Source organism: Balaenoptera physalus (assembly GCF_965194825.1).
Source record: "Balaenoptera physalus genome assembly, chromosome: 18".
NCBI lineage: Eukaryota > Metazoa > Chordata > Mammalia > Artiodactyla > Balaenopteridae > Balaenoptera > Balaenoptera physalus.
In genome coordinates, this window is record NC_138899.1 from 73,349,117 (window position 1) to 73,493,295 (window position 144,179).

General features: G+C 40.3%; 2 protein-coding genes across 3 annotated transcripts in view; both read right to left on the bottom strand.

Annotated features, from left to right (window-relative positions):
• Window positions 1-12,919, bottom strand: part of FRY (FRY microtubule binding protein) — a 434,377-nt gene extending 421,458 nt beyond the window's left edge. For both annotated transcript variants that reach the window (XM_082435479.1, XM_082435480.1), the window contains exon 1: window positions 6,301-12,919. The gene's annotated coding sequence lies outside the window, so the exon portion shown is untranslated. The remainder of the gene's footprint in view (window positions 1-6,300) is intronic.
• A 9,147-nt stretch (window positions 12,920-22,066) lies between these two features.
• Window positions 22,067-118,856, bottom strand: RXFP2 (relaxin family peptide receptor 2; the record flags this gene model as incomplete). The annotated part of the gene is made up of 19 exons (XM_082435345.1): window positions 22,067-28,724; window positions 31,964-32,182; window positions 42,649-43,059; window positions 43,704-43,933; window positions 47,576-47,647; window positions 49,756-49,827; window positions 49,935-50,006; window positions 53,345-53,416; window positions 54,829-54,900; window positions 57,806-57,877; window positions 58,970-59,041; window positions 60,640-60,711; window positions 61,292-61,363; window positions 69,334-69,405; window positions 70,218-70,323; window positions 73,764-73,841; window positions 76,226-76,372; window positions 102,766-102,814; window positions 118,704-118,856. The coding sequence occupies 19 exons, from the start codon at window positions 118,854-118,856 to the stop codon at window positions 28,465-28,467; spliced, it is 2,373 nt and encodes a 790-aa protein (XP_082291471.1). The 3' UTR covers window positions 22,067-28,464.
• Window positions 118,857-144,179: the final 25,323 nt, after the last annotated feature.

The following is a 144,179-nucleotide window of genomic DNA, read 5'->3' on the forward strand; positions in this document are numbered from 1 at the left end:
TGAGTGTTTACTGGATGAGTACCAAGTGTCAGATCCTGAGCAAGGCGCTTCTGCACATGTGGCTGCACCTGGGCCTAATTCATTAACTGACTATTTAAAAAAATCCCCTTGTACTAATCATGCCTTTTATTTTCGGTATCCTGATCTTTTGACATCTTGGGGCCTTGAGAACCCTGGAGGGACTGCTCCTCCCAGGGTGAGCCAATGCCTAGAGATAATCAACTTGCCTTCCCGCAAGCCTTTCCATATGCACACCGACCAAGCCGAGTCCACACTCCTAACCGCCTCGTTATTGGCTCTCACACCTCGGGCCACTCTCCACCTGCCCTTGTCTCCTCAGGGCCAGGCATTAGCCTACTGGGAACAGCCCCTCTGTGGCAGAGCCTCTGAAATTCTTCAAACGAGCTAATCCCAAACCTGCTTCCCTTGCCTTTCCCGTTCCTTCCAGTGGAACCACAATAAAGACTCTTGTCCACATTTTCCCTCCTCCCCTCCTCCCTCTGCCCCCACTGCATGATATAGCAAGGCTCCTGCTTCCAGCAGACTGTGAGTATAATAAAATTCTTCCACTATGACGGTCATTTCCATGTCTGCATGTCTCACCACACCTGATTAAAACAAATTCTGGGTCCCGCTAAAACATCCCACAGAATCACAGAATCATAGAATTGGCAGCTAAGATTATTTTGGTTTTGTTTGTTTGTTTCATTCTACCTTCTTTGCTCAGTAAAAACAAGTGTTAAGCCTTTTTTTTTTTTTTGGTCTTTTGTCATTTGTCTGGCCCATGTTAACAATACTTAATAAAAGTAATTGTATGTAAGCTCTTTAAGTATGTAACCAAAAAGATTTAATTAATTATTATTTTTTGCTGTGTGAAAGAGCCAGCTCTGGCCTATGTGCCAAGTCCCTTCACAGCCTCCACTGCCACGCCACATTGCCACACCTGCCTGTGGGGAAGGGGTAACCAGCCTCCGCTCACAGCGCTCACCCTCTCCCAGAACAAGCAGACTAAATGAATCTTAGGAACTCAGGGGTGACCTTGGTTTGTTAGATGTGTTTCAAAGGTCCCACATTTCCCTGGACTGGAATCTGGGTGTGTCTCTGCAGGTCCAGCTATTACGTTCATAGACCCTGGGGTGATCTGGGCAGTGCAAATTCACTTCAATCCTCAGGACAGCTCCAGAGCTTGCTGCTACATCAACTTCTCTGCCATTCCTTCTGCTGGCATCTTCATCCAGCTCCCTGGCCCTGGCCTAGACGTGCATTCTGCTTGACCAGGAGCAATAAGGAAGCAGAGGCACCGGCAGATGCAGGTCTGCCTTGCCCATCAGGGTTTTCTCTTTCCTTCCTTCCTTCCTCCCTCCCTCTCTTTCTTTGTTTCTCTCTTTCTCTTTATCTCTTTTCTTTCTCCCTTCCTTCTTTCCTTCCTTCCTCCCTCTCTCCCACTTTCTTTCTCTCTCTTCCTTCCTTTCTTTCTTTCTTTCTTTCCTTCCTTCCTTTCTTCCTTCCTTCCTTTCTCTCTCTCTCTTTTCTTTCCCTTTCTTTTTTTTCTTTTGTCTTTTTCTTTGCCAAATGTCAAAATATAAAGACGGCCTCTTTGGGGGGTTAAAAGCAGACCGTAAGGCACAGCCTTTAAGTAGACATATATTTTCTTGGGGATGTACATCCAGACAAGGTCACCAGCACTGATTTTCTGTTTCAGAGGAGCCTACTGAAGGAAAAGGTATTTACCTGTCATCTGGTACGTGTTACATCTACAACAGGACAAGTACATGAACATGAACTAAGCATAAAATTCAAGCAATTAATGATTCTGGATCATACAAAAGAACCAAGATATAAGTTGTTATAAATTCCTTCAGTGGTCAAAGATCAATAAAAGCTACACTGGAATTTCTTCTACCAGAAACTAGTTCTGCAATGGCATGAAATATTTTGTATTGGGCTTTGTAAATAGAAAAAAAGGACTTAATGCTGGCCTGTATTCTTTCTCTATGTTTGGCATTTCTGTCAATGTCTTCATTTTAAGAATATGTTTTCTAACCAGCAGGAGAGTAGTGAGCTGCCTGACGTGTCTCCATGTCTTCCAAAGGGGATATTCATTCACTCGTTCTATGGATATTTATTGAGCAGCTTAACTATGTGTCAGGACTATCCTAAGTGGCTGGCATATGGCAGAGAACAAGGCAGAAAAAGTCCTTGCCCTCTTGGAGCTTGGAGTTTAACAAAATGCATGACTCCATGAATGAATGAATACATGCAAGGTGGTAGGCAGGTTAGAGTTCAGAAAACTGAGTGGGCACAGATTAACATATTTCATTGATAAGGTTTGCTTTTTCGTCACACTTTAATATCTCTGAAATCAGGATGTGTCTTAATACTGATGGTGTCTTAAAACGGCTGACAACTTGGCAGCAGTCACAGCACAATTGTCATTTCCCTGCATTTGCATAAACTTGGTCATCGCTATTCATTCTGTCATCACTACCACTAAGTTAGGGGCATCCTTAGCACTGCACGTGTTCTGTTAAACTGCCATTTAAATGGTTTTCAAAAAGATTACACTACGATTTGGCACTTAAAGATGTTACTGTGTACGCACCAAGGCAAACAAACAGAGCAGTGGGGCCTGAATGTTATATTACTAGAGGAAACATTTGTCTTTGTTTGGCATTTCCACATTACCTTGCAAAGCAAAATCCAAATGCTTTACCAGACTGAAGAAAAACACAAAAGAGGAATCTGTGTTACAGTTTGTAAGTGAGACATCCAAACCAACTGCCTATCACACCATAAGCAATGCTACTGAAGGTACCAGCAGGAAAAAGTACCAAAAGCCATGGAAGAGATGAAGGAATCTTGAAAGCAATGAGATGCTAGTGTGACAGATTCATGCAGTGTCATGGAAGACCACTGTTAAAGTGGCATGTCATAATATAATTGGCAGTATTTTCTCTTTCTTCCTGTATAACAAAAATCATGCTATGTCTTACAGCTGACATTTTCAATCTGATGAAATACAGAAATAAAGATGGATTGCTAGTTAATGAGAAGTCTTAAAACTAGAACAGAATGCAGAGTGGAAGTCTGTTGATACTGGACACTTTTAGGTTAGTGAGGCATTTGCATGCACCCAACTTCAGGCAAACTGTACCATGTCAATAATTTGGTATTGTTTTGTATGTTTTTGGTACATTTTCCATTCTGGTGCAAGAGTGACAATGAGTAAACCTCATGTTCTACTTTCCCAACTTTAATTAGTGCTGCTCCAGTTCTTGGCCATTTAGAGATATCAGAGGGGAGGTGCCAGGGCTGTCTTCTAAACTAAAACCTCACCACGCTGCAGGGGATGGAGTGAAATAATTAGACAGGAGAGCCCATCTGAAATCCCAAAGCATGCACACGGGACCTTGCGATGCTTAGCACTAGATTAACATGAGTAAAATGCCAACTACAGGGATATGCTTCCAGGCAGCATATGGTCACAGCTCAAAAAGGCATTTATTTCTTTTTAGCCTTAGTACTGCATCATTTTGGAACCAGAGAGAGTTGAAGACTACACAAAGGGAGAGAATACACACACATACACACCCCCCTAGGGAAGAGAAATGATAAAACAGTGGTTGTAGATTATAATAATAAATTTTTTTTAGGCACAGCTTCAAGCTTACTGTCACAACTGTGACACAAGGTTTCCATACCCTTCAGCCAAGTGACAACTGCCTCTGTGTAAAAGGGAGTAATCAAATCAGAAATAGGTGTGTGGCCACATCCATCACCAATATAACCGGTAAAAGCATTTCTATATGGTGAATACATATCTTCAGCAGTGTTGACAACAGGCTACACCACACAAATGGCACTTTGCACTCTAGAGAAGGCCTGCTTCCTGCTCCTAAGGTCCTTAGCGAATTTCCTTTCTGGTCAGTAGAGGAGAATCCAGGGATTCCCTGGAATAACACCACCTTCCCCAGTGACCTTGTTTCAGTCTTTCGTTGTAAGTAGACAGGGCTGTGTCAGGAATTCTCTGACAGTTGGTACAGGAGGATGAGTGTGCCAGTGGGAGCGCTGCAGGGGATATGCTGCTGCCAGCTGGTGGGGGGCACTTATACGTGCACACTTCAAATAGACTTGAACGGCTGAGAGGGGAGAGACTGCTCCTTAAGTGCCAGTGAGGGAAACACTTGGTTACCTGTCTTCTGGAACCAAGTTATCTGGAAGGGCAAGGAGTTTATATGTCTGGAGATTTCCATCTGATTTACATCCTGGGGATTGGGGGTGTGGGAGGGAGGACTCTACGGAGTCCCTGATGTCACCCTTGGGTGGAGGGAACACCTGCGGGGCACAGGCACACAGTGGTGGGTTCCCAGAGGGAGAAGATACTCTACAAAGGGGTCTGATCTAGGAGGCTGGGAGATGCAGTACAGGTTGCCATATCTGGATTTCCTGCTATATCATAACATGGGCAACTCTCTCTCAAGAGGGGCTGGGAGACAGCATAAGACAGTGGAAAAGAGCATGGGCAGGGAGTCACACACATCCGGGGTCAAATCCCACCTCTATCATTTGACAAGTAATCTTGGGAAAATTGCAAAACTCTTTAAACCTTAGAACAGGGGAAGTAATAATAACTCGTCAGGGTGACTGTGAGAATTAAAAGTTATATATAAAATACTTAGTACTATATCTGGCACGTAGTATGTGCTCAACGTACTGTGTTACCATTGACCAAGGAGGTTTCCTTCTCTTTAATATGTAAATGTTCTCACAGAAGTGGTGGGACCTGGTGTGGGGATAAATCATATGGACCAGAGCAAGGGGTTGACATCCTTGGCTAAGGGTGTCCCCAGGGTACAAAAGTTGGCATTATCAAGTTGTCTTATGGTATGAATATTTTTGATAAGAAATAAAGTAACTTGGGCTTCCCTGGTGGTGCAGTGGTTAAGAGTCCGCCTGCCAATTCAGGGGACACGGGTTCGAGCCCTGGTCCGGGAAGATCCCACATGCCGCGGAGCAACTAAGCCCGTGTGTCACAACTACTGAGCCTGCGGTCTAGAGCCCGCGAGCCACAACTACTGAAGCCCGCACGCCTAGAGCCCATGCTCCGCAAAAAGAGAAGCCACCGCAATGAGAAGCCCGCGCACCGCAACGAAGAGTAGCCCCCCGCTCGCCGCAACTAGATAAAGCCCGCACGTAGCAATGAAGACCCATCGTGGCCAAAACTAAAAATAAATAAAATAAATAAATTTATATAAAAAAAAAAGTACCTGTGAGAATCCACACATGTGATCAGAAAGGTATCAGACTGATTAGAATTAAACAGAATTCAACATACACTTGTTGAGATCTGCTCATTTCAAGTCCATAGGACATCCACATGACTACCTCTACTCTTAGCTACTTTATGACAGATGTGTTCCTACAATCGTGTGAAACTCAACACTAACTTTATTTCTCTGCATTCGAGGAAGTTTTGTAAAGCAAATCATCCACACCTAATCCATCTTTTTCTGAAGGTCGAAACTTTCTCCCATCTTCAAGTGGGTACGTGGGTTCTGTATTCTTTCTTCTCACCTCTCACCCTAAGAGCTGGGCCACAACTTCTACTCTCTTTCACGTGCTCCACCCCAGCACTCAGGAAAAACATGTAGCATTAAGAAAATATTCAAGATTTGACAGAAGAATCATCGGCACCTTGGACACATTGTTTAGGGACCTTTAATTAGAAGGTAAGGGAGACTTAACTACCTGCTGCAAAAGCCACAGTACGGGGGGGCTCTGAGTGCCCTGTCTCCGGAAAGTCCCCTCCCCCCAGGGGGATTCCCGCAGAGGAATGTCCTCAGGGAAGAGCCTGCGTCAGGAATGCTGCTCGGGCCAGAAAGTGGCCTGCGTTCCCGCATGCCCACATTCAGGTCACGGGCGTCCCCGGCCAGGGTGACCTGTCTCCCTCTAATGGGGTTGCGCCTCAGGGACCCCCGAGTCCGGCTCCTCTCGTCTCAGCATCAAACTTTCTCCTAGAACAAAACCTCTTTCAAACCACATGGGGGCAGGAGGATAGAGGATGGCAAAGCCACCAGCTGCTGCCCGGAGACAGCCCTCCTCCCCCAGCCCGCTTCCCTCAGCCGCCACCCTCTTCCTCGCAGGGAAAGCGGCCCAGACAGCGCAGCCCCGCCCAGCCCCGCCCAGCCCGCGCCCAGCCCGCGCCCCAGCCCACCGCCCGCCCGCTGCAGCCCAGGGCTTTGCAAAGCCACTTCCCGGCGCTGCGACGCCCGGGGCGACGGGGCGAGCCCAGCCAAGTACCTTTAGGAAGAGGTCAGGACACCGGCGGCCAAGGAGACCCGCAGCATCGCCCGGACGCCGCCGCCGCCGCCGCCGCGGGAGGCTACTCCGCTGCGCCAAGAGCCGGAGCGGGAGGGGACCCGGCGCCGCCGCCGCCGCCGCTGCCGCCTGCGCCGCTCGAGCTCCCTGCGCCGCGCCGCGCTCACTGCGCCCTGGCTGAGCTGCCCGGCGACCGCCACTGTCAAGCGGAGCCCCGCCCCCTGTGCGCCGGGCGAGCCGCGGCCCCCGGGACGCGCCGCCTCCCGGATTGGCTGCGGAGTCGCTGGCTCCGCCCCCATCGCCGCGCCCCTCCCGCGCTGGGGGCGCGCGCGGCGGCCGGCTTTTTCCAGGGGCGCCGCGGAGGGTGGGGTCCCGGGCTGGGCGAGACTTCCTGCGTGTAGCGCGCGCGAAGACTCCGCTACTGGGCTCTGCAGTTTCTCCTTGGCCCGCGCAGAAATAGACGACCAAGAAGGACAGGAAAAGAGAAAACATTTTCTCTAGGGCCCTTCGCGGGGAAGGCAGGGGCTGCAGCAATTCTGGTGTGAAGTCTTAATTATATAAAGACATTTATTTATTAGGGAAGCCCAGAAAAGGCTACCTAGGGTAGAGTCTCGGAATTATAGACAGAGGGTTGTTTTGTTTTGTTTTTGCTTTTTTTTTTTTAACCTGAAGGTGCCCTCACACACCGTGCAAACTTCTTCATTTTATGTAGAAACTAAATCCAGTTCAACAACTTATCCAAGGTCACAGAGCAAGGAGATTGATTTTGTACTTCTGTATTAAATCGAAGCTGCTTCAGTTTTTATTTCTCAGTCATGCAGAAATGCGTTCTAATAACTGAGCTATGTACACAGTGTAACAAGAAATTAAGAATCCATAGAGACAGAAAGTAGACTAGCGGTTGCTAGGGGGCTGGGAAGGGGGGATGGGGAGTGACTGCTAATAGGTTGGGGTTTCTTTGGGGGTAATGTGACTGTTCCTCAATTTGTTAGTGGCGATGGATGCACAATTCTGAATATACTAAAAACCACTGCGCTGTACACTTTAAGTGAAATTGTGGTACAGGTTTCCCCTGCTACCCAAAGTAGAGTGTTCCTATGAAGCCTTTCGTAAGCCAAAACGGCATAAAGCACAGAAGCAATTACCTTGGGGCACGTCTTGCTAACGCACACACAAAATGAATGGAGATAAAGCACAGACGCTCACAGACACAGTTCAAAACTATGGCAGGTTGTTGCTGCGATGCTGAGTGTAGTTCCCGGAGGAGGACCTTGGCAGGGCCACTCTCCTTGCCCAGGCTGGCGCTGCCTCCATAACGGCTTGTTGCAAATCAAATGACAAACGCTATGTGTGCTTTTTGCCTTTTACATAAAAGCAAAAACCCTCTTTGGATTTCCTTCAGTTAGCGAAAATGGTTACTAATGTAGGTTTGTCGTAAAAGCGAAGTGGTATATGGCAAACTTTTGAAAAAACCGAGGCTACCTGTATGTGAATTACATCTCAGTAAAGCTGTTATAAAACCATATTGAGAGTTATAGTGCTTTAGGGAGACACACATAAGCACATAGTTGGAGTATGTCACAATTCTGTTCTTTGTGGGCAGAAATGGTTTATATGCATGCACCCATCCACTCATTCAATAAACCATGTATCTTTATCAGGTACTCTGACAGGGGTACAAAGATTGATAATACATGATCTCTGTCTTCAAAGAGGTGCCAGACTGTTAAGGGGACAGTCGTTATAATACAATAAGGTGTTACTCCAAGGAGGTAAGACAGTGCCAGGTTTAGGGTACTAAGACCGAAGGCAGGACCTTGGCACAGGCGTGGAGGGGCTGGTGTTGTGCTGTCTTTTAGCAATGTCTGATGTGGCCCTGTGTGGGAGGTGTGGCAGGAAGTGAAGCTGGACTGTTCCTCACAGGACAAACTATCGCCGTGGATTAGAGCTCAGTTCAAAAGGGGCAGCCTAATCAGGAAGTGAAAATTTGAATTCCTCTGGGTCTTTCTTATCCCTCCTGTAGTGTGTGATTTTGGTGGTCTTAATCTAAGCCCAGTTCCGTCGTCTCTGAGGGGCACAGTAGTATCATTAGCTGGCCTTTGTTTCTACCTTTTTAGTTCACGAAGGGCTTTCTTGCATTCTCTCCTGAAAGTGGAGAGGTGAGGGGATGCACTTAAGGCTGTATGGTTTCTAAGTGATGGAGCTGAGACAGAACTCATTTCCTGGCTCTGAGAAAGCTTTTTTTTTTTTTTGATTTTATGTATTTATTTATTTTTGGCTGCGTTGGTTCCTCGTTGCTGCGCGTGGTCTTTCTTTAGTTGCGGCGAGCAGGGGCTACTCTTCCTTGTGGTGCGCGGGCTTCTCATTGCGGTGGCTTCTCTTGTTGCAGAGCACGGACTCTAGGCGTGTGGGCTTCAGTAGTTGTGGCACGTGGGCTCAGTAGCTGTGGCTCGCGGGCTCTAGAACGCAGGCTCAGTAGTGTGGCGCACGGGCTTAGTTGCTACGTGGCATGTGGGATCTTCCCGGACCAGGGCTCGAACCCGTGTCCCCTGAATTGGCAGGTAGATTCTTAACCACTGCGCCACCAGGGAAGTCCCCAACAGCATTTTTCTTTTCCTCCACCTTTTCTCTCAACTCTCGTGGGATCATGAACACCTTTGAAAGCGGGTACTGTGCTTTGTTAATTTCCTTATTTCCCCTCCCCCCCACCTGCATCCCCCACCTATCCTTACCCTGTGCGCTTCCTCACCCCCTTCCCCATCCCCATCCGGGCACTGAGAGTGCCTGGGACCCAATAGGCCCTCAATGAATGTCTGTTAAATGTTCAGTATCATTTTACCATCAAAAAGGGTATCATCTTTTTGTTGTTGTTACTAATTGTTTATAGTGCTGACATACATTATGAAGCTTGGAAATTAATTGGCCCATATAGTGTGAACACTCTGGAGTTTTGGGACATAGTTGTAAGAACATTAGAGAATCACATCCCACACTTTAATAAGCTGTGAGTTGAACCCTAAATCTAAATGCCTGAAATTTAAAAGTTAGTCTCAATCTACGGAAGCACAATTTTAATATTTTAACAGTAAATAAGCTAAGTACTTGACAGCAGACTAATTTTAATACTTATTATAGAATTTTTTTTCGCTCTGAGGAGATAATTTCCTAGTAGTTTTAAAGATCTTCGAAATCTTTTCTAAATCTTCCTTGCTTCTTTTCTTTTTCTTTTTCAGGTCACCCTTTTAGTCTCATTTTTATCCTTCACAAGATTGTAATATCTAATTAACACCGCAGCATTACAATGCTCTTTTCCCTAAATTTCTGTGCAAAAATCTAGGGAATCCAGAAGAATGGGGGAGTGCTGATCTCCCTGGAGTCTTTAGGCAGGGGAGAACCAATGAGAAGGCTGGAGCTATTCCTCTTGCAGGATCAGATGTTGTCCCTCCCCGAGGAATTATGATGTACTGGAAGAAATGAGATAATGAAAATAAGCAAGCTACTTTGTGAATGTTATCAAATATCATCAGCCCCAGCCAGATCGATCCCTAAATAAGTATTCTTTACTGATCAAAGTAAAAGCAGATGAACATGACAGTTTTCCTAATATATTTGGGAAAAAAATGATTTGTGCGAAAGGACCAACTTAATTGGACCACACGTAACAGCGTGTGGGAAACAGTCCTCGGGAAGAGGAAAGTGGTGTCACTGGAGGGGTTCAGCCCCTGTCAGCCGTCCCCTGCCCCCAGCCGTGGCTCCACAGCCTTCTCAAGCAGGCTTCCTCCTTCCCAGGTCACTTGGCAGAGAGCTATTGGGACAGTGATCCGCTACTGCCCCTTGGGATATTTACGGGACCTGCTTCTATAGATGAAAAGACAATCAAAGGTAGAGAGGAAGAACCAGAACGTTCCCCTGCTGAGCCACCTGCCAGATCCTGGTGTTTCCAGCCAGCTAGCCTGGGGTCCCTTGCCGTTCTAGGAGAATCAACGTACCTTATGACAGAATTTCAGGAAAGGAAGGACACCAGCAGACAGTGACTGCAAACGTTGGTAGCCCCATGAAAAAGAACAATTTTGTTAGTAGTGTAAATGTGAAAATTGTGAATTTTTTTTTTTTTAAATCAAAACTAATGCTAAAATTGTATACTCTAAAAAGTTAACAGTGGGGACCCATTCCCTAGCTGAGAAAAGAACACATCATCCTGTCTGGGTGATCAGGGGAAAAGGCATCATGATGGAGATGGATTCTGAGCTGACAATGAAAGATGAGTGAGGAACAGGAGTCTGAGAATGAGGGGGAGGGAAGAGCAGGAGTAAACAGCACCTGGAAAGTCCCGGGGTGTGAATGTGTTTATGGTTTCAGAAGAAAGCAAGCTGACTTGATGTGGATGAAGGGTGGAGGGGATACATGTTTCTGTTCATCTACACTGATTATAAGTTCTCTGCCTTTGCATATTACAGGTCCCCCACCTCCACTTCCAGAAAAATAGCTTTGTATTTAAGAGAGAAAAGAAACAGGCTTGAAGTAACTTGGCTGTTTCCTAGAGAATGAGAAAATAAAAATTTTCATAGTATGTGAAAGTAAAGTCGAGCATGATATGCAATTATTCAGAGTAAACCACTTAAAAGGCTCTTCAGTACAATAAAGAAGAAGAGTTATCCCAAAGGAAGCTACTGTTTTGACATTTAACTGGGAAGACATCCAAAAATTTAGACTAGGGTTACAGCCCTTGCCTTTCTTTTGGAAGACTTCATAGTGATTATTCAGAGAAGCTGATGTTTGCAGTTCTAGTTACCTTCAAATGATAATAAAATAAAACAAAACCCAACAGATGCATGTGTTTAAAGGAGATTGACACTGAAATCATTTCTATCTTTTAAATAATTGACTTGACGCATTTTTTTGATGTAGCTAAACTTCTCTCAAAAATGAACTCAAATGATCCTTTTTTATTTCTTAACTCTCTCTTTTTGATTACTTTTAAAAACTACCATTGCCAGGTTGTCTTGACCACTTAACATGATAACAATTACTTTACTTCTTTTGAAGGATGTCATTCTAGTTATGAAATGAAACTAGAGGACCTCCAACATTGGTGGTGGGTGGAATAGATGCAGGGCTGTCCCAGGACTGGTTTGGAGTCAGGCAGATTTGAATGATCTAAGCTAGTTTTGCAGATTCCGTTCTCATTTCCAGCTAGCACTTTTGTGCTTTTATCAGGTTAAAAGACACGTGACTACTGGAAGAACCATGTATATATTACATTCTCTACAAGTAGCAACTGCAATGTTTTCAGCTTTAGGTTGGTTCCTGAGGCCTTGTGCTCTGCACCCACAGCCCTCAGCATGATTCAAAATTCAGATGGATGCTTGTGGACTAGGAAGCCTGCGGGGCTTATGTGGAGATTGGCCATCAGCAAGGGCCTGGAGAAGTGAAAATCTGGGCAGTTCCACCTCTACCCGCGTGCGGAGTGTGAAAAGCTCCAATAGCATCCGTCTCCCTTAACAGTTTATTGAAGTGAAATCAGGTTAAACTAAACTCACAGCCACCTTGAAGACAGAAGGGTAAACTGCAGCTTGAGGGATGTGCATGGACAAGGGGAGGGAGATTCGCACCTGAGCTGGGATGTGGAGGTTGGAAGATTGTACATACGTGCATCCAGGTTTTTTTCAGCACCATCTGCAGAGTTGTTCTCAGGCTCTCTCTTGCACACAGCCCATTCTCTGCCACTCCTTGGGCCAGGTACGGTTCGGTGGTGGCATCATCGGGTTTGCCTACAGATATCAAACCTTGTGAATTTCTTGTGAAATATTTATGTATTTCATTAATTTTTCCCCCAAGACTATATGTTTCTAACAGATGTACTTCTATAGTTATCTTTTCAAACCAGTACCTACCACGGTCTGAAGTAAGAGGCTCTAAGTATTTTATAGTTAAAGATTCCAATTTGAGTTCACTAACCACTGCTGACTAAAAACCACAATAAATTGCAAGTGTGTAATTTTCAGGCATGTGCTGAAAATTTACCCAAATTATAGAGTTTGAAGTGCCAAAGAATCAACAAAATATATAATTTTGATAAAGTTAGAAATGTTGAACAATTAATTATTATAAATAAAAATGAAATTCTTAATACCTCTCTTTACTCAGAAAAATAATCATTTTTAAATTCAACTAGAAAATAAAGATGAACTGTAATGAGTGTTGAATCAACTGTAACCCGATTTGTTATGAACCAGATTAATGTAGTATTAATTAGTTTGATTATAGTCTATTTATATATCAGAGCATGAATTTAAAAATCTTGAAGTAATATGTAATTACAGAGTAAATTTTTTTTCCATAAAAATGTGTCTTAATTTCCCTAAAATTAATCATGGAAAGAAAAATTGCAAACCTCATCTAAAGCAAAATATATTTATATCTATTTGCTCTTTCAATATTCAAAAATTCCTAGGGACTTTAAAACCCTAACAAAACTATTATATTTGTTATAAATGTTGTTGCTTTATTATTTAGTGATTGCTCTTCATTGATGTAATCCCTATAATACTGTTGTTACTTGTTTCTCCAAACATACCTTAGGAAAATGAACTAAGCATTATATAATCAGTGGATAATAATATTGAACTCTAAGCATTATATAATCAGTGGATAATAATATTGAACTCACAAATAATATAACTGCTCTTTTCCCTATATTTTAAAAGAAATATTAAGATAAAAGAAACTTATAGTTAATTTTTACTTTATTCATTTCTTTATCAGTGGTTGTGGTAGCTCTCTATGACTAAGACACAGAGTTTTAGCTGTAGAAAATCTATGTCTAAGCTGTTCAAGTTTAATATTCTTTCATCATTTAGTTCATCCCCCCAAGTTGGTTAAATATAAGTATTGGCCCTGCACAATCAAATCCTACAGACAGTATTGAAAATGTTGTTTTTATTTTTACAGAGTATGCCTTTGATTTTTCTAGAAAATGAGATGTGCATGCCTCTAGGATGAATAATGCCCAAGTATGCATTTAAAATACTTTTAGATATTGATTTTTAAATCATATTTCAGAAACCATTATAGTTGTGCTTACAAACACAATCTCAGACATCTCTATAGTATTCAGTAACAGCTGTTGGGTCAGAGAAATAATGTATTTCATTTTAAAAACAATTTAATGCCAGATGTATATGCCCATTATAAATTTGGATTTAAGATATTTGATTAATAGAAATATCAAAGGAAATAGTCCTACTTTACATTCTAAGAAGTTAAACTTCTTTTCTGGGTCAGTTATTAGGAGAGAAAGACCGAGTCAACAATCTGGTTTATTTTATACTATCCATTAGGTACACTGACACAGTTGAATTTTTCTCTCAAAGGTTCTTTTTTTTTAAATGTTGTTCCTTAATTGGAAAAAAATTACTCAGATCCTAAGGGAAAAAAATTACTAAAAATCATACAATTTGATGGTATAAATTAATAGCACTAATTGTGCAACAAAATATTATGCTAACCAAAATAAACAGTTATGTAATTGCCTTGAAACATAAACTGAATAAACTCTTCAATCCCCGCCCCCAAAATCATACAATTGGTTCTCCACCTTATAAAAACTAAATCTTTAGCCAAGACTATGAAAAAATAAATTATTTCTTTCTTGCAGCTGATGATTATTAATTTTGACAATCTGATATTAAGCAAAAGTGAGGAGCACTCTGGTCTTGCAAAGACTTAAGTTTTTGTTTTTCTAAGTCTTGCATTTTAATGTGGTTTTCCTTATACAGTGACAACTCCATGAACAAATCCTTCAGGAATAAAGTTTCATTACAACAAAATTGTCCAAAGTTGACAGAATTGACCTACAAAAAAACATAGGGAGTAAGCTCCTTGACACCGGTCTTGGCAATGATGTTTTTTAGATTTGACACCAAAAGCAAAAGCACCAAAAGCAAAAAAAAAACAAGTGGGACTACATCAAACTAAAAAGCATCTACACAGCAAAAGACACCATCAACAAAATGAAAGAAAATACAACCTACAGAATGGAAGAAAATATTTGCAACTCATACATCTGCTAAGGGGTTAATATCTAAAATATATAAAGAACTCACACAACTCAATAGCAAAAAATCAAACAATTCAATTTAAAAATGGGCAGAGGAACTGAATACACATTTTTCCAAAGAAGACATATAAATGATCAATAGGTACATGGAAAGGTACTCACACCCTTAATCATCAGGGAAATACAAATCAAAACTACGATGAGATATCACCTCACACCTGTTAGAATGGCTATTATCAAAAAGAGATAACAAGTGTTGGTGAGTATGTGGAGAAAAGGGAACCCTTGTGCACTGTTGGTGGGAGTGGAAATTGGTTTAGCCTCTAAGGAAAGCAGTTTGGAGGTTCCTCAAAAAACTAAAAATAGAATTACCATATGATGCAGCAATCCCACTTCTGGATATATATCCAGAGTAAATGAAAATAGAATATCAGAGAGATATCTGCACTTTCATGTTCATAGCAGCATTATTCACAATAACCAAGATATGGAAACAACATTAAGTGTTCATCAACAGATGAATGGATAAAGAAGGTGTGGTATATGTACAGATGATCCCCAACTTATGATGGTTTGACTTATGATTTTTTGACTTTATGATGGTGCAAAAGTGATATGCATTCTGTAGAAACTGTACTTTGAATTTTTTTTTTTGGCTCTGTTGTGTCTTCATTGCTGCACGCGGGCTTCCTCTAGTTGCGGCGAGTGGGAGCTACTCTTCATTGCGATGCGCAGGCTTCTCATTGCGGTGGCGTCTCTCGCTGCAGAGCACGGGCTCTAGGCACACGGGCTTCAGTAGTTGTGGCGCAGGCTCAATAGTTGTGGCTCGTGGGCTCTAGAGCGCAGGCTCAGTAGTTGTGGTGCATGGGCTTAGTTGCTCTGCGGCATGTGGGATCTTCCTGGACAAGGGATCAAACCCATGTCCCCTGCATTGGCAGGCAGATTCTTAACCACTGTGTCACCAGGGAAGTCCCTGTACTTTGAATTTTGAATTTAGATCTTTTCCTGGGCTAGTGATAGGTGGTACGATACTCTCTTGTGTGATTCTGGGCAGCGACAGTGAGCTGCAGCTCCCAGTCAACCAGAGGCTCACAAAGGTGAGCAGCTGATACACCTACAACCATTCCGTACCCATAACAACCATTCTGTTTTTCACTTTCAATACAGAATCCAATACATGGCATGAGATATTCAACACTTTGTTATATTGTCGCCTATTCTATAAAATAGGCTTTGTGTTAGATGATTTTGCCCAACTGTAGGCTAATGTTGTGTTCTAGCATGTTGAAGGTAGGCTGGGCTAAGCTACGTTGTTCAGTAGGTTATGGGTATTAAATACATTTTCAATTTATGATATTTTCAACATATGATGGGTTTATGGGGCATAACCCTATCATAAGTCAAGGAAGATCTGTATATACAATCAAATATTATTCAGACACAACAAAAAAGGAAATGGTGCCATTTGTGACAACATGGGTGAACCTGGAGGGCATTATGCTACGTGAAATAAGCCAAACAGAGAAAGACAAATGCCGTATGGTATCACTTATATGTGGACTCTGAAATAAATAAATAAGTAAATAAACAACCACACAAATAAATAAATAAATAAATAAATTTTTAAAATGTCAAACTCATAGAAACAAAGAGTAGAAAAGTGGTTGCCTTGGGGTGGGGAGGGTGGGGAAAATAGAGAGAGGCTGCTAAAAAGCCACAAACAAAAAAAAATAAGCAAAACTGACCATATTTAAATCTTATACCTATACATGAATCATGTGAAGCACAGCTACCCTATATGTTAAGAGGAAAAAATATCTCTTTCAACTGCATACATGTGTTACATCCAAGTGTCTGGAAGGCAGACATAAAAATAATTCTGGAATATGTGGAAGTTGGTGAAATCTGTCTCCCCCCGTCCCTATCCCCCATTTTTCCACTCCATTCATTTCACTGAATGAGTGAATGACTTGTTTTTAGTCATTCTGGATAGTCAGGACTTTGGGGCAACATTAGTGATGTGGGCCTTATATTTGCCAATTCATGAGAACAAAAGGAAAGGTTTGCCATGTTGGTTTTCTCTCTTCAGGAGATGAGCAGTGGGCACGTGTTAGTAGGAGGCATTCGCTGGGCTCCTCATCCCTCTGCGGGGCTTTACTGCTTACTGTACAGCTTCTCCACTTGTCCCCCGTCATCTCCTCCCTAGCGTTCTCTTTGCTTGGTTTCCGCTCTTCCCCGCCTCGTCTAAATGGCAGCTGTGCTTCTCACAGGAAACTGCTGTTTAATGTCACCGCTGATCAACCTCCCCAAACCCCCTTGGCAATATCACTCTGTTCACCCAGCTTCTCCTCAGGAAACGCAGAATGATTCTGTTGCATATGCTGGGGGAGTTTTAAAGCTTCACGATTTTTTAAAACATGTAGGTTAAAATACCGCGAGTGTGTCTGGGTACCTACTACTTCTCTTTTGGGTGGCACTCAGTACATTAATACATAATAGTACTCACGCATAAGGCACCGCTCCTCTAATTGTCTCATTTTGGCACGTTTATGCTTCAGAATTGCCAGATCAGAGGAGATCATCATTGACAGCTCTCTGTTCTGAAGCCAAGGTATACTACCAGACTGAAGGGAATCAAGGGAATCAAAAAGGCTTTTGGCAAGATGGTATCGACGTTCCCAAAACTTTGAAGGAAGGAAACTAGCAGGTAGAGGGCCTCTACATCAAGAGATTAGGGCTGGGAGGAACCTCCTCAGATAGGGGTGAAAGTGGTCATTCCAGCTGCAGTTCTCTTCGCTCCCCCCAGCCAGCCGGAGCCTGGCCCTCCTTAGCTGTCAAGTCTGAAACGTCCACCATTGGAATCTCTAATGGGGAAAATGGTTCCCATGGACCACTTGTCTTTAGGAAGTTATTATTAACATGTATTTGCTATATGTTATCTGGGAGCAGCCCCTCCCTACCCAGCCTCTTTCTGTAATCTATGTTAGCCTCCGGACTAGCTAGTTAGCCCTTAAAACCTGAGGGCATAAGACCCATTGACTAATAGGGTTATGAGTGGGGAAGGAGTGCATGCCTTGGGTTGGGGAGTGGAGGTAAATAAAGATACTGAGTCATGGACAGCCAAATTAGGGTAAGGAATTTGGGAGGCCAAGGGATTGCAAGGGGAGACAACCTGTACAAAGGTTGGTAGACCCTAAGGGAGAGAGAAAAGTGACATAAACAGAGAGGGGAAGAGAAGAGACACTTAAACCAACTTCGCTTTTTTCGTTTTTCTTTGTTTAGCCTGGATCTTGTTCTGTTTACTGTCAAATGAACTCCCACTTTCTCTATTAATTATTTACTAATATTTTTTGAGGGAAATTAAGGATAATTTGTTCACTCTTGTTCGCTGGTGTTGACAGAGCAGCTCCACTTTCTACAGTGGGCTTTTTGAATGGGATCTGCTTTCTCCTCATCAGTGCTGGAAAAGGGCTAAGAGAAAGATTGCTGCCCTTAGCAAAGGGAAAATGCTTTAACTTTTAATGAATATTGTGTTTTTCATTGAATCGAGATGAGGAAATCAAAGATCTCTGAAGGTTGCTGAAGGTGGAGAGAGGCTAAGACCCTCATTATAACCCCTAATTTTTCTTTTATAACAATTTACAGGTCAGTGAATTGTCACACTAATCTGAGACTTTCTCTCTCAAAAAAGGAGATAGAGATGATAGATAGATGATATATAGATAGATAAATAAGATATAGATAGACAATTGACAGATTAGATAGATAGATAGATGGTAGATAGATAGCTAGATAGATAGACAGAGTGTTTGCAGTGGCTGCGGTTCACTGGATGCTATGTCTTACCGACTTGGCATAGGACACGGTGGTTAGAGGAAGAGAAGTTGTGACACGGTGGTCACACCTTCTCAATGGGAGAGGCTCCCAGTGACGCTGTGCACTGAAGAGCTGCCGTCCCCACTATGTCCAGTCTCTGCATTACCAGTCTCTCCTTCCATTGCAAATCGAAATGTCCATCATTCTTCTGATTTCCAGCTGAGCTACCATCTCTCTGATGAGACTCCTAATTATTATGAAGAAATTTCAACAACAGAAAGAAAAATGAACCAAGGCGTGCTTACAAAGTTCTCTAGCCAGGATGGGCTGAAATATTAGCAATAGACTCCCCTCCCCATAAAATCATTATACTATAACTTCCTATCATTAACAGGACTGGGGCCAGATAATCTCCTTTATATCTGGTCCTGTGTCTACCTCAGACTCTCTTATGTCTTAGTTCATTTATACCCAAGACTACAGGGCTTCATGTAGCCTGGGATCTGGGTGTGTAGTCATAAAATATTTTATGTAGAAATGTTTGTTGTAAATATGCAGAGTCCTTTGATATTCTCTCAGTGTTCTTGATCTTTTACATCTCTTTATGAGCCTTAGAGAGTTAGTTCCAGCCACCTATGAGAATAACCCAGGGAAATATTTTTCTAGAGCAATCTGAATGGTTTAATGCTGAGAAGGATGAACTTAACAAAGAAAAGAACAACTCCAGAATCTACTGAATAACAAATTATCTAGCAACTTACACTCTGTAGTGTTTTCCCAAGACACATCTTATCATTAAATCCTCATGCCATAACCCTGTAAGATAGATGGGGAGGAATTATTCTTCTCTTAGAAACATTTGAGGTTCAAGACAGTAAGAGGCTTGTTCGAGATCACACTGCCTCTCTGTGGCTGATCTGGGACTTGAACTAGGTCTTTTGATCCCCGGTGTGAGATTTATGTTCCATTTCTACCCAAGGGTTTGAAAAGCTCACCTTTCTTTTATGGTGTTTCACAGGTTGGTGTATTCAGAAAGCAGACTCTGAGACAGTCTAGTGTTCAGGGGGTTTATTAGGGTGTACTCACAGGATCAACCCCTGTGGAAAGGAGAGGGAGGAAGAAGACTAGGCAGAGGGAGAAGTGAGCTCGGATGCAAGACCAACGCCATGGGGAGCTCTGGTTCCAGGTCCCCCCTTCAGTGACCACATCTCTTTTCCCCTGAATTTGTCAAGAGCAGGGACTATTTATGTCTCTAATGTTTAGTATAGTGTTTGGCACATAAAAGACACTTCATGCTTTCTGAATGAATGAACAAAGTTGGAAAGAACCAAAATGCTTCACAGCAGGGAAGTGGTTACATCAATTAGGATTAATACTTCAATGGAAAATCACTGAATCTCAATATAGAAAAAATAACAACTATGAAAACTGGGGAACATGAAAAAATTTTACACTCTTGCAAAAGAAAAACAGCACCATGTAATTGTATATATGCTGGGTTTGCAATGAGGGAAAACATATCTATTAACATAATAGAAAATAAATAAATGAAAATCATATTATATTAAAGTGAGGGGATTATGGGTGATTTTCATTTTTTTATTTGTTTCTTTCAGTGTTGCCATAGTTTAGTTTGTGCAATACTAATTACATTGTTAAAAAGAAGAGAAAACAAATCACCAGTCTGTGGCTTTTCCAGCACCACTGTCGGCCTGGGAGTGAGGCTGTTGAGCCCCAGCAGTGAGTTGGGGTTTATTGAGATGGGGAGGAGATCTGGAGGTTGAAGCCATTCAGCCACTCTGGAGGTCGGGGAATGCTATATTTTACTTCCTTAATCCACCCTCAGGGAAGACATTATCTCCTTGGCTAGAGGCTCTTCCCAAATCTTTTTAACTCTTAAATTGAATCCTCAATATCTGCTGATTCAAAATTGCATTGAGTTAATGGAGTTTTGTTTCGTTTGATTCACGTTCACTTATCACAAGATGTTTGAATCCTTTAGCAAATTTTTTATTCAATACAATCATACAAGTTCATTATTTGGCAGTGTTCTTTAAGCTCCTCATGGTGATAGACCACGAACCTATTCAGGGATTGCTGTCTTTTGGTGCAGGAAGAGACCCCTTTTCTCTCCTTCATATGCTTTGCAGGTGACTTAATAACATTCTGGCATTTTTGCTAGATAGATATTGATTCTGTTTTGGCTAGTGTTCTAAATTCTCCAGTGTGCTTCAACCTGACTGCACTACTTGCACAGGGGTTTAAACCCTGATCTTCACTCTTCCTCTCTGAATCTCTTCTCTCTTCTCTCAACTCTCTGAAGCAAATTCTGCCAAATAAAACTCTGCTGTTTGCTCAGCCACTGGGCAGTCTCTCCTGAGAGTGGGACCGAGGTCTGTTCTCTGATGCATCCCATTCTCTGAGCAAATTTTCCCCCTCTTGTGAATCAAAGTCAAGGGTTTTACTTCACTTTATATTACCTCTGTGCTCTGCACGGCCACATTCACCCTCAGCACCAGGAAGAAGGAAGGAAGTCACATATGCTCTCTCCTTTAAGAAAGTCTGATTTCACCAAAGATTACACAAAGGGTACTCTATTCAGTAGGTAATAAAGTTGTGAAAAAATCTTATCTGAATCTCAGTGTCCTCTTCTAGGTATGGTTTTTATACCCCTGGGTATGTCTTCTTATATATTAATGATCTATACTTTCTAATGTGGCTTTGAAGACAAAGGGTGTAGGCAAGGAAGAGAGTAATAGAGATGGGGAATTTCTGGAGATATATATATATCTCCATACATATAAACACATCTCCCTCCATCCTGGATAACACCATTTCAACCGTCTAAAACCCTTGGGTTATTCTGGATAACTAAACAGTGATTTCAGGCAGCCAGGGACATACACATTTCATTCATTCATTCAACAAATTCTTGAGCACCTACTATGCATTAGGCACTGTTCTAGACAACCATTTGTCCACCAAAGCTTAAACTTCGAAATGAATTCTTCAGAAATCTTTTAGATTTCTTTTCACCTTATCCTTTCTATAGTACTCATACTAATCTAATATTTTCTAGGTGACATAAGTTTAGATACAGCTTGGTAGAGTGGAAAGAATTTTATTGTGTCGAGAGAATTGGATTTTAGTTTCAGTTCTGCTAAAAATTATCTGCGTCTCCTTATGTATTTCTTTACAGATTGTGTTCTATATAAAAGTTCCTTGTAAACTGTGGAAGGCTATGCACATCTAAGGCATCATCCTTATGGACAGTAATTCTAATACTGGATCAGAATGCATATATTTCTTCAGTATCAACTAAGGTGTACGGAATTATTTGCCCCTATACTAAATGGCCCTAGATTTCAGGGCTTTTAGCACTTGTATATATGTGTAGGGGTGCTGAGTTGGGTAAACTGTGGTGGGGCGTTGGGGGAGATTCACCACCCTTGCAGATTTATTCTGGACAGACGTAAAGTGAATTTTCATACTGTTTTCCTTCTGTTTTGAGAAAGACTTGTAGGGGGAAGCTATCTTTCATAAAATTTGTTCATGCTAAAGGAAAGCCTGTAATTTCAAAGCTTTTCCTTCTGTTTCGTGTAGCCAAAGGGCAGAGATCCTAAATAGAAGGCCCTTTGTTTAACAATGTGGATTCATATTTTGGATAAGCCAGGGTAGGCTTGAAAGTCAGTTTGGGGCAGGGGTGAAAAACAAAACTATTCTGAAGAAGGGATTAACAGAATTTGTGGGATAAAACGGCTGGCAGTCAGGGTAGGGAGAAGGGGTGTGTGTGTGTGTGTGTGTGTGTGTGTGTGTGTGTGTGTGTGTGTGTGTGTGTGTAGTGTGTGTGTGTGTGTGTGTGTGTGTGTGTGTGTGTGTGTGTGTGTGTCTGTGTATGTGTGTAACAGAAAAGCCCCAGAAGATGGAGACAGTGTGGGCCTAAATGTAGAGAGAGAAATGACTGAATGAGCTTTTAGAACACACTTCATTTAAGTTTTGTGTTCTTTTTTTTTTTTTAGCTGAACTGTAATCTGTCTTCATTACCCTCAACTATAAGTCTGTTAATGGTACACGGAGTTGAGGGATAACACAGCCCTCCCTACAGTATCCCTCTGCTCTGTGAGTGTGTTGGCACCATATTGAGGGAGGACTGAGGCCCATGGTCTAGACAGTTGAGGCTAGAGGAGGCCCAGAGCTGGGGATCAGGGGAGAAGGAAAGTGCTCACAGAACAGGAACCGATTTAGCCAATTGTAAATCCCCTGAAAATTCAAAGAAACCTCGCTTCAAGAGACTTTTGGACATTCTAACGTTATGATATGCAAGATGAGGGCTTGAGTCATTTAAATTTTAACTCTAAAAGATGGTGGAACCACAAAAAAGTTTATGAACTAATATTGGGGTGGCCAAAAAGTTCGTTCGGGTTTTCTGTAAAATGCTATGGAAAACCTGAACAAACTTTTTGGCCAACCCAATATAACTGATAACAATATATACACTGGCAAAGTTAAACAGATAATCACATTAGTGATATTTGCTTTAGGTCTTTTTTTTTTTTTTTTAGAACAATTGTTAAAGACAGATTAAAATTTTTTTCTCTCTTTCCCAGAGGTAAATCCTTTCTTAAAATTGCAGAATATCATTCCCATGTATAAGATATATAAGGGATATGTTGTTTTGTGTTTTAAAATTTTGTGTAAATGATATAGTGTACTCCATCTTTTATAACTGTTTTCAGTCAATATTACGTTCTTGACATTTCTCTATTTTGATACATGAGATCACTTTAACTGTTGAATGATAATGGATTGTTTTAATTAATAAGCCATAGTTTACCCATTCTCCTACTGCAGGACAGTTAGACTGCCTCTGCTTTTGTGCTAATACAAATACTGAACAAACATTGTAGCACTGAACATCTCTGTATTCATCTCTTTGTGCCCATGTGCTTCGATTTCTCTAGGGTGAACACCTGCAAGTTGAATTGCTGGTTTGTGGGATGTCTTAGCCTGGATCCCCTAGAAAAATCAGAGCCTGAGGCAAGGTTTAAGAGCTAGTGCTTTATTAGGAAGCCAACCCTAGAGCAGTGAGGCTGAGAGAAGCGGAATGTGAGGCAGAGAAGGATAAGGAGCAAATGCAAGGTTTGTGCAAATGCCACAGCTTCAGAACAAGCCAAGACGAGCAGCTGGGCAGGTGGACCCACTTGGCCACATGAGGTGTCTCTGGATAGGCTTTAGGGGAACGTATTCCTAGGAACAGTTCCTTGGAGCAGGACAAGTGGAAATGGATCTGCTGGCCCCCTTTTCTCTTCCCTCTCCTATGGACAAAGTTCATTCAGAGGGGAGTAAATCACCCTGCACTTTCAGATTACATGCCCTGGCCTCTTCAGTAGCTGCTGGAGGAGCCAGATTCTACTACCCCTCCTCCACTCTCACCCTCCTGTGGCCTGATGTGTCTTCCTGAACAGGAAGTGATGGAAGAGCCAGAGACTCCTGTACACCTGAAACACTGTAAATCAACTATACTTCAATGAAAAAAAGTAATTTATTTATTTATTTATATTGAAATGTAATTGACATAACATTACATTAGTTTCATGTGTACAACATAGTGATTCGATCTTCATGAGGGCAGCTCAGTGGAGTGGTGAGGGTGGAGGTCAGTGGTTGAGAAGTCATGGGAGGTGAGATGCTGATGACCAAGAATGTACTACTCTTTCAAAATGTTTAGCTATAAAGAGAAGGTGAGAATAAGACAGATGCTAAAGGAGGGTGCAGGATGGTGGGATTGTCTTCTTTGCAGTGAGAATTCTGAGCATTGCGAGCTGAGGAGAAAGAGCTGGCAGAGGGAGGGAGAGGCTGGTGACATGGGGAGGGAGTTTACAGATGATGGTGCAAAGTTGGAGGTGGAGCTGAACCCTGGGTCAAGAACCACATGTTCTATGCTGGTTCCACAGGCAAATCAGGTATGTCATTGTCTCCTTATCCTAACAACATTTTTCCCAGGAGTATACCCAGTCATAAGAGCTGGACATCCCTGTGCATCTATGTCTGTTTAAGAGGATAATGCAGGTGATAGTAGACCTATTTATACACTTATGTGAAGAGATCAGTCTGATTTGTAGTTAAGATGTTTGCTTGTTAATTATCCTGATCTCTGCATTCCTGGATTTTGCTTAGCAATAGGCCATCTAATTTTTAAGTTGTACTTACTGCTGTATTGTTGTAAGTGCCTGTGTCCTAGAAAAGCTTCAATGTCTGAGGCTTTGCTTCAGTATTTTTTCCAGAATAGAAGCTTCCTGGAAGGAAATCCACTGAAAGGAGTGGATTTCTGAACATTGGTGGCTCTGCGCATTCATTCTTCCTGAGAAAAGGGAAATTGAGAATTGAATGATCTTTGAACTTTATGTAAACTTTTGGATTTTTAATCCATATCAACCTTCAGCAAGTGTTTTAATCCACATAATAGATCTTCCCAGAAATGGGCCAAGACGTCAGTTTATGTGATATAATCTTAAGGAAAGTCAGTTATAGAGAATGATAGAGATTTAAAGATATTTGTCTGGGGTCTTGGAAGTAGTTGATGGCTGACCTTGAACTATGTCACCAGCCCCCTTACTTTTGACAGTGTATTTCCTTGTATTAAATGTGTGTTGTCTTAGCAAGAAACTAGACAGCTTTCATTACAAAACCTATATGAATCAGACACCCTCGCACCATGAAGTCAGGGAATCACTAAACAAGTGAACGTTTTACTAGCTCCCAGGTAGTCCAGAAATAATTTCTTCTGTATAAAGTGGTTATGAGCTTATAACCCAAAATTGTTATGAGTTTCTTCAGGTCCTGGGGGTAGGAGGTGCCACTATGGACTCGGACCAGGCTGTTCAGACAGCAGACGATCCCCACTCCCGATCTGCAACTTTGTCACTTGGCCTTTTTGTTCTCTATTTCTTCATTTGTAATTTGTTCCTTCCGTATGTGTCATGTGGAGAAATCTCCTGAAGACTAGAGTAATGAAATACAGGGAGTAATAGGTTTCAACTAGCTTTCAGGGCTTTGGGAAGTATTTCTCAAGGACTTTGAGATCTCCCACTGAAAAGCCATGTAAAAGGAGAATCATCTAATTTCATTTCATTTTCCTGGTCAGAGATAATAAACATTATTAAATATACACCTTCTGTCTTTCATAAACAAGATGTCAGACAACTGACATATAAACAGAAACATACATAAACAGATAAATATATAAATAGATACATAGAGATCTTTGTAATCATTCTCTTATCTACCAGAATAAGGAAATAAAACACAAATACTTATCTTCAATGTTTTGTTTCTTAAGTTGCCTAAGTCTATGTATTAAATAGAACCATATGCCCATTTACATTATACTGCAAAAACTGAAAAGAAATATGTCTTACATGTATTCCTTGTTAATTTTGGAAGATACATTTCCTTCAGACTCCCTTGGAGGATTTATCAAACGATAGGGTGGATATGATTGATGTGAAGTCTTTACCACTTCTCATCTCTAACATGTGCATTCTCTGGATTTCTGCACTGCTTATGAATTTGAGGATGGTAAAGCAGAGTGAAGAATCACCTGGGGTGAGATAAAATCTTGAAAATGTGGCATGAGTAGATAGGTAGCAAATCACCAAATGCTAATTTGATCTGGCAACCGAGTCATCCTTAGGAGGCAAACACTGGGGAGATGGGTCTGCTTTTATGGCTCCTTGATTTTATAGAGACCAGGTAGATGAAGCCGCAGAATTGGGGTGTAAGATGGGATTGGGGGACGGTGATACTACTATTTATACAAAAGCTCAGATATGCCTAATTTCACTTAAAGCACCTGACCATCAAGAAGCTATTTCAGCAACTGTGATTGGCATAAACTAGTTTAACTTTAATTAGATATGAAACTTAAGAATAAAACAAAGTGATGTAGAAAAGCTTGGCTATGTCTAGTACAGATAAACCACAAAGCCTCTCTTTGTACTGATGTCTGAGGTTCCATATTGATTTTTTAGAATATCTTTTTCTTTTCAAGACAAGATACGTTATACACAAAGGCATAATAGGATGCGGATCAGGTAATCTGCCCTCACCCTCTCCTACTCAGAGATGGCACAGTCTGTGGCCTCTTTAATTCTGGAGTGACATTTAATTGATGTTTATCTTGTCAGGGAAAATGGATCATGAACAGAGGTGGTATTTTCACAACCACATAGAAATACTGGGTTTAGAAAACAAGTTTGACCCAACACAAAAGATTTCACTCAGCCCAGATAAAACACTATCATTTGCTAAAATTAAACATATTTCTGATGGTTTTCTATTTATATAGCAGTACAGAGTAAGATTGTAAATCACTAAGCTATTAGAATTCAATTTTATACTATTTGTCATGCTGCTGACCAATATAGAGCTTCCATTTTTCCATGAAATATGCTGCCAAATTCCCTGGTGCATCTGACCTTGTGCTTCTCCTCATGTCCAAAGCTCAACAGTAAGAGTGTAGACATTCACAAACACAGTTCCCAGATCCTTGCTTCCCGGCCCACGCCTGAGGCTTGAGAATGGGAAACTGGGAGACACATCTGTGCTAAGATTGAGACGCCTTACACTCAGGGTCTATTCCTTATTTATGCTTTTGATGTTGGGAAATATATTAGAAATAAATCATGTGATGTTCAAGGACTGGCAAAGGACATTTAAAAAAATAGACAAGTTGGGAAGCAACTAATCATAGTGAGGAGATAAAACAGAAAATTTGAAACTATAAGGAAAAAGGGTGGCCTAGTCAATGGGTAGGGACATTATTTCTAGAATAACAGTGAAAAGATTTCACTGATGTAAGGAATATCTCACTAGATCAAAATAAAGGAACTCCCATGAAGGTTTTAGTCAATATTAGATAACAACAGGTAAGTTACCGACACAGCTGTGATGCATAAACTCTGGGATTCTTTCTTTCCTGGATGCTACTGGATAAAAGGGCATCTCATTTAATATGCAGTAGGAGGTGATGTGGAGTTCTGAGTCAGCTGCTTACATTTCATCTCATTAAAGGAACTCAGAATGAAGTGAAGAGTAAAGAAATTAAGTTACTGCTCCATGCTTTGGAAAAGGAGGGAAGAGAAAGAAAAATGTAAAGAGGTGTCTTGTTAACTGCGGTGCTGTGTTTCCTAGTTATATTCTCTACCAAGAAAAACATGGGTAACAGTCAATAAGCCCTATCTGTGGTCTTTATTGAATTTAAAATAATGTATAGACAAATGCAAAATATAATTTTATTTACCTGATTCTTTTTTTTTTTCACATATAAACTCTCCATATAAAAACATGTCCAGGACTTCATAACTACTTTTCATTTTCAAAAAACAAACCCAAACTTACCAGCCTTTTTGTTAAAAACAATAGGAATTTATCTGAGTCCAGTATTCTTAAATCCCCCTTAACACTTATCTGTGTGTTCTATGATGGCAGAACTTGCCAGCAATAGGGATACTGCTCTTAAGAAATTATACTTTAAAACATTAAAATGTAGTTTTTGGCAGTTGGAGTGCCCAATTTTCCTTTATGGCATGGGCAACCTTAAGAAAAATATTTTGAGAGCTCAGTTCTTCTCACATTAAATACAAGCTGAAAAGGTGAATGGTACTAGGCGAATGGTCAGCGTGCCTCTCTGGTCACATGTTAGACTTCGAACCTTGTACGAAGTTCTGCTTTCAAAGCAGCTAATCCACGGGCCTCCATAGGGCAGGACTTGAGGTGGGTAGACATCTTGGAAATTCTTCGCTATCAGTTCAGCGGGATGCTGATGATTTCATTTGACGTTGAAAAAGCAAGGAGAGAGATGTTAGGCTTATGCTATTACCGCCACGCTAGAGTTAGATGTCGTGACTGTTTTTATTTTACGGACAGCACAATTCAATTTAAAAACAGACCATGCAGCGCCAACGTGTGGGCCTCCGCTGGTAGGTTGGCCGCTTTGGCGAGCTAGAGAACAACTGCTTATCAGCCTGCTATTTATGGATTCACTTGTGCACTTCAGGCATGTCGGTGAGGAGAACTCGCAGGTACAGTTCTCAGCCCAGCTGGTAAACAGTACAGCTGCCATCGGAATGCAGGGCCTGACGTCATCCTGCCGTGCTCTCTGTGCAGAAAGGTTCGCCGTTGGTAAAGATGAAAAGCACTGCAGATGTCATCTTCCAAATGCTGTGCTGTTTTAGGTAGTCCATTGAAAGTCCAGTGCTCCAAAACCATTACTAGGAAACTGGTTTCACTATATTCTCCTCGAGGTTTATTTTGTTCAAAACCCCAAGTTTCAGTGACGAGGAGTCATCGGCCCACACGATGGATGTAGACAAACTTTTTTTTTTAGTTTTGAAAATCGATTTCCTCTGATGTTTGTGCAGCAGCTGTTTCAACTTGTCTTTGAAAAAGCTGGTTGTGAGAGTATAGAGGATTGGGTTCAAGGCACTGTTTACTGGGAGGAAAAAAATGACGACCCAGGAAGTGACTGTTTCTGAGAAGGAAACGAAGTGTGAAAGAAAGTTGAGGTTTTCATAGACACAAGACACATAACACTTTATAGTCAATGCTATTTTTGAGATGGCTACCTGGTTCGTTTACATTCTCTCTCATCTCATGGAAAATCTCTTTGCTGGAAGGGCATAGGAGCCACGAATTCAAGGTCCTACCACCAACTTTTCTGAGTTTCAGAAACTACTTCGCAGGTTGTTACGAAACAACATGGGAGGAAATATGTGAAAACACTTCACAAACTATAAATTGATATATAATGTATTTTTCTTGTTTTTATTGCCCTTCCTTATAGAAAAATAAGAAAATGAGGAAATAATTCATAATCAATAGGACAGTGTCCAGAACTAGAAGGTTCTGGTCCAGAGTCAGCTCTGACCTTGGTCTGAATTTCAGTCCTGAAGGTCTTCCTGCCCTGCCCTCATATCCCCGCTGCTATATTCAGAGTGCAGTCAGAAGATCTGAAGAGCAAAAAAGAATATATCTCCAAACTCAATGAATTCCTTCTGTGTGAAGGCTTACAAAGGCTAATAGAATATTAAGGGAAATATGCCAGAAAAAGTGAGAAGAAACTTTGGATGGCAGTGTCATTTCTGAATTCAGTTGTCCCTCAGTATCCACCATGGAAGTGGTTCCAGGAGCTCCACAGACACCGAAATCCACAGGTTCTCAAGTCCGTTAAATAAAATGGCATAGTATTTGCATATAACCTATGCACATCCCCCCGTATACTTTACATCATCTCTAGATTACTTCACCTAATACAAGGTACAGCCATGTAAAGAGTTGTAAATACAATGTAAATGCTATGTAAATATTTGCCAGCACAAGGCAAATTAAAGTTTTGCTTTTTGGAACTTTCTGGAAATTTTTTTCCAATATTTTCCATCTGCAGTTGGTTGAATGCATGGATTTGGAATGCAGGGCTACGGAGGGCCGATGGTACATCGGTTGCTTGGTTAGGATGAAATCTATTTTCTCCCTTAAACAGAGCCTGCCCCCAGGGTTACACACTTCTTAGCTGTGTGACTGTGGGCAAATCCCCTAAGCTCCCCAGACCTCAACTGCCTTATCTGTGAAAGGGGCTGACGATAACTTACATGACTGAAGTCAGTGAGCTGGGCCGGCTCTGCGGACAACCATTTTCAGCACATTTTCAGAACCTGGGGTTCTCCAGTCCCACCACACTCTGCTGTCTCCTCCCCCATCTTCAAAAGTCTGAGAACTGCCAGCTCAGGTGAGAGCTGGACATAAGCCTAGCATCCTTCCTCTCCCCCTCTCCTTTGTGACCATCTCCTTCCCTCCCCATCCTGTAAATTTCTTATCCTTCAGACACTGTTACTTGTTCTTCTCTTAGCCCTGCTCTGTTCCCTACATCCTGTCTGTTCTTCCTCCAGTTTACTTTTCCATTTCTTCTCTGACTTTATCTGCCCTTTCCTCCTTCCCTTTGATCTCTCCCTTCTCCTTTTCCTATGTTTGCCTTTCCATCCCGTCTTCTCTTTCTTTTCCTTATTTCTTTTTAACTGGAAAGAATATGAAAGAAATATGTTTCTATTTAGCATACCTTAGATTTATTAAATGAAGTTTTATATTACTAGATTATCTTCCCTTAATTAAAAAAAAAAAATTAGATATGAACAGTTTGTGACTGAAGAAGAACAGTCAGTTGTTTTTTGTCTGTTGTGTCCCCAAAGGAGGTTGTGATCAGGAATGAGACTTCCTGTTCGTCTCAGGATGACTCACTGATGTAAGGTTAGCAGGTAAGTCCTGAGATGGGAGGGCTGAAGCCAGCTTATCTTTGGGGCTGACCCCATGTACTCTCAGTGACCTACCATGATGGAGCAGACCCCAGAGTTCTTGGAGGGTGAGGACAGGGGGCATTTAGGTCCATGAATGTAGCAATTTCTACAACACCATGGGAAGTTGGGCAAGTGAGGAGGGGCTTAGTCAAGTGTGGTAAAGACTTCTCTCCTAGGTGCACCGAGGTATTCAAGACAAACCTCAAAGGACTGAACTATAAAATGTAGAGAAAGACCAATGTGTGGCCCAATAACATTTTCATGATTTTTTTCCCTGTTCTAGTTCCACATCATGATCTGAAATGTCTTAGACTCTCTCTAAGAATAATGATTACTACCCCTGCTATCAGAAAACCTTGTTGTGAGACTAAGCTCATAGGTTAAGGGGATGCTGCAAATGTTGTATGTCATTTTGCAGTGAGGCATTTGCCAAGGCAGAGGGACATAAATAGTTGCAGGTGTTTGTTACTTGTACATTCATCACTCTTTTATAAGGGCTTCTGATGTGTCAACCCCATGCTTGACACTTCTTTTGTTTTTATCCAAAAGATTTCATATTCCGTGGAATCTCATTATAAAGTCATACAAATAGAATTTCACAAAATTGATTTATCTTAGGCCTATTGTCAGAAAGTTTAGTTAAGAATAAAATAAAATGACTGTTAAAGATGTTCCTCTGGTACAAATCCTGAAAACATCTTCTACCAAGATGAAGAAGACAATTCTTGCCCTGGAGGAACACTCCAAATAGATTTGCAATAGGCTGAAAAAGTGAGTTGAAGATGATCCCAAAGTTTGTTTCCCTGAGGGTTGGGCAAAAGCCCTGGGTGGACCCTAGGATGGCTACAATTTCTAGGTCCCAGAAAGGCCTTCAAGCAAAATCCTAACTAATGAAAGGTGATTTTCTTTGGCTGAAGTAGGGGTGTGGCCTTTTAGATAGGCACTTTCATGGAACATTAGACCTCCACAGGGCACAGTGTGACAACCACATGGCTAGGGCCATGAAATAGACTGGTGGTTCTTAACCAGGGTTGTGCACCTTAGAATCACCAAACACCCAAGTAGAGGCCTTGGCCCCTATAGACTAAATTCAGAGGCCCAGGGTGAAACCTGGGCATGTATATTTTGTTTTGTTTTAGGTACTCTTGGTGAAGCACCACTATCTAGCTCAAGTGGAAGCAAGACACTAAGACTTAGTTTTTCTCTGTCTCCTGTGTTTTTGTTATTCTTGTCTGGGTTGCACCATTACCCGGTTCCTATCTTAGAATACTGATTATAAAACACTTAGGAAATCCTAAACCTTTGTATTCAAGTTGTAGGTATTTATGAAGAACTTACTATATGTGACGGACTGTATTCTCGCCTCGTCAAACAAAGGGCATAAGAAAGCACAACATACTTGGGAATAACAGAAGGGACTGACCTGGTATTTCCACCCGGAAGAGGGAAAGGATTTTAATTACAAATACAGGAATCCAGCAGATGGCATCAGAGAACACTATAAAAAAGAAACGGTTTGCGACGGCCGCCTCTCTTCCAGTGTTATTCCTCACTTCTGAAGTCTGCAAGGCAGTTTTTTGAATGGAACAGAACATAATAGTATAGGAAAACACAATGATGAGAAAAGCCAGCAAATTCATACCTGTTGGGAAAAGCACACCTCTTAACATCTCAGGTGTATAAATCAACAGTAGAAATATTGTGTTACGTAGATGTTCAATATGGTGTCTCTCCCCCTTCCCTGTACTTCCAGGAAGCATTCTTGGTATAAGCCCAGTGGTAAATCAGCTAAAACCCTGAATCCAAGGCTATAAACTGGAACAAGTTTAAAAAATTGGGTTTGCCAGATCAAAAATGTATTTTAAATACATAAACACTTTTCCAAGAACTGTAGACTTTGAAATTCAGATCTATGTATATCATGAGGTAAATTTTAGCTTTTTTAAAGCAGGAAAAAAGCTATTTCATTTTTAGTTCTCTGCAAATTCAAACCTTAAGGGATTACTGTAATCACATGTACAGCTCAAGAAATCAATATGCCCCTATTCCTTTAACTTATGAATATGAATAAGATATCCTTGGAATATCAAGAAGACAATAGCCTCAGAAACATTATTTCTTACGTTTTTTGGTCTTAAAAAAATAATACATAGGACTAAAATACATTTTTATTTTTTCTTCAGATTGCCCACAGTAATCTAAACTAAAATTCAGAACCTTTTAGACTTGTTTTAGAAAAACAAGGAATAAGAGAAAAATTAAAAATTCAACTATATAAATTACTCTTTTAGGGTCAAATATGTTCAGAAGATTCTCACTTATCATTATCGTATAATGCTGACTTCTTTGTCACTCTGTTATATTCTTGCTATCATAAAAATCCTAAAAGTGATCATCTTATTCCTTATAGTGAACATAAAATTTCCATATAATTTCAAAGTTGTTTAAAAAATGTTCATCTGATTAGGCTGTATGTAAGACTGGTGAAGTCTAGGGAAAAATTCTATAAATTCAAGGTGTTCCATTGTTTTTATCCAAAAGATTTCATATTCCATGGAATCTCATTATAAATTCATACAAATAGAATTTCACAAAATTAATTTATCTCAGGCCTATTGTCAGAAAGTTTAAGAATAAAATAAGGAAGGAGCTTCAAGATGGCTGAAGAGTAAGATGCAGAGATCATCTTCCTCTCCACAAATACATCAGAAATACATCTACATGTGGGACAACTCCTACAGAACACCTACTGAACGCTGGCAGAAGACCTCAGACCTCCCAAAAGGCAAGAAACTCCCCACGTACGGCAAAAGAAAAAAGAAAAAACAGAGACAAAAGAATAGGGATGGGACCTGCACCAGTGGGAAGGAGCTGTCAAGGAGGAAAGGTTCCCACATACAGGAAGCCCCTTCGCGGGCGGAGACTGCGGGTGGCGGAGAGGAAGCTTCGGAGCCACGGAGGAGAGCACAGCCACAGGGGTGAGGAGGGCAAAGCAGAGAGATTCCCACACGGAGGATCGGTGCCGAGCAGCACTCACCAGCCCGAGAGGCTTGTCTGCTCAGCCGCCGGGGTGGGCGGGGCTGGGAGCTGAGGCTCTGGCTTCGGAGGTCAGGTCCCAGGGAGAGGACTGGGGTTGGTGGTGTGAACACAGCCTGAAGGGGCTAGTGCGCCACGGCTACCCGGGAGGGAGTCCGGGAAAAAGTCTGGAGCTGCCAAAGAGGCAAGAGACTTTTTCATGCCTCTTTGTTTCCTGGTGCGCGAGGAGAAGGGATTAATAGCACCACTTAAAGGAGCTCCAGAGACGGGCGCGAGCTGTGCCTATCAGCGCAGACCCCAGAGACGGGCATGAGACGCTAAGGCTGCTGCTGCCGCCACCAAGAAGCCTGTGTGCAAGCACAAGTCACTCTCCACACCTCCCCTCCCGGGAGCCTGTGCAGCCCGCCACTGCCAGGGTCCCGTGATCCAGGGACAACTTCCCCGGGAGAACGCACTGCACGCCTCAGGCTGGTGCAACGTTGTGCTGGCTGCTGCCGCCGCAGGCTCGCCCCACATCCATACCCTTCCCTCCCCCGCGCCTGAGTGAGCCAGAGTCCCCGAAGCAGCTGCTCCTTTAACCCTGTCCTGTCTGAGTGAAGAACAGATGCCCTCAGGCGACCTACACGAAGAAGCGGGTCCAAATCCAAAGCTGAACCCCGGGAGCTGTGCGAACAAAGAAGAGAAAGGAAAATCTCTCCCAGCAGCCTCAGGAGCAGCGGATTAAAGCTCCAAAATCAACTTGATGTGCCTGCGTCTGTGGAATACCTGAATAGACAACGAATCATCCCAAATTGAGGAGGTGGACTTTGGAAGCAAAGATATATATATATTTTTCCCTTTTTCTCTTTTGGTGAGTGTGTATGTGTATGCTTCTGTGTGTGATTTTCTCTTTATAGCTTTCCTTTTACCATTTGTCCTAGGGTTCTGTCTGTCCGTTTTTTCTGTGTTTTTTTTTTATTACTTTTTAAAAATTTTTTCTTAATAATTATTTTTTCTTTTTTCTTCTAATAACTTTATTTTATATTATTTTACTTTATTTTATTTTATTATATCTTCTTTCTCTCTTGCTTTCTATTTTTTCTCCCTTTTATTCTGAGCCGTGTAGATGAAAGGCTCTTGGTGCTCCAGTCAGGCGTCAGGGCTGTGCCTCTGAGGTGGGAGAGCCAAGTTCAGGACACTGGTCCACAAGAGACCTCCCAGATACAGGTAACATCAAACGGCGAAAATCTCCCAGAGATCTCCATCTCAACGCCAAGACCCAGCTTCACTCAACGACCAGCAAGCTACAGGGCTGGACACCCGATGTCAAACAACAAGCAAGACAGGAACACAACCCCACCCATTAGCAGAGAGGCTGCCTAAAATCATAATAAGGCCACAGACACCCCAAAACACACTACCAGACGCGTACCTGCCCACCAGAAAGACAAGATCCAGCCTCATCCACCAAAACACAGGCACTAGTCCCCTCCACCAGGAAGCCTACACAACCCACTGAATCAACCTTAGCCACTGGGGACAGACACCAAAAACAATGGGAACTATGAACCTGCAGCCTGTGAAAAGGAGACCCCAAACACAGTAAGTTAAGCAAAATGAGAAGACAGAAAAACACACAGCAGATGAAGGAGCAAGGCAAAAACCCACCAGACCTAACAAATGAAGAGGAAATAGGCAGTCTACCTGAAAAAGAATTCAGAGTAATGATAGTAAAGATGATCCAAAATCTTGGAAATAGAATAGACAAAATACAAACGTTTAACAAGGACCTAGAAGAACTAAAGAGCAAATAAACAGTGATGAACAACACAATAAATGAAATTAAAAATTCTCTAGAAGGGATCAATAGCATAATAACTGAGGCAGAAGAATGAATAAGTGACCTGGAAGATAAAATAGTGGAAATAACTACTGCAGAGCAGAATAAAGAAAAAAGAATGAAAAGAACTGAGGACAGTCTCAGAGACCTCTGGGACAACAATAAACACACCAACATTCGAATTATAGGGGTCCCAGAAGAAGAAGAGAAAAAGAAAGGGACTGAGAAAATATTTGAAGAGATTATAGTTGAAAATTTCCCTAATATGGGAAAGGAAATAGTTAATCAAGCCCAGGAAGCACAGAGAGTCCCATACAGGATAAACCAAGGAGAAACACGTCAAGACACATATTAATCAAACTATCAAAAATTAAATACAAAGAAAAAATATTAAAAGCAGCAAGGGAAAAACAACAAATAACACACAAGGGAATCCCCATAAGCTTAACAGCTGATTTCTCAGCAGAAACTCTGCAAGCCAGAAGGGAGTGGCAGTACATATTTAAAGTCATGAAGGAGAAAAACGTACAACCAAGATTACTTTACCCAGCAAGGATCTCATTCAGATTTGACAGAGAAATTAAAATATTTATAGACAAGCAAAAGCTAAGAGAATTCAGCACCACCAAAGCAGCTTTAGAACAAATGCTAAAGGAACTTCTCTAGGCAGGAAACACAAGAGAAGGAAAAGACCTACAATAACAAACCCAGAACAATTAAGAAAATGGTAATAGGAACATACATATCGATAATTACCTTAAATGTAAATGGATTAAATGCTCCAACCAGAAGACACAGACTGGCTGAATGGATACAAAAACAAGACCCGTATATATGCTGTCTACAGGAGACCCACTTCAGGCCTAGGGACACATACAGACTCAAAGTGAGGGGATGGAAAAAGATATTCCATGCAAATGGAAATCAGAAGAAAGCTGGAGTAGCAATTCTCATATCACACAAAAATAGACTTTAAAATAAAGACTATTACAAGAGACAAAGAAGGACACTACATAATGATCAAGGGATCGATCCAAGAAGAAGATATAACAATGTAAATGTTTATGCACCCAACATAGGAGCACCTCAATACATAAGGCAAATACTAACAGCCATAAAAGGGGAAATCGACAGTAACACAATCATAGTAGGGGACTTTAACACCCCAATTTCACCAATGGACAGATCATCCAAAATGAAAATAAATAAGGAAACACAAGCTTAAGACGGACTTAATTGATATTTATAGGACATTCCATCCAAAAACTACAGAATACACCTTCTTCTCAAGTGCTCATGAACATTCTCCAGGATAGATCATATATTGGGTCACAAATCAAGCCTTGGTAAATTTAAGAAAATTGAAATCGCATCAAGTATCTTTTCTGACCACAATGCTATGAGACTAGATATCAACTACAGGAAAAAATCTGTAAAAAAAATACGTACACATGGAGGCTAAACAATATACTGCTTAATAACCAAGAGATCACTGAAGAAATCAAAGAGGAAATCAAAAAATACCTAGAAACAAATGACAATGAAAACACGACGACGTAAAACCTTTGGGATGCAGCAAAAGCAGTTCTAAGAGGGAAGTTTATAGCAATACAATCCTACCTTAAGAAACAAGAAACATCTCAAATAAACAACCTAACCTTACACCTAAAGCAATTAGAGAAAGAAGAACAAAAAAACCCCAAAGTTAGCAGAAGGAAAGAAATCATAAAGATCAGATCAGAAAAAAATGAAAAAGAAATGAAGGAAATGATAGCAAGGATCAGTAAAACTAAAAGCTGGTTCTTTGAGAAGATAAACAAAATTGATAAACCATTAGCTAGACTCATCAAGAAAAAAAGGGAGAAGACTCAAATCAATAGAATTAGAAATGAAAAAGGAGAAGTAACAACACTGCAGAAATACAAAGGATCATGAGAGACTACTACAAGCAACACTATGCCAATAAAATGGACAACGTGGACGAAATGGACAAATTCTTAGAAATGCACAACATTCCGAGACTGAACGAGGAAGAAATAGAAAATATGAACAGTCCAATCAGAAGCACTGAAATTGAAACTGTAATTAAAAATCTTCCAACAAACAAAAGCCCAGACCGGATGGATTCACAGGCGAATTCTATCAAACATTTAGAGAAGAGCTGTCACCTATCTTTCTCAAACTCTTCCAAAATATAGCAGAGGGAGGTACACTCCCAAACTCATTCTACAAGGCCACCATCACCCTGATACCGAAACCAGACAAAGATGTCACAAAGAAAGAAAACTACAGGCCAATATCGCTGATGATCATAGATGCAAAAATCCTCAACAAAATACTAGCAAACAGAATCCAACAGCACATTAAACGGATCGTACACCGTGATCAAGTGGGGTTTATTCCAGGAATGCAAGGATTCTTCAATATACGCAAATCAATGTGATACACCATATTAACAAATTGAAGGAGAAAAACCATATGATCATCTCAATAGATGCAGAAAAATCTTTCAACAAAATTCAACACACATTTATGATAAAAACCCTCCAGAAAGTAGGCACAGAGGGAACTTTCCTCAACATAATAAAGGCCATATATGACAAACCCACAGCCAACATTGTCCTCAATGGTGAAAAACTGAAACCATTTCCACTAAGATCAGGAACAAGACAAGGTTGCCCACTCTCACCACTATTAGTCAACATAGTTTTGGAAGTGTTAGCCACAGCAATCAGAGAAGAAAAAGAAATAAAAGGAATCCAAATCAGAAAAGAAGTAAAACTGTCACTGCCTGCAGATGACATGATACTATACATAGAGAATCCTAAAGATGCTACCAGAAAACTCCTAGAGCTAATCAATGAATTTGGTAAAGTAGCAGGATACAACATTAATGCACAGAAATGTCTAGCATTCCTATACCCTAATGATGAAAAATCTGAAAGTGAAATTAAGGAAACACTCCCATTTACCATTGCAACAAAAAGAATAAAATATCTAGGAATAAACCTACCTAAGGAGACAAAAGACCTGTATGCAGAAAATTATAAGACACTGATGAAAGAAATTAAAGATGATACAAATAGATGGAGAGATATACCATGTTCTTGGATTGGAAGAATCAACATTGTGAAAATGACTCTACTACCCAAAGCAATCTACAGATTCAATGCAATCCCTATCAAACTACCAATGGCATTTTTCACAGAACCAGAACCAAAAATTTCACAATTTGTATGAAAACACAAAAGACCGTGAATAGCCAAAGCAATCTTGAGAAAGAAAAACGGAGCTGGAGGAATTAGGCTACCTGACTTCAGACTATATTACAAAGCTACCATAATCAAGACAGTATGGTACTGGCACAAAAACAGAAATATAGATCAATGGAACAGGATAGAAAGCCCAGAGATAAACCCACACACATATGTTCACCTTATCTTTGATAAAGGAGGCAAGAATATACAGTGGAGAAAAGACAGCCTCTTCAATAAGTGGTGCTGGGAAAATTGGACAGCTACATGTAAAAGTATGAAATTAGAACACTCCCTAACACCATACACAAAAATAAACTCAAAATGGATTAAAGACCTAAATGTAAGGCCAGACACCATCAAACTCTTAGAGGAAAACATAGGCAGAACACTCTATGAAATAAATCACACCAAGATTCTTTTTGACCCACCTCCTAGAGAAATGGAAATAAAAACACAAATAAACAAATGGGACCTAATGAAACTTAAAAGCTTTTGCACAGCAAAGGAAAGCAGAAACAAGACGAAAAGACAACCCTCAGAATGGGAGAAAATATTTGCAAATGAAGCAACTGACAAAGGATTAATCTCCAAAATTTACAAGCAGCTCCTGTAGCTCAATATCAAAAAAACAAACAACCCAATCCAAAAATGGGCAGAAGACCTAAACAGACATTTCTCCGAAGAAGATATACAGATCGCCAACAAACAGATGAAAGCATGCTCAACATCATTTATCATTAGAGAAATGCAAATCAAAACTACAATGAGGTATCATCTCACACCCGTCAGAATGGCCATCATCAAAAAATCTACAAAGAATAAATGCTGGAGAGGGTGTGAAGAAAAGGGAACCCTCTTGCACTGTTGGTGGGAACGTAAATTGATACAGCCACTACAGAGAACAGTATGGAGGTTCCTTAAAAAACTAAAAACAGAACTACCATACGACCCAGCAATCCCACTACTGGGCATATACCCTGAGAAAACCATAATTCAAAAAGAGTCATGTACCAAAATGTTCATTGCAGCTCTATTTACAATAGGCAGGACATGGAAGCAACCTAAGTGTCCATCAACAGACGAATGGATAAAGAAGATGTGACACATATATACAATGGAATATTACTCAGCCATAAAAAGAAACGAAATTGAGTCATTTGTAGTGAGGTGGATGGACCTAGAGTCTGTCATACAGAGTGAAGTAAGTCAGAAAGAGAAAAACAAATACTGTATGCTAACACATATATATGGAATCTAAGAAAAAAAAAAAGGTCATGAAGAACCTAGGGGCAAGACAGGAATAAAGACACAGACCTACTAGAGAATGGACTTGAGGATATGGGGAGGGGGAAGGGTAAGCTGTGACAAAGTGAGAGAGTGGCATGGACATACATACGCTACCAAACGTAAAATAGATAGCTAGTGGGAAGCAGCCCCATAGCACAGGGAGATCAGCTCGGTGCTTTGTGACCACCTAGAGGGGTGGGATAGGGAGGGTGGGAGGGAGGGAGACGCAAGAGGGAGGAGATATGGGAACATATGTATACATATAGCTGATTCACTTTGTTATAAAGCAGAAACTAACACACCACTGTAAAGCAATTATACTCCAATAAAGGTGTTAAAAAAAAAGAATAAAATAAAATGACTGTTAAAGATGTTCCTCTGGTACAAATCCTGAAAACAGACTTATAGAAAGGTTCAGAAGTGTATGTTCTGAAAGCACCATAGGAATGTGAGATGTTAACAGTCGGGGAACCTGGGTGAGGGGTATAAGGAAACTGTACTGTCCTGGCAAATTTTCTCTAAATCTAAATATATTCTAAAATAAAAAAATTATTTAAAAAGTATATAGTCTTATATTTTTTAAGCAAAAGAACGGGCTCTAGGACTCCATCTCTCACAGATAAGCTATGTGTATATAGATGATGTTTATGTGTGTGTGCTAAACCCTTGTAGTGACGCCCACACCTTAACTGTAAGATCCAGCCATGCCATAGTTCTTCTTTTTTTTTTCTTTTTCCACACCATAGTTCTTTTGCCCTTTATCTGGGCCTGTTCCCTGGCTGTGGGTCTCCAGCTCCTGGAACACGACCTCTGCCTTCACTTGGCTAATGTGTCCTCAACCTCTGGGCCTCCGTTTGGATTCATTTCTACTGGGATGTCTTCCCTGGTCCTCAGATCTGGGGCTCCTGGAACATCCTGTACTCCTCCTTCGTGGCATCTGCCAGCCTGTGACGTGAGGACGTGTTTCCTTGTCTTCATCCTTCTTTCTGGCCGCAGATCCGTGGGGCCAATCTGTTTTATCTCCAGTTCCCAAAATAGTGCCTGGCCTATAGGAAGTGCTTAATAAATCCTGTTTGAACCAATGAATGTACAGTAGTGTGTGTGTATATGTGTGTGTGAGGGAGAGAGGGCTTCCATGAAGTGCACCTATGCCGGGAACGGCTTACAACATTGTAGGAGTGCCATAGCCATGAAAAAATGGCTATCAGACAGGGTTTATGTGAGGAGTATTATTAAAATGGTACATATAAAGTGTTTTCTTTTTCAGAGGAAGAAGAGAAGGAATAGATGGAGAATAGCTGGGAGTGGCGGTTAGGGCCATTTTGTGATGGGCTTTCAGTGACTAATTTAAACTTGACCTTGGTTGCAGGGAGTTCCTGAAGGTCTCTGAGCAGAGGATACTCAGTCCTTTTGGTACTCAGGTAGTGAACAGATAAACAGGAAAGAGAAGACCCCAGAAGCCAAAAGACCAGTGAGGGCTAATGTAATAATTCAGGGCAGAGGTCATAAGGCTTTAAACAAAGGTGACAGCAGTAGGTAGAGACTGGAAGAAAGAGAAGACAAAGGTGTATTTCGAAGGAAAAATATTTGATGAAAAAGAAAGGATGAGGACTTCTTTGGTGGCGCAATGGTGTAGAATCTGCCTGCCAATGCAGGGGACATAGGTTCAATCCCTGGTCTGGGAAGATCCCACATGCCACAGAGCAATTAAGCCCGTGCACCACAACTACTGAGCCTGCGCTCCAGAGCCCGTGAGCCACAACTATTGAGCCCGTGCTCTGCAACAAGAGAAGCCACCTCAATGAGAAGCCTGCGCACCGCAACAAAGAGTAGCCCCCGCTCACCACAACGAGAGAAAGCCTGCGTGCAGCAATGAAGACCCAAAGCAGCCAAAAATAAATTAATTAATTTAAAAAAAAGATAACGAGTATTAAAAAAAACGAAAGGATGATGGAGCTTATTGACTTCTTAGATGAGGGGGACAAGATGAGAAGGGGGAATCGAAATGATAATACTGCCCTAGTTAAAGAGGGGACATGGGAATGGCCTTAGTTTTAAGCAAGAGAGATACCTACTAGACAATTTTAAAAGTCTTTTTAATCTTTAAGGGCTAAACTTCTCATTCATTTGTAATAGAGAAGGTAGCGTTTTCTTTTCTAAAACCCTGAAGTCTCCCTCTTTAATTAGGGAGAATTAAGAAAACTAAAAAGCAAAGAGTTTTATTAAGCACCCTTCCATTGCGGACTTTGGAACTGCATTTACAGAAGGTAATAAACCTTCCTGGTATTTCCATTTAGATAATCTCCTGCTAGTCAGTTTCAAGAATTTTATTATTATTTATTTAGCTCATATCTAGACTGTAAAAAAATGAGTTCAAATAACTTGGTAGCGTCACAGGACAAGGCAGTGAACTAGAATTCCTCCAGCTCATTGTCACTTTGTATGAACACGAAATCAAAGGGTCTTACAGATAATAAAAAGATCATTCAGAGATCCTGACAGTATGTTTTTGTTTTCCATACTAAATCTCTATAATAAAAAATTTAATAAAACCTCCTATATATACACAGCAAGGACTTTTCTTTAAAAAAGGAAAACAGTCTTGACTATATTTGTTTACTTTCTGAAACGGAGAAATATGGCTTTACTGAAATCTATGGTATTGCTACAAGAATAACGTTTGTCCAAGAAATGAAAAATATAATTTACCTAGGAAAATTCCAAGAGAATACCCTTTGCTTCCAATATCTTCTGTTTGGTCATAGTAAAGTGGGAAGCATACTCCATTTTTTCCATAAAAGTTTCCAAAATAATCCTCCTTCCAAAATGGAATCACAGCTATTAAAAATCCCACAATCCAGATGCAAATGAGGATGACTGAGGTCTGCCATTTTCCAGGACGGATGTTACTGAAGGGAAAGACAACGGCCAGGAACTTCTCCAAAGTCAAGTACGTCAGCAGGAGGACGGAGACCTCGGTGGACAGCACGGCCAGGAAGCCCAGGAGGCGGCACTCTAAGCTCTCCATCCACAGCAACGCGTACTTCTGATACTGCCCGCGGTATTTTAGATCAAAAACGCCAACGAAGAACAAATAAACACCCATCAGGCAGTCCGCACCTATTGAAGAGTCATAGAATGTATGTTGGTAGTTCCAGCATCTCCGTCTTAGTTTTCTGATTTAGGTCTGCTTCCTTCTTCCTGTATTAAGTGAACTAACGTAAAACCTACAATAGTGCCTAGAAGCCAATGGACTTCAAAAGGTGTACTATTTCTAAAGTACTACACTGCATCTTTGTTTTATAATTTTGAAAAAAATGGTGGTGGGGAGATAATTTGCGGGGGTATGGGGGGGGTCTAGGTTTTAAACAGTAAAAAATATTACTAACATAGTTATTAAAGGAATCATTTTCTGGGCTTGAGGAGCATGGATGCTATTGCAATTGAAGGTTAAACAAAACATAGTTCTGTGACCCACAACCTGTCCTCTATAATCCATCCCTTAACTCATCGGCTCCCTGTTACCCCATTTCGAAGACATAAGTCACTGCAGATTCATGCAATCCAGAAAAGAGCAGCCAAAGAGAACAATAGTACCTTCATACTTTTAAAAAAATTGCCCAGCATATATAATTCATATTAAACGCCATCTGTTGAATGCCAAAGAGCATTCTCTCTCAGAATATCTCTATTCTGTGCTCTATAATCTAGAGCACAGCTCTCCAAAGATATCCTTAATCCATTTATATAGGAAACATACTTACAACAAAGGATTTTGATGGACGTAGCATGGGTCGTGTTTTCAGCTTTAATGAAAGATCTCATGCCAATGACAAAAAGATTTCCAAAGCAGGTTATGAAAGCTATAACCCAGACAAATATTCTGAGGATATTGTTAGCCAAGAGGTCCTCAAATGAAGAAATGCCGTCAGTCAAGGGCATACATATTCGGACATGGGAAGCATAGGAGCAGTATCGAAAGTTTTTGAAATAACTAAAGTCAAAGGGAAAAGAGAGTCACTTTACAGCAATGACACAGAAACGACAGTTGCAGTCCTATTGGGGCTGCAGCTGTGTTAGGTGTGTGGCTTCACTAGGCTTGGCTATTTTTGTTTAGTAGTGATTACGTAATTGTAGAGTTCTTCATTAAATATTACATTACTCTAGGCAGTGTTCTTCCTTTAAAGGTGAAGAACCTAAAGAACATAGGTATCTGCTGTGGCTTGTCTGAGGTAAGTCAGGGGAGGACATGAGAATGGGAAATCTCCGGGACTCTACTTTTCCCCATCACGTTGGGTGATTCTCTAGGGTATTACAAAAAAGTAGATTGTCATTGTTAAATTGATCTTTTAGCAAACATTCAGGGGCTTCGGTTTGGGATATAAGGGACCCACGGAGTAGCTCACTAAAAACATTCCTGTCTTGTACTTAGTTTTAAGTATATTCACTTAAACTAGCCTTCTTTTCCCTGGTACAGGCAGGAAGGGAAGGTCCCTGAGACTAGGAAAATTCAGTCTCATTGAAGTGAGGAGGAGAAGCAGCTGCCTTAAACACAGATTCCTTAATAGGGCCTGGAAGGACTTAAACCATTTCTAGAGAAAAATACAGGCCTGTCTGTGATCAATGTGTTTATGGTCTAAGTGTGTGGAATCTTGAAGGGCTGGAATTGGGGAGATCATTTGGTTTACTGCCATTCTCCAAACCTGTTATGTTTAGGATTTTCTCCCATAAAACTCATTTTATTTTTATATTCGTTCACCACCTCTTTTAGTTCTTTTCTCTTCATCTAATCTTTTTTTGTCATCTGCCCATTCAATTGCTAAACTAGCAAGTTAAAGAAAGTTTGTTTATATATTTTTACATTTATATGTGTAGATAAAATTGCTTTGGTAAAAAAAATTCCATTGGATACAATTAAAAGAGCAATTAACTGTTTTATTTTAAAAAGCCAATGTTCTCAACATATGAATACTATATCCTCTGCACTTTTTAAAAACTTCTGACGTTCAATATAATACAACAATTTAAAAACATTTGAAAGATAAGGTACAGCATGGTGATTATAGTTAATAATACTGTCTTGTATATTTGAAAGTAGCTAAGAGAGAAGATTTTAAAAGTTCTCATCGGGCTTCCTTGGTGGCGCAGTGGTTGAGAATCTGCCTGCCAATGCAGGGTACATGGGTTCAAGCCCTGGTCTGGGAAGATCCCACATGCCGCGGAGCAACTAGGCCCGTGAGCCACAACTACTGAGCCTGCGCGTCTGGAGCCTGTGCTCTGCAACAAGAGAGGCCGCGACAGTGAGAGGCCAGCGCACCGCGATGAAGAGTGGCCCCCGCTTGCCGCAACTAGAGAAAGCCCTCGCACAGAAACGAAGACCCAACACAGCCATAAATAAATAAATTAATTAATTAAAAAAAAAAGTTCTCATCACAAGAAAAAAAAATTTGCAACAATGTGTGGTGATGGCTGTTACCTAGACTCATTGTGGTGATCATTTTGCAATATAGACAAATATTGCATCATTATGTTGTACACAGGAAACTATAATGCTGTATGTCAATTATATCTCAGTAAAAAAGAGAAAATAAAAATAAAGTAGAAGAAAATTTGAAAAAAAGAGAGGCAGGGAAAAAAAAAAAAACAAGAAAGCTTTACTTTGCCCCGGCTTGCAGGCTTCCCATGATTGGACCCCTGGCTACCCTGATCCGCCTCAGCGCTTCCCGTCCGCGCTCACTCCACCCAGACACGTCGGCTCCCTTCTAATCCTCGAACAAGCCAGGCTCACCCCCTTCTCAGTGCAGTGCTTTTGCTTTTCTCTCTTGCTGGAAGAATCTTCCAGGAAGAATTGTCTCCTTCCACTCAGGGCTGCTTGACTGTCACAGCTCTGACTTCTAGGTGAACTACCTACATCTTCCTTCCTTGCCTTTATCTTGCTATACTTTTCTTCCCAGCATTTCTTAATGATTTATTTGTTAACTAGTTTACTTTCTGGTTCCCAAAGCTAAATGGAAGCTCCGTGAGGCAGACACTTCTCTCTCTCATTCATCCCTGTGTTCTCCCTGGTGTGGGGGAAGTACTCAACAAATACTTGTTAGATGGCAAATGAATGATGCATGGTTTAGTGCTGGGTATGTCACATAGAGATATTGAAGGCTATCCCTGCCCTCAAGTAGCTTACGGTGGTCCAACCTCTCCTCCCACTGGGACCAGGGCACTGGTTGGCAGGTGGACGTGTTTCAATAAACGATGGGCAAGGAAGATGAAAGAAGAACCACTAGGTCACTTAGTAGGGAAGTAACTAAGTTCACACATTTTCTGTTAATTGTTGGGTCCTTCTTGACCTCAACCTGCGGTTCATATTTAAAGCAGCAGCTTCTCCATCAAGTTCTATAAAGGTTGAATTTCTTTGTTCTAAGGAGACTTCACATTCTGCCTGCAGCAAGGAAATGATAGCCTCATGAAATATTTATCTACTAGAGCCACAGAAAGACAATTTATGAAAACCATATGGATATACATCAAATACTTGTCTTTGGGTAATCACACCTACTGCACAGACATAAACAAAATATTCTCCCAAAAGGTCACCTTCACACCAACCATTTCAGCCCCTTGCTGATCCCAACTTGATATCTTACATCGAATCCTCCCTATTGTTGTGGATAACAATGGTTGATTTTTGAAGTCATGAACACATTAGATTACACAGTTGATAAAGAAATGATCATGTCATAAACTCCTATATTAAGACAACTTACACAGTGCACTTTAGCCAAATATATTAACGTGACTTATCAGAACTACTATAAAGATTAATTACCTCTGTTTTGCACTGCACTCAGTAACAGAAACAACACCTGGAATTTATATAGCACCTTTCCTCTTAAGGGCTCAAATCTTAGAGTAGCTGACTGCTCACTCATGTGAGGTGAATTAATGTTTCCAGGTCTCCTGAGTACCATTAGCCAGTGACTTCATCTTGTGTCATATGTGGCATTCTGGTACCCTAATCTCTTATTGGGCCTCAACTGGATAAACAGCATGTTTCCAGAGAAAAGTGTCATTCACGTCAGCACATCATAATATTGAGCTCTATTTGAACAGGGACCAAAGGTGACAAAATTAAAAAGTTCTCAATAAAAAGACTTTTCTTGCATAAAAACACATTGCAGGGGCTTTCCTCGTGGCACAGCGGTTAAGAATCCACCTGCCCAGGCAGGGGACACGGGTTTGAGCCCTGGTCCGGGAAGATCCCACATGCTGCAGAGCAACTAAGCCCGTGCGCCACAACTACTGAGCCTGCGCTCTAGAGCCCACGAGCCACAACTACTGAGCCCGCGTGCTATAACTACTGAAGCCTGCACGCCTAGAGCCCATGCTCCGCAACAAGAGAAGCCACCGCAACGATGAGTAGCCCCCGCTCACTGTGACTAAAGAAAGCCCACACACAGCGATGAAGACCCAACGCAGCCAAAAATAAATAAATAAATTAATTAATTAACTAAAAATAAAACACATTGCAGTGATACATCAGACAGTTTAAAAGAGAATATCAGCAACATTTCACCATACTTTCTTCCCCATCGGCAACATTTCACCATACTTTTTTCCCCATTCTTTCATACATACATACATGTGAGAAAGATTCTTCATGGGCTGAAACATTTGTGTATTTATACTTGGAATCTCTATCCTTTCCAGGTCTCTGGAAAATATGCACAATAGGTTTCATGTTTTTAGGATTTAACTTTTAAATCATTGTATTCTTTGTCAATCTTAAAAACCATGCTTCAAAATCTTGTTATAAATTCAAATTAGGATGAAAATTTTACAATAAACTGTCTTAGAAAACTGCCATTTCTATTTATGCCTCCTGTAACTTGGAGCTGATTTGTCACTTTCATATGCAGAACAACCTTCTAATAAAACACGTTCATTCATTTCTTTGATTTAAAAATGACAGTTGTGATTTATATGATTGTGAAACTGGCTCTGTAGTTTGATTTTATAAATCACGAAATATGAGTTAGAGGGTTTCAGACAGGACTTGATATTTTCAACCTGAGTTTTGTCAGAATCTGGATTTAAATACAGTCATTTCTTCCTGGCCTATGTATCTTTAAGGTAGAAAACCATGGAAGCAATAATAAAAGGAGCTCTGATTCAGGACAGTCATTTTCTAAGACAACAGTGGGAAGCATAATTCCTGTAATTCCTCCAACCCCATAAAATGTCCACAAAGGACTCCAGTGATAACCTCTAACACTCCTCATTTATCCAGAAGCTTCTTCAAATACGGATTATTAGAAGACACTTTAGGATGGCATGAATTAAGGGAGTCTGCCATGTTCTCAGGAAACATAGATGGAAAGAGGATAGTCTAAAAAGACAGAAACCTTTTGCTTTTTAAAGGCTTATTTTGAAAGATGTTTGATTCTCACTCAGCTTCTTTTGGGCAAATCTGAATAAGGATTTCTGGATAAGGTTCTGAGTTTTCCTTTGCATATTGAGTCCTTTATAGAGGACCTTGGTGGTCAGAAATGAGACTTAGGAAACAATTCTACCACTGAATCATCACAGGGCCCCTCCTGCAGGAAACTCTGGAGTCCTTTTTAAAGGATTCCTCCCCCCCCCTTCTTTCTTCTGCTCTCTAGCTTCTCCTGAACTTATCACAGTTTTACCATTACATGGATTATGTGATTATTTGATGAATAGCCTGTGGTTTTCAAAAGAGCAGAGGCTACTATATACTGAGTGCCCAAGACAGTGCTATGATTAAGTTGGTGGCTAATAAATGTTTGTAAAATAAATGTGTAAATGAATCTTTAGAGAAAAGAAAATGAGACAATAAAGAAAGAAAAGAAATGAAGAAAGGGAAGTATGGGGTAAATAGTTACTACTTTGACTTTTCAGAAAGGCGTGATGTGTAACTTGATACTTTGCCTTTCGGAATTCAGTACGTAGTGAGTGAAGGGAAGATCATTTTGTCCATATCTTCTGGCTTCTCGAGAGCAGGAACCAAGTCTTTTTCATCACTGGATGTTCACTAATATCTATTGAGAATCTAAATCTTGTATTAATTTCCAACAGAAAACTATTTAGCAAGAATAAAAAGTGATATTAAGGATTGGTCTTTGGAATTAAATGAAGAAAGGCTTTGGGCTGGGATGAGGTAAAGTAATATGCACTCTGTGGGGAAAAAAAAAACCAGACTTTAACCAACAATGGCTATTCATGGGAAAGGAACTGATGAGGCTCACAGAACAGCTGGCAGAGTTCTTGGCACCATTTAACATCTAGTATGTTTGAAATTTTAAAATACTAAACAATATTAATTGTCTGAATGTTCATATTTATGGGATAATTTTTTCTTTACTGATTGAAAAGTAAAAAGCATGCTCTGAGGATTGATATCAAGTAGACTGTTGTAGGAAAGAAGAAAGGGAAGAAGTAGAGAAGTCTTATATAATTTGCTATTTTTTTTTACCGACTGCTTAGTAACACAACTATTGCAAATTTAATTCTTTGTGAAAACTGTAAGAGATTTTTCCATATGAATCCTGTTTTCAGGAAGGAACTATATATAGCTTCAAACACAGAAATGGTCTTTACACACACTGAATGGTAAAAAATGAGATTCTGTTGTCATTCAGTACATACTTGATGGTAATCATGATATTAACAACTGTCTGAGGATGCATGCTCAAATTAAAAGCCCTCCTGTGTGTCAAATACCTGTTTAAAAATAAATGTGGTCCTTAGTAAAGCACACACACTAAAATTATAATCAACATACTGTTACATTTGACTTACAGAGACTGAAGTTGTTTAAGACTTTCAAACTGGTTCTTGTGGAGATACAAAAGAGGATTGGACGACAGGTTCCTTTTGTACGATTAGAAGGGAGGAGGAAGGAAGCATGAGGATATTATTATTTTGGAAACTCAAGATGTTGCCATTTAAATCTGATGACAGGGGGAAGAAGAACTTACAGTTTTTGAAGAAGCTTCAGGTCTTTGAAAATGTGGGGTGGTAGCTCCATTATCATATTGCTAGACAGGTCCCTGTTGGTGACAGTGAAAACCCAAAGCAATTACATTGGAAATAAATGACACAGTTATTACTCCTCACAACTGTCATCAGACCATTTGATGTAACAGAAAATACAATCCAATTTAACCAACCTGATAGCTTGTTACCCAACAAAGTCATGTGAGTCAGCCAAATGGATATGTTTTCCATCACCTTCAGACAGGTGACATTTTGCTCATCCAGTTCCCATATCTGGAATTTCCTCTCAGCCCCTCTCCAACACACTCCCAACATGGCTTCAATGTCTACTTTGATTAATTCCCTCTGTTTTAGGTACTCTTTGTACCTTCAACCATTCATTGTTTCTGTGATTCCTATTTGGTTCATGTATGTGATATCTTGTTTATCCAACTACATTAGAAGCTTTCTGAGATCAAGACCTATGTCTCTACTTATTTTGCATTCCAACTAAGAGAGTTTTGACCACATAATAGCTGCCCAGATGATCTTGAATGGATAAGTTCACATATTTTTAGTCTACTTTTATATGGTACTTTTTTTTTTTAGAAGAAATTGAGAATTTAGATCTAAATATAATAGGGCTGTCCAATCCAGAAAAAATTGCAGGGCAGTGTCGCTACAGAATGTGAAAAAGAGATTTGTCAGGATAAGAAGGAATCAGGAATCTTGAAGGGTCCAAAATATCCTCTGAGCCAGAGAAGATGTTAAAAAGTGAAACAGATGTGAAATCGCCTAGAAGTCAAACAAAAGATCTTACCTATTTTTGATTTTTTGGTGCTCCTGATGGATATATGGGAGTGACAAATAACTATGACTTAGTTCTTTCTCTAAAAAAGCTTACAGTTAGAGTAAACAACTAGATTATGAAACAAAAGAATGAAACAAGTGTTATTACACAAGTACAGATGAAAAACAGAGGAAGGAATCATCAAACTTGGCCTGGGAAATTAGGAAGCTTCTGAGCAAAGTTTGATGATTTTTATAGGTGGAGTCAAAGAAGAGCAGATTTTCAGGTGAGGATTAAGCAGGACCAGAGAAACAGATGCTTGGAAGTCAGTGACATCTCCAGGAGTCAGCAAATTGTCCAACGTGGGTGGAGGATAGAAAGGATGGGGAGATGTAGAGGAGGAGAGCCTGGAAAAGAGCCTGGAGACAAAATGGGAAGGCCATGAATACCTTCCAAGGCAGTATTTCCCAGAGTACAGTTCAGGCATCAGAATCAAGGAAGATTCTGATGATAAAAAGAGCACTTTCCTGGTGCCACTCCAGAACTATCACACCCGAATCTCTGGAAGGGAGCCTGGTAACATGCATTTAAAGCCAGCATTCCTTGTGATTCTTCTGAACGTTAACATTTGAGAACTCTGTCAAGGACTTTGCTTTATGGCAGGCAACAAGGAAGGAGAATGTTAAACAGGACAGTGGGAAAATATGCTCTGGGTTATGGGATGATAATTCTGTTAGAAGAATGAAAGATAGGATGAAATGCCAGAGATTCAGAGGAGGGAGACCTGGCAGGAGGCTGTGACCCTGGACCGGGTGAGAGCTGATACGGGTAGAAGGAGGCACTGGCAGGGTTTGCGGTCTGATAGGACATCAAGTGTAAAGAGAGTTAGAAGGAAAGGGAACAGTCTTCTAGCCAGGCTGCCAGGAAGAATGCAGGTTCCACTAAGATAGGCAAGCCTAGGGGAAGAAGCTGGCTGTGGGGTAAGGGTCATCTGTAAATTAACTTAAACAAATAGACTTTGAGGGACTGTCATGACATCCAAGTGTAGACAGCCTGCCAGCTGGTGTTCTGAGCTGGTGCTCCAGATGCAAGGAGCACAAGTGGGTCACGGCGCAGAAGAAAGCCACAGGTGTGCACAGATCAGAGGGAGGGTGACAGCAAAACAAGATGACGATGATCTCGTACACCTGGAGAACGTCCTGCAAAGTGTTACCTTGAAAAATAAAGTACAGTCTTCTGTGCGGAAAGGATCTGAGTGGCCTCATCTAAGTGTGCTTACTCCTCTCCAGAAGGGGTTTGTGGTCAAGAAGGCACAGTAAAATTATCTAACATTTTTGTAAACTTAAGAAATGTAAATGCCTTGTTCGAGTTAATTCTATTGAGTTCTGAATTTCTTCTATCATACTGGTGCTATCTGGATTGGAATGAATTATTGGTGGTCCTAAAAGAAGAAAGCTAGCGTCTCTTATTTAGGCTCTTGTTTTTGGCAGGGGCAGGGGGTTGGCTTTGCCTAAGTGTAGTATAAGACGAGGATTAGGAAAATGTTCAGAATGTGGACTCCGTACCACTGTCTCCTTTAGTTTGTATAAAAACACACTCCTGTTTGTCCCGGGCTACTCTACTCCTCCATTCCACCCCCGTAACCCAAATCTGTATCCATCCTCCAAGGTCTGATCAGGAATGCCCCTGTGAGAAAGCAGTGAGCTGTCTTTAATTTTTTGCCATAGAATGATAATATTTTAGTTCTAATGTGGTGCTTTGCACATTATAGGCACTTAAATATTTGTGGATTTGGTTTATGATACTCATTCATTAGATTAAATTATCTTAATTATTTGTGAATTGTTTTTCAAATTACTCTTATTGAACTACTTTTCACAGTCCTTTCTGGATTTCAAAGCAAGGTATAAAGAATGGGGGAGAAGGTGATTAAGAAATTAATTTCCATTTTTTAGACTTCAGATCAGGAGAAGGAGATCTCTACCCTTATCACCACTATGTGTAATGTAACAGACAATTTTAAATGCCAATGATACATCATTTTGTGGGTAGCGATGAATTAATAGCAAGACAGATGATTTTCAAAAGGTTTAGATCTACAAAACATATATTTGAACAGAAAAATGTGCATGAGCTCTCTGAATATTTTTCAATGAGCCTCTTTCTAGACATTTCTATTTGCGTCATCTGCTCTGGAAGTTATAATATCTTAAGGGATAATAAGCATGTTCATTCTTTTGTTTAGTTATAATTGATTAATATTATTTCAGTCATTTATTCATTCAGCAAGCATGTATTGAGAATTAATTGTACTCCAGACATTAGAGAGGAGAATCCCTGAGTTTAAGGAGCCATGGAAAACTCATTTACTCCCAAACACATGTATGTATGAAATCAGTCAAAGAAAATAGGCAGAGAAATTAGAGTAGGCTAAATCCATATTAAGCCCACTGCCTGATTTTTAATTTGCTTTTAGGATAATGTTGGTTTTCTTAATTGATTTTGAATATCCAGTGGTCTACAGGATTTTGATTGCTACTAATGAAAAGCAGTCTCACTAGTCATTTAGATTTGTAATCCTGAAGAAGCAATCATATTTTCCTAGTAGACAATGCTACTTACAGTTCTCCTAAATTTTTTAATGACGAAAATGTCTTCTCTGGAACAAAATCAATTTGATTTCTAGGCAGAAACCTGTAAGACATGGTAAGAGTCAGCACTGTTGATTTGTGTCTGCTGTAATAATCAGTTCTCATTGGGAGATGCCATTGATCCGGTGTAATTTAATAAGCCTCCTTTGAAATCTCAAAGCAAGGCACGTTCTGGTGTGGAACACAGGCAGGAGCTTCTTACAGAGAATGTATCCATATGCTCTCTCCAGGACATGCTCCCGTAAGGAACTTGAGGTGCTGAGTGTGGTTTACGGAGCTGCACTTCGTTTGGATTCTGATTACTTTAGAAAGTGTTTCTTTCCCAACATGCACACATGCAATGTCAAATTTGGACCCTGTTAATAATTCTGTGAAGGCTTTGAGAGGATCTTTGGGTACGGCACATTCCTTATAAGAAGTAGTCCAGAAAAAGAGCAAAGCTTGAACCAACCGCATTTGGGCCACAAATAAAATTTAAATTTGGTGGGGGAACAGTGATTTTACATTTCCTCTGTCTAGAAATGGAATCCTCCAGGACAAACGGCAAAAAAGAGGGGGTCGTCAGCTAACTACCTTACAGGGGTATAAACAAATGAGATAAAGAGTATGAAGGTGATTCAAAAGCTATATGGTGTTATAAAATAGGAGGCGTGGATGATATTTGTTTATCTTCCAGTGTTCTCTCTCATTATCTATGAGACAAAGAATAAACTCTTTGCATCTCCTATGTGGGATAGCCTCTTTTCTTACTAAATATGCTAATCTTCAATCTGATTGATAAATCTGCAACCTGGCAACAGCCTTATCTCTTAGTCTGTTGGAGAAAAGGGGTTAGATTACTACAAATGGATATGCTCTGATTTTTCTTTCCCAACCACCCATCCAAGCAACAAACATTACTAAGTACTTACTATATATGGAGAACTATGATTAAAACAAAAGCACATTCTTGTGTTTTTAAGCTTACCAGTGCAAATGTGCCAATTAACCGATCCATCTGCCTTCCTGCCCCCATAAAAAACACAGTCAGCAATCAGAATCACCAGTCAGAATCTTTGGCCAATCAGAATACATTAGAGGTTCTTCTCTTTGGAATAAAATTTTGTTTTCTTTAAAGAGAGAGACATCAAGTGATAAGTGTCATTAGCAGTAACCACTTTCACATACATTATCTCATTTCCTTGTTGACCGTGGGGTTAGGTACCAGTTCAGCAGAGAGAGTGCACAGAAATGATGATTGCCCTCAGAAAGAAGGAGGCTTAAATGGTTGGCAGCTAAACATAAGGCTTGGCCCTACCATCCAAGTCAATAGATCCATGTGTACATTTTCTAGTACTGCAGTTTCAGACCAAGGCTGTAAACAAAACATACTTTAAAATTCCTTGCCAATATTTTCTTTCGATTTCCAAAGCTACTGGGTTTCCCCGCATTTACTGAATTACACTGTATACTTACAGCACTGTGAGTGAATTGCACGACAGAAAGGTGGAATTCGTAAGGTATTTTATTCCATTGCCTTCCAAATCCCTAAAAGGCATGGAGGAAAAATATTTTTAATGTTTTTGCACAAATCATATGTCTAAAGGCAGTTTTTGGTGATATAACAGTTCTGAACTTTATTTTTACTTCATTCCAATTTTTAGGCTTTCCTCCTACTTATTGCAGGGTCCGTATAATTAATATTTTGTATCTTTTTCCCCTTCTAATTAGCGTTAGAACTTAATAAAATTGAGCGAAAGGGCAGCCCGCCATTTAGTGAATGTGTCTCTGTGCCGGACACCATGCTATTAATTAGCATAAAATTTGTACAGTAATAACAGTAACTCCCATTTATTGGGCTTTTATAGTGTCAGGTACTGTTCTGAGTGCATAATACACACTCCTACAAAGTTGGCATTATTACCTCCCATTGAACATATGAGGAATCTGAGGATCTTGGAAATTCACTTTTCTTCTCGTCACACAGCTACTGAGGGGTAGAACTGACCTTCTAACTCCGATCCATCTGAATCTAATGCCTAGACACTTAGTCATGGCATCGTAGATCGCTATATTCTCCCCTCCCCTCCCCCAGGGTCAGGTAGATATTTGTGTCTCTATTTTACTGAAGGAGAAACTCAGGCCAAACTATCTACCAAATACTGGATGCCAGAGTCAGGATGGTGAGTCCCAAGCTGTGTGAGGGGAAGTGCCTGCTCTTTCTACCTCCCTCCATGGTGCTGACGCTGAGTGCAGTGCTGCTCCGAGGGCCCCGGGTCCCAGCATCACCGGGGGACTTGTTAAAATGCAGATTCCCAGGCTCCACCCCAGACCCACTGAATCAGAAACGCTAGGACTGAGGTCCAGCGGGCTGTCCTGAGTCTTTGCGCTGCTTGCGCTGTACGCTGACGCTGGAGAAGCACTGGTGGAGAGATGACGTTCTGCCAAGGTGAACCTTTTATGACAGCAGCACCCGCACCGTCAGGGAACAACCTCGGGAACACTCCGACATGGCCGCTTCCAGCAGCGCCAAGGAAGGAGAGGATCGGCTCTGCTGCCAACTCTCCTCATTCCGTTTACCGCTGGCTTCCTACAGGCTTTCCGTACATGACAATAGCTGTTTTGCTGCCTCTGAACCTTTCTCACATTCACGTTAAAATCACCAGTTCCTCTGTCATTGCCTTTAAAATCCTATTTTAAAGCCATCTTGGAGGTCTTGCAGGAACTCAACTTTTTTTTTCACTCTTAAAATACAGCAATTGCAAATAATAAACAGTGTAGTCCCTTGGAAGTCCAAATATTGTTCAGTAGAATAGGGAAAATGTTTTTACATCTCATAACACTTTGCAGTTGTGAGCAACAGTCCTAGCTGATAGCAAGTGAGGGAGGAGAAGCATGGCCAAGGTGGGTTTTTTCTGCCTTTGAACTGGGGCGATTTGGGTCTGACCTCTCAGCTCTCATTTGTGATCAGCCAATCTTGCTAACGACATCTTTTCACTGAGTGTCTATTTTTTCCCTCGTGTCTGTGGGAGCCTAGAGTGAAAATGAGTGTCCCCAGAACCCGGGGCTCGGATGTTGCTTCCTGGTCTCCTGCTTGTTGCTGATGCCCATTTTGGGGACCAGGTGGGTACAGGCAGGAGGCCTGATATTTTTCTGTTAACGTTACTCCTTCATGTTGCTTTCCCATTGTGTGGATGTACTTGCTTAGTTTCTAAGTATTTTCCACCTATTCTTAATGAGTTTTATTCTCATGTTTTTCAGATCATCAATTCCCCCCCCCAACCCCGCTTTGTTTTTTTAAGGCAGCTCTGCACGGCATGTGGGATCTTAGTTCCCTGACCAGGAATCAAACCCGTGCCCCCTGCATTGGAAGCATGGAGTCTACACCACTGGACTGCCAGGGAAGTCCCATCTCTCCCATTTTTAACATTTAGCGCACTTACGTGAGATCCCCATTGCCTTAAAAGCCTTTTGATAACAGGTATGTAAATAATTTTTTTAAGTCAGTAAATAAACACAAGGTCACCTAATAGTGTTGTAACAAGTGAGGCGAGTTCAGAGAGGATCCAAAGCTGAGGTACTAAAATGTTATCATATTATGGGTATTGAGTCCCCTGATTTGACAACGGGGAGAGTTCTGGGGGGACAGTACAACCGGCATTTTCCCAGGACAGGAAGTCGCTTCTGTGCCAATCCTGCCTGTCTCAGGAGACCGTGAATATGAACATGGTGGAATGGTGGGTAGTGGTGGTGAAACCAAATGAATGGTTTAAATGTGTATTGGTCGAAAGCTACCAAGGAGTGGAAATGGTTTAGCACGTTCATTTGCAGAGTTTTTTTTGAGCACTATTATGTGCTGATCCTTGTGCTGGGTATAAAATCACAGAATTTACTGAACGGTAGGGGATAAACAAGTAAACAGATGGTTCTATGATGACAGTGCCCTGAGACAGCGGTGCAGTGGGCGGAGGGGAGGCGTGGTGGAGCCTTTCCTGTCGTAATCGGGGCACAGAGGCAACCACTGAACTGGTGGGTGTGTGAGAGACGGCTTCCTGAAGGTGACACTTAAATTGACTTTTGAAGGAAATGTCGGAGAATGAAGAAGCAAGACCTTTCAAGTTGAAGGAACAACATGTGTTCAGGGAACTGACTGAAGGAGCAGTAATTTGGTGTATCTGAAAGGAAGGCACAAGAGGAGAAGGGGCTGGCAAAGAGACCAGGTGCAGTAAGGGATAGAGGACAACGGGTCCCTGGTGCTAAATTGGGAGGCTTGAACGTTACCCTCACACCCGGGGGGATTCCCAAAAGATGTTTAAACCAGGAAATGACATGACCAGATTTTGGTTTTAGAAAGAAAAGCAGAGATGAGCTTTTTATGTAATTGTTAATTAACTTCAGGGCTAGTTTCCTGAATCTGGGCGAATAACAAATTAGCTGCTAAGTGCATACTCACATCCAGTTGAGTTGAGGCATTTGGGCACACATCTGCTTGGGAAGGGCTTCTAAGTAGTTATTCACCATAGACCTTTACACAAAGAAGAGATTAATTAGAAACGAAATGATATGCCACTTTAAGAACAGTATTTTTACTATTTCCACAGTTTGGGAACTTGTATGCTAAAATCAATATATTAGGATGAAGAATATAAACATAACTACCTCTTCAAAATGGTCTCTAGATATGTGTGTGGCATGGATAAGGGAGCAGATGTCAGAGAAACTATGAATGCATAAGTGTGATACATAACCTAGGAATAAATATGAAACAGTTTGACTTTATGAGATGAAACAAAAGTATATACTGGGTAATAATTTTGAAGTTCATGGTAATTTTCCTTGTAAACTTCAAATTTGCAATCATTTCCAGCATCATACATCCAAAGTTTCATTTTAAGAGAAATGTTAATCATTTACAATATTAAAACGCCACACTGGAAACTTCATTAAATCTAAGAAGTGATAGTGGGGGGCATTTGGGGAAGAAAACAACTTATGAACATGTTAAGCTGCATGATTAATTTATGATATTGTGGTCCCTTTTCACAAATGGAAAATTAATGATGCTATATGATCAACTGTAAAGGAACATTATAATCCCCTGCTGATAAATCATCCCAGTATATTAATAAACACTGCAAATGTAATTACGAGAAAAGCTTAGTTGTTAAGACAAAGATTTTGGAATTTTCAGTTACTCTTGCTGGACAAAGGCACATTTTCCTTTGTTAAAAATGCACATTTTCCTTTGTTAAAAATGCAGTTGGAGCTGAACTCCTGGAAGACTCTAACAAATTTAAATGTAGTAAGGAGATGAAAATGAATACTATCTTTGGTGAACCACTGCAAATAAAAACATGCCTTAGAAAACCAAAACAGAACATGCCTTAGGACTAAAGGGAATTAAAGGAGATGAAAAGGAATTGAACTAGTCGGCTTCAAATATACCATGAGCCATGGATAGGAAGTAGCAACAGTAACTGTGGCTTGAAATACAGGGAAGGTTTTGACTAATATACATTGTAGGGGGCTTGATTTTCCTAAAGCTCTTTTTGTAAGCTAGTTTTAGACGTCATTGCAATTTATAGACAGATGGATTGAAAGGTAGATGAATACTTACAGGAAAAACAAGGAATTTAATCCAGTAAACAACCGCTGTGAAATTCTGGTTATGGGATTGTCATCTAGAATTCTGACAAAACGTATCACAAACATTTCCAATGTTACATACATTTGTGAAATTAAACCAGGAAGAAATAAAAGGCCGTGTCAATCCTGTCTCCCCCCAACACCTGCTCTCCTCCTTCCTGTCTGTCCACACTTGGCTCAGGGCTCTTCCCAGAGAGCTTTTACTTCACCCCGTGGCTGGAGCAGTACTTTCCTCCAAACCCCCATAATCCCCATCCCAGGATTTATTAAGTCCATCCCGATGGTCTTTGCTCCCTGTATCCACCTCCCTTTGGACTTAAGAACCTTCACCTCTGGGTTCCTGGGTCCAGACAAGCTGCACTTAGCTATTGGTTGATTATGGGCTCCATAAATGCTTTGACTTACTGATTGACTGAATGAAAAATGAATGAAAAATAATTCTTAGGAAATCACAAATAGTTCCTTGGTCTCACAGTGTTTAAATGATGTAATTAGTGGGGCCTATGCAAATAAACTTATTAGAAGCTTTGAGGGTGAAAGAGTGAAAAGATTTACAAATTCAAATCACTGTTTTTAATTCTATATGGTATTTTCCTAGAAAAAAATAGATAAGAGGAAATATGCCTTCTTTTCTCTCGTTGCCTTTGAAGCCAGGTACCATTTCCTCTTACTTTCAGAGGTACCTGAGGGTAGGATTTGGAGAAGGGGGCTTCTGAGCACCTACTATATGCCAGGCATTCTGCATGTGACACTTTATATATGTTATATGATTTAATTCTCACAACATCCCTCTTAGAAAAAAGGAATTATGATTATAGTTTAAAGATGAGGAAAAAGAGGCCTAGGAAGATCAAGAAAATTGTCTGGAACATTAAGCATGGGGCCATGGCATACACAAGGATCTGGATGAAGCTGAAGTCCTGGCTTTTTCCACTAGACCAGGCTGACCTACAGAAAATGGGAAAACTGACACAGCCTTCTAACTGCACTTTGTTCATTTTTCCTGATGAAAACAAATACCTCTGATGTGAGACTCCTTAGGATGGAGCTGGTGGCTCAGCTTGATAAGTGATGAAACACAACAAGCTCACATATTTTCAGTCTTTTCTATGAATTCTCTGGAAATCGAAAAAGGCCTTATCTTGCTTACTTTCTAGGTCTGTGGTTTTCAACAGAGGGCACTCTTTCCCCCAAGGGATATTTGGGATTGTCTGGAGACATTTTTGATTGCTGCAACTCTGGGAATGAGTACCGTTGGCATCTAGTGGGGTAGAGGCCACAGATGGCACTAAACATCCTAAAATGCACGCCCCCCACCACAATCAAAGAATTATCTGGGCCAAAATGCCAGTAGAGCTGGGCTGAGACACCCAGCTATAGGTAAACACCAGGTGGATGGATGACTTAGCAAGCCGACTTCTGGGCGCAGAGGCCACCTGAAAAAACATAGCACTGATTTCTCTTCACACAACCACTATTTGGCATGCCATTATCTGAAGTGCTTGGGTAACATGCTCCAGATTATGTGACAAGCAGAAAAATAAGTATAATAAACAAGATACATACATAGATGGAAACTATGAGCCTTGATGAGTATCATTAGGACTGCAATCCGAGGGAAGGAAAAGCTAGAATACTTACAGCCAAGTTAGATGATGTAAGTCTTTGAATACTCCAGGTCTGAGAGTTGTAATGCAGTTGTGGTTGAGATATCTACAAATAGCACGGGTGAGTAAATTAGGCAAACTTAATACTCCACTTTAGTCACATATAATTACTGGACATCTGTTTCTGAAAGCACTCTACTGGATGAGCAGAGGCCAGAAAATCAAAGAACAGGCAGGAGATACAGACAATCAAAAGCCCAGTGTAACAAGCACCAGGGCCAGGACCAGCAAAGTGGCCAAAAATAATGTATTGGGACATTATATTATGTTAGAGTGTAACAGTAGAATAAATATGTGAGGTGATTTTTGCTTTTCTCCTTTTGGTCACATCCTTAGTAGACTAACATTTTAAAAAAGTGTTTAGGTAAGTTATATATTTTCTATTTGTGGAAATGACCCAAACTTGAGGAGACAAGATTAAAGAGAGCCTTTATACCTGTCTTCTGGTAAAACTTGGAATTTTTTAGCAGTTCTTTCAGTGTAATAACTAATTACAATGTACTTTGTGAAAACTTATTTCTCCCATTTCTCTATATCCAGAGTCGAGCCTTTAAAAAAGTACCATTCGTTCTACCCTTTTAATTGTTACTTAAAATTGTACTCATAATTATAAAGAAGTTACTCACAGTATTTGCAGATTATGTAATCCAAAGAATGCTTTCCTGGATATATGTCTGATACAATTATGCTGAAGAAATCTGGTAGGAATAAGACAGAAGAGTCATGTGATTATGGTTCATGTATTTGTTAGGTTGTTTCTTCACCTAAAGACAATTTGTGCTCCTGGCTCATAAAATTCTGTCTTATTCTCACGTTGGGAGGTAGAAGCATTGCCAGTGAGAGAAGGCTGTGAGCCTAGCTATGTCTGCTGTCCTGATAGTGCCCGTGCAATGAGACCCCGACATCTCTGACTTGAACCACTGAGGTCCAGTATGCTGTGTGTGGGGACAGAACTAGTCGTATTTCTGCAACCTGGCATTCTGGTGGCCTTCCTCCTCTGACATGCAGGAGTTGCCCACCATGTGAGACTAGCCAGGCTCTCACTGCTGAGCTTTCTTGCTCTTTCAGTACAGGGTTCCACCTTCAACTCCTCACTTCTCTTCATTCTATTCCCATGAAACGAGGTGAGGGCAAGTCTCGTTCTGTTTCAAGATGCAGAGTGAGGAGGATGGAGCTAGTTAGAGAGGGGCTCAAGGTCACAAATGGCATCAGTGGCTGAACTGGGGCCAGTGTACCAACTTCAGCTCACAGGGCCATGAGCTACTTAACCGCTGAAGCAATCTAGCAAGAGTGTATGGATTCAATAATAGCACTTTCAGGAGTATCTAAGTAAACAGCTTCCATTTCCTGTGCTCATTATATTAATACAATGGGGGGTTAGCCTTGATTTCATATTTTCTGAAGAACTTTAGGCAGGAAATATTCACGCTATTAATAGTAACTAACGTCTACATAATCTTCTGAGTGGCTTCCTTATCTCTTATTTTGATTTGATTTGGGTCCTAAAGTTTTGTTTTGATTTGTTTTGTTTTTGGCCACGTGGCTTGTGGGATCTCAGTTTCCCCAACCAGGGACTGAACCCATGCCCCCTGCAGTGGAAGTGCAGAGTCCTAACCACTGGACCGCCAGGGAATTCCTGCTTCCTAAAATATTTTACACTTTCTCATTGTTATGATACTTCACTGCAAAACTATTGGTAGATCTTTTGTTTGTTCGGCATCTGGCTGTACTCTGAATTTTGTTACACCACAATTACTCCCAGTGAAGCTTCCCAGCCTTTGAGTCATGACTGCGTTGTAGGTGTGCTGGGATACTGATGTCCTCAGCCCTCAAGGTGGCAAAGTAAAGCCAAGATTAGCTGCCAGTTATTAACAAACCCATCTTTTATCCCAAATATTGAACAAATATTGTCATTTTCTCTGTGTACCACCATGTGGAAAAGCTGCGTACTACAGAGCACATGCATTACAACTGTAGTGACACATAAAGCAACAATTTCAATCCTACAAAGTAAACTTGAAACCCTGTAAGAACTCGTGCCATTCCATCCCCCTCTCCCTGCTGCAACATGTCTGTAAGGAGATGCTTCACATTGTAGCATAAATTCTGCTTTTGCTTTAAAGTTCTGCTATGCATAGAACGAACCCATACAGATCAATATCTGTTTTAGCATTTTCAGAGCCCTTAGAGTGATGTAATGAAAGTTAATATGGTGAATTATATTACAATAGCAAATGAAAATAGAAAAAGAATATAACACCATAATCTACGTATTTGAAGTTCCTCTTAAATATAAAATTTACTACCTAACTAGTGTTATTTACATTTCATTTAAGATAATTAAGTCAAAAGTGCGCTGCACATTTTACCTACACGTTGTCAATCTTGAAGAGATGGGGGCAGTCGTAAATTGTGAATTTGACCTTGTGCTTTTGATCTGCACGACTCACCTGATATGTTCAGTCTATCTGCCTTCACTGACACCAGTTAAGACTCCAACTTCTTAAATAATAAAGAAGCTCTAGCCTTCTATTTAGCCAGTTTGCTGGCACCCCACGGAGAACTAGAGTCCCAGGTCTCTCGTCTCAGACTTAGGCTGCTGAATTTTTTAACTTGATCCTTCAGTATCTGCTTTCTTCTTTACAGAATAGTAGCTTGGTGAATATGAGGGGAAATTTGGAAACATGACAATTTGGCAAGTGGTGTCCTCTTTTTCTTCACAGCTGAGATATGAGCCCGTTTGATATACTTTACACTGAATGGTTTTTCTAAGAATAACTTACTGGTTCATGAATTCCTGCTGTTTCAGCTGTCAGGACTTTTCAAGCAGAAACGCCAGGAATTTATGTACCTGAAACTAAAGCAAATAAATGCTTTAATGGCATGCATGTTTATAGACTATTTTTTTAATGCAACATTTTGTATTCATGAGCCAGGCAGACTCCTTGAATTACATTTTGTTGCCAATGATTGTGTTGAACAAGAACCCAGTTTAAGAAGGAATTCCTAATTTATATAAAATTTATGTCACAGTGAGGAGAGGAACTGCTGTTGGTTTCCGTGGTAGCAGTGATGAAGTATTATGGTCAAGTTCATAAATTGTATTTTATTTCTTTCTCTCAAAGATCATCTTAAATTGCTTCTTACCCCCTAATGTTAGAAAGTTTAAAAGAATATTAAAAAGAATAAACTGATCGCTAGTAAAAGCAATCAGATAAGTAACATTTGTTCATCTAGCAATTAACATTTTATTTTGACTTAGGAATTTCTTTTTCTGGATGCCTAAATGACCTTAATTTCACTGTGAATATTTAGAGCATGCAAGACCGGAGACGCACTTGACGTTAAATTGGGTGATCCCTTAGGATATATCCCAATACAACTTAAAGATGCATATCAACTTTATAAGCTCAATACAATCTAAAACACATATTCATGCATGTCTTTTCCCTGGTCAAACAGAATAAAGCCCAGATGATCTAGCCTAGCATTCAAAGGCCCTACAATCATGATTCAATGACCTCTCCAGCATACACTCCATCATTCCTGTGGGAACTCGTTTCCTTTAGACAAACTTCCCTGGTCACTCTCTTCCTAACATCCTTTGAGTGTTTCTGCTTATGCTTTTTTGGTCCTCCTTGCTGAAGATGCTCCCCACCTTCTCTTTAGCCCTGTGTGTTAGTCCTACACATCATTCCTTCAACAAAATACACACTGATCCTCACATATGTTTCAGCGTATGTGACAATGAGGGGTGCTGGCAGTGGCGGTACATGGTACTAGGAGAGAGCCAGAGGACCATCCAGTTCAGGAAGAGGGTAGGATGGTCATGAGGGGTTTCTTCAGAGTCCAAGGACGAAGGTGAGGGGTTCACAAAATGGAATCATAATTGGAAGAATGACCTAAGACGTGTTCAAAACTCAGACAGTGAAGAATACAATGGGAAGTAGCAATGAATTTCTAGTTATATTTTGGAAACAAGAAAATGTTAAGGAAAAGCCCAAGCCTGCTGTATGGGACATGTTTTATATTATCATGAAATAATAAAAAAATATAAATTCTCAATTCCTACATTGTTCTTGTCTTCTTGGTCAATGAAGGTGATCTCAGGACTGAAGTGAATAAATAGGATACAGCGTTGTGGCAGTGAAAGCCCAAAATGGTAGAATAAGTTAATCAAAATGAGTTAAAGCCTCTGGTTTGGACAATTTCTCCTAGAAACTGAGAAACACTGAAAATGCGTACACTCAGTCGTGATCAATGGAATCTGGAAAAAGGAAGAGCAGCTGGAAAATTAAAGATGGCAAATGCTGTTTTGATTTTCCAAAAGGTAAGTAGATTTCACAAGCTATAGTTGGATGAGCTTGAAGCTGGTTCTGGGCGAGATCGTAGGACAGGATATTGTGATGCTGCTTTGTGAGCACCTCAAAGAGAACAGGAACAGGGAAGTTCACGAAAAACAGGGCACGTCAGACCAACCTGATTTTCTTCATTTAAAGACTGATCAGATAAAAATGTGCGGTCGACTTTGCTTATATGTCTCCCGGGCATTGATTAAGTGGTTTTATGATGCTTTTACAGACAAAATAAAGAATACTGGCACTGTCCTGCTCAATATTCTGCTCCATGACTTAGGTGAAGATGGCTCATCTTATTTTCAGGTAACAGAGCGCTGGGATGAAGACTGAATCTGTTGGATGAGACAAAAAGATCTTCCCAGTCTGGTAAGAAAAGCTGAATCTAACAGGGTGAAACTGAATAGGGATAAATCTGAAGTGCCACAACTAGCTCTCAGGTGCTAAGCACACAAGTACAGGAGGGAGAAGCTGTCACTTACCAGTTATGCATATGGTACAGGATGAGGGATTTTAAAGACACAATCACTAGGAGTTAAGAGTATGAAGTAGCCACAAAAAGAACAAATGTAACCTCAGGGCGTAAGGAGTTTAGAAAGGAAGGGTTGCTAGCTTCCCCCTGTTCTGCCCTTGTATGTGTCATACAAGTGATAATATTACATTTATTCTAGATACTACACGTAAGGAATATGTAAGTGACCATATACAGAGTGACAAATAGATTTGAAACCAGGCCCTTTGGGGAAGAAGTTAAGGATTCGAGGCTGCGTGGGGAGAAACCTGTGGTGGGGGGCATGGTGATAATGGCCAGCTTTGAATATCAGAGGAGTTACACAGGAGACTTATTGGGTGTGTTCTGATCTGTCTCATGGGGTAACGCTCAGAATCATGGGGAGCTTTAGAGATGTTTGGGGCAGTAGTAGAGTTATGTGACAGGACAGTTTATTAGCATATTGTTTGAAATTCCTTTCCCTCGGCACCTCCTAATTCCCTTCCTGGTTTATTTTTTTTCCCCATAATCACTATCTAACACACTACGCATTTTTATCTTTCTGCATTGGAAGTTGAGCTCCTTGAGGAGAGGGCTTTTCATATGTGTCGTTTACTGCTATATCCTTGACACCTCATAGGTATCAATAAATATTTGTTGAAAGAATGAACGAACATGTGGGCTTGGCCAGCTTTTACCCTCCTGCTGTCTCTACCAAGAGCTCTGGGGTTGTCCATCTAGTTTCTTCCTTCCCCTGACACCCTTTCCTGGGGATGGTTTGTGTTTTGCTACGTTGGTTGTTTGGACTGTTGTAATGCAGGATCAGGAAGAAAAGGGACAGGACAGGCCATGGGCTTGCCTGAGACTAGAGAGATTTTTCTTCGAGTTTTGGAGAGTGGCAGGAGGAGCTGAGCGGTATGAAAAGGGGATGGGGGAGGGGAAGGTGATTTAAAGAAGAGTTGCTGAGCTTATGAACAGCTTTAGGATATTTGAATAATGTTTATAAAGAACTTCGGTTATTTTGAAACCAAAGTTTGTTTTCTGGACACTTTCATCGATGGTAACAATATTCTGAGATTGGTCCATGTGGGTGGACTTCCAGAGGACTATAGTCAGAGGTTTGGCTTTGAAGCCAAGTTCTAACATTTGTCAGCTGGCTGACTTTGGACAAACAACCTTTCTTCTCCAAGGATGGCTTCCTCATTCCTGAAAGGAATCTGATGCTGTCTGCCTTACCTCACAGACTTTGAGGATCAAAGTCCAAATGAGAATTCCAAATGTTGGAAGTCTTTGTCAACTTTAAAAAGTGATAGATGAATGTAAGAAATTGTGTTTAATCTCCCTTGATGTGCCTTGCATGTAAGAGACACTTGGTGAATGTTTATTGATAAGAGTCTTGTAATTTTTTTCTCTCTGATTCTCTGGGAGAATCAAATTGCCTCGAAAGCATCAAATAACAGTTTGCATTAAGAGAACCCCTGCTGAGTGATATTCAGGTTATGATGTGGTACCTAAGTTTTCTCAGACTTAGGAGAAATTCAATGTTTAATTGGAGAAATTTCCAGCTGATCTGGGCAATCTGGTGGGAAAAAAATCTCTACTTTTTTTCACTAGGGAAAATTGAGGCCTGTATTATCAATAGCGCTTCCACATTCTTCCCTTCAGTGGGCTACCAGATATCGAGAGAGAAGTACTGACACAGAACAAAGCTATGAATCAGCAGTCCAGGGAAGGACTTGGCCTGCGAAGTCTAATTTTAAATCTCCTTGCTTAACCTTCTAGTGATACCTCTGCCTCCCCAGAAGTCAGCTTTCCCCAAATTCGGGGGCAAAAGATATAGCAGGGAGTCCTGCGTGGGACAGAAGAGTATGTGTTGGTAGAAGATTCAATTAGATGCTAGAGCAATTTCTTTCCATCTCTAGGTTTCTGTTTATTGTAGAATAAACACTGCACTGGGCATCAGAAGATATGGGCTGTAATTCTAGCTCTTCTACTAGTTAGTTGTAGACCTTAGGTAAGTCATTTAACTGTTGCAGACTTTAGTTACCTTGTAAATAATGAGAAGACTTAATTAGGAATTCATAAGACTTCTATGACTCTAGATAATAGTTTTAAACAGCTACTCTAAAACATGAATATTTTTCCTTCCTTTATGCTAGGCTATTTTAGTTTTCTTCCCCTCAGCATCATTCAGGGAGTGCAAGGACAATATTGATTCGTAGAAATGAACAGGCTGTGATTCTAAGCATTTCCAGTAAGGCCAGAAGCAGTATAGTTAAGATTTCTTCTCTAGAGGAATCTGGAACCCCAGAGGCAATGCATAGCTACTCCTGGGGACAACAGCAACATGAGCACATTCTCCAGGATGGAGCGGAAGGAGCTCACTGAATCACGGAGGCTACAATCAAACACAGGCATGATTCTCTGTGTTCACACAAGATTCTTCCTCACTACTGGACTTCCTTCAGGGACTTCCTTTCTCGTATAAGGGAGTCTGTACCTAAATTCATGAGCAGCACAGAACTGTTGATGGCATTTCAAACCAACTGTGTTTGTCCAGTATCAGCAAAGGATCAGATTATTTTTTATCCTGGATTTTAATATATATCACATTTCTAGAAACTTTCTCTTCTATTCTGAATGTTAAAGGGCAAAACTGTAAGATGATGGTACTACCTAGGGACCTTACAACATTGTCTTGCTAATTTTCTAATCTAGTCTAATGATCATCTTCGCAAGCGCAGAAACTTGACCTCTCCATTATCCCAGAGTGACTCAGGCTCAGAGGGACTGACACATAGTAACCAAACTCTCAAGAGGTTGAATATTTAATTGCTTTATTTATTTATTTATCTATCTATCTATCTCTCTACCTATCTATTTATTTATTGGCCACGTCATGCAGCACGTGGGATTTCAGTTCCCTGACCAGGGATCGAACCCATGCCCCCTGAAGTGGAAGTGTGGAGCCCTAACCACTGGACTGCCAGGGAATTCCCTAATTGCTTTATTTAAATAGGATGTATTCCATTCCACTAATTGGAATGTTCTTATTCCCCATCCGAGGTAACCTCCCAAATACTTTAGTATGAATAATTTAGGAAGTTAATGTAGTCATCATAAGGTTGATTGATGAGCAGGGAATCAAAGCAAAGAGATTCTCCATCTTGATATGAACAGTGTCACAATAAAGTTCATGGCAGTTATGGTGGAGATGCACAATCCACCCCTGCCCCCCAACAGAGACTATCTCTAGGGATTGTATCTCTCAGATCCTGGTTTTCTTTTTTTGATGATGCTGGAAGCATCCTGACACTCTGTTTCTCATGGCTGACCGTGTCCTATTTATTATTTTCTTTCCTCAGATATGCTAATATCACCAATTTCACCAAGATCGTGTTTTTGCTCTTTTTGTCCTGGGAGACAGCCCATATCCTATCATTATATGTTTTAAACAATGGTTCTTGTCTATGTTAACACTCTTCCAGGTTAAAGAGCGCATCTAGTGCCTCTGAATCTGCAATGTCGTTTTCCAAATGATCTGGAGTAAAACCGTGGAACTATGTATTTTCTTACTGAGATGCTTAATCCAGTTTAACTCTCTACAGAAAGTTTAAGTAAAACCAGTTGTTATTTTAAATTATGAAATGGAAAGAAAGCATACTTTTCAATGCTTTATTGTCTAATCTTAATTCCATTTAGAAAAATAACTTTAATGATAAAGGTAATCAACCTTATATTTCATTTTACTCTTAGATTAAAAACACCTTAAACAAAACATCCCATAGATTTTCCCATAAAAACACTATTAATAGCTACTTACATCTTTTTAAGTTCTGTGTATTTGATGAAAACTTTATCTGAAAGACTGTGAATACTGTTTTTCTTAAGAGACCTAAAATAACACGGAGAGAAAACGTTATCATGGATTTTATGACCAACCAAACTCTTCCCTAGAAGCTGCATGCCTGAGAATATGTGAACATGCTCCATACCACTTCACACACATTTGAAAATGCCCATAATAAATAAAAACTTTCATGTGCGAACAGGAAGTCCATAAAGCAAAATTAAAGCAGTTTGCAAATATTTGACAAGGTTAGCCAGTTAGTACAATATAATAGACTGGAACATCTATGGTGATTTAACTTTTTCTTCTCTAGATAATTTAACAAAACACAACAAAAATCCTAACCAACTCATGCATGCCCAAATTATGATATGTCTGCAGGCAAATTCCTGAGGCTCTCAAAACTTCTATGCAGAGTTCAGAAAAACTTGCACAGTTATGTCACAGCTAGCTTTGTGGATCTTTTACACCTTAAAGTCTTGGACAAATTACCACTACTTAAAATGAGATAGAGTAAGTGAGTACCTTTCCTTTTTTTTCAAATTTTTATTTTTACTTGTATAGTACTGGCATATTAGTAATAATACATGAATTGGAAAGTAATTGAAAATAACTCCAGGCCACAGACGTTTGTGAGCTAAACGATAACCTGGCTAATCTAACATACAGTGTTTTGAAACATTTTTTCCCTGGAGAAGAAGCGTGCAGAGTTCTCTGATGGCTGGTGGTTTTAAAGGGACTTTCTATGATTTTGCTAATATATAAGTAGCATAAAACAGATCAAAGAGAGTTTAGATTAGACTACATGGTTTTCATGTGACTTTAGGAGCAAATATCAAGATTTGAATTTTACTCACAGTAATGTCACATTGCTGGAAACAGTTGGCACAGACTTCAGGCCAGCATTTATACATTCCAACTCAGTTTCTTTGCAGTCACAGCGTTGTGGGTACTGATTTAAAACTAGGGGGCAAAAAGTGTAACGATTCAATAGGAAAAAAAAAACCTCTTTAATTATGACTTTATTTCTAGTAACTAGCATTGTTCTTTTTCCATTGAATGTATAACATTCACATCTTGTTAAATGAACTTACTCTGGCCCATAATAAAAGCAAACAAGAATTTTCTCCCAGTCAAATATAGACTTGGGACTTCCCTGGTGGCGCAGTGGTTAAGGATCTGCCTGCCAATGCAGGGGACACAGGTTCGAGCCCTGGTCTGGGAAGATCCCACATGCTGCGTAGCAACTAAGCCCGTGCGCCACAACTACTGAGCCTGCTCTCTAGAGCCCACGAGCCACAACTAGTGAACCTGCGTGCTGCACCTACTGAAGCCCGCGTGCCTAGAGCCTGTGCTCCGCAACAAGGGAAGCCACCGCGATGAAAAGCCCGTGCACTGCAACAGAGTAGCTCCCGCTCGCCACAACTAGAGAAAGCCCGTGCACAGCAGTGAAGACCCAACACAGCCAAAAATAAATAAATAAATAAAGTACGAAAAACAAAACCAAAAACAAATATAGACTCATGTGGTATTCATCTCAGTTCTAGCTTCTAGTGGTCATTTCAGAGGCATTTAACAAGGGATTAGAAAGAAACCACAAAGATGTTTAAATAGCATAAAAGCATATGGTGAACAAGATTAAGTTCTTCTCAATGAAAAACATGAGTATGATTGAGTAAATCTTTAATGGGTATAACCGAGTCAATTCCATTTAATTGAATGGCACAAAGAGGTTGCTCAGTAAATGCTTGTTGGTTAAAATTAAACTCAATTATTTTCCCCCTTTCAAACTTCTCTTAGAGCTTCGACAAGAGTGAGATGCAGGCTGGGCAGCGGCCACCACTGTGCCTTGGTGAAATCAACCAACCCAGACACTCTATCATTCCGGCTCTTAGCTTTTCATCACTATGAAGTTAACGTGGTAGGTAAAAGTTGTAGAGAAACTGTAAAGCAGAAAAAGACCAAAGATCCATCTATCTGAAGCATTCGGAAGGAAGAAAAACACTTTAGGATTTACTTTGAAGGAACTCACATAATTATTAATACAATGGCATATTACCATAATTAGTAAGATTTATCATAATATATTAATAATATATAAACATTATCACGTAATTCTTTTATTTACATATTATGTAGTTATTAATTATGTTAATTGTTAAAATAATGGCATATGAGAAATCTATGGAGAAACCAGGCCAAGTTGGTCCGCAGAACAATGACTCTCTGTGTGTGTGTGTGTGTGTGTGTGTGTGTGTGTGTGTGTGTGTGTGAGAGAGCGAGTGAGAGAGAGAGGGGGTTGGGGGATGATATTAATGGAGCATTTGATGTTGCCTCTGATCCTGTGGGTACTTTTTTTGAAGGAGCTAAAAAAAGTGAGAGTTATTTTCAAATGTTTATATTTATTATTTATTTAAATCTGATTATAAGTTCTAATTGCTCTGCTTCTTTTAGATCACTTTTATTCAAACCTTATTTTTAAAATCAATTTCACCAAATTTTAGGGAGTACCTCCCTAATCCAAAAGATGCATTCTAGTGTATAAGTGTTTAGAAAATATTCTGTGGTGTTCGTAGGTTTATGCTAATCATCTCAACTTCCTAAAGATAATTCCAGATTGTTTACTCCAATGTTTAATTGACATTGAAAATAGCAGTTACATTATTAGATTGAGAGCCTAGGATTGGAAGCTCTTATTTACCAATAAGAGAATTTCGTGTACTCCAAGCTGAGCCAGTTGACTAAACCAAAAATGTGAGTGGAACTCCCTCACCTGCAGGTCAGTTAAACCCCAACCTCTGGATTCTTCTTCTGAAGTGCCTCTTGAAGCTCTCTCTACCTCACTCTTCCCAGAGGTATTTTCTGGGCTCAGGTTGTTAGTATTAGCCTGGAGCATTGCAAGAAACATAATGTCCAGTGTCTCTTTCACCAAGCTTTCTCCTCAACCTCGGCAAAGTTGACATCGGGGTCGGACCAGGACCATTCCCTGGCGTGAGGAGCTGACCTGTGCACTGTAGAAGGCTCAGCAGCGTCCTAGGCCTCCGCCCGCTGGAGCAGTCACCCACCCCTCTCCAGCTGTGACAACCCAGAATGTCTCCCGACACTGCCAAATGCTCTCCAGGGGCAGAACGGTCTCAGGCTGAGAACACCGTTCTAACCCATTCTTTAAAATTCTGGTAGAAGAATCATTTTCACATACACTTCTTATCACTTCATCTTCCTCTTCACTAAATGGAAATAAGCTCACAACTTGGTGGTTGCCCCTTGTATACAGCAGTGATCTCCACCACGGCATGTGTACAAAATGACCCATTGTGGTTCCGGAAGAAAATGTTAGAGTTTTCAGTTATATTTATTTTTAATCTTTTTAGTTTACTCTTTTCAATTTCTAACTTTATGTATGATATATTTGTGTATAATAAAGTATATAATAAGTGGTAATTATAACCTGGTATTATAAAGTGCATAATATACTATAGTGTAGTATTTAATATATGGACTTTATATACATATATTATGTATCCATACTAATGTATGCTTGTAATTGTACATACACCTACATAATTATATCTATGTATATACATATTATATGTAATATAATAATAGATTAACATATAATATAATCTGTGTATACAGAGAGATATAATTCCATCTCTGGGATAGAGGCCAAACTCCAGAGAGTGCACCCAAAACCCTCTGTGTGCTGGCTCCACCCTTCTGGGTCCAGCTCCTGCTCCTCCACCTCGTGTACTAGAAGAATGTGAAGCAGGTTCCGATTGACCCCACTGTTTTGCTGATCAAACTCCCCTGCTCATCCTGTCACCTCTTCCCCTTCCCTCCATCCAAGGACTTCCAAGTCCATCTCAATGTCACCTTGTCTGTGGATTTTTCCCCATCCCTGGCACAGCCATCATTTCTCCCAAAGGGCTTCCACATTCCCTTGTGCAAGCGTCCTTCCTTCAGTTTCGCACAAATATTGTATCATTCCTGCTTCTGTAAGGGTCTGTCTTTCCTGCAACAGTGTGAGGTATTTGAGGACCTCAGTCATCCTTGCACTCTCAGTGCCTAACATAGGTCCTGGAAAGTAGTTGGTGCTTAATATCTTTATTAAAGAAAGTAACCAAAGGGAGTAAGATCTTTATTATTTGTCACAAGTATTCAGTACCTATGTATTCTTGCACTCACAGGCTAATACATAGAATGAGCATGAATGGAGCATGTTGTTTTCTTCTTTCCATCTTTTCAGTCCCAAGAACAGATAATAGACCAGTTGACCACTGAAATACATTGAACTGAAATTGAAATTCTTAAGGGAATTTATCACACTACCCATATAAATCCATGCCCCATAAATAATGTTGCTCGCAAAGCTGAGGCTGAGTCTTCAGACCAATACTACTTACAGCACTCCTGTGTTAATGCCACATTATTAGCATCTCCATGGACTGTGCCAAACAGAGTCGCCCATCCACTAGTGTCTCCTGTGAAACACATGGCGATGAACATGTGTCAGTTATTCTAGAAATAAAATATCAAATTACAAAACAAAAGTATAAAAATTTGATCATGAAATCAATTTTAAAAATTTGTTTAAGTAATAGAAAGATAACAAGGGAGAAAAAGGTAGGCAAACATCTGGAGTCTTGTCTTTTTCTGCAATTACAAATAGTTTAAATGTGTGTATCATAAAATATATAATGAAAATAGATGATTATTTTCCATACATGTGTCCATCTTGAAAAATATCACCTGTCTCTAATGCTGACATTTTAAATGTTTGATCTTAATTTTGAGGTCCTCAGAAGAAAATATAATCTGAATTTTATTTTGTCATATGCACACGTGTATGTAGATACATACTTGATATATGTAATGAGTTCTGACAAAGTTTATGTCACCTGACCTTTTTAATAAGGAAAAAACCAAGTTCCTTTTAATAAAGTCTGTCTAGTCCTGATGAGAAAAATATTTTCTCAACTTGTCAGATGATACAATCTGCTTATTTGCCAAGTTTTCCATTTTTTGAAATAAAATTGTATTCTTTTAAAAAAGAAGGCTTGATTTTTGAAGCATCATTACTTTAGCATAAGCTATTAAAGTGGCAAAACACACAATATGATGTATGACACTGAAGTTCATACAAATAGAAAAGTAAATTTAAATAACTGCCCGCAGGTCCCTTTGATCTCTGAAAATTTTAGTTTATTTTTATTTCTTGCTGATAACCTCAGTGGTTTTTAAAATTATTCTATTTGATGCCTTTACATGAATTATTTAATTTGCGTTCCTAACACCCTCATGAGGTAGATAACATGCATGGTCTAAGATTTCCACGAAGAGGAAAGGCCAAGAATTTGAGTGACTTGCCATTGGCATCCAGAGAGCTGCCCCATCACGAGCACTGATTGTACTCTACTGTTCTAGGATCTGGTGACACCAAAACAAATAAGAACTCTCCTCAAGGAGTTTATGTCTAGTGAGAGAAGTACAGTGTAAAGACAAGGCAGTCCTTAGTACGGTCGCCCGGGTATACCCAGGGTGCTATGGCAACAGAGAGAAAGGGTGCTTGTCCTAGACCTGGGGTAGAGCTTCAGGGTGGGGAGGCATGGTTGGGAAAGCCAAGCTTCTCAGGGGAGGAGGGGACACCTAAACTGCACCCTACAGGCTGAGTAGGAGTGATTCACAGGTGGTGAAGGCAGCGGTGCTGGGAGCATGCATGAGTTCCCAGGGGCAGGAGAGCAGATTCTAGAGATGCACACTGGCACTCCTGAACTTTGCTGTCGCCTCTGATTGCTAGCTGGGCAGTGCCAAGGAGTAGCAGTTCTGTGTGGTATAAAACACACAGGATTCATTCAGATTCAGGAGACCTGGGTTCTAGTGTATACTCTGTGACTAACTAGACATGTCAACCTCTCCTGGCTTCAGTTTCTTCGAGAGAAAAATACACGGGTTAAATTAGATGACATGTACAGTCCTGATATACAGACCTAAAATGGCCTATAAGACCTTTCGTGATCTGACCCCTGTTACCTCTTTACCCTCTTTATCCTTGCTCACTCCGCCCAAGCCAATCAGACTTTTCCTTCCCACAAACACATTGTCTTGTTTCATTCAGCCTCAGGGCCTTTGCATTTGCTGTTTCCTTTGCCTGGAACTTTGCCAGAATATTTCATGGTTTCTTTCTTCTTTTCATTTCATTCTCAATTCAAATGTCATCATCTCAGAGAGGGTTTTTCTGGCTATATCTTTAAAGTAGCCTTTCCCCCAACTCACTTTCTATCCCATTATCCTGTTCTATATACTTCATGGCACTTATCACTCTCTGAAATTATTTAATTTGTTTATGTACAAGTTTACTGTCCTCCTTCTTCACATGGTCCCTGTGAACCGCATAAGGGCAAGACACTTGTCTCCCTTGAGCCTGCTGCATCCTGGTGATTTGGAGAGCACACAATGGGCACTGGATATAGGTCTACTGAATAACTTAATTCTCTAGGCAGGCCCATTTGCACTTTAAGGATATTCCTTCAGCTGAACCAAACTACCAAGCCATAGGGAAGTGGTCATAGTAAGCCATTTAAAATTAAAACATGGGTATCCAAGTAGAACTTTAAATAATTTTATTTTTTCATCAAATACAACTTTTTCTAATACTGTATTTCTGATTTAAGCAACCTCTATATATGAGAATTCTGGTAATTATCACAAATCCATTGGGGAGCAATTAGTTGTGTCACAACAGGATTCCCTATAGAATACCAAATCCCCTTTTCCCCTTTTTCATCACCATTAGCATTCGATCCACCCCCAGTTTTTGGAGGTTCACAAGGGGTGGTGTCCGTATGGAGCCGAGCCCAGGACTCACCACAGTTCTCCTCGTCAGCTCCGTTCCCGCAGTCGTCCACGCCGTCACAGTGAAACGCACGGGGTAAGCACTGGGTCAGGTTCCCACAGGGAAAATATCCTTTTGGGCACAAAGGAGTGATTGTACTTCCTTCGGTCAGTGCAAAATCTATGTGAAAGAGGGGATAGAAGTCTTACGTAATGGGAAGAAATTGTTAATATGGCCAAATTCTTTTTGTGTTATCCCATTTAATTTTCACAAAACGCTATGAGTTGAGTTTGTCTGGCGTTATTCTTAGTGTACAGTTTCTCTGAAAAATGTTCATAATATTTAAAATAATATTTAATGTTCATAACATTTAAAATAATCACAATCATGCCAAACACCAGTTACACCAAGAGTGGAATCAAGGCTCACTTTGAATTTGCTTCAGGAAGGCAACGGTAAACAAAACCAAAGCAATTGTCCTACTTTTGTATGAAATTAAAGACCTGTTCACTCCTGGAAACAAAAAGGTAAAACCATGAGCTAACAGGACCAAATAGGTGGATTTATTTACTTATTAATCGTTTATAAGGAGGATTTGAGGTGACATAATGAAAATACACATGCAAAAGGAGAGTTTAAGTGTGCATGACAGTGAAATCCAGAACCGTACTGGAAAAAGGAGAGATAATACTGAGTAATAACATCTAACACTCATTGGGCTTACTGTGTGCCAGGTAGTTTGCACAGTGGTTAATCTCAGTTATTCCTTCAACAAGTCTATGTGTGGGTGATAGTATCCTTCCTATTTCAGGGTTAGGGAAGTTGAATGCAAAATCACACAGGTAGATTTGAATCATCCCTCTGACCCCAGAGGCCCATTTTTAACCATCTTGCTCAGGGGAATCAGGAACCCGCATTTCAAGGAGCGTAAGTCCTCTATGAGGATGAATTAAAAATAGTCTTCTTGTGCTGGGAAAGTAAGAGAAAATGAATGAGAGTTGAGCAACTGCTGGGTTGAATGAGAAAGCACAGAAAGGAAAGAGAATTAACATTTACAAAGTTACTGTATCTGTGGATAGGATGACCAAAGAAATTCCAGAATTTTAGATGCAAGAGACACTCTTTTAATTTTGAAAGAGTACTTTCCAGAAAATAAAGAGATGTGGGTGTTTTTGTAAATACTCTAGTAAAAATTTGGAAGTCATGTATTTTTTTTAAAAAAAGGGAGTATGGGTTGGACAGAAATAGGTGAGGGAGATTAAGAGGTACAAACTTCCAGCTGCAAAATAAATGAGCCAAGGGTATAAAATGTGAGTGGGGGGGGGGGAAGGAGTGCAAGATGAAACTTCACAGAAACAGATTTAAGGAGAGTGTAGACTCAGGCAGAGAGTAGTGTAGTAGTCTACTCAGTATAGACTCATCATGACTAATAGAAGGGAATGAGGGCTGTTGGCAAAGTTTTCCTAACTGCACCACTGAAGGTGGCATCATGGCCAGGAATTTTCTTGGGTTGGGGGTTACGGGGCTTTTTAATACTGCAGAGGACCAGAGAATCAACCTTCGAGGAGCATCTTCTACTGCGTGCTGGGTGTTTCCTAATTATTTCACTTACTCCTAACAGCAACTTTGTGTTGTCGGTGTTATTATCCCCACATAAAGATGAGGAATGAAGGCTGAGAATATGAAGGCACTTCTACTCTGGTTCTTGGGAAAACACCCTGGCGAGGTCTGGGCCCTCCAAGCAAATGCTGCCTTGCACTGAGGTGTTCTCCCACCAGACGGATCACCAGGCTCTCCTAAAGTCGGTGAAGGCTGCTGGCCTTCCTTGTTTAACGAATCATGCCGTTTGTAAAAGGGCAGGGGTTTGCTACAGGCACTAAAGCTATGTCTGAGTTACGGTGCATGCCAAGCTTTTAGTGATATTGTTAGAGAGGATGAGTAGGTTATTTGATTTTTTGAGCTTTAGTCCTTTAGTCATGACGACCCTCAAGATCCAGCAAACACACAAAAGCGCAGCATCTGGCCCTCTCCTGGGGACAGAAGATGAAGCAGTGTCCGTTCTCCCACGGAAGCTGCTGCTGCATCCACTAGGCCTTCCCTGAGCGGCCAGTGTGGCCCTCGGATTCTTTTGTACCCACTGGATTTTTGTTTTTACAAAAGCAAGAACTGTTTTCTCTGCTTCTGCTGCAGTGGTCGATGAATGATTTACTATGAGCAATTGGGCGTAAGACCAGTCAGGTCTGACTATTTTAGGAAAACTCTCTGCCGTGTGGCTCTGGGGTTTGGCTTGTTAAGCCTATTCACACAGGGAGAGGCATGCTGAGTCACAGATTTTAAAATCTCTTAACTTCCTATAAAGATTTCTACAGAGGGCGGATTTACAAAAACTAGCTGTCCTCCTGTGTTTGGAACATGAATAAGGGTCAGTATTTCTTAGTGTAGCAGCTTTAGAATTGTTTAAAATAGTAACTCACAGTTAGAAGTAAATTTGGTATCACATCACAGTCTGGTATACAAACTCACACACACAGAAAGCAAAATTTCTGGAAATATTACTTACCTTTTACTACAGTGGATGAACTCTGATCATTGCTCTATTCTATCTTATTCAGTTGAAAAGGCATCACAAGTCACTAAGTTGATCTCACGGGCCACTAATGGCATGGGACCCACTATTTTAAAATATTCATTAGTAATGAAGTCCTCTAGAGACCATCAGACCCAGATTGTAACTCTCTCTGCCACTCCCAAGCTGTGTGACTTCGAGCAAGCTGCTTAACCTCTTCAAACTTTAGTTTTCTCATATTTAAAATAGGGGTAATGATAATATCCCAGGAACCAGACAAGTTAGTGCTTGTGAAGTGCTGAAGAGTGCCTGGCCCACGGTAGACCCTTGGTTAATGTTGGCATACAGGCAATTTCAATGCAAAGTGAAAAAACAGGACTTTAATGGAAGGTTGCTGTGCCTTAGCATTGCATGATCTTTCTATATGACTTCTATGAAAGAAATAATAGGACTATAATAAAGTTTCTCCAACTTCTTCATGTTATTCTATTTTAAAAGCCATGTGACATATATGGTTTCTATTTTAAGCAGCCTCAAATCTCTTTTGAAAGCTGAAGAGGGGTTGTAAATGATTAAGCAACAAAAATGTCCTTACAACTTCCTAATAATAGTTTTTATTGATCTAGAAGAGGTGATTACTCATTTGATTAAAGACAATTTTGAAACAGAACACTGAGGCTGTGTAAGATACTTTGAAGGTGGCATACTGTCTTCCATTATAGGGTCTTATCATGAAGATAACCTTGAGTTCTCTGAGGGCTGGACTCTACTAAATGTGCATCCTCTCAGATGCAGACTCACTGCGAGGGAGACAAACAGTCAAGTGTCACAGACAAGAAGAATCAAGATTATTTCCTTTTCCCTGGGGGAAAAAATGGGTTTCACCTAGCAAGTACGGGTGAAGGAAGCGGAGGAGAAAGACTGCCCATGTACAAACAGCACCTACCAACTGTATTTCCCAAAATTCTCCATTTTCACCCCAGAATGGAATATTCCTGAAAACAACTCAAGGTATAAATTTTATGTGGAAGGAAAATAAATAAATAAAATCTATTCCATACCTACCCCTTGCCTTCCGTATCCTAAATCCCAGTTGTCTAACCTAGTGCCTCGTACTTACTTGGTACTCAATAAAAATTTTTTAATGAACAAATGAATTAATGGGTCATTTAGGAATAAAAGAAGAGTTGAAGGAATAGCCCCTTTAAAAATGTAGAATTCCCCACCAAATTTCAGACATCAAAGGAACATTAATGATGAGGAAACAGAAGTTCAAATAAATTAAGTGACTTGGCGAGAGTTTTGTGACTTGCTAAGTAGCAGAGTTTAACAAAGACCCTTGTTTCCTGATGGGCAGACTGATGTTTCCATAGTAGAACTCTGGGTCGTCATCTGGCAGGTTTGTGCAACACAAATTCTCTCTATAACCAAATTCTGAGCTCCTGGAGGATAGAGACTACATCACTTATTTCTTTTGAAGCTCCAAAGTGATCTTCCTGGTTCTGGGACCCCTAATAAAAAAGTCAAATATACACTACCAAAATAAAGATCGAAAGGAGTAAATAAACGTGTTCAGCACAAGATTTTAATAAAATGGCAAAAATCCACTCCTCAAGATAAAAAACAAAACCCTAAAAAAAAAAAAAAAAAAAAAAAAAAAAATGTAGAATTCCCATAGTTGCAGGGTAATGTTTTTATTTTGATGAGAAAGTATTTTTTAGTCTTCAAGGTATTTATCATTTATCATTCGGTTATTATACAATTTAGAAAATGATTAAGAATCCTTGCTGTATTTGGCGCATACTGAAAAAGAATCAATACCCATCTGTAGACAGCATATTATGCTGTCTATTCTTCCTGCCATCTGTGGAAGTGGAGATAGTTTTACTGAAACTCAGGGATTATAAAAACGGAGGATGCCTACATACAAGCTGTGCCAGTAGTTTCTGCAGCAGTTTCTAAGGGACCTGTGTCAAACACACGGCTGAGAGGAGGTCTGAACATATGAAAGAAAATTTCTCCATCATGGTCTTTCTCGTCTCTCTTCTGGTCAATGTTCTGGACATATCTGTGCAAAGGGATTCTAAAATGACTCCTTGATAGCTTTTGGAAACCAACTGACCGCTGCCTAAGAACATACTTTGTTGCCCACAAACCCCTTCCTTGTTGGGAAACTACCGGTGAGAATGATCTTACAGGTGCTCAGTTTGAGAATCGATGGAGGTGAGCAAGACCCTCTCCGCTTTCTCTGATTCTCTGCCAATGCTTGTCCTGCATGAAGCTGCAGAAAGCCTTTATCGTCTCAGCCTGGTTTTCTGGCTGAGACTCTCTCCACAGCCCTGCCAGGGATGAAGGTCCCACCACCCACAGGGAGCCCAGAGGATCCTAGCCAGTGAGGCCATTTCCCAGCGTGCACTGATCCTAGTGGAGTTCAATCCAGTTCGGATGCAGGGGAGCCTCTGCCATTTACTCTAAAGAGCCAGTTACTGCAGCACAGGAAGAAACATTCATTTAACATCTAGGAAATTTTAGCTGAGTGCGTACTACGTGCTACCTCAACAAGGCAGACAACGTCCATTCCCACCCGGAGCTCAGGTGGCAGGATCTCCAAGAGGGGCAGCAGCGCTACTCAGTGAAGCAAAGGTGAATCCAGGTCATTCACTGAGTCCACCTACTGGACGCCCCCCTCCTTCTGGGAAGAGTCTGAGCGCCACTAAAACCTCACCTTTCTAGGGCACCCAATTTATTATTTGTTTGAAGGAAACTAGTAAAGTCTGCCTTAAAAAGTGGTTATGTTAAGGTGAGTGGAGAGAAATTACCCTCTCGGTGGTTGTTTTTTGAAGTTAGAAATCTTGTCCCTTTATGCTACTGTTCAGTCCTCCCAGCTCTGACAATATTGTGTGGCCATATCAGTCAGCATGTGTAGAATTCAGATCCAGTTGCATGCACACATTCACCCCAACTTCCTCCCATTTCAAAGATTCCTACCTTAGCTGAGTTTCTCTAAGCCCCTATTTTCTGCAGTGTTCTTCTGAGACAAGCCCACCACCTCTGACTGGTGAATGCCTTCAGGATCCCACTCACAGATTTTCTGCAGAAACCATCACCCCATCTCCCTCCTCAGACTACTGCCCAATGTTTGGACAGATTTGGGGAAATGCTGCTTAACTATGTGGGACACAGTATAGGTTCAATACGTGTTGATTTAAATCGGAAAAAAAAAAGAATTTTAAACTGCCAACATCATCCTCACCAGGGATGGATTTCCATCCTATGTCCCCCTTGGCTGGGTGCTTTTATGTGGGTCACAAACTGAACACCATGGTTCTTGGTGGGTTCTAAGGTATATGCAGGCACAAGAAAGATTTCTCTTCCCAAAACATCTCTTCTACTGACCAGTAAACTGCTTAAGCTTCATTTTAAGGGATGCATTCTTTTAGGTTCATATCTTGTCTTTTAGTATTTAAATTCCTATCTTGTTCTGCCATGAGTTTGAAAGACTGGCTTCTTCCTAAAATCTGCCTGTGTACAATGAACTCAGAGAATGAACACTGTGGTGGATGAAGGGAAGAACAACATGGAAAGGGTGATTATGAAACAGACAGGGTGAAACCTGACAGAAACTTGGCATGGGAAATGTGGAGAGGAGAGAAGATGATAGCTTTTTCCTTTCACGTCTCTCTCTTCCAATTCCTCTCTGAGTGGTTGACTGCTCTCTCTCGAGGGACTTTCACTGGCTGTTCTTCTTGGTGGTAATTCTCTCAAATTCTAGTCAAATCACCTTACATATTTACCTGTATCCTAGGCTGCTGCATATGACTGGGCAGGATGTACCTCGCACAAGTATGGGGCACTGTTCACACAGCTGCTAGTGCTGAGCTGTGGCTACACAGTACAAGGCTGAGGCCCCGGATGCTTATTTTATGATGCACAAAGGTTGATGGGCTCCCTTCCTGCCCGTGCGAAAGCCTCCCGTCTGTGTTCTATATTCCACTTCATCGCCTCTTCTCAGAATCTCTCTCCATTATCTCCTTTCTCTCCTGTATTTCCAATATTCCTGTCTCTCCACTGGTTTTTCTGTTCACACTAATCTTATTCAATCATCTCCCATCTTCAAAACAAACAAATCAATCAACCAACTAACCAGTCAAGCAAGCAAGCAAGCAACCAACCAACCAACCAATCAACTAACCAACCCAAATCCTATTATAGTCACACTGGAACTGAGACACCCTTCTCTCTTCAAAGTTAAATTTCTCAGAAAAATCATACTAGCCAATGTTTCCACTTCCTCACCACCCTTTCTTTCTTCAGTTCACAGCATTCAGTCTTGGCCTTGCTGCTCCACTGAAATTCTTCCCACTGGAATCACTCATGTCCTCTTTGTTACTAACACCAGACATATTTTATAGTCTTCATTTTACTTCGTTCTCTGCAGCATATGACACAGCCAACCACAGTCACCAGGTTGAAACCTTTTCTCCCTTGGCTTTGTGATGTCTCACTGCCCTGGTTTACGTCCTTCTTCTCCACGCTCTCTAAAGGCCCTGTCTCTATTCCCACCCATCTCCTTAATGTATTGGCTCTTTTATTCTTTGTCAATATCCTGAATGTCACTGATATGCATTGGGTCAGAATCAAATCAATTAGAGAATTTAGAGGGACCTGCAAAGAGTTACTAGTATTTCAGTTTGTCAAACAAGAACATTAAAAAAACCTAAATTACCACTATTATAATAATGATTATAAGAAAAACAGTATTTTATTGCTAAAAATTTGAGAGAATATATGCACAGAAGAAAAGACAATCCCTTGAAAGGAATACATTTAGCTTTACAAAAAAACTAACTTATTTTTGCTCACGGACTGCTGAAACTTTCATTCCTGACAGCAGTGGCCTGGAACACAGTGTTTGGAACTATGTGTGAGAAAACCAAATCTGGCAAAGTTGACCAGAATTCTTCAGGGCAGTTAGCCCTCTGTTCTATAACTCACAAATATTTTCTCCCAGTTTGTCACTTGTCTTTAACTTTGCTTACAACAGAGGCTCCAGAGAGGAAACGATCTGATCCTGACTTTAAAATAACTATGCAAACTAAAAATAGAAAACATTCTATTTTTAGAATATTCTATATAAAATATTTAAATATTCTATAATAAAAACCCATAGCATATAATATACTTAATGGTAACTTTTTGAAGACGTTTAGTTTGAGGTTGGGATCAGGGCAGTGATGTCCATCATTACTGCATCTTTTCAAGGCTGTCGTGGAGGACTTAGCAAATATAATGAGGCAAGGCAAGCAAATCAATCATATACAAGTTGCGAGAAATAAAACTGTCATTATTCATGAATGATATGAGGGTGAACATAAAAAATCCAAAATAATAAATTATTAGTGCTATAGAGTTTATCAAGGTTTCTGTAAAATCAATTTAATTTCTATATATCATCTACAAACAATTAGAAAGTGAAATGTTTAAAAAATACTTTTACTATAGCATCAACTGTGTCATATTTAGGAATACATTGAACAAAAGCCTGCAAGACATTTATGTAAAGTATATAAAATTATTGATAGACATTAAAGACCTAAATAAATGGAGTTAATTCTCTCAAACTGGGGAATTCCCTGGGGGTCCAATGGTAAAGAATCCACCTTCCAGTGCAGGGGACGCGGGTTCGATCCCTGGTCGGGGAACTAAGATCCCACATGCCGCCGGGGCAACTAACCCTGCGTGCCACAACTACTGAGCTCGCGTGCCTCAATGAGACAGCCGTGTGCCGCAAACTACAGAGCCTATGTGCCCTGGAGCCCACGTGCCACGACTAGAGAGAAAATCTGCACACCACAACTAGAGAGAAGCCCAAGCGCCACAACGAAGATCCCATGTGCCGCAACTAAGACCCGACACGGCCAAAAAAATAAAGAAAATAAATAAATAAAAATAAATAAATATTTTTTTAAAAACAGCTTTATACATAAATAATTGAAAAGCTGACATTTTTAAAAAAAGACCTAAATAAATGGAGTTAATTCTTTTCTCAAATTGATCTATGGGTTCACAGCAATTCCAATAAGAATCCAGGAGTGTACATGTATATGTATGTGTGCGTAGAAACGGAGAAGCTGTTTCTCCAAGGCATATGGTGACGATAAAGGACGGGAGGAACTAGCTGTGTCTTGAAAAAGGAACACAAGGTGAGAGAACTGTTTACCTGTATATCAGGACTTATGATAATGATACAATAATTCAGAAAGTTCAGAAAAATACAGATACACACGGACATTTGATTTAGGACCAAGTGGCACTGCAGAGCAGTAATGGGGGTTAGTCACCTCTAAGTAGATTATGGATCTAAAGATTAAAGGTGAAACAATAGTTTCTGGAAGATAATATAGGAGAAAAGACTTATCACTTTAGGGTAGGATTTTAAGGGAAAAAACAAAACAAAACAAAAAATGAAAGCATTAATCATAAAAGATAGCTAAATTAGACTATATTAAAATTCAGAACTTCTGTTAACCCAAAAATAAAAATAAAACAAAGTCACCATTAAGAATATGTAGTGGCAAACCTCAGAGTAGAAGATGTTTGCAAAAAGTTTTGTAATTAGGAGAGAGAGAAAGAGAGAGAGAGGTCAGTCCTACAAATTAATAAGGAAAAGATAAACAGTAAATAGAAAAATGGGCGAGAGACTTGAACAGACACTAAACAAAAGAGGATATCCAAATGGCCAAAAACATCTGAAAAGGCATAAATCTAATTAGTAGTCAGGGAAATGCAAATTACTATATGCAAAAACAAATGACCAGTATGGTTACGTATGATTTAAAAAACTACCAATAATACACTAGTGAGAATGTCAAGCTATGCAAACTCTCCTGCACTGATAGAAGTGTTAACTGGAACAACTGCTTTGGAAAACAGTTTGTCATTATCTACTAAACTTGACGATTGCGAACCTTATGAGTCAGCAGTTTTAGTTCTCGGTACATGCCCATAGAAATGCATGCACATGTGCACCAAGAGACTCAAGACAGACAGCAATATTCACAGAAGCATTATTTATAATAGCCCCAAACTGGAAACAATACAAACGTCCTTGAAAAAAATAAAGTGGATAAAAATTGTGGTATATTTATCAATGGTATACTATATAGTATTGAAAATGAACAAAAAGTCATTCAAAGTGATTTCAGATCAAGCATAGCCAGTGAGCAGTTCTCCTTTACTTTTTTTTTTTAACATCTTTATTGGAGTATAATTGCTTTACAATGGTGTGTTAGTTTCTGCTTTATAACAAAGTGAATCAGCTGTACATATACATATATCCCCATATCTCCTCCCTCTTGAGTGTCCCTCCCACCCTCCCTATCCCACCCCTCTACGTGGACACAAAGCACGGAGCTGATCTCCCTGTGCTATGTGGCTGCTTCCCACTAGCTATCTATTTTTACATTTGATAATGTATATATGTCCATGCCACTCTCTCACTTCGTCCCACCTTACCCTTCCCACTCCCTGTGTCCTCAAGTCCATTCTCTACATCTGCGTCTTTATTCCTGTCCTGTCCCTAGGTTCATCAGAACCACTTTTTTTTTTTTTCTATTCCATATATATGTGTTAGCATACGGTATTTGTTTTTCTCTTTCTGACTTACTTCACTCTATATGACAGACCCTAGGTCCATCCACCTCACTAAAAATGACTCAATTTTGTTTCTTTTATGGCTGAGTAATATTCCATTGTATATATGTGTCACATCTTCTTTATTCATTCATCTGTCGATGGACACTTAGGTTGCTTCCATGTCTTGGCTATTGTAAATAGAGCTGCAATGAACATTGTGGTACATGACTCTTTTTGAATTATGGTTTTCTCAGCATATATACCCAGTAGTGGGATTGCTGGGTCGTATGGTAGTTCTATTTTTGTTTTTTAAGGAACCTCCATCCTCTTCTCCATAGTGGCTGTATCAATTTACATTCCCACCAACAGTGCAAGAGGGTTCCCTTTTCTCCACACCCTCTCTAGCATTTACTGTTTGTAGATTTTTTGATGATGGTCATTCTGACTGGTGTGAGGTGATATCTCATTGTAGTTTTGATTTGCATTTCTCTAATAATTAGTGATGTTGAGCAATCTTTCATGTGTTTGTTGGCAATCTGTATATCTTTTTTGGAGAAATGTCTATTTAGGTCTTCTGCCCATTTTTGGACTGGGCTATTTTTTCGATATTGAGCTGCTTGTAAATTTTGGAGATTAATCCTTTGTCAGTTGCTTCATTTGCAAATATTTTCTCCCATTCTGCGGGTTGTCTTTTCGTGTTGTTTTCCTTTGCTGTGCAAAAGCTTTTAAGTTTCATTAGGTCCCATTTGTTTATTTTTGTTTTTATTTCCATTTCTCTAGGAGGTGGGTCAAAAAGGATCTTGCTGTGATCTATGTCACATGAGTGTTCTGCCTATGTTTTCCTCTAAGAGTTTTATAGTGCCTGGCCTTACATTTAGGTCTTTAATCCATTTTGAGTTTATTTTTGTGTATGGTGCTAGGGAGTGTTCTAATTTCATTCTTTTACATGTAGCTGTCCAGTTTTCCCAGCACCATTTACTGAAGAGGCTGTCTTTTCTCCATTGTATATTCTTGCCTCCTTTGTCAAAAAAAGGTGACCATATGTGCGTGGGTTTATCTCTGGGCTTTCTATCCTGTTCCATTGATTTATATTTCTGTTTTTGTGCCAGTACCATACTGTCTTGATTATGGTAGCTTTGTAATATAGTCTGAAGTCTGGGAGCCTGATTCCTCCAGTTCCATTTTTCTTTCTCAATATTGCTTTGGCTATTCGGGGTCTTTTGTGTTTCCATACAAATTGTGAAATTTTTGGTTCTAGTTCTGTGAAAAATGCCAGTGGTAGTTTGATAAGGATTGCATTGAATCTGTAGATTGCTTTGGGTAGTAGTCATTTTCACAGTGTTGATTCTTCCAATCCAAGAACATGGTATATCTCTCCATCTGTTTGTATTATCTTCAATTTCTTGTGTACTCAGCAAAACCATTGTGTCATTGGTTTACTAATTTCTTATTTCTTAAGGAGGGAGTGGTAATTAGCATCAGGACTACTTTATAGCTAAACTTGTGTATTAATTATACTTTTTTGAATTTTACTGTCCATTGAGTCAGTATATTGATCATTAGATCAGCTATTCCCTTGCCGAATACTTAATTTGTCCCTATAACCCCCAAAATTGAAAAAAGAAGACTTTTCAGGTAGTATTAACATGTCAAATAATCCAAGTGAATCCAATTAGCAATCCTGGTATGCACAAAGAGTATAACAAGGAATTAGCATCCCTTACAGAAAAAAAAGCCTACTCATATTTTGATGTGCTAACTGCAATACCAGTGTTTCCAGAGGTGTGACCTATGAGGCAGATTCATCAGACCACCTAGAATGCTTCTTAAATGTACAGAGTCCCACACCCCACCCTAGACTTATCAAATCTATGAGGGGGCTAGAGTCCTAGAATCTATTTCTTTACCATCATCACAAGTGATTCTTAGCAATTCAATAATTGCACCGATGTTTGGCTATGGCTGAGAGGTTCTCTGGTATGCTGAAGGTCAAAGGCTTCAGAGGATCAGGGCTGTGACTTGAACACAGGTCGGCTCACCCCTAAATCTAGCATCCTTGCCACTCTGCTACCTCTCCTATCCTAACCCCTTCCGCTGTGTAACACTCTACTTCATGATTTCAAATCTCTGGTGTGTATGCCCTTTCATGTCCAATCTCTGATTAAGCAAAATCTGAAGAATTAAAAACTACCTTCTTTTCTGAGCTTTGGGTCAAAGATGATCTATTGTGAGCAAATTCTGAATATGCTTCCCACAACATTTAGTTTTCCAAAGATAGAGAAGACTGTTACTATGTTTTTTCACTGAAACATTTAGTTTATTGAAGAGAGAATCTCCACAGAACATGAACAGAGAAAAAGCTGCTGTTGTGAGAGGAGCTAAGCCCACTTGGTTGACAGGAGCCTAGACTGGATGAGCAGTTAGATCTGGCTCCCATGCCTGTTTGAGAAAGTGGCTGAATGCAGCCTGACCAGCAGAGGCTGGGACCTACATGAAGCTCCCTGCTGGGACAGAGCCCCGAACAATGTATGGGGGATGAAATGCCTCTGCTGACCACCTGAGGTTGTGATTTGAATATTGCCCCTTGCCCATGGCCAGTAGGGAAAGCAGTGGTGGTATCTCTGCAAACTGAGCATGAGATTTGGAACTGGATCACCCACAAGGTAAAATCCCTGAGATACTCATAAACTACGGCTCAGAACTGAACACTCCAATGGACTCTGTTGAGGCAATTCTGAGACCACTCATAGGGAGACATGTGCAGGAGAAAAATCCCTCCAACTTCATGAAAATGTCCAGGCCTCCAAAAAAGAAAGAATTCATACCTGGGGAACTGGGAGATAACATTATCTTCCCCTTATCAAACATATTCTATTAACACAGAACTTCCCTGGGCAAAAAACAAAAAAGAAAGTGATATACCACTGATGAGAACAATATTTATTGCAAGCTTAGTTTTTTTCTATACATACACAACATCTAGAATTATAGGGATGAAGAATTGATGCGTGTGAACAAAGCACTTTAAAATGTTTCCTCTAATTCCACTATGATTTCTTTTTAATTAATTAATTAATTTTTGGCTGTGGTGGATCTTCGTTGCTGTGAATGGGCTTTTTCTAGTTGTGGCGAGCAGGGGCCACCCCTCGTTGCAGTGCGCGGGCTTCTTATTGCAGTGGCTTCTCCCGTTGCGGAGCATGGGCTCTAGGTGCACAGGCTTCGGTAGTTGTGGCGTGCAGGCTCAGTACTTGTGGCACACAGGCTCTAGAGCGCAGGCTCAGGAGTTGTGGCGCACGGGCTTAGTTGCTCTGCAGCATGTGGGCTCTTCCCCGACCAGGGCTCGAACCCATGTCCTCCGCACTGGCAGGCGGACTCTTAACCACTGCACCACCAGGGAAGCCCTCCACTATGATTTCTTATATAAACCAAGCACATTCATTTTGCCTGATGAATGGTAAGTTACATTTTTACCAAACAAGGAAACCAAGCTGTTTTGGGTTCTCAAACATATATATACTCCTAAAAAGTCTGTGCATTTATCATCATATAACTATGTACACAAAAACTATTCTTAGTTAATTGAATTTTATTCAAGCCACAATTTCTTAGGACGAATGTGCCATTTTTCAACATCAGTTTATTTGAAGCAACATCCCCATTTTCGTCTTTAAAATTCAGGTGACAGCCAATTTTGTCACTTCAAGTGGGAGTCCTTAAAACACTTTTATTGCATCTGGTCATATTCATTCACAGTAAGATGAACAAATGAATAAACATCTGTTGTGAGATGTATTTAGTTAGTGCCTTTAAAGATAACTTATCTCAAATGGCCTTAACTTCTGGGTTTCTGATATTTTTCCTCTTCCCTCACAGCAGGCTCCATTCAGCCCTGAAGCAGGTGAGTTTCTTTTTCATTAGTGGTGCTGCTTTAGCCTCTCAGTATGACTGTCTTGCAATATAATTGATTTTCACAGCTATCGGCAGCATGGATATAATTGTGTGAAATTAAAATTTAGTTCAGAAACGTTTTCTTAAGTCACAGCATCCAAGTCGAACTGACGTTACTGAGAAAGGACCAAGATGAGATTTGAACTAGTCCATTAGGGGGCAGTCAAATACTGTTCACGTCCAAATGCTGCTCTAGCCCCGCTTTTGATGACTACCTTTATCAAGGTTAGCAAATTATTTGAGTAAGTAGCAACTGGTAGTTATCCAGTAGCATTCTCAATACTTCACGCTTTCAGTTTCCCATATAAGCCCATGTTTTTTGGTTTGCAATATTGTTCATAATTAGTCCATAAAAAACTTTTTTTTGGAGGGAGTTTGAAGCTGGTTAACAAGGACACCCAGTGAATAAATGGATGATAAAATACATGAAAAAAGTGATAATAAGACATGTTACCTTTACTTATCAATTAATGTCTGTAGCTTAAGATGGTTGTATCATTTATTCATTAGGCATGCAAGGGTGATCATGGCCAGAAGAGAAAAGACAATCATATAATTGTTAACTTTTCCCTTTGTTTAGATCTGGTCTAAGAATCTATCACAAATATTCATTTAAATTTAAGAAGCAATTTTTACTCTTACATAATTCTAGATGACTTTTCTTTGTTTATGATAAAGAGCCTTACTGCTTTAACTGTGTAATTTTAACTGCTTTAACTAATTTAACTCTAATTTTATTGTGACAAAGAAAGAAGTTTTGTTAATATATATAGCAAATTATTATTATTTTTATAAGTAGGAATAAGATATCAAAGCATTGGTTAACATATCTAACTTTGAAAATAAATGATTTTAAATATAAATTATCAATTGAAAATAATATAAAATTAGAAAGTAAAAATTTCCAGGGAATTACAATTAAACATCAGATTGATACTATGGATTTTAAATATGACATTTACTTAGAAATTAAAAAAATCATGTTTAAAGTTTCTTTCCTTCTTTTTTTAAAGAACACCATTACACATTGTGGTAAATCTTAAAACATTATTTTAGTAATAGATATTTTTCTTCTCATGAAGATTTTGTTTTTCTAAGGCAAATCAATTAGATGCATTACCATAAGCAAAAGTAGTTAAAACTGGTTAACTATAGTTACAGTCTTGTACATTAAAGAATTTTTTAAGGGCATAGATAACCTCTATGAAGTGTGTTGAATCCAATAACCTATTTTTTAACTGTCTGTCCTTAAAAATCATAAAAAATTGAATATTATAAATGTGCATAGGGCATGAACTTCTGAGGGAAGAAGACCTTATATCAAGAGTAGACTGCTTTCTGGCTTCCCTGGTGGCGCAGTGGTTGAGAATCTGCCTGCTAATGCAGGGGACACGGGTTCGAGCCCTGGTCTGGGAAGATCCCACATGCCACGGAGCAACTGGGCCCGTGAGCCACAACTACTGAGCCTGCGCGTCTGGAGCCTGTGCTCCGCAACAAGAGAGGCCGCGATAGTGAGAGGCCCGCGCACCGCGATGAAGAGTGGCCCCCGCTTGCCGCAACTGGAGAAAGCCCTCGCACAGAAACGAAGACCCAACACAGTCAAAAATAAATAAATAAATAAATAAATAAATAAATAAAAGATTTAAAAAAAAAAGAGTAGACTGCTTTCTACAACTGTATTACATGCAAAATGAGTTCATATATCGTTTCTCCTTAGATAACACTTTTCATGTAAGAAAGATTAAAATATAAGACAAAAATCATGTTACATGTATTCAAATATTTTAAAATAATCTGAAACAAAGTTTTAGTATTTCAAATTCAAACTATAACTTAAATATTAAAAAATCTTTTATCTGTTAGAAGTTCTTAAATAACTGCTCATAAATACTGCATTTTATTTCAATATTTAAAATATTCAGTTGACTTCATTTAATAAAATTAAACATTTTAAAAACCTAAAACGAATTTCTCAGAAAAGAAAAATAATTTTGAATTCTAACTTTAGTCTCAGAGGTTTATCAAAAGTTTTTAAGAAAGACTATGAACTTAAATACATTTTAAAATAATAATAATAAACCCAATGTGCCTTGGGTATGATGAATAGATTATTTACAAGTGTACACGCTCATAACAAAACAAGTCTATATTTTTCTTTAAAACCAGGGGAAGATTAAATTTTTTTTTTTCAGCTTTACAATAAAAATACTGCCAACTTGAAAATGAGCAGTTTGGCTAAAATGAAAAGTTTAAAAATAAAAAACAGAAAATAGAATTATATGAATAGGTAACTTTTGTCCATTTTTAATTATTTTATTTTACATAGGTTTTCTCTTAGGGAGAGATACTGATTTTTAGATTTGTCTTTGGCTTTGCAGTTCCCAGTTTAACTATGTTAACAATGAAACATAGCAACTAACAATTATATAAAATTTATGAACAGATTTCAACAGGTTGAAATTTCATAAGGCAAAATTTTAAGTTATTAATTGTCATACATTTTTTCAAATACTAAAAAAAATTTCTCCATTATAATTGATTCCTTCAACATTGTTTTTTAAAGCTATCTTATTACAATTTTAACAACATTTAAAGGCAAGTTTCCATGAAAAATTTGTTGCATCTAGAAATTGCTAGGATGGGACTATAGGCAACTAGTGATAATGACAATGCAAACTGGATGTCTGTTTATCAAACACTGCAATGAGTGTATCATAAATATGATAGAACCAAGTAGAAGTATTCTGTTCTTTTGGAATTGCACTCATTCAAGCAAGAAAGCAGTAGCCTTACCTTTGACATCCATCAGAACGATGAAATGAAGTAGAAGGAACATTGCAATCAATCTGCGGCTGAAGAGACGCTTAATACCAGAAAAATAACAACGGGTTCACAGCAATTGAGTTATTAGATGTATGCTCCTTAACCTCAGAAGGAGTTCTGATATAGTAACTTCAGTGCCTCCCCTGTGTCTGAGCATGCTCAACAGCTAGAACTTTACTGGCACGAGAGGAGACGGTCTTTGTCACTATGCAGCCTATCTTTTTCATTCTTTCTTTTTTGGTTTCATTTTATTTTAAATCTACAATTGTATTCTTGGTCATTAACTCATTATAGTACGTACAGAGAGACATATATAAGACTCTGGTATTATTAGGTAAGAAACATTTTTTAAAATCACTCTAAAAATATGTTCCCCTTAGAGCATGTAGTACAATTTGCTCTTAATTTAAATCCAAACGTATACAGAAATTCTCAAATAGAAAGGGATATAGATTTACACTGAAAAGGTGATGAAACTCTTTTCAAGCATATTTTTCATGCAATAAAAAAGTGACAAAAAAACTACTCACTGGCAAATACATGAAGAACTCCTACTTCCATTCAAATTCACTTAAATGTTTTCAAATGACATACAGAAAGTAATAATTAAATATACAGCCCTGTGTTTAATAGTTACTTACTGTAAGACATCACACAATATCTTAAAGTTCATTTACTCCCTGTATAATCATATTCTTTTTTTAAAATGGATAATTTTATTCTTGCTTTCAATCCCATGTTGCATACCTATTAGAAAATATTAATTATAATTCAGTTCTTACATCCTGAAAGCAGCTTTTAAAACAGCATAGTTAGTGCAAGTTAAAGTATAGAAAGGGACTTTGGTTGTAGGATTCAGTTGATCCTAGTGTAATGATAAAGAGTCTACAAAAGGACATTGTAGAATTTCGTTGTCTATGAAATTCTGAGAAATGTCTATGTAGACATATGAAACATTTTGTAGTTCTGATTTGGACATAGGATTTTGTAAGGGAATGATACAGATTCTCTTATATGTTGTTATTAATCATAATAACACTGAAACAACACTGAAAAACTATCCTGTGACAAATAGCTATTGTCATCACAAATCATAAGAGATGGGGTTTTCATTGCTCTTTCTTTCATTTCAGCCTTTGATAGAATAAAGATTCAAAGGTAATTTCAAATAGAAAATATTTTATTTATCACATAATGTAGTTAGTTCTTTTCTCTTTTAAGAAGTGAGCTAAATTCCCTAAGACTTTTTCCAGATACATCTAGATGTGTTCTCATCTTATTTTTCAAACCAAAAGAGAGAGCAACAAAGAAAATAAAGGAAAAACAATGAAAAGAAGTATTTCAAGGTTTTTTCTTATATTTCAAGCACTTTTTTTTCTTCATTAACCTCGAGGTCTTTTTAGATAAAATTTGCCTTAGTTCATGTAAAAAAAAATTCAGAGTGATCAGTTTTTCTTACATTTTGTGTTCTACTAACAAGATGATGGGTGCTAGTTTCTGGCACTGAAACTTTGAGCATGAATTTTTAAGTGCAATTAAATACCATGAATTGCCCATCACAAGTCTATTTGAAGTTTAAATATATACTCCATGAAAACACAATTTTTGGAGAAAGAAGAAATGCCAGGATTTCAAAGAACTTAATTTCGACTTCTTCGTGAATATTAAGCCTTAGAAACAGATTTAAATTGTTAAAAAGCTGAATCACCATCCCTTTGTGTTAAGCTTTTCAAAGTTAATCTTTGAAATATTAACATGAAAAATTCAGAACTCCATAATTATAAATAATAGTTAAGAACATGTTAGGCTCATTCATTATTGGTTTCCAAAGACGGAGAGTGCAAGTACTGAAACGTGTTTCATTTAATATGTTTTAACTTTGATTTACTTAGTATGAGTATCCAGCATTTTGAACTGAAACACAAATGGTTGAAATGTACACAAGGATATAATATATGTGTTTAAATAAGGGTGAATGGATTTACTCTTTCCTTGGAGACACAGTTGGCAAGGAAGCTCCAGAGAGTGTTTCATGCAGAGCTGAGAGGAAGACTTGTACAAACTGATTCATCCCTGGATATTAACTTCAAATTTGCACAAGTGTATTTTATTGATCCTTGCCTGAATCAGTTTATTCCTTCATTCCAATCTCCTGTGGGTAGCACTCATAGTTTTGGCAATAACAGTATAAAAGCTCATATAAATATAGTATTTAATAAATAGCATAATTCAATATAATTCTCGCTAATTCAAGGGAATTTATTTACTGAAAGGACTAATTACCTAGTTTAATAGTGGGGGGGGCGGGGTTGGCGGAGAGGTAGGGGCATTTTCTTAGCCTCTACTGTAACTTTTATTCACATCTTAGAAGCCATTGTTACATATAAAGTTCTGAAATCCAGAACATAATTTAAATATGGTCAGAAAACCCTGATATTAACTCACTTTCAGAAGTGTGTGATTGTTTTTCATATAAGCTATAATTTACTATCTTGCTAAATCAGTATTTTCAATCAAGATATTTGCTAAACACTCACACTGTATAGGCTTGTTAAATGCCTCTTATTTCCACAGTCTCTAGTCTTTCATTCACAAAACCTATTCATTAGCTGTTTAGTATCACTTTCTGTTTTGAGGGAAAGGACATAGGATAGTCAATGAAGGAATTATATTAATAGATAAGATTTTTCCCCAAAAAGATAAATTATAGAATAATAAATATAAGAATCCCACGCTCATGATATTAGGCCAACAATGGCAATGTTCACTTGAATAGCCTCCATATACGAAGTTATAGTAAAACATTAGATATTCAGCTATACCAGCTAAGTATTTGTGATTATAATTATGTTAGCCTTTCTTCATGAGATTACATCATTAACTTGTCATTCAGTAAGACTGATATTTTGAGTAACCTTTTCAGCAATGGTAGCAGACTTACTTGCACTCTGTAGACAGAGCAAACCTAACTGAATCACATAATCTCATTAGCATAGAGTGTCAGTCAATTAAGCAAACCAGTCCTGATATAGGGTCCATTTTGAGAAGGGAAGTCTCAGTTAGGTGTTCTAACTCTGATATTTTACATTTAAAATAATTTAAGTCATGCTCCATTTATCTGGGAATTTCAACTCTTGGCAAGCTCAGTGATTAGGAGTATAGCTACAAACCCAGAGTAAAAAATATCACCGAGACATCCACTCCTGGCAGGATGGTAGATTAGATACTCTGAAAAGCCTTCTTGCTTGAAAATAATAGCTCCTGCATAAAACAATTTTCACTGCATTTCTGGAGTGTTAAAAATGAGAAGAATTAAGTCTAAAGGAAAAGCACAAGACAAAACAAAAACAAAATGCTGAAACAGCAATGCAGAACAGAAACAAGTAAACAGTAAACAAACATAAAAGGCAAGACGTGCCTGCAAACAAATGCAGATATCAACTTTTAGACCAACTTCCAGACCAAGCTTGTGTCGGTGGCAAGGTCTCAGGGCTCAGCCTCAGCCTCCCCAGAGGATTAAGCTGAGCAATGTCAAAGAGGCACCCTGTAGCACCGTGAAATAGACACATAAACTCTGTAGAAAACATCCTTAATTTAGTTCCTTAGGGTTTACCCGGATTAACATCAACCAAATATAGGCTCATTATCAAAGATCAACCAAGCACACTTGGGTGACACTTAGCAGAAATAAAAGCAATGGATTTAGAACCCCAAGAACTTCAAATATTGAAATTATCAGTTATGGAATATAAAATGTTTACAGGAAGAAACACATGGAATCACAAAAGTGAGTAAGAAATAAGAAACCATTCAAAAGAACCAAAGAGAATTTTTAGACACGAACAACATATTTGTGGAACTTAAGAACTCAATGGATGGGTAAAAGTAGTCATTAAGACATAGTTGAGAAAAAAAGTTGTAGACTGGAATAAAGAGGTAAAGAAATTATCCAGAATGTAGTACAAATAAACAGGGAATGAACAAAATTAAAGAAGAGTTAGGAGGAAAGAGTGAAAAGTTTCAACATACAGCTAATTAGAGTCCCAGAAGGAGTGAATTGTGAGAATAAGGAAGAGAGAATATTTGGGGGAGATCATGACTAAGAATTTTCTAGAAATGATAAAATATAAAATTTACAGATATAGGAAGAACAATTTCTAGTAGGCAGTGCAAATAAAAATAAATCCATATCTGGACATTTGGTGTTGAAATTGGGTAATATCAAATATACAGAGAAGGCTTTAAAGGAAAGCAGAGAGAAAAAACAGGTGAGCTACAAAGGTAAAACTAGAATACTAGCAGATTTCTCAGCAACAATGATGGAAGCCAGAATAGGTGCAATAGCATTTAAATTCTGGGAGAAAATGACTGGCAACTAAAAACTGTGTTCCTAGGAAAACTGTATTTTAAAGGGAGCAAAAGATATATTAAAAAGTTAAGTAAGAACCCAAATGAAGGATACAGATAAGAAGTTAAATGGCCTTTCAGGGAAGGGAACAATCTGAGATGCAAAGACCATTAGATGAAACCTGTGCTCTGCATATCTTGAACATAACGGATTGAGAGATTAAGAAGTCATGTCAGCTATTCTCACAGAGGTATTAAGATACTCTCAAGTCAGGCTGATGGCAGAAGGAAGTAAAGCAGATTCTTGTACCTGAGTGAGACTGAGAGAATACTGCCCACACAAACATGGCCAGACCAAAAAGAGGGTAGTTACTCAAAAAGCATATGGGAGATATTATGGTACATCAGATTAGCATTGCTGATTATTCCACTTGCTGCAAAAGGATTATGCACTCCCACTTTTTGCCATGTGACTTGGCAGTACCTCTTATAGGTAGTGTATATTTCTCTGCTGCATCGACTTTTGCCTTTGTCGTGAGACTGATTTTGACCAATTAAATGTGACTAGATGTAGCATGTGCCACGTTCCAGCAGAGGCTTTAAATGTGCTTGTGTGGTGTGGCTTGGTTCCCCCCGCACTCCCTAGCCAGAACGAGAGTCACGTGCAGCATGCTTGAACCTGAGTCCAGCCAAGCCCAGAAGAGCCACAGATGACCCACAGACCCGTGGGCAAGGCATACATGTTTATTGTTGTAAGCCACTGAGATTTCTGTTTTATTGCTGCTGTTTTGGTTGCCACAACAAACCCTGACTCAGACAGATGGATCTGGAAGTCATTGGTCCTGATCTTAGTTTTTCAGGACAAAAACTGAGGATATTGGTTTAGCAGCATGTGCTACGTATATTAAGTAAATTAGTGCACAAGTTCCATTTTTATTTGAAGAAATTTTCTTCTTTTGGAATGTCTTTTGCATTATATATTATTTCCAAATTTCTTAGAGTAAATTATTCAGGTATTACTTGCAGAGGTGACATTCCCTTCATTATTCACAAAATCATTCATAAAGTTACTAAGTTCTTTTGTTTTTCTGAAATTCTGTATAATATGACTGAGCTTAAATAAACAAATAGGTGCTATTTTCTAGTGCATGTGTACCGTGGTCTCTAATTGCCTTCATTTTAAAGCTTCAGGTAACATAAAATAAATTAGAACACTATTTGGTGAATGTTTGAATTTTCAGGTCTGTGTATTGAGTTTACCCTGAATGAACGTACCTTTATTTATAAAACACAATCATGTATATTGCTGGGTAATGATCTTTGATGCAAAGTGAAAAGCCACAAATCATTTTTATCTAAATTCTTCTCGCATTCATTATGCCAGCCCTTCGTTTTATAGGATCATAAAAACACAAACCTGGCACAGCCTACCAATGCCCTCAAATCAGCCCGAATGCTCGTGACGGCCATTATTCTCATCCTGTTCTCTAATTTCGTCCTTTGCTTGAGTATGAACACTGATCTGTGCACTGCTTCTTCATTCTATAATTTTACATTCTGACGGCTGGATGCAGTATCCAGAAAAGTGCCCAAATTGTTGGCCTTAGATGGGAGAGTGAGCGGAAGACCCTAAATAAGTAATAAACTGGTTAATTTCTGGATAGCAGAGTTAACGCTGTTCACCTTTGTGCAACTCTTTGTTAACTCATGATGGATATTTTCATTTCATTTGTGGACTTATTCATTCAACAAAGCTTTATTGAGTTTACTTACGTTGGAGCTGAAGAGTGGGGGGCGCGTGGCCTTACAGAGGGTGGACTGAACAGGGCTGTGGGAGGATGCCCAATGCTCTCGTGGAACAGGGACAAGCTTAGGAAGTGCTTTTTAAGCCATGGGAAGAAATGTAGACTTCATGTGGCAGGAAAGGGAGAATTGTTGAGAAGTTTTAATCAAATAGAAGGGGGAGTGGGCTGGCCACTGTGTGGAGGGTATGTTGCAGAGGACACAGTCTGGAAGCAGGAGGACCCATTAGATCCACCGCAGTAGCCCAGGAAGGCATGGACCAAAGCAGAAGGAACAAAGAAGAGGGAACAAATCTAAGATATACTTAGGAGCTAAAATTGAAGGGATATGGTGAGCAATGGAAGGAAGGGAGAGAAAGATGCCTCAGGTGATTCTCAGATCTCTAAACTGAGCCACTGGGTAATAGACCCAGGAGGAGGAGTGTTTTATCAGAGACAATGTTGACTGAATATTTCCATGTGCTGAACCTGAGGGGCCTCAGGCACATCCAGAGAGCAATGTCTAGCCAACAGTTGGAAACAGAAGTTAGAATTCAGGAAAGAGGTATGGTGTGGGAAACAAGGAGTCTCATTCATAGGATAATTACCTAAAATACTTCAAAATAAAGAGATTGAAAAGCTACAATGAAAAAATTTTAATCATATAGTTGCTATATATATATATAAGAAGATATTCATTAGAAGCTTTACTTAAAAGTCATTAAATTCTAAGGCACTAGAGCTACACACAGCTAATTTCAGATTACTATCTAATGAACATTCATTATAGGACCAGCATACCTGATCTCCATTTGGGTGAACCAAAGTAAAAGATCTACCAAAAAAAAAATGACAATATCACAGAGAGTAGGTGAAGTAATTATATGTACACATGCACATTCCAAGCACATATGCAGAAAATCCGTTAGATCCTGTCAATACAATGGTACTGGATTTTAGAATGCATACTTTAGGCACATAAAGCTGACAAATGAATAGGAGTAAACATTAAACTTTGTGAAAATATCGAAAAGTTTTATGTTGTGGGATCTGATACAGCAGCTAACTTCAGAATCAAGTTGATGAATCCAAATAAGTAGGGCCAAGCACAGGGCTAGATAAAGGCTAAAATCCTCTATTAAATCACAGAGCTGTCCCTGAGGCAGATGCATGTAAGGATGACTTCTCTAGGTATTTTAGGAGTCCCCTGAGCTCCGATGAGAACCAAGGGAGCTCAAAGAGACTCTGGAAGGCAGCCTGGATAGGAGCTGAGGTGAGAGAGAGAAAGAGAAGTGATTTCACTGGCTAGTGCCAACAGTGGCCTAAAGTTCTTACGTGAGTCACGCAGCATAGCAGGCTGCCTAGAATCAATACTTTCTTCCTGTCCACATGCCTCTGTAGGCTTAAGACATCTCCCATTCTTTTAGTCATATTTAACATATATATAATGTGTGTGTGTATACACACACAGACACACATATGACATAGGAAGATGGTAGAGGGAGGGGATGCATCATCACAGTACAGTATTTGAAAAGCAAATAGGCCAAGAGGAAGGAACTAAGTAGTAGAACAATTGATAACAAGAAGTTATGAAGTGAACATGTACACTGGAGAACAATGAAGAAAAATAGGCTAAAATAAAGAGATGTTTCCAAATGTCATAGCCATACTTAGAGTAAGCCCATGGAAGAAAAGGGAAAATCCAGAATTGTATACTGTATATACATTTTTTTCTTTTCTGCTCCAGAAAGCTCAGAGAGTGAAAAAGCTTCCAAAGATATGTTAATAATAATTACAGTTTTTGTTCATCTCACATCTGGTAGTGTTATTTTTCTATTCGAGACAGTTAATAACCAGTTATTCTGGAAGTCACACAACCATACCAGGCAGGATCATATACAGATAATTGTTAATAGAACAACAATCCAAGGCTCAGCAATAAACAGCAGTTTTCCCAGGAGTGGCTTGGATGCTGATTTTTGAGGAAGGCCAAAGCTTACATCATCACAGACTACTATGACATTTACATGAACTGGTGCTCAAGAAATATTTAGCTCTCCTATAAAATTTCCCAAAAAAATTCCTATAAAATTTTCCAAGGAATTTTGACTTTCTTATAGCAGAGTTCTTTTGTCATTCCCTTATCTTTATGCTGTTCAATTTTTACCTTCAGTTTTTTGCTGTTGAAGTTTTTCACAAAAAATCTGAAACTCAAATTATAATTTTGTAACTATTGCCAAATGTAGCAATGAAGTCACCAGTGGATATAACAGATACATACAGGAAATCCCTAAAAAATTAAAACAGAATATGCAACTCTGTGTTTCTTATAAAATGGAGATATTTGATTTCTAAGACTTGCCCAGGACAGACCTCCGGATCCTAAATGAGCTCATGGTCTGAACAGAGCACTTTGTAAAACACTATCTTCCCAAGGGAAAATCACTTTTAACTCATTATTTTATTATACTCAGTGTAAACCAAAATGTTGTGTACAATAATAGGTATATATTTATATATTTTAAAAACTATACTGAGTTGTAGATTATATACAATAAAAATTTTAAAAAATATAGCCTATATACCAATTTTGTGTATGTATTTATATAAATTTTAGCTCTTACATTTAAGTTTAAAAGACCAGAAAATTGTTACAGGCTAGGATTATGGAGATGGACTGAATATGTTGGATGGTAAATATTATGGAGGGCTTTAATTTTTTTGGCATGAAGGCTTCGGGCTTGATGCAGCAGGTGACAGGAAGTCGTCTGTGGCCACTGAGCAGGAGAAGCATGTGTGGGAAGGTATGTTTTGGGGAGACAGGTCAAGCAGTGGTGTGAACGAAGGAACAGAGTTAAGAGGGAGAGACCAGAAAATAGAAGAGCAATTTGGAAAAAAGATAAAATTAGATGTGTATCTCACATTGAACATAAGAATTAACTCCAAATGGATTAGAGCTCAGAAGGTAAAAGATGAAAGCACACAAGCACTAGAAGACAACATGGATGGATTCTTCTTTAAGGTGTAAGGAAAGACTTTCTAACTATGAATCAAAATGCAAAGGTAATAAAAGAAAAAATTATATATGTATATGCTTACTACTGGTGCTTTCTCATGGGAACCCTCACTGTTGTGTTAGCTCATTTCCTACTAGAATGCTGGGTGATGTGTTGATGTGCTGGTCTTTCTGTTAAATTTATTGGGCCAGGGTTTCATTTATCTCCTGTGGCTCTATTAGAATGAGGAGCAGTTGCTCTGTGATCTCAGGTCTTCCTTTACTAGAAGTAGGGTATGAAAAACCACAATAGCAGAGTGCTCTGCTCTCAGAGGTCTTCCATCTCTTGCTTTTTTCTTCCAAGCAGCACTTTCTTCCTTTTTTCCGCCTCTGACCAGTCCTTGTATCATATTTAGGGGTTCACCTGTTAGACCCCTACATAATGGTGTAAAAGAAAAATTTAACCATTTCTCACATAAAATAATTCTGGAAAGTTGGTTGTCCAGGCTGGCTCGGTAGATTCGCTATGTCAACAAGGACTCATGCCACACCGAGAATAGGAGATGTAGTCTTTCATTCCAGGTGGAAACATGCAAATGAAAAAGCAGGGCTAAGTTACTAAGAAGGAAGGAGAGAGGGATGTTGCAATGGTCAACTTGCAATCTCTAAAGCACCCTTCCTTAGCTTGCAGGTCTTAGGAAACGTCTTTTAGGATGCTTTTTTTTTTTTTTTTTAATTTTTATTGGAGTTTGGTTGCTTTACAATGTTGTGTTAGCCTCCACTGCACAACAAAATGAATCAGCCATACAGACACAGATATCCCCTCCCTTCTGGACTTCCCTCCCATTTAGGTCACCACAGTGCTAGGATGCTTTTTATATAGTAATTCATGTCTGTTCACTTCACCACTATATTCAATAGCAAAGACTATTACTTCATCATCATTTTATCCTGAGTTCTTAACACAGTCCTTGTCATATACATATGTATAATATGTTGAATTATATTGCTTGAACAACTCCTGCCACTTCTACCTATGGCTTTATCGTATCATTGGAAATTATAGTCCCTAAATTAAATAGAAAGAGCTTTTCTAAGGAGGGAAGGGTTTACTGTATTTGTTAAAGAGCTCATTTACCTGAAGAAGAGACTCTGTGATCTAAACGGCTGACGGTCCATGCTTGCCCAGTAAAGTCTCCATTAACTGTGAAGTGGGGACTTCACAGAGAGACATGTGAGGTGCCATATCGTTCTCCCTCACTCCCACTCTTCTGCCTGAGGGCCCCATCGGCACTTTGGATAGGTGAATTCTTCCCATAAATGTTGACCCATGTTTCTAGCTTCTACTGGTGCATCAGTTTTATACCTTGTTCTTGTTTTCATGACTATTTTAAAGACAGGTTGGCAGGAGGCAAATCAGGGGCCACTAGCTGGGTTCTATTTTATTACAGAGATCCCACATTATAGAATTTCCATGGGAACTGTCTTGTCAAAAAATCTTGCCAAAACTTCAGATTCTTAATGTATAACAGGATCTTGCAATAGTTGCATTCACAACAATAGTATCTGTAAAATACATGTCTTTCCATTGAGTCAACAGACCCATTGATTTTCATTATAAAACCAAAAATATATTTCTCTAGAAAACATTTGGCCCTAAAATATCAGGAAAACCATGTTTCATGATACAGCATATCCTTTAATTTATATAAAGAAAGATTTTGCAGTTCCAGTAAAATAAATAAATGCAAATAAACTCTAATAATATATATATTTTAAATATACACAATTCTTTTTCTTGTTTTGCTTAAAGCTCTAAATGGTAAACAATATGAAGTTTACACTTTTGCTAAATTAGAAAGTTGCAGCTTTGTAAAACTCTTTCTCCAATATTTTAAAGCAGAATATATTTCATCTCCTTGGTTTGCATTCTCAGACATGTTTTGTGTCCCTTTCAGAAGCCACTGCTAACAGAACACTACAGAAATAGAGGAGGATATGTGTATGTAGTATGTGTGTATGTATGAGAGAGAGAGACAGAGAGACAGAGAGAGAGAGAGAGAGAGAGAGCGCGAGAAGGAGAAGGAGGAGGAGGAGGAGAGTGAAAGGGAGGGGTAGGGGGAGGGGAGAGAGAGAATCCTCTGAGTCTGAAAAAACTGAAAGAGCAAAATAGTGTTAACAATCCAGAAAGTCTGGCCATTGAATAAACCAGAAAACCTCATTTGCTGAAACAAACACTGAGACTCTGATAAGTCTGCGGAGTCTGTCTTTAGCATATGTTGAAGTAGTTATGTAGCTTAAAAACTGTCTAAGTACTAATTTTAGCAAATTGAATCTGTTGGATTTTATAACAGGCACCAATTATGTATTTGAATAATTATATATTCAATTATATTGAATAACTGAACACTTCATTTAATGTGTCTTTTAGGAATATAAACAGGTTGGCATTCCATAAATACATCAACTTTTGCTTAGGATTTTTCACTACATGAAACTCTGAACTCAGAACATGATTACGTATTGTATAATATTTGTTGGAGAAACATGTTGGATTACTTTGGATTTGGCAAATCTCCAGCCCATGGGCCAAATCTGGCCTCAACTCTAGTTCATCTGAATCTTGACAAATATCCCCTGTGTGAGTGTGGGCCTCACAGCAGCTTCTGCAGCCCTCAGGGCAATTTTATTGCTGGGATTATTCAAATCTGAGAAGGGTCTGTGAAGATTTAATGATGCTTTGGGAGACCAACGCACTGCAGATTTTAACTCAACAAAATGTTGAAGGACAGAAGGTTCAGCTTCCAGGTAACAGCACCTTAGACAGCACAGCTTTAGAGAACAGCAGTTCACCCTGGACTCCCTCTGGTCCAGAAACCACAGGGCTTCTCCTTTGCTGCTGCTGTTGTTGTTGTTGTTTATTCCTTCCTTCTTCCTCCCCCTCTTCCTTTTTAGCATTGGTCCAGGTGCAGAGGAGACTCTCAGTAAACATTTGCTGATTGTGTAAAGGGGGGATATTTCCTTCAATCTTTCTCTTTAATCTCTGTGTTTCTCACCACCTCTCATCGCCTTCTTTTTCACTGTTTCCTTCATTTAAATTAATACAACGTGGAGCTCAAATACATTTAGATTCCAATGGTTTTCGTTCCATAAAAGAATTTATTTGCTGAAAAGAATTTTAGGATTTATGTACTCCATGAGTAAATTGATAAACTGACTGTTTTATAGTTCTCAGAATAGAAAAAGAGATTATTTTTAAATCTTGGTTGATTTCTCTCTTTGACATTATAAGTTACTGAGAGAAAAAAATTATTTTATTGCTCTTAACTACTTGATGAACTAACTAAACATCATTATTAGAAAAGCACCAAAAACGATTTTAAGATAGCAGCATTGAAGTAAGCAAAACTTTTGCTTTGCTTCTTTTCCCAAGTTACTAGGCTCTAAAAGGTTTACTTTAAACACTCAGGATCATTGTTTTTAAGCTTAACCATGTTACATAAATCAAGAACAGGTATGTCCTAATGAAAAGATACTTAATTACGATTAGAAAAAATGCTCTGACACAAGTATTATCTTAGAATATTTCTCCTTGGAGGTGTCTTCCCTATAGGTCATTTCCTAACTTGAGATGGTACATGTGTGCCACACAGCGGACTGGGACTCCCTTGGGAGGTCACTGCAAATGGGGTAGGAGTGATGACTGGGCTGGGGCTGAAGCTGGGAATGGAGGATCCCTGGAGTTGAATTACTGATGGAGACAAAGCAGAGCTGGGAAAGCCTGTAACCCTGTTTTCCTTTGGCCACTTCATGCTTCCTTGACTCCAGCCACTCAGTCTACCTTAATGCCTTTCAAATGCATCCATGATTTTTCACCTACAACCTCTGCTCACATACTGTTCTCCCTGTCTGTAGTGGTTGCCTAGGAGTCTATGTTTGTCCAAATACATATAATGTGTCCTTCAAGACCTGATAAAAGTCCCACTGCCTTCTCATCAAAACTCTTCCAAATTTCCCAGCTCACAGAGACTTCTCCCTCTTCTCAAATTCTGAGGCAGTTTTTGTTCACAATATATAATTTATTGCTGCCTATATAGTGTGGTGACATTATTTGCTCTTTTGGGTGTATGTTCTCATTCCTCTTCTAAGTTCTAAGCTCTTCAATGGCAGAGATCTTGATGTCCATGGTGCATCAAAGTGACTCGGTTATAGTAATTCCTCCGTAATTACCTGCTCACTGTAATATAAAAGGTCTGATCTCAAGTTTGAAGAATAAAAGTGGGAGACTTTCCCCTACTCCTGGGAGCTTTGTTCTTATGAGCAGTAAATGAGATAATACATTTCAACCATGGTTTATTAGCCTTGTTATTTTATGACCTCCTCAAATACTGGCTTTTATGATATGAGAAACGCCTGACTTTTCAATTCGGTTTTAACTTCATCCCTTTTCTAATTAGTAATTCAGTTATGTAACAATAAATATAATAATTGATAATATTTCACTTCCATAGGCCACTTTATACTTTGCAAAGTGTCTTTACAGACCTCGTTTAATCTTCCTAACAACTCTGAAATAGGCAGGATTAATATTTTTCACCCCATTTTTTTATCAGGTGACAAATTCAGGCTGACAGTTCGAATGGCTTCCTCAAGGTCACTTCAGCACTGCCCATGTATCTCAGCTCCTTGTCTAATGCACTTGCCCCACTTTAAAGATTCACATTTATGATTATTTCCCAATGGTGGTGAGAAAAGACGCATGACTTCTGTTTGCTCTGTCAGCTTGGCAGAATTGAAATCTCAAGCTTTTTTTGTGGCTGAGTTAACCTAGAGCAATAAAACTCTGGGAAATAGGGTGATGCTGTCCAAACCCATAGCAGTTCAAGTTGAAGCAGAAAGCCAACTTAGCCAGTTTTAATTAGGAAAATGATTGCCAGGATGTTGACAGGGAATATCAGTACATTTTCCCTCCTAGTATTGAAGCCTGTTTCGGAAACCAAATACCAATCCATTCTATCTGAATAGAGATTTTTATAGTTACCAAAGCACTTTTAAATACCTATTCCCAGTTGATCCCCCCATCATCCTTCAGTGTGAAGCAGAACAGATATGATTATCCCCCTTCTCATTCTATAGCAGGAAATGGGGTTGCTGGCAGGCTCCCTGAGGGGAGACGTCCTACAGACCTTCCTTAAGACCACCCAACAGTGGGGTTCTGGGGAAGGGACACACAAGGGCAGGGAACCTTAAGTGTATTGTGGACTTTCTTGTAATTAATTATTGTTCTTCCCCAAAGCCTTCACTTTCCCTTGTGACTAGTTGTAAAATAATTGTGAAACAAAAAAGGAGTTCTTTGAAAAAGAGGATGAATGGGTAAGGCCGGCACTGCTGAAATTGAGATCAGGACAAACCTTTTGTGAAATAATAGGAAATAAATATCTGTTGGCTTCTGCCCCTGGTTCCTGATAATGTTTGTTCCTCGACGCTGGTTCCTGACACAAAGCTCCTGGATCCCTTGTAATTTCCTCGTGATAGGAATGTCTTTTGTTCTAATGAGGTGACTTTTGATGGATTCCTGGATTGGGGCTGGTCACCAGAAAGACCAAGCCATGATCAGAAGCTTGGAACTTTCAGGCCCACCTCCCATTCTCGGGAGAGGCGAGAGGGGCTGGCAATTGAGTAAATAAATGATCAAACCTTCATAAAAAAATCCCTAAGAGTGCAGAGTTCAGAGAAACTTCCAGGTTGGTGAACACATCTACAAGCTGGGGAAAGACGTACTACAACTCTATAGGGACAGAAGCTCCTGTGCTCAGGACCCTTCCAGACCTCGCCCTATGTAACACTTCTCTCCCGCTGTTCATTTGTAGCCACTGAAATATCCTTTGTAATAAATCAGCAGTAGTAAGTAAACTGTTTTCCTGAGTTCTGTGAGCTGCTTTAGCATATTACTGAACGCAAGGAGAGGGTCATGGGAACCTCTAATTTTAGCCAAGAAGGACATAAATGGTGGGCAACCTGAGGACTCAACCCTTGTGATGGGCATCTGAAGGAGGGGGCAGTCTTGTGGGGTCTGTGATAACTCTGTTTAGTGTTAGAAATGAATGGAATTGTAGGACACCCAGCTGGTGTGGGAGAATTGGTGGGTGTGGGAACAAAGCCCCGCACCTGGTGTATTATGAACGTGAGAACTGAGGAAAACTGTGTGCTTTTCATAGACACCTTTGTGCCCCTTTCTCAGAAATCAAACAGCTCATTTAGAAGCAAGATCGCAAGCTTGGCTTCAGGCTTTAAAATTGGCTGACTTGTTTACAAACCACCTGTGGGTAGGAATGGGGATGGCAAGGACCCAGGAAACATGCTAAGTGTCAAGCTCAGAGAAAATTTTGCTAAATTAAGGATATATTTGATTCTAGCTTATTCTTAATATTGAAAAATTAAAATAGAAATATTTTAGCCCAAATATTCTCACAGGTAATTGGTCTCCATTGAGAGTATCTTTCTTTTTCATACATATTTTAAAATTGAGGTATAATTGATGTATAACATTATATTAGTTTCAGGTGTACAACATAACAATTTGATATTTGTATATATTGTGAAACTATCACCACAATAAGTCTAGTTATGCCTCACCATGTATAGTTACAAAATTTTTTTTTCCTGTGATAAAAACTTTAAAGGTTTACTGTCTCAGCAGCTTGCAAATATACAACACAGTATTATTAACCATAGTCATCACAGTGTACATGTCCATGACTTATTTATTTTATAACTGGAGATTTGTACCTTTTGGCACCTTTACCCATTTCAACCCTTACTCCCTCCCTGTCTCTGGCAACTACCAATCTGTTTTCTGTATCTATGAGCTCGGTTTCTTTGTTTTTGTTTTAAACTTCACATATTAGTGAGATTATACGGTATTTGCCTCTGTCTGACTTATTTCATTTAGCATAATACCTTCAAGATCCATCCATGTTGTAAAAATTGGCAAGATTTCATTCTTTTTACGGATGAATATATTCCATTTTGTATATATATATATATACCACATTTTCTTTATTCATTCATCCATTGGTGGTCACTTAGGTTCCTTCCATGTCTTGGCTATTGTAAGTAAAACTGCAATGGACATGGGGGTGCAAATAACTTTTTGAATTATTGTTTTCTTTGAATAAATGCCCCGATGTGAATTGCTGGATTACATGGTAGTTCTATTTTTAATTTTTTGAGGAAACTCCATGCTGTTTTCCATAGTGGTTGCACCAATTTACATTCCCACCAACAGTGTACAAAAGTTCCTTTTTCTTCACATTCTCCCTAACACTTGTCATTTCTTGTCTTTTTTATAGTAGTCATTTTAATAGGTGTGAGGTGATATTTCATTGTGGTTTTTGATTTGCATTTCCTTGAAGATTAGTGATGTTGAGCATCTTTTTACATATGTGTTGGTCATTTGAATGTCCTCTTTGGAAAAATGTCTATACAGATCCTCTGCCCATTTTTTAATCGAATTTTTTTTCCTATTGAGTTGAAGGGGTTCTTTATATATTTTGGATATTAGCCCGTTATTAGATATAGGATTTGCAAATACTTGCAAATATGCAAATGTTGATTCTTCCAATCCAAGAACATGGTATATCTCTCCATCTATTTTTTTTTTAATTAATTAATTTATTTATTTTTGGCTGTGTTGGGTCTTCGTTTCTGTGCGAGGGCTTTCTCTAGTTGCGGCAAGTGGGGGCCACTCTTCATCGCGGTGCGCGGGCCTCTCACCGTCGCGGCCTCTCTTGTTGTGGAGCAGAGGCTCCAGACGCGCAGGCTCAGTAGTTGTGGCTCACGGGCACAGTTGCTCCGCGGCATGTGGGATCTTCCCAGACCAGGACTCGAACCCGTGTGCCCTACACTGGCAGGCAGATTCTCAACCACTGCGCCACCAGGGAAGCCCTCTCCATCTATTTTTATCATCTTTAATTTCTTTCATCAGTGTCTTATAATTTTCTGCATACAGGTCTTTTGTCTCCTTAGGTAGGTTTATTCCTGGATATTTAATTCTTTTTGTTGCGATGGTAAATGGGAGTGTTTCCTTAATTTCACTTTCAGATTTTTCATCATTAGTGTATAGGAATGCTAGAGATTTCTGTGCATTAATGTTGTATCCTGCTACTTTACCAAATTCATTGATTAGCTCTAGTAGTTTTCTGGTAGCATCTTTAGGATTCTCTATATACAGTATCATGTCATCTGCAAACAGTGACAGCTTTACTTCTTCTTGTCCAATTTGGATTCCTTGTATTTCTTTTTCTTCTCTGATTGCTGTGGCTAAAACTTCCAAAACTATGTTGAATAATAGTGGTGAGAGTGGGCAACCTTGTCTTCTTCCTAATCTTAGTGGAAATGGTTTCAGTTTTTCACCATTGAGGACAATGTTGGCTGTGGGTTTGTCATATATGGCCTTAATTATTTTGAGCAAAGTTCCCTCTATGCCTACTTTCTGGAGGGTTTTTATCATAAATGGGTGTTGAATTTTGTCAAAATCTTTCTCTGCATCTATTGAGATGATCATATGGTTTTTCTCCTTTAAATTGTTAGTATGGTGTATCACATTGATTGATTTGCATATATTGAAGAATCCTTGCATTCCTGGGATAAAAACCACTTGATCATGGTGTATGATCCTTTTAATGTGTTGTTGGATTCTGTTTGCTAGTATTTTGTTGAGGATTTTTGCATCTGTGTTCATCAGTGATATTGGCCTGTAGTTTTCTTTCTTTGTGACATCTTTGTCTGGTTTTGGTATCAGGGTGATGGTGGCCTCGTAGAATGAGTTTGGGAGTGTTCCTCCCTTTGCTATGTTTTGGAAGAGTTTCAGAAGGACAGGTGACAGCTCTTCTCTAAATGTTTGATAGAATTCGCTTGTGAAGCCTTCTGGCCCTGGGCTTTTGTTTGTTGGAAGATTTTTTTTTTTTTTAATTATTTTATTTTATTATTTTTATTTATTTATTTAGTTTTGGTGGCGTTGGGTCTTCATTGCTGCGTGCAGGCTTTCTCTAGTTGCGGTGAGCAGGGGCTACTCTTTGTTGCGGTGCGTGGGTTTCTCATTGCAGTGGCTTCTCTTGTTGCGGAGCATGGGCTCTAGGCACGCGGGCTTCAGTAGTTGTGGCACGTGGGCTCAGTAGTTGTGGCTCGTGGGCTCTAGAGCGCAGGCTCAGTAGTTGTGGCGCACGGGCTTAGTTGCTCTGTGGCATGTGGGATCTTCCCAGGCCAGGGCTCGAACCCGTGTCCCCTGCATCGGCAGGCGGGTTCTCAACCACTGCACCACCAGGGAAGCCCCTGTTGGAAGATTTTTAATCACAGTTTCAATTTCAGTGCTTGTGATTGGTCTGTTCATATTTTCTATTTCTTCCTGGTTCAGTCTCAGCAGGTTGTGCATTTCTAAGAATTTGTCCATTTCTTCCAGGTTGTCCATTTTATTGGCATAGAGATGCTTGTAGTAATCTCTCATGATCCTTTGTACTTCTGCAGTGTCAGTTGTTACATCTCCTTCTTCATTTCTAATTCTGTTGATTTGAGTCTTCTCTTTTTTTTTCTTGATGAGTCTGGCTAATGGTTTATCAATTTTGTTTATCTTCTCAAAGAACCAGCTTTTATTTTTACTGATCTTTGCTACCACTTCCTTCATTTCTTTTTCATTTATTTCTGATCTGATCTCTATGATTTCTTTCCTTCTGCTAACTTTGGGGTTTTTTTGTTCTTCTTTCTCTAATTCCTTTTGGTGTAAGGTTATGTTGTTTGAGATGTTTCTTGTTTCTTAAGGCAGGATTGTATTGCTATAAACTTCCCTCTTAGAACTGCTTTTGCTGCATCCCATAGGTTTTGGGTCGTCGTGTTTTCATTGTCATTTGTTTCTAAGTATTTTTTGATTTCCTCTCTGATTTCTTCAGTGATCTCTTGGTTATTAAGTAGTGTATTGTTTAGCCTCCATGTGTTTGTATATTTTACAGATTTTTTTCCTGTAATTGATATCTAGTCTCATAGCGTTGTGGTCAGAAAAGATACTGGATGCGATTTCAATTTTCTTAAATTTACCAAGGCTTGATTTGTGACCCAAGATATGATCTATCCTGGAGAATGTTCCATGAGCACTTGAGAAGAAAGTGGATTCTGTTGTTTTTGGATGGAATGTCCTATAAATATCAATTAAGTCCATCTTGTTTAATGTGTCATTTAAAGCTTGTGTTTCCTTATTTATTTTCATTTTGGATGATCTGTCCATTGGTGAAATTGGGGTGTTAAAGTCCCCTACTATTATTGTGTTACTGTCGATGTTCCCTTTTATGGCTGTTAGCATTTGCCTGATGTATTGAGATGCTCCTATGTTGCGTGCATAAATATTTACAATTATTATATCTTCTTCTTGGATTGATCCCTTGATCATTATGTAGTGTCCTTCTTTGTCTCTTGTAATAGTCTTTGTTTTAAAGTCTATTTTGTCTGATATGAGAATTGCTACTCCAGCTTTCTTTTGATATCCATTTGCATGGAATATCTTTTTCCAACCCCTCACTTTCAGTCTGTATGTGTCCCTAGGTCTGAAGTGGGTCTCTTGTAGACAGCATATATATGGGTCTTGTTTTTGTATCCATTCAGCCAGTCTGTGTCTTTTGGTGGGAGCATTTAATCCATTTACATTTAAGGTAATTATTGATATGTATGTTCCTATTCCCATTTTCTTAAATGTTTTGGGTTTGTTATTGTAGGTCTTTTCCGTCTCTTGTGCTTCCTGCCTAGAGAAGTTCCTTTAGCATTTGTTGTAAAGCTGGTTTGGTGGTGCTGAATTTTCTTAGCTTTTGCTTGTCTCTAAAGGTTTTAATTTCTCTGTCAAATCTGAATGAGAGGGGCTTCCCTGGTGGCGCAGTGGTTAAGAATCTGCCTGCCATTGCAGGGGACACGGGTTCGATCCCTGGCCTGGGAAGATCCCACATGCCGCGGAGCAACTAAGCCCGTGAGCCACAACCACTGAGCCTGTGCGTCTGGAGCCTGTGCTCCGCAACGGGAGAGGCCACGACAGTGAGAGGCCCGCGCACCGCGATGAAGAGTGGCCCCGCTCGCCACAGCTGGAGAAAGCCCTCGCACAGAAACGAAGACCCAACACAGCCAAAAATAAATAAATTAATTAATTAATAAATAAATTAATTAATTAAAAAAATCTGAATGAGGTCCTTGCTGGGTAGAGTAATCTTGGTTGTAGGTTTTTCTCCTTCATCACTTTAAATACGTCCTGCCACTCCCTTCTGGCTTGCAGAGTTTCTGCTGAAAGATCAGCTGTCAACCTTATGGGGATTCCCTTGTGTGTTATTTGTTGCCTTTCCCTTGCTGCTTTTAATATTTGTTCTTTGTATTTAATTTTTGATAGTTTGATTAATATGTGTCTTGGCATGTTTCTCCTTGGATTTATCCTGTATGGGACTCTCTGTGCTTCCTGGACTTGATTAACCATTTCCTTTCCCGTATTAGGGAAGTTTTCAACTATAATCTCTTCAAATATTTTCTCACTTCCTTTCTTTTTCTCTTCTTCTTCTGGGACCCCTATAATTCGAATGTTGGTGCATTTAATGTTGTCCCAGAGGTCTCTGAGACTGTCCTCATTTCTTTTCATTCTTTTTTCTTTATTCTGCTGTGCAGTAGTTATTTCTACTATTTTATCTTCTAGGTCACTTTTCTGTTCTTCTGCCTCAGTTATTCTGCTATTGATCCCTTCTAGAGAATTTTAAATTTCATTTATCTTGCTGTTCCTGTTTGTTTGCCCTTTAGTTCTTCCAGGTCCTTGTTAAATGTTTCTTGTATTTTCTCCATTCTATTTCCAAGATTTTGGATCATCTTTACTATCATTATTCTGAATTCTTTTTCAGGTAGACTGCCTATTTCCTCTTCATTTGTTAGGTCTGGTGGGTTTTTGCCTTGCTCCTTCATCTGCTGTGTGTTTCTCTGTCTTCTCATTTTGCTTAACTTACTGTGTTTGGGGTCTCCTTTTCACAGGCTGCAGGTTCGTATTTCCCGTTGTTTTTGGTGTCTGTCCCCAGTGGCAAAGGTTGGTTCAGTGGGTTGTGTAGGCTTCCTGGTGGAGGGGACTAGTGCCTGTGTTCCGGGGGGTGAGGCTGGATCTTGTCTTTCTGGTGGGCAGGTCCACGTCCGGTGGTGTGTTTTGGGGTGTCTGTGGCTTTATTATGATTTTAGACAGCCTCTCTGCTAATGGGTGGGGTTGTGTTCCTGTCTTGCTAGTTGTTTGGCATAGGGTGTCCAGCATTGTAGCTTGCTGGTCGTTGAGTGAAGCTGGGTCTTGGCGTTGAGATGGAGATCTCTGGGAGATTTTCACCGTTTGATATTACCTGGAGCTGGGAGGTCTCTTGTGGACCAGTGTCCTGAACTTGGCTCTCCCACCTCAGAGGCACAGCCCTGACGCCTGGCTGGAGCACCAAGAACCTGTCATCCACACGGCTCAGAATAAAAGGGAGGAAAAAAAGAAAGAAAGAAAGAAGGAAGATAAAATAAAATAAAATAAAGTAAAATCAAGTTTTTAAATAAAAAATAATTATTAAAAAAATTTTTTTTGAATAAAAAAAAGGAAGAAAGAAAGAAGAGAGCAATCAAACCAAAAAAAAATCCACCAATGATAACAAGTGCTAAAAACTATATTAAACAAAACAAAACAAAACAAAAACAAAAACGGACAGACAGAACCCTAGGACAAATGCTAAAAGCAAAGCTATACAGACAAAATCGCACACAGAAGAATACACATACACACTCACAAAGAGAAAAAGGGAAAGAAAATATATATATAATGTTGCTCCTAAAGTCCACCTCTTCAATTTGGGAGGATTCATTGTCTATTCAGGTGTTCCACAGATGCAGCGTACATCAAGTTGACTGTGGAGATTTAATCCGCTGCTCCTGAGGCTGTTGGGAGAGATTTCCCTTTCTCTTCTTTGTTCACACAGCTCCCGGGGTTCAGCTTTTGATTTGGCCCCGCCTCTGTGTGTAGGTCGCCTGAGGGCGTCTCTTCCCCACCCAGACAGGACAGGGTTAAAGGAGCAGCTGATTGGGGGACTCTGGCTCACTCAGGCTGGGGGGAAGAAGGGGTACGGAGTGAGGGGTGAGCCTGCGGCGGCAGAGGCCGGCGTGACGTTGCAGCAGCCTGAGGCGCCGTGCGTTCTCCCGGGGAAGTTGTCCCTGGATCACGGGAGCCTGGCCGTAGCAGGCTGCACCGGCTCCTGGGAGGGGCGGTGTGGAGAGTGACCTGTGCTCGCACACAGGCTTCTTGGTGGTGGCAGCAGCAGCCTTACTTCCCATGTCCGTCTCTGTGGTCCGCGCTGATCACCGCGGCTCGTGCCTGTCTCTGGAGCTCCTTTAAGCGGCACTCTGAATCCCCTCTCCTCGCGCACCAGGAAACAAAGAGGCAAGACAAAGTCTCTTGCCTGTTCGGCAGCTCCAGACTTTTTCCCGGACTCCCTCCCAGCTAGCCGTGGCGCACTGGCCCCTTCAGGCTGTGTCCACGCAGCCAACCCCAGTCCTCTCCCTGGGATCCTACCTCCGAAGCCCAAGCCTCAGCTCCCAGCCCCCACCCGCCCCGGCGGGTGAGCAGACAAGCCTCTGGGGCTGGTGAGTGCTCCTCGGCACCGATCCTCTGTGCGGGAATCTCTCCGCTTTGCCCTCTGCACGCCTGTGGCTGCACTCTCCTCCGTGGCTCCGAAGCTTCCCCTCTGCCCACCCCCTATCTCTACCAGTGAAGGGGCTTCCTAGTGTGTGGAAACCTTTCCTCCTTCACAGCTCCCTCCCAGAGGTGCAGGTCCCATCCCTATTCTTTTGTCTCTGTTTTTTTCTTTTTTCTTTTGCCCTACCCAGGTACGTGGGGGGTTTCTTGCGTTTTGGGAGGTCTGAGGTCTTCTGCCAGCATTCAGTAGGTGCTCTGTAGGAGCTGTTCCACATGTAGATGTATTTCTGATGTATTTGTGGGGAGGAAGGTGATCTCCACATCTTACTCTTCCACCATCTTGAAGCTCCCTCCTCATTTAATCTTAATTGCCTCTTTAAATGTCCTATCTCCAAATACTGTCACATTCTGAGGGACTGGGGGTTAAGACCTCAATATATGAATTTTGGGGAGGAGGGGCATGCAATTCAGCCCATAAGAGCAGCAAAGAGAGGAGGCACACACTGCCATGCTGTGTTTTGTAGGAGTGATGTCTTCTCCTCCTTGCATGGCTACCTAGTCCCTGGTGTGGTCTCTGACCCTTCCAGAGTCTAAGTGGAAGCCACGGAAAAAACAGGAGAAGCAGGAAAGGACTTACTTGGTTTGTACCAGTCTAACCAGGCTTTGGCTCTTTCTTCGGCAGATATTTAAATCTGATTCTCTGGGCTTGGTGGCGAATGAGCAAAGCTGATTCTTTTTCTTGGGGTGCAGCTCTGTGGCTCTCAGAAGTCCTGACTGGCAACACTTGGCCACGGTTGCTGGACAGTCTCCTGGCTGGTCACTTGGGCTTCCTCCACTGGCTTCTGAGAACTTTGCGGGGGGCCACTCCTCCTGGCTGTCTTCTGGGGCAATAGTTAAAATGGACCCAGACTGGCTTTCTCTCCAGAGTGGCCCATGTTGGCTCCAGAGGAAATACATTCTTGCTTTCTTTTTCTCTGGCTGCCATGGTTTTTAACTTCAATTACCGGAGTAGTCACTTGTGATCTCACCATATCCACAGCTGAAGCAGCTGTTGTGAGGACACCAGTGGTTTGCTAGGGAGGCTGCCCTCCGTGGTTGTGAAAGGTGTTGAGCCTCAGGGAGCCCGAGCACCGCTGGGCTCCACAGAGAGGCCAGGAGAAGAAAACGCCCCAGAAAAAGGTGCCACTTGTGGACACCTATTTTCAGAGTAACCATGCCTCTGCTCAGAGACTCTTACAGTTGAAACAATACAACCAGTCTGTGATTTCACACCACTGAGAACCTCATGCCGTGACTCATGGAAATGGTTATGTAAGGTCCCTGGTTCTCTTTCTTCTAATTATAGAGGTTCAAATTCGGTTCATGGGGCTGTGTAGCAGTAGACACCTCACCACCCCTACCCATGGGGTGAGGAAGACCATGGGGTGGGGAGATCAGGGAAGGGAGCTGCATCTCCACCCTCCCCTCAAGCCCCTACTTACGCTAAACCTCTCTCTCCTTTCCAGTCACACAATGAAAACCATGTGCACAAATGGATGTAGAACAAAGAAGGTTGTCTGCCCTGCTCAGCCAGAAAATGTCTGGTTATAACTGGAAATAAATTAAACTGTCCCAAATGTGGTTTCAACACCACAATCATTATTATTTTTAGCTAATATTTTAAAGCTCTTTCTATACAAAAATGATGTTCAAACTACTTTTTACTACTACTTTTTAACTATATTAATCCTCACAACAATCTCATGAAGTGAACACTACAGATGTGTAGCAAAGAATATTACACAACTATTAAAAAGCATGTTAAAAAAAGAAACTTAAGGATATGGAAAATGCTCACAGAGCAAATTGAATGGAAAAAGAAAGTTAAATAATTTAGATAGTATGATCCCAATTTTTTTTAATGAAAATTATACATGCATAGGAGAAAAACTGGAAACTGAAATTATAATCTCAGTGGGTGATGGAATTATAAATTATTTTATTTTCTTCTATTATACATTTCTGTATTTTTCAATTTTTTTCACAATTAGCATGTATTACTTTTATAATCTGAGAACTGTTACTCAAGAAAGATATGTCTGTCAGCAGTGTGGAAGATGGTTAGGACAGGGCAATGATGGTTCCAACAGAAACTAATATTTATGAAGCTCTTGTTATGTACCAGGCATGATATTAAATATTTATATTACTTAAAGTGATTTCCACAGTAACTTTATGAGGTGGTTACTATTATTGCCCCCATTTTATAGATGAAGAAACTGAAGCACAGAGAGGTCAAGTTGCTTGAGGTAGGCAGAGCCAGCATTCAAAGTCAGCCCTGGGTCTGTGTTCAATCCTTGAGCACATTCCTGGCTCCTGGGGCACAGCCATTAGGCACCTAATGCTACAATCCAGAAGGAGCTTGTTATCATTGGTGGCTCTTCAAAGGATGGATTTATACAGCCCCCGTGCTAAGTGTTCTAGCCTGCCATCAAAGGAAGGCCCAGAAGGCACCGATGAAGGGATCTTGGCTGACATTCCCGACAATACTCCCCAGAGGACACGGTTCTGGAAATGGTCAGAAGAAAAATCCATTTGGGGGAGCAAATTGCCAAGAAGAAGCTAAAGGGCATTTAACTAGATATTAGTTCAGAGAGTAAACCTTGGAACCAATTGAGGTGGCCGACCTGCTGGACACTGATCTGCAAACCTGAACCCACCGAACTCGCTCTTCCCTCAGACTTTTCCACAGGCTGTTCCTCTTCACAGAATGCGCTTTCCCCAGATCTTGGTGGAGTTAGAGCTCTCACTTCACTCAGGTCCAGGCTCAGAGAGGCCCCGCTGACTAGGTTACCCAAAATATCCAACTCCATCCTGCTACCTCCCGCCACTCTGCTTTCCCTCTTAGCCCTTTCTCCACCCACAATCATTTTATATATTTATGTATTTGTTGTCAGTCTCCTGTCTTTAGAATGTTAAGTTCCTCAAGGCCAAGGTCTGGGACTGTTTTCTTCATTATCTATCCAAAGTACCTACAACATGCCTGGCTATAGCTGATGCTCAATAAATTATATGTGGAGGGACTGAGTGAGTGAGTTCACGAGCAAATGAAAACCTCTGTATAGTGTAAAGAGAGGAGAGTTGGCATGCTGATATTTGGGAGCAATTTCTCTAGCTTAACGGCTTTGTCATTGCTCATGGCTTTGGTGCATGGAGCGGCCAACACATTGAGTGATGACAGTAGGTTTATTGCTCTCAATAAACCACATGGCTCCTCTGTGTTGAGAACATATTACCTGCAGGAAGAACCATCAGGGTCTGCTAAAGTCACCTTATCTAAAGAAAAGATTTGAAGAAAGGACTCTGGAAAGTAGAAGTAAGTCCAAAACACAGAGCTGAGATGATTTTGCTGCTCCAAAGGGATTTTATGACTTTAATGTAGCTTCTTTCTGGGTAAGAAATTCTCCAACCACCTTGCAGGGGCTCGTCCATAATTTTTGCTTGAAATGAAATCCATTATAAGTATGTAGCAAATAGTAACAACTTTTAAACCAAAATAGGGAAAAACATCTGGATTACTTGGCAATATAGAAGTCCAGCCTAATGACGAAAGCCAGGCACTGTAATCTGGATTGCCTGAGGGGTATGATTCATCACATTATCACTCCTTAGGGGCAGAATCGAATCTGTTTACAAATGAGGAATTCTAAAAACAGAGAAGCAGCTGCAGATTTTCCTGGATTAGACCAGCCATTATCTCAGGTCTAAGGTAACCTTTAGAGCTTTTCTCCCCTGCTACTCTATTGATTAAGTAAAAGCCAGATTCAATAATTTGGAGCCCTGAGTGGTTGGGGATCTCTGATGGATTGGGAGCTAGGAAGGCAGAAGAGAGCTGTTCAACTCCTCCAGACCTTTGTAGTCAGGAAGCCGGGACTTCCAACTATGTATGTTGCAGTGTAGAAGCAGGAAAGAAAAGTTTTTCCAGAGTTGGTTTTATTTTAACATATTTTATTTTTGTAAATATTTTTGAAGTATAACATGCAAAAAAGTGTGCAAATCTTAACCATACAGCTGAATATATCTTCACACAGTGAATGCACTCATGTGATCTGCAGACACAGATTATGAAACTGCACTGCACCAAAGACCGCCCCTCCTACGTCTCCCTCCTATCACTGCCCACTGCCACCGGGCAACCACCACTGTGACTTCCAAAAGCATACGTTTTTTGGCCTGTTCTTTTACTCCACACGAGTGGAATCACGCACACATTCCGCTGCGTGAGTAGCCTTCCTCACTCAACACCACAGCTGCAAAACTCAACTAAATTTTGCAGCTAAACCTCCATCCATTCTCACTGTTTTCCACCAAAGACTGTATGCAGATCCATCCACCACCCCTCACAGATGAACTTCTGTACTGCCCCAGTCTGTGGCCACTGCAAACAGTGGTTCCATGAACATCTGCAGGTGTGTCTTTTGGTGAGCGCATGTGTGTACTTAGTTGGGTATATATCAATACCTAGGAGCAGAATTGCTCAGCCACAGGCTCCTCACAAGCAGCAGGTTTAAGTCCAAACTCCATAGCACAGACCCCAGCGCCCTACATTCCATGAACCTGTAGTCTGTTTCAGACCCATCTCTCGTATCCCACTCTGCAATTCCTAAAGATTGATTGTCAAGATATCCCATGTCCTGCGCCAAGGCCATTTATTCCCCTTTCTTGCCTGACAAACCCCTTCTGATTCTTCAAAGTTCAGCTTAAATATTAGTGAGCCCTTGCCTGAGGAGTGCTCTTAAAGGAAAGATGGCTAGAGGATCCATTTATGGAAGAAATCACTTGAGGCCACGATTGTAGCTCTCTGATAAGTTCAATGTGTTAATTTTAAATTAATGCTTTAATTTTTTATAAGATATATGTTCATTACGGAAAACTGAAAATAGACAGGAAAAATGTAGTAAAATAAATAAATAAAAGGTACCCAATGAAAGTGCCGTTGCCATTATGGACTGCTTATGTACCATCATCTTTGTGCTGAAGTTGATGATGCCCTTTCAAACCTCAACGTTTCTCAACACTATTACTGACTCTTGATACTCACAATTTTCAGTGACTACATAATATTTCTTGCATGGATATACTATAATTTGTTTAACTCTTCCCAGTTGGATTGTTTCCAACTTTTGTTATCATAAATGATGGTGTGCAGAGTACCTATGTGCACACAGCTCTGTCTACATTTCTGTTTATTTCCTTGTGAGAGATTGTTAGAAGTTGACTACTCAAAAAAGATATGAAGATTTTTAAGACTCTTTATACATATTATCAAGTTGCTTTACAAAAGTATTAGATCACTACTCCCACCTGCAATGTATTACAGTTTGTTTCACAGCACCCTAACCAGAATTGTGTATCTTTAAATTTTTTTTTTTTGCTTATTCCTTTGGGTTTGTTTTTGTTTTGTTTCGTTTTTCATATCTTGTTGTTATGCTTTAACTTCTTTGTTTATTAGTTCAGTTGAACCTTTTTCTTCATATGTTTACTGGCTATTTGTTTTTCTTCTTCTATGAGCTAAGTTAGAATCAACCAGCCTCAAGGTACAGAACTGAACATCAGTGAATATGTTCAATAGTAAGAAGATTCATTTACCTCACTCATTGATCAAACTGAGCTATTGTATAAACTCTTATATAAGACTGTTTGTCAAATTAAGTTTAGTTTTTAAAAAACCATGTTAAAAAACACATAAGGAAGAACTTAATTCATTCAACACTAATTGATAGTCTGTTGTGTACCATTACTGTGCTAGAGATGGTAGACAAAGATAAATTAAACACATTTTGCTCTCAAGATGTTCAGAAGTTATAGCATAAAGAGTGTAAAACAGATATTTGGTAGAGAGCAGAAAACTCAGAGTTCATTGTGCACTCAGAGAGAGGATCTAACTCCTTCCCACGAATTAGAGAAATCAGAAAGGGCAGGAGATTTTTGAGAGAAATCCTACGAGCGAGAAGGAGTTTACAAGGCAGAAGAATAGTTACCTTGTCTAACAGACACCAATTATTACGGGATCCTTCTGTGTCCTACTGTCCTACTAGGAAAAGGTCAGATGCTTGGTGGGATTGGAGAATAAGGTACATTAGGTAGAGATAAGAGCCAGCAACGGTTAGTTCAAAGCTAAAATATGAAGCTTATATGTACTGATAAGGAATTTGGACTTATCCTACTTTTGGTAAGGAATCAACATTTTAAAACAAGAGACTATTATTATCCTTATTTTTCAGCTGAAGAATTGGAGGTTTAGAGAGGTTAAGTGATTTGCCAAGTTATGCTGTCAGGAAGTGAAAGAATCTGAAACCATACCATCTGACTCCTGAAACAGGGTTTTTTGTACAAAGCTACAATTCTTCCTATTATTCCACGCATCCTCACCATACCCGTAGGAAGCATGCTTCAGGAACTGTGCTAGATGCTCCAGACAGCAGGAGACAAACCTGTTCTGTTCTCTCTGCACAGCACACCTCCACATCCGACACCCCCCACCAACATCACATACGCAACAAGAGAGGAAAAGCCACCCATCTACCTGGCAAAGGCTAGGATGTGGGCGATGATGCAGCAGGTGCTGGGCTCTCAACATCCTTTGTTTTAGGCTCAGAACCAAGGAATATATTCATTGACAACAAGAATACTAATCACACTTCTATTTACCTTCCCACAAGCTAGTATGGCCTCAGATATCAAGGGTTACAGAAGCATGTTTAAAAATTTACACCCAAATTGATTAAAGAGAATTCTTATTCAGATAATTAGCCTTTGTAAATTGGAATGAAAGGGAAAAAACGCTTTTTTTCCCCTGGACTTCAGGATAATCATTCTGTCCCTTATTAAAGACCCATTGTTTGGGAACTTTGGGCCATAATCTAGAAAAGCAAACCCCTACACTACAGGGGTGTAGCTCAGTAGTAGAGAGCGTGTTTAGCAAATCCCATTCCCTGACAGCATCCATGAAAGCAAGTTTTCACTTCTAGCCTATCGATCTTCTCTTCACTTTCAATGACCTGGCCTCCATAGTTAAAGAAAACCTGAAAATACTGTCTGTGTTCTTAGGACCTATAGTTTCCTTCCCAGCACCTGAAAGTTACTGGAGATATTTTGCAGGTCTCTTCAGTTTCTATGAATTATTCCCATATGTATGGGCAGATGCAAGGAGCTGAAGTGTCGATAAGAGGTTTGCTGTATTATGGCAGGCTCTCTGCTGGATAGCAGCTCATAAAGAACAAAGTCAGGTGGTGAACCTTGTGCCTAGGATGATGTGAGGGACCTCTCCAGAAAAGGCTGGAATTCATTAACCACCATTCGGAGATGGGGTTGAGGTTCCACCTGCGATCTAAGGCATGTGAAGTCTCATTGCTTTTCTGCAGCCTGCTAATTGCTCAGGAGGTGCACATCAACCCTCTGACAGAAGCCCAAAGCTAGTCACACAGATTTGGTGGCAGAGAATTACTTTTACCTTCAAGCTCTTGACATGGCAACCCCTTTAATTAATTTATTTTTTTTAATTAATTTATTTATTTGGTTTTATTTTTGGCTGTGCTGTGTCTTTGTTGCTGCGCGCGGGCTTTCTCTAGTTGTGGTGAGTGGGGGCTACTCTTCATTGTGGTGTGCGGGCTTCTCATTGCGGTGGCTTCTCATTGCAGTGGCTTCTCTTGTTGCGGAACACGGGCTCTAGGCACGCGGGCTTCAGTAGGTGTGGCACGTTGGCTCAGTAGTTGTGGCTCGTGGGCTCTAGAGCCCAGGCTCAGTAGTTGTGGCGCACGGGCTTAGTTGCTCCGTGGCATGTGGGATCTTCCTGGACCAGGGCTCGAACCCGTGTCCCCTGCACTGGCAGGCAGATTCTTAACCACTGCGCCACCAGGAAAGCCTGGCAACCCCTTTATTTTGATGTGATTTTTTAATTTATAAAATACATTTGAATATTTATATTTATTTCATTTATATTCTATTTATTTTGATTCCCCATTGATTCTTTATAGTCTGCCTTTGTACATCATTCTTGACTTTTTTTTTTTTGTAAAGAGCACTTCCCCTTTCCTCAAAGGGTCACTGCATGTATACTGGGGAAGACTTGAGAAATGCTGGCAAAGGTCTGGGTATTTTTATTAATTGCACTGGCCATGTAGCTGCTCAGATTTTAAAAGAAAATATAAAGTACACAACTATGAATTGCATTTTCTAAAAATCTACCGCTTTTCATCTGAGATATAATAAACAGCAAGATAAGGTAACTTCTGCAAAGACACAGCCAAAGATTTGAGTTTGATAGAATAAGTTTCTAGAACTAGATGATTTTCAAACTATTAAGAATAAGGTTCAAAATAAAAGAACACATGTCTAATATTCAAAGCAAAGATGTTTGTTTTGTCTAGTAAAGTTCAGATGTTGACTATTTATTGTATTTTTTATGGGTAACAATGTGATACTGATTACCAAGATAAACCAGAGATAAACAAACACAATTATGGGAAATTTCTTCTGATTATATATATATATATATAAAATGGGATCTGAGTTTCTGCTTTTTAGCTTGAAGCCATATATGGAATAATCTTTTGAAAGATTTATTGATTCTTCCAGGAGAAAGTAATTTTCTCCAGAAACTAAGAAATAGTACCTTCTGTTTATTGTAAAGAGAACATCTGTTAATTATGATTTTTTTTCTTAATTCAGGAATCTTTAAGTGAACAAAAAGAGGGCATTAACCAATAAGAGAAACATTAAGACATCAGTAGATAAACAAGCAAAGAGCCTGAGCAGAAAACAGACAAAAGAGGAAATACGGCTGGAGAAAAAGGGAGGAAAAAATAATGGTTAAAAGCGATTGGCATAATTACTCAGGGAGAAAACTGCATTTGTTTAGCAAAACACTAAATGGGCCATTTCAGATTGTGAAAAGACAGCCCTAGGACATGGCCAGGTGGAAATGAGAGGGGGACTACAGGCCTCTGAGAAGCACAGGGCAAGGAGCGCAGGACTCAGGGGAGAGAGGGGAGCTTGACAAGGTGTGGTCAGGAAGAGGCAGGCCAGCCAGATGCAGGGAACCAGGATCCAAGAAGGAAAGGGATCAATGAGAATTTCCAAGGAGCAGGAATGGCTGGGCCCTTTTATTATTTTTTTTATAAGTAAATTAAAGTAAATGAGATAAGTGTTTTTTAATTTAAAAAAAATTTTTTTTGCCCACGTGGCATGTGGGATCTTAGTTCCACAACCAGGGCTCAAACCTGTTCCCCCTGCAGTGGAAGCGTGGAGTCTTAACAACTGGACCGTCAGGGAGGTCCCCGCTGTGCCCTTTTATGATAGAAATGTCTCATGTTTAACTTTTAGGTTGTTTGCCGTGCTAAGAGGTTTTGTTTACTTGCAAGTTGCATCCCTCCTTTTGCAGCCCCTCGTATGAAGAGTGTTTGAGGGGAATGAAGAAAAGGGGACAGAGTGATGAGAGTCACATGAGGTAAGAAATGGGAGAGACTGAGAGTTGCATTGATTCAAAAAATTGGAATAAGAATTGACTAGACGAAAAATATCAAGTCTCCAGACCTGTCACAGTGGACACTAGGTTTTCATCACCCAAGGGAACTGAAGCTACTGAATATTTTAATTTAAATATAATGGAGGGGCTTCCCTGGTGGGACAGTGGTTAAGAATCCGCCTGCCAATACAGGGGGACACGGGTTCTAGCCCTGGTCTGGGAAGATCCCACATGCCACGGAGCAACTAAGCCCATGCGTCACAACTACTGAGCCTGCGCTCTAGAGCCCACAAGCCACAACTGCTGAGCCCACGTGCCACAACTACTGAAGCCCGTGTGCCTGGAGCCTGTGCTCCACAACAAGAGAAGCCACCACAATGAGAAGCCCGCACACTGCAACGAAGAGTAGCCCCCACTCACCACAACTAGAGAAAGCCCGCGTGCAGCAAAGACCCAATGCAGCCAAAAATAAATTAAAAAATAAAAATAATATAAATAAATAAATAAATAAATAAATATAATGGAACAAGGTGAAACCAGCAAGCACGAGAGCTTGCTAACATCCCTGCAGCTTATGTGAAGGTAACAGAGTCTTCCTCAAAAGAATAAAAGATGGACAAATTAAAATAAGCACCAGGCACTATTTTAGCTATCAAAATAGGGAGGGAAAATATTCACGATGAGCTAGAGTCTTGCCGTTTCATACCTTCATATATCACTGAAGTCACTGGAAAAGGAACTGACCTTTTAGAAAAGCAATCTAGTAATTATGTATCAAGAGACATAAATATGTCAATATGCATAGACCAGTAATCTCACTGTGAGACTAGATCCTGAGAAAATCATCCAAATATGAAGATGACATCGTCGCTATTTACAGAAGCTAAAAAGTAGAAATGATGCAGATTGACAATTGTTTGAGTCCACTGATCTGCCTTGTTTATCTCCTTAATTCCGCTGAAACTGGCAAAGAATTAAGAGGAAATTTTTTAGAGGAAATCCCGTATCAGCTCTGAAAAATTAGGGACATTACTATAAACAAGGGGAAAATAACGAATCATTTTTAGACTATGTAGCAGCAACCAGAGAAGACTGCTCACATTTCAACATGAGCACGGGAGAGACCTCACCTAGGAAATGAGTGCACAGGATCCCCCAAAGGGACCCCAGTGAGCCCTGGGAAACCTCAGACACCAGAAGAGAAGGCTGGCCATCAATCAGTCCACGGGCTGCAGGGGTGATACCTGCTTAACGGCACCAGTTTCCCCCACTTTTGCCCCAGTCTTCACTGACACAGGTCGGCAGTGGGCTCGCGATGACAGTGGTCGTGCTGCATTACCCACACAGGGAACAGCAGCAAAATCCAACCGCTGGCGCCCAGCAGGGATGGTTCCGCCCACGGCAGCCTCTTCTCTCCCCCACTCCTCACCCCCCACGCCTCACCCCACCGCCAGCAGGAGATTAGGTCGAGGAAGACCCTGCAGCGCAGGAAGCCTCCACCCCCAAGCCGTGCCTGTGCGCCTACCTCACTGCCCAGAACACTCGTTCAGCCGGCAGGCTAGGCTTCTGATCTTTCTACCCGCACACCTCACAGTCCATGGGGACCACACTGTGGTAAAAGAAAACTTTAGATAATGTAAAGTTTCCTCTTTCACTATTTGGCAACCGCTGAAAGGTTTAACACGCAATCTCAAAAACAAAACAAAACAAAAGAAAAAAACCCTGCTTCAACTCCTGATACTGAACAAACACACATTTTCTCAAGTTGAATAAAGGAAAATCAACAGATAAATAACAATATTCTGTCAAAGGAAGAATAACAATACTTTGTTAAAGGATAAATAACAATATTCTGTTAAAGGATAACTTTTTTCAAAAAAGTGAATCATGTTGGCCCTACAAATATAGAACGAACATTTAGTTCATTTTCCAGTAAGATGTAAAAAAGGTGGGAGGGGCAAGGACAAATCCAAAGAGTAGACACAGACATAAACAGTCAGGAATGCAGAGGTGCACTTGTGATTAGATGCAAAACTAGCCTCTTGCACAGAGCAGCAGCCAATCACGTCTTCACCTTGTGAAAGGCGTGGTTAGCACGACTGTTGGCCCTCTAAGAATTAACTTCTATCTCTATACAGCTGCAAAACTGTCAAGCCAATGAAAAGCTCAGATCCCCCCCAAATCCAACAACCTATTAGAAACCTCTAGACCAGGGGTCTGTGAACGTTTTTGTAAAATATTTCTACAGCTATTTTAGGGGTTGTAAGGTCTCTCTTAACTAGCCAACTCTTCCCAAGGCCTGGGACCAGCGCAGTCACACAAGGGCCCATGCTCAGAAGAACCCTGTGCTTGGGGTTTAATGCTCTGTGATTGCAGCCTCCAAATTCTTAATAATTTCATCTTTGAATTTGTGTTTTGTAAGTGAAGTCCATCGGGACAATGGAGCACATGCGGAGGGCTTGGAGCTTGGCTCCTGTGGCCCCCCCACCTCCCTACGATGGGTTCTCTGCTATATGCTCCCCACCCCACGAAGCCCCAGGCCCTCTCTGTCCCTGCAACCACTGTTACCCTCCACCTGGGCGTCAACCCGGTGGGGGCATTTCCTGGACTCGAATATAAGGAAGGTCACGGTTGGGCACCTGGCCACTCCTGCTGGCACTTCCACAGCATGTTCAGTGGGCAGCTGGTTGGGGGGGGGGGGTGCCTCTCACCCACCCCTGATCCAGTAACAATTGTGCCCCAGCATGAAGATGGCAGTTTGCCATCTGGGTCACTCATGTGCCCTGGGTTGGGGCTGTGGATCCCTAGAAGGGGAGATAATTTGGTGGGTAAAAGTGAGTAGCTTATTGTTTTAATATGGCTTCTCACACATTGTCTGCTTTATCCTTGATGCTTTCAGCCAAATAAGCCAAAGGGCAGCTGATACTGAGCTAGAAATTTACTCCCAAGTGTTTCCAGGTTTTCTTTCATCCTCAACTCCCTTCTGCTTGCACTTGTTTTCCTTTCCCAGGTGCAGACTGCAATTCTGACCTTAACCCCATTCCAACTCTTTGTTATATTTGCTGTCATTTTGGTTTTTTTCGCCTTCATTTGTATGTGTATTGGGTGTTATGTGTTTGTAACAATATAGGCTTGAATTTCTGCATAGTTACTTTCACAGACGTTTTCCTGGTGTCTTATTTCATCACTTTTAACTAAGAAAATTACCCTGAGCATTCTGTTTTATTCTATTGCTCCATCTGCCTATTCTTTCATCAGTAGCATGTGGGTTCCATGTCAGTGTAGAGGGGTGAAGAGATAAGCCCAGGAATTAGGCAGACCCCGGCTTCACAGCTGATTAGCTGTTTGATCTTGAAGAAGTTAGTGATCTTGAACAACCACTTTAACTCTGTCACTTCTTCTGTAAAATATGGATAATAATAGTGCCTATTTCACAGCATTATTGTGAAGATTAGAAAAGATAATGTGCAGAAAGTGGTTAGCATAATGCCCAGCACCTCAGAAGTGCTCAAGAAATGATAGTTTATCATCATCATCACTATCATTAGCTTTCTTTAAGATGGATTTTGAAACCCAGTAGTTCACTTCATAATTCATCTTTTTTAAGCAATTTTTGCCTGATTATTTTTTCAATAATCTGCAATCAGTTTGCAAATTTCCAGAACTCTGCTGGGACTTTTACATAGTAATTATATTAATCCTCTAAGATAATAGGGTCATTATCTTTAAAAGATTCAGTATTCCCACCTGAGAACACAGTGGATCTCTCCATTTATCCAACTGTTACATCTATTGGGAGAGTTTGTCATTTTCTTCATATTGGCAACTAGACCTTATGCAGGAGGGACATCTGTCAAGGAGAGGCCCACTGCCCATGTGAGGGGCAAGATTTAGCATCACACCAGGGTCAGAGAAAAGGTGGAACCACGAGGGCTTATTTGGAGGGTTTGGGGCATGCAGACCCTGAGAAAAGGTTCCTAGCTACAGAATGTATGTTTGTGTGCCTCTAATGGCCATCTGCAAACCAGGCAGTGGGCTCTCACCAGAGACCCTGATTTTGGACTTCCCAGCCTCCAGAACTGTGAGAAATTCTAAGCCACTCAGTCTGTGGTGTTCTGTTAGAGCAGCTGCAGGCTAAGACATTCATCTTGTTTCCATCTGAAGTTGTGTTATTCCCCGACATCTTCTGTGAATTGCCATCAAGTGTTAGTTGGGTCTTCAGCTGTGTGCCTGAGTCCCCTGGACTTGGGCAGAGCAGCACAGCACAGCCTGGGGCAGCCTCTGGAGAGGGGAAGGATGACTTGGTGGAAAGAGGAGAGCGAAGCAGGCCCTGGAGATAGGCCACTGACTGAGTGACCTTCAGGATGGATTTCTGGAAACGTGCAAACTTAGATTCCTTTATCCTCCTACTCTGCCCCTCAATCTTCAGTCCTTTTCAGACCTCACAAGACAGGAGTAGAGACCTCTGGTAGGAAAGCTAGAGACTAGATCAACATTTTAAGTTAAAGGAAGCATTTTCCCAAGTGTTCTCTCCCCCCTGCTTCTCTCCCTGCTGACTGACCTGGGGCATGGACGATCTCCCACTGATTTCAATCTGGAGATCTGAGGGGTTGGGTAGCACCCAACAGGAGAGAAAAACTGAAAACTGATTGCTTGCTCTGAGCTTAAGGTGGGAACGGGAGGAAAGAGAAAGGTAATCTTCTTCCATTCTACATTGTGTCGGTTGCCTGGAGGTAATAGTGAGGGTCCCCTATACAGGCACCCAGTTGACGTTTTAATAAACTAAGACATGAGCATTTTGTCATGGAGCAGAGAGGGCTGATTCTGGCCTGCTTTGGGGGATAAGAACCCTGGTGTGGCCGAGGCCTCCCTCAAGCCAGGTTCACACATTTATATTTGTAAAGCTTCTTCCCCTTCTCTGCCTTCCCGACTACACCTTCTGAGATCTGTAAGTGTCAGATTTTATCCAGTTATCAAAAAGCCTCATGAAAACACTTTTAAGACTAAGCCAGGTCTAAACCACCCACTTGCCTCAGACCTACAGTCAAATGGAGGTTGACGCTCACACAGTTGAGTAAAACGTCCTTCTGCTGGGAATGCTGCCACATTGTGAATTCTGTATACAGCTGACCCTTGAACAACATGGATTTGAACTGCAAGGGCCCATATAGACAGGTTTTTTTTGTTTTGTTTTGTTTTGTTTTTCACACACACACACTGTATTTTATTTTTACAAGAGATAAATAGACTGACACCAAGCATTGTAAATGGATGACCACAACAAAAGCAACAATGATTGCAATTACCAAACACGAAACACACTCATACTATGTCATAATATTGACATTCAGTCCAGTAATCCTCCACTGTAACAGCTCCTTTACTTTGCAGTGAAAATTGATTTGTATATTTTCTGCCTCTGAGTCCTTGTGGGATTTTTTTTTTTTTTATTCAAACAGAAAGTCACAAAAATTATAATCATCCTCATCAGTTCACTCAGTCCCATATAATTAATTTTTTTTTCATCTTGATCTTTTGTTAGCACTTTTATGAGTTCATCAGTTTTCCATTAGAGTTCTGAAAATGCTTATTCATTCAGTTCAGCAGTATGGTCAGTTTAGACAGGTTTTTTTTCCGCCAACAAATATGTATTGGGTTGGCCAAAAAGCTCGTTCAGGTTTTTCCGTAACATCTTATGGAAAAACCCACACGAACTTTTTGGCCAACCCAATACCACAGTGCTACATGATCAGGGCTGGTGGAATCCATGGATGCAGAACTGTGGATACAGAGGGATGACTGTAAAGTTATACTTGAGTTTTCCATTGTCCAGAGGGGTCAGTGCCCCTAACCCCCGCACTGTTCAAAGGTCAACTGTACATCCACTCCCTGCTTCCATCTTCCTGCCCTCACAGAGGGAGCCACAGCCTCCAGAAGGAGAATTCCCAGCCCCGCTCCAGCAGTCCCCTTCCCAAGCCCAGCTCACCTTTCCCCATCATTTGGCCTCTTCAACAAGCAGTGTGCTGAAGAGCAGAATTTACAGATCACACTTTGCAGCGGGTGCTAGTAAGGTCAACTACAGGTGGTTAAGTATGAAAAAAGACACTCGGGGGGAAAAGATTAAGAGACCAACTAGGAAGGAGACGGGTTGTCCAGAAAACAAGAAAGGGTGCCAAGAGACATGGAGTCCTAATTCCATCAAACACCTCAGAGAATTCCTGTGAAATGGGCACAGACACATAAGGCCATGGGTCACATTAGCAGAGCAGTTTCAGTGGAGTGCTGGGGGAGGGCTCCAGATTCCAGGGGGGTCAGGAATGACCAGGCAATGAGGCAACAGGAACTCATGGGGCTGCTCTTTTTTTCTTTTGCCTTATTTGATATGTTCAAAAGCACATTATGTGACATGCATGTAAGTCATGGAACACAGTGATGAAATGAACCCCACCACACGCCTGAAGAACAGAGCACAGCCAATGCTATTGCATCTACCAGGCCCTGAGGACCGCTTTTTCAAGAAGTTTGATTCTAAAGGACAGAATAAAGTGAGTGATGTAAGCCAGAGCGGGAAGAAGGCAGGAAAAGCACTTTTTCAAAAGACAGACGGGGAAGCTGAAGATACAGGGGAGAGTGGAAACACGCTTAGCAGCCTTGCAGGGCGCATCACAGGAGGTCCGGGGACCAAGACACAGGCGTCCGGCAAGTTTTGCAGCTGTTTTCTTCCTGAAGGAGGAGCGACTAGCACTTCTCTTCCTCTGATGGGCCAAGTCTAGGCAGAGCATGATTAACACCGACGAGAGGGATGTAGGTCAAAGCGTCACCGGCAAAGCCCATTCACAATTCCCGGGGAAATAAAAATAGAATCTGGGTAACAAAATAAAGTCTAACCTTTTGTTTTCTTTTCCTTTGTGCTTATTCTAGTTTCACTGGCTCCCAGGGTGCTGCATTCCGAGGCGTCACACCTGGCACTTTAGACCAGAGCGCCCGGTAAGGAACGGCTGTGCTGCCGCCTCAGCTCAGCGTCTGCACACGACACTCAATCCAAGATGGCGGCAGCGGGGTGCACAGAGAGGCGGTGCCGGGCCCTGGAGCTGGAGCGAGAGCAGCACAACTGCGCCTGCGCCCACTCGCAAAGACTCCTCCTCCTCCGCCCCTCCCTGCAGTCGATTTCCAATTTCCGTATAAAGCAGCTCCGCCCACTGTTTGTCCGGAGAACGTGTGCTCTAGCGTGGGAGCTCTCATCTCTCCATTCTCTGAGCAAAGAGGAAAGCTTTCCTCTGCTTCTGAACCAAATTACGAACTCGTTTCATTGGTGCCGGCGACACAGGGCAGGAGGACCCTTGTTAGGACCCAACTGGGAAGGGTCGATGACAAAAGCTCCGTATTTGTTGCAGAGGTAAGGCACCGAAGCCTAATTCCTGAGCCGTGATAGGAAGGCTCCCAGCTCGGCCTGGGCTGCGCTGCGCTGCACAGTGGCGGGAGCTCAAGTCAAATGGCCATTTTGACTTTCTCCCACAGGATGTCACTTTATGTCCCTAAGCTCAGGATCCAGTCCCCTTGATGCAGCAGGTAAGGAAACGCCCGTCCCCCCCCCCCCCCCTCCTCGTAAAGACAAAACATATCCTCAAGACAGAAGCAAAGGTTTCAAGAAGAGACTCTGGGGGACAGAAAGCAAGCAGTTCCTGACAATGTGCCCCTGTGTATGTCACCCCTTCGTGGTTCTCATCACCATGACACCTGATGCGTTCAGACACTTCTATCCCTCTGCCCTCAGGCTCATATGTGGAAAAAACATATCGTTCTTTTCAACTTTCTCCCTAACCAGGACTAAAATCATGTGGGTTAGAAAAACAGCAGTAACAAAAAAACCCTCCCAAATTAACTGATAAAATAGAGCAATATTTTCTGAACATCAAAAAGTACTGAACTTTGAAAGTACCAACTTTGGGCTCTTTGGTAACAATCTGTTCTTCTCCTACCAGCTCTGCCCTTGCCCAAGAACAAATTTTATTTAACATTTATTATGTTCTAGGAATGGGCAAAGTACTTCAAATAGATTATCTCATTCAGTTTTCATACCATTTCTCATGAGGCAGTTGTTAATAAGATTATCTCATAATTTTTTTGTAAATGAAGCTACTGAAGCTTGTAGACGGGAATAACTTCCCCAAGTTTACAAAGTGCATCACTGGCAGAGCTGGAATTCGAACTTTCTTATGAAGGACGCCTAACTCAGTTATGCCAGACAGCCTTGGATTTGTCCTTCAGTCACTGCAGGATCTACCCATAGCCTCTCGGAGTGGTGTTTCATACAAGGTCTCCATTCTTTACTGCCCTGTCTCCCCTTCATTTGATGTGCTGTAGATGTTACAGCTCTTTCGAAATAAAGTCCCCAGAATTAAATCTCCTTCTTCAGCTGAGGTCTGGCCTGTGCATAGGATGGTTGGTCTATTGCTTTCTTTGTGATGAACATAAATTTTTTTTTGGCGATGAACCTATCTCTTCATTAATGAAAGACTACTCTGTGCATTTATTTCTGTTAATTCAGTGTTGTCCGTCCTGCACTATATCATAAATTTGTTTTTAAAGGCAAATGAAGGATTTTATATTTATCCTTATTAAATTTTATCTTATTTGTTTCAGCCTATTTTTTTAGCACATCAAATCTTTTCAACATTTTTTTCATCCAGCATATTAGTTTTTTCTCCAACTTTTTAGTATCTGTGTACCTTTACCCATAAGATATCAAAGAGATCGATCCAAGAACATAGCTTTATAGCCCTACAGATCATCTTTAGTTGCCACTGATCCTTCAGATAATGCTGGATTTCTTTTTTTTTTTTTTTAATTTTATTTACTTATTTATTTATTATTTTTGGCTGTGTTGGGTCTTCGTTTCTGTGCGAGGGCTTTCTCTAGTTGTGGCAAGCGGGGACCACTCTTCATCGCGGTGCGCGGGCCTTTCACTATCGCCGCCTCTCTTGTTGCGGGGCACAGGCTCCAGACGCGCAGGCTCAGTAGTTGTGGCTCACGGGCCCAGTTGCTCCGCGGCATGTGGGATCTTCCCAGACCAGGGCTCGAACCCGTGTCCCCTGCATTGGCAGGCAGATTCTCAACCACTGCGCCACCAGGGAAGCCCTGGATTTCTTTTTATTCAACCAGATAGGAACACAGCTAATTATACTATCTCGTAGCAATATTTAAAAAATATACTTTAATGAAGGTTTAAAAGACACTGTCACATATCCCGCTTTTACTAAAGATATAATGTTCTCAATTCACAAACTCAGATAAACAAAACAATGTAATTATACTTTTATTAAACATGTTCTCTATCTTGATTTGTCATTGTACCTAAGAGCAAAGCTTAATCTAGGTTTGTCCAGGTAAAGTCAATCAATACTGTGCGTATCTGATTGTGTATTTCTTTTAGTAGCACACGAAGCAAGCTCACTGGTGAAAGCAAAGATTGCAGAGAGGAGAGAACAGGTGTGTGTGTGTGTGTGTGTGTGTGTGTGTGTGATGAGTAGAACTGAGCAGAAAGGAGAAGACAGGAAATTATCTTTTTGGAGAGTGAACAAGCACACATAATAGAAAGCGTGCTCATCTGAGTTGCCACTATATACTTAAAGAGAAACAAGGCTGCTTGATTGTATGTTTGACGCAGCATTGTTGAGTTGCTTGGGTGCAGGTGGGAAGCAGATGCATAGTGGGGCTTAAGTAGGGTTTCAGCTTTGCAAGGCCAGTGAGGTTAGGGAGGGAGGCGTGAGGGGATTATGTTTCTAATAATGATCTATGGAAGCTATGCTGAGTAAGAAGGGGCACAAGCCCAAGGGGGTGGTAGTAGCAAAGGATCAGGTCGATGCTTTGGTAGGTCTGAGAATTTCTGGAGTGGACACTCAGGGTGGGAAACCTGGAAGGAAAAGATGTGGTTATCAGGCAGAGGGCTTTTTAAAGATTCCAGAAGGGCTGCTGAGGTGGGAAGAATGAACACATCTCTGGAAACAAACAGCCCAAGGATTTGAGAGACCAAGATACTGAATCAGTTGTCTATGTGGATGTTGACGTTGTTAAGAATGATGACAGGAGTGAGAAAGAGCACAGTTGGTAAAATCATCAAAGGATGAGAGGGAGTGGGGAGGGGTTTACAGACAACAGCAAAGAGGAGCAGCAAGAGGTCAAGTGTGACGGCGTGGATTTCAGGTGACAAGGTGTTGATCATCTGGAGAGTTAGAAATGATCACGTGATCTGGACACCAGCATCAGAGAGGTCAGATGTTCAGCTGGTTGCCTGTGCTTTTTCATTTTTGTTTGGATATTGTGGCATAGTTTGGGAAGGGCTACGAATACGGAGTTAAAAAGAGGAAGAAAACCTCTACTTTCTGAAGAACGCTCAGTGTTAATTACATTACAATATGCTTAATGTACCCCCACTGGCAATGGCAGACATTTGAACAAAGAAATCAAGATGCTCTAGGGCTGGTAGCAAATGGTAGGTGAAAAACATACTAATAACTCAACTGTTTCTGACGTTGGAAGAAGGAGTTTCACTCCAGGCAGATTAAACATAGAGGTTTTGCCTGGAGACTATTAAAAAAAAAAAAAAAAAAAAATCCCAAGCTACTAAGAGAAACAGAGCTGTAATTGGACTCATCTAGCAAAAATAAAATTTAGATAAAATGAAAGTTCTCTGTGAAATTATTGTGGGTCATTTTTTGTAATGCAGCTGAACAATATCCCTAAGGCTGTTTGGTGTGATTTTTTTTCATATCTTATAATGATAAATTCAGTTTGATTTCTGATTATGTTAACTGGAATTTACAACAAACACACAAAAGATATGTGTAAGATAAAGCTATGTTTTATAATGCAGTTTGTACAGGTTTTGCCATTAATTAACTAGAAATGGATGAAATTAAATAATGTAGAGTTCATTAAATCCAAGAGAAAGTGTAAAATATGTAACCCAGGAGTATATGTATAATATATAATCTCTCTTTTGTCACCTTCAAAAATACTGAAGTGTTTTCTATCACAAATGAAACCAACCCAAGCCCCATCTCCTTCATAAAACCTTCTAGAATTTCCCTAGGTCTCATGATCTCTTCTGAAATCCTATAGCATTTTCATTCAACAAAATATTACTGATCACCATTTATGTATCAAGTAGTATACCAAGAATTGGGGCAGTAGGAAAATAATATAACTAATCAGAGGGGAGAAATAGTAAACGCAACAATTAAAATGACTAGTTCTTACTTGCCAGACATTGTTATAAGTGCTTTTACATGTACTAACAACTCTTTGATTTCTCACCACAACATTGTGAGGTAAATATTATTATTATGCCCATTTCAGAGATGAGGAAATAAAGGCACAGACAGGTTATGTTACTTGCTAAAGGTCACAGAACTAGTGGTTTGGTAGACTCAGATTCAAAAGAAGTTCTCCCTGATTCTAAAGCTCTTAACTACCTAAGTCACTCAATTGCTTTGTATCTCGATATCCATATCTTAGGGAAAAAAAGCATAATACTCTACATCTGCCCTACCTAATTTAAATGGTTGTTATATGAGATTCAAGTAAGATAATAGGTTTGGAAATACTACTTCAAAAATTAAATCTTCTGTAGTAATGCTAAGTATTACTTATTATGATGACATTTGTGAATTGTTTTACATGGACTAACTCATTTGTCTCTCAAAACGACACTCTGGGGCAGCTCTTAAGGTCATGTCCATTTTATGATGGGGAAACTAAGGTACAGAAAGTACACACCTGTTCAAGGGTCCAACCCAGGGAGTCTGACTTCAGAGGCCATGCTCTTAGTCCCTAAATTCTGCTGCCTGTTTATTAAACTTTGTCCTGTGGACAGTACATGGGGCCAGGCTGGGCCAGGTGTCCATGGTGCTAGAGGTGGGCACTGCTGAATTAGGACTAGACCTCAGGGAAGATGCTACTCCTTTCCCTGGCCTATATTTAGCCTAGACCAGAGGCCATACAGATAAGCTGTGTCCCCTACCACATGGGTATCAACCCACACCCCCAGCAAAATGACTGGGTGGCAGGGCCCTGCCATGAAGCCTGTCACTGAGTAAGCTCCTGCCCTTCACAAGGTAGCTTAAGCAAAAATCAGTTCCTGAACTAAAAATTACATCCTACCTTTCCCACAGGAAATGCTCAGAGTACATGTTTCCTGTAATTCCAGATTGCCTCTGCGTGGACATTTCCCAGGACCGAAACCCACTGCCTCCAGAAAGAGTCCTTTCCATTTTTACTTAGCTCTGCTTTGTAAAGAGTCCTTCTTTAGATAGAACTGTAAGTGGCTTAAATTGAACTATGAATCGAACATTTTTGGACTGGTTCAAAATCTGCCCTACTTCTCATAACAAAACTGCTTTGGCTTAGTATCTATATACCTGGTGCAGAAAGACTTGCTCCGACCAAAACTGTCATTGTCTTCTTACTCACTGTGAGATCTGTGTTGGGGGGTGGAGTGGGGCGTGCAGGGGGTTACCTACTCATCTGGCAGCAGCCCCCTCCCTTTACAGCACACTCCACTCCTGTATAGGAGAGTGAAAATCATATTAGCAAGTTTAATAGTCTGAACATGGTAAGGAGACTGGTTTAACTCTGTCAGTCCATCATTTCTCCAAATTAGTTGCCAACAAGACTCCTTTTTAAAAAGCAGAATATCTGTTAACTCACTGTAGAGCTAGGAGTAGAGTAAAAGAAACCAGTTTCAACAAATGGAAATTACCATTATCAATCAAGCGTGGCATCTGAAGCTAAGTATCAGCTGGTGGTTTTCACTGTGAAAAGTGAAATAATTTCTAAGCCATCAACTTCTTCATAAAGGCAATTTGGAAATACATTTTGGGAAATGTTGGCAAGAGGATGTATAACTGAAACCATAATCAAGTGCTAATCTAACAGACAGTTCCTCAGGTTCTAATCTCAAAGAAAAATATGATTAATACTTCTTGCCAATAGATTCAATGAAGGTATTTTTATGAGTTTGCACAGGCTCAAAAACATTGCAGAGAGCACTCCATGCAAATTCTGAATCATTAAAGTGTAAAATCGTTTGGCAGTTCAAGAGAAGAAAATATTCTATTGATGTGAAGTACAATTTTTACATGCTAATACATTTAATCACTTACAGACTCTATGAAAATTAAGAGATCTTGGAAATCATCTAGTTCAACTAATTTCATAAATGTGAAACCTGAGGCCCAGAAAAAGAGATTCTATTCATAATCACACAGCTAGTGAGCAAGAGAGAGCAAGAAGACTCCCAATTCCATACTTCAATTTGGTTCCAACAAAAATATGAGGATGAGGAATATACTTTCATAAATCAAATATATGTGAGTAATTAGTGCTCAACATTTCAGCAGATATAATGGAAAGAATATTTTCACTCCACCCTCTAGATCTTTCTGAAGTTAGTTATCTTGAGAGTTGCACAACGTATGAGAGGCCTTTTCAGATATCATAAAATAGCTTTAGAATGGGACAAGAAAGGAAATTCCAACATTAATGGCAAAAGGACCATTCCTGTATGAACCAGAGTTTATCTTCTATGAAGATATTTACAGAGGCCACTCAAGATATTTACAAAGCCCACTAAGTCTCTGTTTCATATAAGTATAAAAACTACTCTGTATAAATTTCTTTGGGGAGGAGATTGACAGGCTTGATACATCCAATGAGAGAAAATTTCCATCTGCTAATAGAGTTGTTACTAGTTCAACAAAAACACTTGACACATAATGTAAAAATTTATTGCCTCCAAATTTTTCTATAAGATCTGAATAAAACTTTCTATCACATTTTATTACATGGCTTTCCTCCTTTACTTTGATACAAGTGAAAAGAATATAAAATTTTCTCATTTATTCAACACCAAATATATTAAATTGTTATTTCCTTAGATCATCCTTGACACTAAAAATTCTTTTCGTACCACTATTTGATAGGGAATAAATCAAGAAAAACCAATTTCAACAAACTGGAAACATTTCAACAAATGGAAATCATCACTATCAAGTTGTTGGGAGCCTTTCTAAGCATCTGATGGTATTTTCCACTTGGCAAAGTGAAAAATCTAAGCCACCAATTTCTTCATAAAGGCAATTTAGAAGGAGTTCATATTTGAATTAGGGTTCTACTCAACTTAGGTAAACGTAAAGGAATCAAAATGACTTTTGTGTTTACAATATAGTGAAAATAATTCAAATAGGAATTTTCTAAAGTGAAATAATTCCTTAGATATTTGAGAATTTTCATGCATGGATCCAGGAAGTTAAGGTTAATTTTTAAGTAATTCCTCTGCAAGCCAATGTAACATTTTTACTGGAAAATACTTTTCTTCTCAAGAAATTTAAGAATTACATACCCTCCCCCCACACACGGTCACATATTCCTTAGCTCAAACAAGCATGGTTAGGTATGAGCGGAATAGACATTAGACAGAGGAAAGAGGCTGTCAAATGATGTGCTTTGGGGTGAGGATTTATTCAGGGCCTCCTTGGAGTTTGGTTCCCATAGCTGTAGAGGACGGGACTCTATGTGTGAAGAATTGAAAGAAACATCTACTGAGTAAGTCTACACGTGAGCAGTTTTCTCTTCTCTAAGCATTACCACCAACTGTGCTCTTTGGCATCATGCTTCGTGGTCCCTTAATGTCCCTTCAGCAGATTCTAGATCTTTCTGTTCACTTTCAGATATTATAATCCACTCTGGTTCAGCATCTCAAACTTAAACTAGATTTGGATTTCATTCTGAAGCTCTTCTCGCCTACCCCCAATGTGGTCATCATTAGAACTGTTTAAGAATCTTCTAGTTCTCCTTCTGAGGACATGGCAGGAAAGAACTCCCACAGCCTTTGAACTTAGGGTGGCCGTATGACTTGGGTTTGGCCAATGAAATATGAGCAGAAATGACATGTATCACATCTGGGCAGAAGTTTTAAGAGCTAGTGCATGATTTGCTGCATCCCCTTCCTTCCTGTGATGGTGAGGGAAGTACACGTCCAGGTGAAGGCTCCTTCAGCCCAGGTCTGTGAGTGACCACTGTGAGTACAGCCCCCTGCCAGTGTGCTTCGGAAACAGCATGAGTGAGAAGTGACCTGCTATGTTAAGCCTTTGAGACATGGGACTTTTCTGAGATGCTGCAGCCTATTCTGCACCTAGCCTATTCTGGCCCCTACATCCCAGCATAGGCTTGACCTGTAAACCCATCTGCTTGGAATTGAAGGAGGTGGTGGGGTGCATGATCTGCCTCTGCAGTAAGGCTTCTCTCAGTTAGGACTAGTCCCTCCTAACTTGGAAGGAGGAAGAAAGGAATCGCAGAGAAGACAAGGAATGTCTTAGATCCACTGGCTGATGCTGGTGGCAGGGAGTGTCGCTGACCTTATTGAGGTTATACCCGCTCCTGGGTGACCTCTGCTGACACGGTGGTCGCTGTAGATGGACACGTGGTGTTGAGTGTCTCTCTGGCTCTCTCTGTTGCTGAGGATCCCTTCAGGCAGGGACATTTACTGACACTGTCCAGCAGGGGACTCCCTCCTGGCCTGGTGTCCATCTCGGCCACTCCATACCTCCTGTGTCTGGTCCTCTACTCCAAGCTCCTTCATGGGACCAAAGGACATGAGGAATTAGCGTGAGGGTGTCCACTCCTGTCCTGTTCTTTCCAGGCACACTAGGCTACTATAACAAAGCCCCTTTTTGCTTACTAAACTATTTACTTGATGTAGGCTCCACCATCAAGCCTCCTGCCTTTGGGAATATCCACCTGAGAAGCAAACCCCAGTTTCCATATTTTTACATCCTTATTCCTGAGGACACCCCAGACTTTCCCAGGAACTCTCTCACCATGCTCAGCCAGCACCGAGTTGCGGAACAAGAGCTGGGCTTCCTTTCTTGCTGGCACTCCTCATGGATGCACATGGGTGCCTAGGACTCTCCTCCTTCACTTGATATTGGAGGCAGAGGGATAAATCCCACAGGAATACCACAGTCCCCATAAGGCTAATGATGGCCACTTTCCTCCCTCTCCTGGGACCTCTTCTCAGAGGAGACTTGGGGGGTGCTGAATGTAGGTGGTGGTTAGTTGTAGTAGGGCCTGGGGTGGGGGATGGACATCTGGCTTTTCTTGTTGTGGGCTCTCTTTAGAATGTGTCACACCTTCTTGTCTATGACTCTGTGGTTTAATAGTCACAGACTAGTCCCACTAAGCATCAGGTCACATTTATATTTGGAACTAAGTTGATTGGCTGGATATGCTAGGGGACAGAGAAGCAGGGCATTGACTCAATCATTTGTGCCTTCTTTTATTGCAATATTTATCAAGAGTGACTATGGGGCTTCCCTGGTGGCGCAGTGGTTGAGAATCTGCCTGCTAATGCAGGGGACACGGGTTCGAGCCCTGGTCTGGGAAGATCCCACATGCCGCAAAGCAACTAGGCCCGTGAGCCACAACTACTGAGCCTGCGCGTCTGGAGCCTGTGCTCCGCAACAAGAGAGGCCACAATAGTCAGAGGCCCGCGCACCGCGATGAAGAGTGGCCCCCACTTGCCACAACTAGAGAAAGCCCTCGCACAGAAACGAAGACCCAACACAGCCAAAAATAAAATAAAATAAATTAAAAAAAAAAAAAGAGTGACTATGTCCCTGGCACTCTTCTAGGCACTAGAGATATGGAGCTGTAAGACACTGCAGCAGTTAGTAGTTTGATGGAGGAGTACTTATCAAACAGAGTATTATGTGTCACATTATGGATGTATCACATGTGGAATTCTCTAGGGGACTGTGGGGAGGCCACTAACCCAGGCTTGAGGTTGGAGAAGGACAAAGGACGAGCAGGAATAACACAGGTAAAGGAGGATGGGGAAGAGTGTTGTAGCAGTGGGGGCACCAGGTGTGCACTGGGAGGGCTCAGTCTGGCCAGGTATGGAATGTGAATGGAAGTGGCTGGTTCTACCTGGGAGGTAAACAAGGTGAGGCCTGGGGCCTTGCGTGTCCCTTAAGGAATCTGAACTTTCTGCGGAGGGCAAAGAGAAAGCCATAAAGGATTTAAGGCCGGGAACAACGATCACGTTTATGTTTTAGAAAGGGGACTGGCAACGCTGTGGGTGATAAATTCTGTAGGACCCAGGCTGCAGGCAGGCAAGTCAGTTGCAATGATTCTGGAAACAAAGGAGACTGTCCTGAACTAAACATTTCCGTGTCAGTGAGGCCCGCGATCGTGTAATCAAATGACAAACCAGCCTGGAGACACAGTGAGACTGGAACCTGAGATGAGGCTATTTGTGTACAAATCATCTCCACACAACTCAGAAATGACACTTGCATAAAATCATGCATCTATTTATCTGATATTTTCGCTAGCTGGTTCTCAGATAGAAATCTCAAAAACACCCACTGGAGATGTTTCACATCAGATAAGCGGAAACCCAATTTCAAAGCTGTGGTGTTAGGCTTATAAAAGCAATTGAGGTCAGTGCTGTGAAACACAGTGTAGGTGAGGCTTGAGAGTTTTAGCCTCACCGCAGAGCCCTGAGGTCAGCTATTAATCCTGTTCCACTCCCGCCCCCAGTCAAAGGAGAAGGCTGCTGTGTGAAATGACAGGCTTCTGAAACCAGCCGTACATTACCGGTATTTGCCTCAATTCTGGATCCTGTCCCTCAAGACCACTAGGTGACACTGTGGAACATAGTCATTGCATTCAGGTATTTCCTCAGGCTGGAAGACGAATGCAGCTTTATATCCCCCCCTGCCAAGTTTTAGAAAAGCCACTTGCTTGTCAACCATTTCCCCCAATGCAGTTATTTCCCACTAGGTGGAATAGCTGTGTTCAAAAAAAGAAAAGTCACTAGAAAAGTTTGCTATTTAATGGATGAATTTCTTTGTCATACTCTTAGAATACAGCTACCTCCAAATTAGTTGGTTCTGTGGGAAGCAGCCACATAGCACCAGGAGATCAGCTTGGTGGTCTGTGACCACCTAGAGGGGTGAGGTAGGGAGGGTGGGAGGAAGGGAGACGCAAGAGGGAAGAGATATGGGAACATACGTATATGTATAACTGATTCACTTTGTTATAAAGCAGAAACTAACACACCATTGTAAAGCAATTATACTCCAATAAAGATGTTGAAAAAAAAAAAAGGATGTTCGTTTAGGAGGTTTTCTTGACTGGAGTGATACCAGCAGTGATAATCCTCATCCCCCCCGCCCCCCGCCACCAAAAAAGAATTGTTTATGCTGTTAACACTGTCCTTGGGCTTTGGGCTTTGGGTTTGTTGCACTGGGGTTTGCTTTTTCCTGATCCTCTGAAATATAGTCTTCTGATAGCAGGGGATTTGTGTTTTCTCCCATTACTATATCCACGCCCTATGTACTTAATGGTTTTCCTCTTTTTCTCATTTTTCTAACTTCTTGTTCTGCTCTCTTCAACAGTTCTGTATTTACCTACTTTATTTATTCATTTATGCATACTCTAAAGATTTGTGGTTGCATTGTTATTCTTATGGAAAAGACATTGTGTAGCTGGAAACAGACATTTCTGTGCATTCTACCTTGAGGGACATACAACTGATTACATCTTTTTAAGGTTGTTTTTCAGATTATCTCATCTTTCTGGATACTTGATGAAACAAACATATGTT